This window comes from Dipodomys merriami, unplaced genomic scaffold (assembly GCF_024711535.1).
Source record: "Dipodomys merriami isolate MVZ:Mamm:240054 unplaced genomic scaffold, mDipMer1.0.p SCAF_10, whole genome shotgun sequence".
Lineage (NCBI taxonomy): Eukaryota > Metazoa > Chordata > Mammalia > Rodentia > Heteromyidae > Dipodomys > Dipodomys merriami.
Window position 1 is genome coordinate 22,407,279 of NW_027202271.1, and position 144,179 is coordinate 22,551,457.

At 38.2% G+C, this 144,179-nt stretch overlaps 1 long non-coding RNA gene across 1 annotated transcript; it reads left to right on the top strand.

Moving 5' to 3' along the window:
• The first annotated feature begins 31,342 nt into the window (after positions 1–31,342).
• LOC138837669 (uncharacterized) lies at positions 31,343–78,380 on the top strand. The gene is made up of 4 exons (XR_011375399.1): positions 31,343–31,574; positions 55,119–55,351; positions 77,909–78,086; positions 78,296–78,380. It is a non-coding gene; the product is annotated as an uncharacterized lncRNA (long non-coding RNA).
• The last annotated feature ends 65,799 nt before the right edge of the window (positions 78,381–144,179 follow it).

Consider the following 144,179-nt stretch of genomic DNA (forward strand, 5'->3'; position numbering starts at 1 on the left):
ATCACTTTCAGATTTTTCTTTTTAAAATTTTATTTTATTGCTAAGATGCTGTATTAGAGGGGTTATGTCTTCCAGTTTTTTTTTCTGAGTCATTTATTGGAGATAAGAGTTTCATGGACTTTCCTGCCCAGGCTGGCTTCAAACCTCAATCCTCAGATTTCAGCCTCCTGAGTAGCTAAGATTAAAGGCGTGAGCCATTGGCACCTGGTGGGACAAATGTTTTAAGAGCATCCTCCATAGCTATGTCTTTAGAATTCAGTTTACTTATACTGCTGTTGAAGATTTCTTCTTAAACACACTCATACATGATATGATATCTATGGTTCCAATTGTATTCAGAGTATTATGTATAGAGTATGTGGTCCACTGACTGGTATGACCATTACATACATATGGCTATTGAGCACCGGAAATGTATGTAGTCTGAATTTAAATATGCTGCTAAACATAAAATACATACTGGATTTCAAAGATTCTGTTTTCAATTTTAATTATTTTTTGTGTGTGCTGGTACTGGGATTGAACTTGGGGCCTTGGTTCTGTCCTATTGAGCATTGTTACCCCTTCCTTTATTTTTCCTCTACCATCTCTTTCCTCCCCACCTCCCCAACTCCTCCCTCCTCCTCCCACCAAATTGTTTGTTTTCAACATAGTGTCTTGTACATCTCATTGTTACAATGGGTCATCCTATATCCTTATTTCAGCATTTTGTTATTTTCCTTCCCCTCCCCAAATTAGAAAAATGTATATACAAGATGCAGGACACCGGAATACAGTGATAACAGGGGTTATACCGTGGGGGAAGAACATACAAAGAAACAAAATAAATCACATAGTACATTATAAGTACATTAAAAAAAGAACAGCAAATCTCCACTTTCAGCTTTTTGCTAACTAGTTGGAGATGAGAGTTTCATGGATTTTCTTTCTCAAGCAGGCTTTGAATCTTGATCTTCATATCTCATATTCCTAAGTAGCTAAGATTATAGGCATGAGCCACTAGCAACAGGCCAAAGATTATATTAAAAAATGAAAATATCAATAATTTTTACTGATAATAGTAATAACATTGGACATATGAGGCTAAAATTAATTGCACCCGTTTGTTTTTATTCTTTTCACATGAAAATCTCCAGAAGATTTAGATGTGTGGCTCATATTATTTTCTATTGGGAAGTGCTGGTTTAAGCATGTGCATTCTGACAAGTGATTCTCTGACATTTCATGGTGAACTCTAGTTGACAGGTCCTGTCTTTCAAGGACTGTCCCTGGGAGAAGGGAGTGGGTGAAGGAATAGATAAGGAATCCAGGTGTTTGTTCCTGTACTCTACTTCCTTGGAATTAGAGATGTTTTTGCTTCTATGGAATTAGAGGGACAGGAAGCAAGTGACTCCTAATCTATACTCATTGGAAATTAAATCATAATGTCACAGATGCTCAGACCAGGGCCTGAGTACTGCCTGGTGAGATGCCATCGTTCTAAACAAACAATGAGGTAATAGCCTGGAAGGAGTTTTGTATTGCCTCTTGCAGATTCACATTTTTGAAAATAAATGAGACAAAAGACTACCAATTTAATGTAGCCTGTGCCTCAGTAAAAATTGTGCATCTATGGTTTTGACTTTAAACACTTCCAAGTACTCAAATACCATCAATAATACGGTTGCAAATCTGGCATAGGAGAGTTTACACGTTGGCTTGGCTTGTTTGGTGTGGATTTACACACAGCAGCAGAACTAATCCAATTGAAGGATTTAATATTTTCATTTGACTGCCCTAAACCTACACAGACATTGAGCGACAGAACCTTTAAAGGAATGGTGTCTGGGACTTAGATAGCGCTGTTCATATGCGGAGAGAATTAGGTCCATAGAATATTTATGCCAGACTCTGGGTGTTGAGCAAGAGAAGAGACTTGCTGGGATAAATGCAAAAATCATTACTTTGCAGTTCAGTTCTTGCTGGTGAGATGTGTGATTTAAAGAATTAGAAAGAAATGTCTCTAAACATAAGACTTTCAACTTTAAAGACGATAAGCGTGGTGGTAGCAAATAAAGTGCTTAGTGGCATGCACATTGGAGTCCCTTCCTCAGTTTATTTATTTGGCAGCAACACAGCAGTCTCCACACTGCATTAGAATGAATCACTTACATGCTCTTTCGCTCACTAAAAAAATACTGAGTGACTGCCAGATGGCAGGTATCACTGGGCATGAGAGAAAAGAAATGATTTGCATTTGGGTCTATTAGCCTATAGAGAGGTTTTGGTCAAGCAGATTGAAGTCATTGTGTCAGTTTTCTCAACTATAAAATATTGGATAGGTATTGACAACTCTTCAAGTCCTAAGAGTCACATGAAGCAGTTGTTTTGGAGAACACTTGAATTTTATTCTTTTGTGCCATTTGAGTTCTCCCTTTAAGATGTTATTGCAAGTCAGAGTCTTAAGCAAAGACAAGCGAGGAGGTAAAACAATGGAGGCTGAATGGAAGTTCTCCCAGGTTGTCCAGGGTCTTCTGCTCAGTCATCCCTATTCCTTAGCTACCGCTAACATAGGTTCCCATCAACATGGGTCAGGGATGGCCTGTCCCAGAGTGAGACATGTGTTCTTTCAGATGGGCATACTGATGCCTTCAGAAAATTGGATTCTAAGAGTCAAGACAAAGCAGATAATGGATGATTGAGTAGTCAACTGTTGTCTGTAAAAGGAATGCTGCACCAGACCATTTAAACTGACAAGGAAGCTTTGTTCAAGATAATTGCTGTATGGTAAAAAGATGGAGATTGACTCCAAAGCAACAATAAGAAGGAAAATTCTCAAACACTGGAATGACCTGATAAGACAACTCCTGGTAGATCAGTCAGGACACTGACTTTGATGCTGTTGGGACATCTGTATAGGCTCCTCTCTTCCATAAAGACTGGAATATAGGGAATCTGTTCCTTCCTTCCTTCCTTCCTTCCTTCCTTCCTACCTTCCTTCCTTCCTTCCTTCCTTCCTTCCTTCCTTCCTTCCTTTCTCTCTTTCTCCCTCCTCTCTTCCTTCTCTCTCTCTCCCCCCTCTCTTCCCCCCCCCTCATTGTAGGCATGTAATGGTGTTTAAACTCATGGCTAAGGTGTTGTCCACTAGCTTTTTCACTCAAGGAGAGGATTCTACACACTTGAGCCACAGTTCCATACCCAGCTCTTTGGAGATAAAAGTCTCATAGACTGTCCTGATTGGGCTGGCTTTGAACTGTGATTCTCAGATCTTAGCCTCCTGAGCAGTTAGGATTAAAGGCATGAGCCACCCGTGTCCGTTTAACTCTTTCTTGATGATTATGTTTCAACGGACCGGCCCCTAGATTCTTGGGGAAGCCATTGCTGGGTTGTGGAAGGTTTACAAGAATAGAACAAAGATTTTGCAACTGGAACTTTTTTTTAAGTTAATAAGAGAAGTTGAGAGTCATGTTTCTGTTATGGAATTTGTTCATTTTTTTGCTGCAATTTTGTTTACACTAGTAATGTTCTAGAAATCTTTTCTTCACAGGTAAGATAAGCTTCAGCTCAAATGACTTTCTGAAGTGTTGCCAAATTCTTAGTACATGGAATCTGAGTAGAGGTGGGGAGAATTAGAGGTGACTTTGCTGTAGCTTAACAACCCCAGGCTGTGATGTGAAAAATGTATATGGTACTGTGAGACCCCCTATCCCCACCCCAGAATCAGGCAACAGAGGTTGCATAAAAATTATGTTTCTCTCATTGTGCATGGAAAACAAAACAACCAAACCAAACCAAACCAAACCTATCACTTCCTGTGCCTAAGAAGAGGCCGACAAAGGATCCTGTTTCTCCATTGAAAACTGGGCATTTTATGTTGCTACAGGACTTGAGTCTGTTTTCATCCCCTTTAAAGTGACAAGCTCTAATTTTATTTTATTCTTTGTAAACTTGAAAATGAAAGGTCCTTCGCAGGCTGTGTGGGAGAAGCAATGTGTGCCTTTGCATTCAAGGTGAGCAGCACATAAATGTTTTCTTAATGTGCTTCAGACACGTTTGGAGAGAGAAAGAAGGGAATAGACCTAGCAGGTTATTGAGTCCATCTTCCTTCCTTTGCATTGATTGAAAGCGCCTTACTGGAGCATGCCTTTTGGAATTTTGAGCAAACTAATTTTCTATGTCCCCAGGAGCTGATACTTGTCACAATTCCATTTCAGAAAAGATTTTTTTTTTCCTAACACGGGAGACCTCATTGTCAAGATATTTCTCTGCATCCGTTCTATCTCATTTTTTCTTGGCTAGCCAGGCCAGTCCGCAAGATGAGACCCCCATCACAGACTGAGGAGGGAGAACAAAACCCAAAGGATAACTGGGTTACATTAGGTTTTTAAATTATAAAGTTATATTTCAAGGGATGTGATTTGACACTCATCTGTCTCCAAATTCATGTAGTCAGAAGTGAAATTATATTTTTGATTGCATTTATTAATGCTTTTACTTTTTCATCTGCCTGGTGTTTCCCCACTAGAGCACCCTGAATGTTTTGATTGCCTTTCTTTTTATATTCTACTATTTCTAAGTTAAGAAACTCTAAACAATATTAAGTCATTCCAGTTTAATTTAATTCATGTATAGATAAAAGAAACTTAGATATCGCGGGAGTTCCTGCTTTCAGAGGGTTGCTAATGGAAAAGTATTCTAGGTTAATTTAATAGAGGATAAAAAAAGATACAATATATTATGGGATAACACTTTATCAAAAGGGCCAAATCTTAGAGTTAAACAACACTCAGATACCAATATTGAACCTTTTATAGAGTCAAATTCCTAGGTGGTGGCTAGAAAGAGGGAGGGGATACTTTATTAAGCAGTAGAAATGTAGTAAGTAGATTTTTTTTCTTTTCTGTGTAGTCCTTTGCTTGGCAGACCTCACTTGTTTATTCTAGTATAGATTTTGCTACTTAAAAGTAAGTGAATATAGAAGGCAGTACTTCTTGCAGAACTCTGGCATAATAGACAGAGACTGTAAGACACATAGGCAAAGACAGCTAATAAGCACAGTGTTCAAGCATTTTGATTAAGTATCATATCTACAGCCAATCGGAAGCAGGCCCTGATGGCTGGTTGGGTAAATAGTAGCTAGACACTATAATATTTTAAACTATCAGCTATCTTAAAACAGAAGACAAGGAAAGATTTTATTGTAAGCAACTAAATTCAGCATGCTATCCATCCTTCAACTCCAAAAAGAGATAAAGAGAAATTTGCAGCAAGAAGGAATCTGGAAAATATTTGCCTGAATGTAATTGACAGCACTGATTTAATCCACAGAAGCAGGATGTTTGCATTCCAAGAGTGAAGTGAATATACGTCAATGTGTAAAGTGTTTCAGTCACTCTAGCTAAACAATTTTATTGTGGAGTTCATAGTGTGCATTATTAGCTAGAACTCTAATAAGTAGCTGTTCAGAGTGGAAGAAAAAAAATCACATTCTTATATATGTTATAACAGAATCAATGGAGCTAATTAAAAAAAATGTATGTAGCAGACTCTCATTTCAATGGATTCTTCTACTTTCCCAACATATATTAGTTTAGTTCTTTTGTTCGCTTCTTTATACTTTTTTAATTTTTTATTTTTTATTGTGAAAATACTGTACAGAGGGGTTACAATTACATGGGCAAGATGCTTCTTTATACTTTTAAGTATTTGTATTTAAATATTTTTATAATAAAATGAAATACTATATACTCATTGACATTCGCTATTAGGTACCAACCATCCATTTCCTCTTCTTGCCAGTTCCCCTTTGCTATCTATTCCTCTCTTTGTGCTGTGTATGCATCTGGAGAAGGTGATGCCATCTTTAGCTTCTGAAGCAAGTCCTTGCTGGTTTAGGATAACCAGCACAGTGGATAACCTGGTTACTGTGCTTGGTTAAGGAATTAACAAGAGACCTAGTCAGAACCAATTGCAGTGAAGCTCAGGATTCTTCTTTGTAGACTGAGCCAGTAATACCTTCTTCTTTCATGGTGGGCGGAGAGGAGATGACATGTGTGATTTTCTGACAGCAATATTGTAACCATGTGGGAAGAAATAAACATTGTGAAGGCAGAGCTTAGAGATAGAGTTGGGTTTTCCTTGTGGACATTATTGTGTTTTTGATTCAAACCAGATGTTAAACCCACTTTACCCCTGGGGTTTCCAAGGATGAGAACCAATAGATATATCGTTATTGTTTTAATTGGTTTGTATTCAGATTCTTTTCTACTGTTTTGTTTGGTAACTAAAATCTAGATGATTGATGCACTTTATTTTTAGACTCTATGATCGTATAAGTATTTTGGAAAACCGTTGATTTTTTTTTTTTTTTTTTTTTTAGTGAAGGCCTTCTTAGTTTCTTTTTTTTTCTTTTTCAGATATTTAGTTAGTTGTTAGTGATAGCTAGTTGTTTATAATCTCATGGGATCACAAAATGCCCATAGATTGGTTTTTTCTACTCCTTTCCTTTTAGATAAAACTAGACACTAATATGGCTAAATGATGCACCCAAGATCACACAGTCACAGTTTTAATAGTTTAATATTTTATTCATGATAATGGTCAACAGTATCACCATTAATTGGTCAGCAGGTCTTGTAAAATGTAGAGGGTAGATTTCTAAGAGCAGACTCTGCCCCTCATGAATGGAAGTGTTTTTCTACTTACCTTTCCATCTGTCTTCTTCAGTTACTTGTCAGTTTCTGCTGCTGATTTCAGGAGTTCTTTGATCCTTCTTATTGCTTCTAATCATAGGTCTACTCTATGATAGAAGTGGAATGAGAGTCACTAAAGCTAATCATGCTTTATAAGCTGATGCCCTTAGCTTCATACACAGTGCTAAAACCAATATTGCTTAAAGGTGGCTTAAAAACTACCATAGTACAGATGGTAACTGAAGTTTTCATTGATGTACTTTAGTCTTTCTGTCCTGTTTCTGGCCACATGAATGGAGTTATGAACAGCAGAAAGTATGGGGAAGAACACAGAAAAGATAAAGACAAGGAAATGTCAGTTACTGAGTAACAGTTAAAGGGTTATTTTATGTGAAGTATTTCTCTCTTTCAGAAGTAAAATATGTAAAACTGAGTTAGATGTTATATTTAGGAGACTGTAATTATGGTTCATTGAATTCTGTAGCTTATTAAAGGGATATTCTGAAAATCTTTTGGTTATTAAGGTCTTTTTTATGTTAGTCCAGTTAGCTTTTAAAATAATCGAATTTATGGAAGAACATACACACATGTGTATGTATATATATGTATACGTGTGTGTGTGTGTGTGTGTGTGTGTGTGTGTGTGTCTATTTGTGGTACTGAGGATTGAACTTGGGGCCTCAAGTTTGCTAGGCAAGCACTCAATCATGGAGTCAAGTCCCTTGTCCTTTGCTTTCAGTTTGTCTCTTTCACATGGAGTCTCTATGCTTTTGTTCTTGGCTCATCTTGGACCATGATCCTTCTATTTTTGCTGAGATTACAGGTGGGTATCATAATACCAGCTTTATTTTTTTTTTTAGATAGGTGCTTAACTGTCACTTCAGTTGCCCTCAAATTTTACATTGCTGTTTCTTCCTACCAAATAGCTACCATGCTTAGCACAAAAAATATAGATAGATAGATAGATATGAAAGATGATGGTTTTGAACTATGTACTTTTTATGGTTGAAGAAATGGAAAGAAGGGAAAGATATCACTCTGGGTGGATGTTGCTCATTGCTAGGCTCGAATGTCTACTTTACTCTTCTTCCTTGATACCAATAGAAGCATTTGTCAACAAGGAACTTCTGAAGCATGAGTTGGTAAAATAGGAACTTTGGCTATTTTAATCCACTAAAATCTTGATTCTACAATATTCCCCAGTCTTCCCTGATGACTCACATATAGAAAGAAGCTTTGAATCTCATTTCTTTCCTCTACTGTTTTCCTTAACTGGAACAATTATCTATTTATTATTTACATTTACTTATTCTTGTTTTTCTAAAAGAACCCTCTTTGCATTGATTTTTTTCTTGGTTAAATATGAAATGTCCCTCCTAGGAGCCTCCTGGAGGTAGTTTCTATTTAGGGAGGGGTAGAAACTTTTTAGAGATAGGGTTTAAGCAAGAGGATGTGGGTCACAGTAGATGTAGCCACTGAAGGTTATACGTAAACTCTAGTCCCCTTTTCTTCCTCTGCTTCCTGTCCATCATGAAGTGAAGGAGCTCTTCCAATATGGGCTCCTATTACCAGGGTGTTCAGCCCAAGCCTCGGGGCTGAGCAACTATGGATAGAACCATATGCAACTATCTGAAACTGAGCCACCACAAATCCTCCCTCCCATCAGTTCTTCTCTCAGGTATTTTGGTCATAGCTATGCAAAAACAACTAATGCATTTGCCTTAGAAGTTAAAAAAAAGATTAAAGACCACCCATGTAGTAGTTTGGCCTTAATGTGTCTTGAACCCTAGGGTTTAATGGATTTAAAAATGTTTGCTCCTTGCATTTTCTTGTGATTAACTTCTCTCATAAAAGTAGAATGCAGAAAAAGTTTAATTAATTGAGAGTTTCAATATATTCTGCTTTTCCCTAATGGTATATGCAAGCTGTGCATATAAATCCCCATGTCGGGTGATGGTATGTGGGTTATAAAATAAAGCTCCATTGGTTGACAATAGGTATTCTAAAGCACTGCATATTGAATGTGTTGTGGACAATGCCAATAAGTGGCAGCTATTTTGATAACCATAGCTTGTCATTTGTGTTATTTTTATGAGTTAAGACCTCCATCGGTACCCACTCTGCCTCTCACTTAAGGCCAGTATTCAGTATGCCAATAAAATTTAGACTGAACAATGGTATCAGAGGGCTTGTCAGGATTCTTCAAAGAAAAGCAGAGCAAGACACATTTTTTACAAATAAAACAGACACTAGAATGAAACTGTACCAACCTCAATACTCACTTATAATTGTAAAAAAAAAAAGTTTGGAGAGGAAGTGTACTCATTACCTTTCTCATGTAACTGTAACCCCTCTGTACAGTATCTTTACAATAAAAAAATAAAAAATTAAATAAAATAAATAGTTTGGAGAACCTTTTCCCTCTGACTTGAGTATAAAGTTCTGAAAACAGAACCTCTTCAGGTGTTGACTCCTTATTTGAAGATACACAAACTCATTTGCAGATGCAAATGTTTCTGATTCCTCCAATAAATGGGAAGAGACTCATGGCTTGTGCTAAAAAATGATACAGTTCTCAAACCATATGCAGAATAATATAGTGATCGATAAAAATGCTGAAGGCAGAAACCCCTGATTAAAATTGTTTTTTGCTTAACAAAAGATTAAAAATAGCAGCCCTAACTTTGAAAGTTAAAAAATGCTTCTTTGCTAGTACCATTTGTTTAAGATGCTGTCTTTTCCCCAGTATATGTTTTTGGCTTCTTTATGAAAAATTAGCTAGCTCTAGCTGTTTGGTTTTGTTCCTGGATCTTCTATATCATTCCATTGGTCTTTGGGCTTATTTTTTGTGCCAGTATCATGCCATTGTCATTACTATGGTTCTCTAGTATAATATAAAGTCCACTACTGTGATATTGTGATACCTCCAGTGTTCCTTCCTTCCTTCCTTCCTTCCTTCCTTCCTTCCTTCCTTCCTTCCTTCCTTCCTTCCTTCCTTCCTTCCTTCCTTCCTTTCTTCTTTTTCTTTTCTACTCAGGACTACTTTTGCTATTCAGGATTGTTTCATGCTTCTGTATAAATCTTGGTGTTGATTTTTGTATTTCTATGAGGAAGGATATTGGGACTTTGATGGATATTGCATTGAATATGTAGATTGCTTTAGGAAGTATGGCTGTTTTTTAATGAAATAAATCCTGCCAATTCAGGAGCATGGGAACTCTTTCCATCTTTTGATATTGTCTTCAGCTTTTTTCTTTAAGGTTTTTAATACTTGTGATGTTTCCTTTAATCTCTTTCTTTGAGATTTTGTAGTTCACACTGTAGAGGTATTTACTTCCTTGGTTAAATTAGTTTTGAGTTTATTGTGAATAGAATTGTTTCCCTGATTTTATAATCAATCTATTCATTATTAGTGTATTGAGAAACTACTAAATTTTGAGTTACAATGTTATATCCTGCTACATTTCCAAAGGTGTTAATCAGAGGTAGAAGTTTTTGGTGGAATCTGAAGATTCTGTTAATTGTACATAGGGTCATCCACAAATGCAAATAATTAGAGTTATTCTTCTCCTATTTGAATTCCTTTATTTTTTTCTTCTTGTACATATTGAATAAGAGCAGAAAGAGCAGGTACCCTTGTATCATTACTGACTTTAGGGGAAATATTTTGGCTTTTCCCCGTTTATTATGAAATTGGCTATAAGTTTGTCCTATAAACTGTTTATTAAGTTCTGGTATATTCCTTCTATTCCTACTTTCTTATATTTTTTAAATCATAAAAGCATGATAAATTGCATCAAAGCCTTTTTTGTATCAGTTGAGATGACATGTGATTTTATTTTTGGTTCTGTTTATATGTATTGATTTACATATGTTGAACCATTCTTGTGTCCCTGGTATGAAATTGTTGGTCATAGTGTATGACCTTGTAGATGTGTTGTTGAATTCAGTTTGGCTGAATTTCATTAAGATTTCTTTTTTGCCTCTATATTCAGCAAAAACAGTGGTCTATAATTCAGTTTTGGAATGAGAATAATGCTTGCTTCATAGAATGAGTTTTGTAGTTTTCCTTCTCTTTCTACTTCATGGAAGAATCTGAGGAGTATTGGTGTTCTTTTTGGAAGGTCTGATAGATTTGTCAGTGACCCGTTCTAGTCCTGGGCTTTTCTTTGTTGGGAGACTATTTATTGCTGCTTAGATCTTATTTCTTGCTCTTGACCAATATAGGTGGTTTATATTGTTTTGGCTCAATTTTTGTAGGTCAGCAGCAGTATCTACTTATTTATCTATTTCTTTTGGATTTTCCAGCTTATTTGAAAATACAATTTTAAAGTATCTCCTCAGATTAAAAATACCCAGAGGGATGACACTGACAAGAGAGGGTCTCCTGGTTAAGTTTTTATTCTCTGCCTCTGGGATGCAGATGTAACTGTCTCCCCTCAACTTTTCTCAGTCTTCATCTATAGCCATGTTCAAGTTGCTTTTTATGTCTGGAGCATGGATTGGGCTGTGGAGTGGAGTTAACAGAACAGTAGACTGTGGTCTAGTCTGTATTGAAATCCTATGAACCAGGTCCTCTGACTCCAGCATCAGTGCCAGGAGTTAGGAAGTGGCAGCTCCCATTGCTCATTTTCAGGGAAATGGTGTTTCTAGAGCTCATGCTTCAGCTTCTCAGAGGAATGATACTATAAACCATCTATTTTTTTCCTGTTATGTTTAAGGGAATGCTCCTTGGCTCGAACTGTAATTCCCACTCACTCGAATCATTGTTATGGCTCTGGGGACATTTTTTCCCCATACAATATTTTACAACTATAATGAAAAGACACAATAAATATATTTACATTTGTTTAATATTTTATTATTTAAGAATTAAAGATTCATGCCCTCCTCTCTCTTTGTTGTTGTTGGTTTTTTTTTTCAGTGCTGGTAAAGATCAAACACAGAGAAGCATTGGGTTTTGAACACCTAGTGAAGAATTATCCTGGAGTGTTGTTGCCTAATTTAACTCAATGCAGACTGAGTCTATACACTCAGCCTTTTGGTCCTGTCTCATTGTTAATATTGTCCTAGCTTTCTGATCTAACATATTATTGCACATTTCTTAAGTGAATCCATTGATCCTGTCAGGATCCATATTTTCGATCTATATATGTCCACATGGTATTAAATCTAACAGTGGGTAATGTTATCATCACATTACATTTATCCTATTGACAAGTAAATTTCCCTGAGTAGTCAATCATGGAAATAGAGAGATTATTCATTTTCTGAAATGTATGCTGTTATGAAGAGGGCAGTATAGGCTAATGGAAAGAGCTGTAGATGGATGGTCTTGAATCTTATGATGACAGAAAGTCATTAGTTAAGTGCTTTTTACATATGTTACTTTGCTAATCTCCACACAGAGGGAAATACTTAGAATAGTGCTTTGTCCCTTGTAAAAATTTCAACTATGATATACTGATGCAGACAAATATTTATAGATACCAGGTCCAAAAACTACTGTAATTGCATAGACTTCAAGGATTTATATTGGGAATTGTGAGAAATGACAAGGAAAGAAATGGCAAAAGGCCACGTCAGAATCTATTTCTGAAGGATTCTAGAAAAGTAGCTGTTGAGGTTTGACACGTCTCCAGACAGCAACCAAGTCTAGGCTGGTTACTGCAAAAGCTTAGATATGTTTAACTAATTAATACAACAGAGTAAGGGATGTGTCAGAAAACTCAATACACATTTATGACTTCTGTTCTGTTCAGCATTAAGATTAGGTTGTTTTTCTACTAGCACCAGGACTTTAGTTCTTTAGAACAAATAAATAAATGTATTGCAATAACTCAGTCTTCATAGTTTGATAGAAAATGAAAGGACCTGGAGTTAGAGGAAGGAGCCAGAAGTTTCCATTAAGAAAAAATTGCTGTGTTTGGCTTGCAGCAGGTAGAAAGGGCAGAAGAAATCAAGGATAAGTGCATTTAAATAGTATAAGTATAGCAGATGTCATTTGCAGGGAAATGGATGGACCTAGAACAAATCATGCTAAATGAGGTAAGCCAAGTTCACAGAGACAAATGGCTCATGTTTTCTCTCATATGTGGAAACTTGATCTAAAATATGCTGGGACATAATAAATCATACAATAGGCATTCACACACAGTGAGGCCAAAGGAGGATGCTCTTAGGAAAGGAATAAAAAGGCACAATACCTATGGGCATCTAATCATACAAAAATAATACTGAAATGAACTCCAGGAAATGGAAACAAGAGACTTGTTACTTTTGTGTTGTTTTTGTTTTCTTTGTGTCTAATTTGCTTATCTATATGTCTTTGGGAGTGTAAAGGGAGGCATAGAAATGGAGGGGCAAAAGGTAAACAAATATAGCAAGGACATTAAATTGAAAATAAACTATAGCTTGTGGGGGGGATGGGAGGGAAAAACTGGGAGACAGCAAGGGAAAGGGTGACATTGTCCAAAGGAAAATGAACTCTTTGTCTGACTTGTGTAACTGTAACTTCTCTGTTTTTAGCATTTTCAAATAAAAATGAAACAATAACATAACAGCAAAGTATCAGTGCAGGGTTGGGATGTACTTCTAAACAAGGGCTAACAACACATTGTTAGAAAAACCAAAGAACATCCCTTTGGTGGCCTAGGAGAGTATTTTAGGAAGAGTTTCAGTGATAAAAAAATGCCCCACACGGATGCAAGCTTGGGGGCTAAAGTGTTTGTCCTTCAAAAAAGACAAAGCAAGATTAGATTAAGTTCCATAGTGATTCAAATCAATTTATATTAATATGCTAAGCATGAAACTATAGCTTGGTTATTTTGTTTCTTTCAACTTTTCTGTCAATGTTATGCTCTCATGTCAGTAGAGATAATTAGTTTTCTATCAACATGGATTTATCATTAGATAATGAATTACACTTAAATTAGTAATAACAGAAGTGTCTTCTAGCTGATCCTGGTGTCTGCACATGTCTGTTGGGGTTTTGAGTTTAGTAAAGGTTTTCAGCTAGGGGAAATGAGGGAAAAGAGACTCTTAGGGAGCACAGAACTGTTTGAGGCTCTAGCTTTGAGCATGGATGGATGGAGTAGAATGAGAGGTCCAGAGCCTCTTAGCTCAAATGAAAGAATGGGATAAATTTTGATACCTTCCAGGGATGGAGATTCCCTTTTAGCTTTTAAAGCATCTAGGGTTTATTTTTTGTTTTGTTTTCATTTCTAAGCTGGGTGCCAGTGGCTCACTCCTGAAATCCTAGCTACTCCAGAGGCTGAAATCTTAGGATCACAGTTGGAAGCCATCAGAGGCAATGAAATTTGTGAGACTCTTTTTTTTTTTTTTTTAGTCCAGTCGTGGAGCCTGAACTCTGGGCCTGGGCGATGTCCCTCAGCTCTTCAGCTCAAGGCTAGCACTTACCACTTGAGCCACAGTGCCACTTCCAGCTTTTTTCTTTTTTTGCTTATGTGGTGCTGAGGAATCGAACCTAGGGCCACATGCATGCAAGGCAAGCACTCTACCACTGAGCCATCTTCCCAGCCCATGTGAGACTCTTATCTCTAGCTAAGTACCATAAAGCTGGAAGTGGAGCTGTGGCTCAAGTGAAAGAGCACCAGCCTTGAGTGAAGAAAGCTCAGGGACAGTGCCCAGGCCTTGAGTTCAAGCCCTGGGACTGGCAAACACACTTGTGTATGCGTGCACGCGCGGACCACACACACACACACACACACACACACACACACACACACACACACACACACACACTTTTATTTCCTGATGATAGGATTATTTCTAAAAATGTGGCTAGGTCCCTAGAAAATAGAGTTGAGAAATACTGATAAAAGAAGATTCTATTGTTTAAAATCTTAAAAAAAAGCATTAATGGCTGTAGAAGGGAGTTGTATTTTGACATTTGTAATATGCATAAAATGTACCTTGATCAGACATAACCATCTATCATTCTCCCTCATTCTCCCTCCCCCTCCACAAACCAATCTTAATAAGCTTCATTGTTCTACTTTTACACATGTACATAAAACATCTGGTAATATTCATCCTCCATTTACCTCTCCCATCTATCCTTTCTGGAACTGCCTTTTCTCTCCTCCTTGAGATCACGAGTATCAGAGTTTCACTCTACCATCAGAGAAATATTCTGCAGGTTGGAAATCCTCTCAGACTAGGATTTGTTAATTCAAGGAAGACCAATTTCTGTTAAACAAATGAGGGGGCTGTAACTTCTTCCTCCCAGCCTTCCTTCCTGGCAGATGCTGGCCTTTATTCTCCTAGGCTAAATTCACCTAAACGCTGTTGAGAATTCAGAAAGGCTTCAAATGAGTCTTGTAGAGCAGCAGTATAGTAACAGAAATTAGGTTGCTGAGATCACAGATTCATGCCACCACACTTGACTTGTTGGTTGAGATGGGGGGGCAGGTGTGTCACTGCCTTTTTGCCTGAGCTGGCTTTGAATCAGGATTCTCTAATGTTCTACCTCCTGAGTAGAGAAGATTATAGAAATGCATCACCATGCCTAATTCTCCTAGCTGTTTTTTGTTTTGCTAGTTCTGGGACTTGAACTCAGGGCCTGGGATCTGTCCCTGAGCTTCTTGGCTGAAGGTTAGCATTCTACCACTTGAGTCACAGTGCCACTTCCTTCTTTTTCTGTTTATGTGGTACTGAGGAATCAAATACAGGGCTTCATGCATGCTAGTCAAGCACTCTACCAGTAAGCCACATTCCCAGCCCTCTCCTAGGTTTTTGGTGTGTCTTTTGTTGGTACTGGGGACCGACCCTAAAAGATGATGTACTTGCTAGGCAAGCACTTTTCCACTGAGCTACATCCCAGCCTTCCTAGTTCCTTTTTATGTCTTGCATTACCTTAGGCTTTGTCTTGTTGTAAATTAATTTATTTGATTATTCAGTATTATTATTGTGATTTTAGTTTTTGTTTTTCCAGAGAGGGTAGAGAAGAGAGTCTGAGTTTGTGGTGGAGATGGATAAGAATCAGCTAATACTTTAGCTGAAGTTAACTCTTCACTATAGTATTTAACCTGTATATTCAGTAACTATTTAACCTAAAGTTAAATATATAGTATACTGAATTAATTTTCTTATGTATAATACCTAGCCTGATCTATATAAGAAATGCATAGTCCTCCTGTGACTTTGATCCTTCTTACAGAGTAATAAACCTGGTCTTATCAAATTTAAGCATATTTTCCTCTTCCTGACTTAATTTTCATTAGAAAGACTCCCCATTGGGTTTTATAGAAAATGCCTCAGTAAGAATCATCCAGGATGATTCTGCCCTGCACTCCAAATAAGCTTCTCCCTGACACTGAGTTTTTCGTCTCTTCTTACTATTTTTTTAAAATTCCATCCCACTACATGTGAAAAGCCAACAGTCATCAGACCCCATGCAGATAAACCCTTCCACCTGCTTGTATGCATCCGGTCAAGTACTGAGGAGACATTTCCAGGATGGTACTTCCTTTGTTACAGAGAGAAATTGAGACCCAAATGATACCATGACGATTGAGACCAAAGGAAGAAATTGGTATGAACTTCCTTTTCTTTGTGGCTGGATGTGATCTGGGAGGAAATGGACATTTTGGGGGTCCTAGGTCAAAGTTAAAAAAAAACTATGTAATTTGTTTAATAGAATGAGATTAATGTTATGAATAACCACTGATCCAAAAAATGCTAGAAAGTAAAACAGTATAGATACAACTTTGCCTGGATTTTTAATAACTCAGCCCAGTGTTATTCCATCTTTGCCTCTCTCTTGTGCAAGTGTCATTTAGAAGCTGACATCTTATTCAGGTCACCTCCACAGGGTACAAAGAGTGCAAGTATGCATATGTATACACACACAAATACACACACACATCATGCCACCGTCAGCACCATAGGATTGTATATCAGTGAAATAAATTTCTCCCTACTTGAACTGCTTTCTTTTCTGTATTTTAATTTTTAAATATTTCTTCCTACTTAGATAATTGAAGAGAAATAAGCTGTATATGAATAACTGGAAAAATGACTGCAATCTGGTTTCACAAGTATGTGCTGTTATTTCTGATGACAACGACAATAGAGACCCTGCTGATAGGAATAAACAAACTTTTAACTTTTGTGTGATGAATGGGTTCTAAACTGGGCCATGCAATCAATTTAGTTAAATCCTATTGTTTCAGTTAAAATTTCCAAGGGCAAAATATAAGCATGTAGGTGGCTCAGGAGGCTTTGGATTTGTGTACATGTTAGATGGTAGGAATTTCTTTCTTTCTGCTTCTATAGTAGGGAGAATCCTCAGTTTCTCTTGGTATATATTTATGAAATCGGTGTGTTGATTACTAGCTGTGGTCTCTTTTCAAAAACTTACAGAGAAGACTGGTAATGAAAGTTGCAACCTTTAGATAAGAGGTATTGGATATTTTTCTTCCTATGAATAAAAATAAAAGATTTTTCTCTGAAGCTTGTGTGACCAAAGATAACACATCTCAAAATCCAATAATATGATTTCTTTTTCTTTCTTTTTTTTTATCCTAGCTACTATATGAACAAGAAGAAATACTTTGGAAGAGTTCAACATAGATGTGTATAACAAACACTTCAAGCAAGTTGATTTTATGCATCCCATTAATTCAGTTAAGTATGGGCTTTCATTAAAATGACCATCAGAATATTTTCATTCCATGGCTGTCTATTGCCCTTAGACTATAGATTATTTATACCTGATTGGTGATTGAACTACACAGGTATTCAAGGGATGGCACAAAAATAATTACAAGAAATTCATGGTGGAGATATAGTTAAGGCATTCTATGGTTCCAGAAGGAAGACCATGAAACAGTTAGTAGGTATGAGGCCATAGCTACCTGAGGGCATATGTTTGAATACTATCTATGTTCCCTATTCATCTTGAGAACTCTGGGTCCAGTTCTTACTTTGTACATTTGGGAATTGGCATGATTACTGGAAGTGTGCCTAAAGTAGTCCCTGGCACATGATAGGTAGTTTAATCATCATTGTCATAATCATCATCATGATCATTATCATAAATGTGAGTTGTGAGTGTGCAAAATGTGAGTTGGTTTTGTGTGCAAAACCATTTTTTATTTTGATGGAAAGATCAGGTTAATAAAAGTAGTTTGGAGAAAAATATGGTAAGTACATGGACAATGAATGGCTCAAATAGAAGTTGGAGGCCTATGATAAATCTTATTTACTATTAGTTTGTTACAGTATATTTTTGGAATATATTTGACTATATAATGTTAAACCAGGATATCATTATTTAGCCTTCTAGTTCCGTCTGACACTTGTTTTCCACTACAAAGCCAATATAACATTTTCCTTCTGTTTAAAATACCTCCTCTTGTAGCTACTAGGTCCATCAACAATCACCAAGCCTTCCATGGTCCCCTTATAATTCCTCCAGCTCCTTCCCATAGTTCTGACCTTTCTCTCTGATCTCACCTCTACTCAGTGCCCTTAATGTTACTGGTCCACTGCTAGGCTCTAAGGAATCTCAGTAGGACAGTTCCTAAAGCAATGGTCTTAGAGTTTGATGAGGGTAAAAAACAAGGGAACAGAGAAGTATAACATATTGGTGTGGGCCAGTGCCACGTGATTTTTTGGGAGGAGTAGTGAGCTTAGTCAAGGGTGGCTCCTTAGAGGAAGTTTTGACTAGTCTCAGGCATGAAGGATAGATAGGAGTTGAGGAGGGCAAAACAGGTGAAGCACAGTCACAGAAGGAAGCTATTTCTTTTAAAGGATGAGGATGCCACAAGGCATGAGGCTTTCTCACAGGGTCTTCCATAAGTTAGGTTATGTAATAAGTAGACATTACATATTATGTAATAAGTATAATTACATGATAAGTAGACACAATATAAACATATTGAATAGTAAGCAGGCATTTGTCAAATGAATGAGTGCTTAGGAAAAGTAGAATCAAGTCCAAGCTTAATTTCTTTTATATAAAGAGGTAGTTCTTTAGACATTGGAAGGAAAGTAGACTGGGGATAAAAGAAACTTACGATTAACTTCACTTTGTAGAGTTTAGTAAGAACATAACCATAAATTCATAGCTTTGCATAAAGCTTTCCTAAAAGGAATAATGAATAAATGAATACCATATTCATTTTTAAACATTACCTAAATATTTAAAAACATTATTTTGTGACCCATTATCAACTAAATGTAATTCCTATGAATACGAATAAAATCTACTTTTGGATCTAGATTTGGATAATTGAGAACTATTTCTGTTAAACTGTGAGAGAAAGATAGAGGAGAGAAAGAGAGAGGAGAAAGCAAGAGGTGAACTTGTATACAACACACATATGAACTACCCAGCCATAAAAAGAATGAAATCCTGCTATTTGTGACAACAGAGAGATAAGAGATCATGGAAGGAGCCAGCCACAGACAGACAAGCAACACATGTTCTCCCTCATTGTGGAATATAAAATCTTTACATGGTAGAAGTCAGAATGTTTCTCAGAGCCTGAGGAGCATGGAGGGGAGGAAGAGATGGAGAAAGGTTGATCAGTGTGTACTGGGTTATGATTAGATAGGAGAAAGCAGCTTTGTTGTTCTACTGCCCAGTAGGGTAAGAATAAATAACAATGCACATCTCAAAAAGCTAAGAGAAAGTACACTGAATTTCTGTAGCATTAAAAAATGATTATGATAGAAGAGGAGATGTTTAACTTGATTAAAACATTATATAGTATTTATGTATATTGGAACACCACAAGGTACTACGTTATATTAAACAATGTTTATCTATCAGTTAAAAATTTGTAAAATGAAATTAGTGCTGTTGGAGTACAGTCATTATAATTAAATATTGTTGGAACTTAAAGTTTTTAATTTTTTTATTGTAAAGATACTATACAGAGGAGTCACAGTTACATGAGTAAGGCAATGAGTACATTTCCTATCAAGCATTGTTAGCCCCTCCTTTGTTTTTCCCCTATTATCCTTTCCCTCCCCCACCCCAACTTCTCCCTCCCCCCAAGTTGTAAAGTTTGTTTTTAGCATACTGTCTTGTACATCTCATTGTTACAATGAGTCAGCCTGTATCGTTGTTTCAGCATTTTGTTATTTCCCTTCCCCTCCCCAAATTAGAAAAATGTATATACAAGATGCAGGGCACTGGAATCAAATACAGTGAAAACAGGGGTTATACCATGGAGGAAGAACATACAAAAGAAACAAAAAAAATCACATAGTACATTAAAAACAACAGTGACAAAGAAAAAACCTCGTGTCCCTATCTTGGGGTTCATTTCACTTAGCAATATCTTATATGATCATATATACATAGCTTTTGACCTTTTCTGCTTGTCTGATAAAATTATCCTAGCCATATGCAAATAAGAGAACCCATGGGACCTGTTTCTTTGGGCCTGGCTTACTTCACTTAATATAATTTTTTCCAAGTCTGGATTTCCTAACAAATGGGGTGGTGTCATTCTTTCTGATGGAGGCAGAGAATTCCATTATATATATACACATATATATGATGTATATATACATATGTATGTATATATATCATATTTTCTTGATACATATTTGGGTTGGTTCCATATCTTAGCTATGGTGAATAATGCTGCATTAAACATAGTTGTGCTGGTAGCTTTGGTATGGCCTTGTTTGTATTGTTTGGGTAAATGCCTAAGTGGGTTTGCTGGGTCATAGGGGAGCTCTATGTGTAGTCTTTTGAGGAACCTCCATACTTTCCAAAGTGGTTGAACAAGTTTACACTCTCACCAACAATACAGTTGGTAGAACCTAATTTCTTAAATTCTTAATCTGATCTATTGTTTTAGATGGGCTCTGTGGTTAAAAAAATGTATGTGTGAAGTTTCTTCTCTCTTAGTGAGAACATTAGGAAATTTGATTTAAAATAGAACATAAAATGTTGATTTCTATAATCTTTCTTTAACTGCATAATAAAATATATGTATTGTAATATGACAGACTTTTAGAATCTTATTCTATAAACTGTGAATTTTATGGTTGGAAAGAGTGATGCAGATTCTCAAAAACACACAAGAAACTTCCAAATGCAGGTCTGTCTATTGCATTCTTTTATTCTTGAGGACCGAAACACTCTTGAATCTATTTATAAGCAATTTACCCAAAGGAATGATTGTCTACAGAAAAAGTGGGAGACCCTATTGTTAGCCATCTTTTCTGTTTTTGCACAGAATTAAACCACATATTGATCTGTGTCTGAACCTGAAACATCAAGCTTTAATTCATGTTAATATGTTTATTAAATATTTAGGTAAAGCCTCGAAGGACTTATTCTTTTGCTGGTTCCCTTGGTTGTACTTCCAGTCATGATTTTTCCTACTTCCGGGCACAATCCTTGTTCCTCTAAAAAGGGAGGAGATACAGAATTGTGGCTAAAAGTAAAAATTCTTGCGAGACCAAATAGTTGACTGGCTTATGGGTTCAGGTCCTGACATCATCTCTTACTAGCTGGTTGATGTTGAACAAGCTACTTAAACTCTCTGGGCACCAGGTTCCTAACATGTGAGCATAACGGAAAGGATACACACTGATAAAGAAAAGCTCAGCGGTAGCTATTATAACCAAATTTAGGGTTGATCATTCTCTATCTTTTGACCATTAATGTAAATTTTCTGATTATGTAATGAAAACATTTATCTCTTAGAACTTGTGAACCTCCTGCCTCAAATTTCTATTGTTAAGATTACACATTATATACCACACCTGGGCTGGGTCCATAGCAGTCATAGCAACTGTTTTACTGCTGACATCACTGTTATCATCATCATCATCATCATCATCATCATCATCATCATCATCATCATCACCATTATCACTTTTACATGTTAGGATGCTTCTGTCATGCATAAAGGTCCAGTTTAGATTTGCAAGTTAAAGTTGACTTTTATTTCTTTCGAGAGTTTAAGCGGAAGTGGCAATAGATGCATGTTCTTTGGCCATGCAAAAATGTTACTAAAAATATTATTAACAAATGTATCAACTACCTAAATTCCTACTATATCCAAAATACTTGTAATCTTTGATGGAAACTTTCAGTTGTTTATTACCATTCAATGTGTCTGAAGTATCTTTGTTTTAACCATAAACCAACCCAAGTATCTATATTTCCAATTAGTCCCCATAGGCCTTTGATCCACTCAAGAATTGTACTTTAAAACAGATTTCTCCTCAGTCACGGTAGTTACATCAAAGCTGTCATTATGACACAGTCTGCAAAATTTCTTGTAAAACTTAACCTTTTCTTGTTGAGATAAATAGGAGTCTTTAGTCAGGGTAGTTTCTAACCAGCTGTCAGGGTAGTTTGGAACTTTGTCCAGAGGCAGCCTGGTGATCTGAGATACACACAAGGTACCAGCTATTTATAAATCTGGGGACTCCTTAGCTGTGTTTAAAGCGCAGAATTGGAAAGAGTTTTTAGCTCAGAGGCAGAGAAAGTTCTAGTAGATTCAAGAGGCCACTGGGGTGGGGTGAGTTGTGCTAGTTCCCTATTGTTGCTCTGGTGAATTACACAGATTTGCAAGATCAGGACAACACAAAATGTGTTCTCTTAATGTTCTGGAGGTCAGAAATGTAACCCAAGTGTTGGTAGAATGTGTTCTTGTGAAGGCGTCTGGGTAGAATCTGCTTCTCTGATGTGTGCAGTTACTGGAGGCTGGCTGCGTTCCTGAGTTCCTGGCTTTTTTCTTACATCACCACAACCTCTTTCTCTCTTGGTACCTGTGACTGATGCATCTTCTTACCTTAATCTGATAGAAACTCGTGGCATACCAGGACAATCTCTCCATCCTTACTTCAGCCACATATAAACTCCCCTTGATCATATACAACAGTGTATTCACTGATCAGGATGGACTTGTTTTTGTGGACATTATCCCTCTATATACTGCAACAAGTACTTTTTAGGGGATCTTAATGTGAAGGGAAAAGAATCATTGAACTGTAGGGTTCCCTTGGGTTACATGGTGTAGGGAAGTATTAAGTAGCTCCCATTGTATCCATTTATTTATTTTTCAAGTAAGTTTTAGAATTACTATTATAGTAAAACATCATCGTCATTATTAATTCATTAAATTCATAAAAACATCAAGATAATATAAAAATAGCAAACAAAATTATTTTAAAAAACTGCAGAAGAACCCTTATTGTCATTTCTATAAGTAATCACCAGTAATATTTTGAGATATATCACTATAATCTTTTTATAAAGGAAATTATATTTTGGTATATAAGCAAAGTCATGGGCTGGAATGTAGCACAGAGGCAAAGTGCTTGCCTAGCAAGTGCAATGCCTGGGGTTTGATCCCCACTACCAAGAAAGAAAAAACACCAGCAATACCACCAATAACCACCTCCCCACCAAAAAAATAACAATGAAAAGCAAAACAGTTAAGAGAGAGGCACTGAGATCTCCAAATATCACTGTAAAAAATTAGAGTAATATTTCCATGGAAATCTATCTTAATATTGTAATTTTAAAAATTTTATTTTATTGTAAAGATGCTGTATAGAAGGGGGTTACAGTTATATGAGTAATGTACTTTTTTTTTTTTGGGTCCAGTTGTAGAGCCTGAACTCTGGGTCTAGGTGCTGTCCCTCAGCTCTTCAGCTCAAGGCTAGCGCTCTACCACTTGAGCCACAGCACCACTTCCGGCTTTTTTCTTTTTGCTTATGTGGTGCTGAGGAATAGAACCCAGGGCCTCAGGCATGCAAGGCAAGCGCTCTACCACTGAGCCACCTTCCCAGCCCCAGTGTACATTTCTTGTTGAGCATTGTTACCCCCTCCTTTGTTGTCTTCCCACCCCTCTCCACCTCCCTCACTCCTCCCCCCACCCTCCAGAGTTGTAAAGTTTATTTCCAGAATAGTGTCTTGTGGGTATCATCATTGCAACAGGTGATCCTCTGTCCTTATTTCAGCGTTTTGTTATTCCCTTCCCTTCTCCCAATTAGACAAATGTATATACAAGATGCAAGGTACTAAAATCAAGTAAGAGTGACAACAGGGGATATACCTTAGGAGTATACCTTAGAACATACAAAAGAAACAAAAAAATCACATACTATATTGAAAACAACAACAACGAAAGACCTCTTGTATCTGTTTCCTGAGGTTCATTTCTCTTAGCATCATCTTATATCAGCACTTCTGATTCGAAACTGTTTCTAGATTTTACATATTACCTCACTGGGTATCATCGTCCAAAACGAATAGGTTGTTAGAGTGCTCCATGCTTCCATTCCACTTATTATCTTAAGCTCTAGTTATATGAGAAATAAGCTGGGAATTTATCTCAAATAATGAGAATTACAGTCTGGACTATGATGATCAGAAAAATAATTGGCTTTTACTGCTTTTCCTCAGGATCCCTAAGGCTCTATTTAGATTTAGTGGAAGTCTGAGGAACCTGGAAATCTGTCTCTTAAATATTTTGATAATGACTCATTTGATTCAGGACTTGATTTCTCTGTTCTCCCTCCTGGATCCTCTTTTTTCCTCATTAGGATGCTACAGAAACCTGTGGCCAAAATTCAGGGGGAAGTTGTACTGTTCTCAAGTAACTGATTTAATTTCAAGTGTCCTGAAACAACTCAAGTTTTTGTTCTTTTATTACCTGTTGGCTAGAGTAACTCAGAAGAGAGGTCTTGGGGTTAGAACAGAAACCCTAATCCCATGTAAGGCTCACAGGCCCAGGGTCCACTGCTGCCCACGAATTCTGCTTGTCACTTCTCCCATTGCCTCGAATCCATTTCCTTTCAATATTATTATTATTTTTAGGACTGCAAAGACTCCTATTAAAGGGAACTTATTAAATGATGATCAGCTAATTTGATAAGTGAAACTAGGCCCTTAGGGTCTACAGAATTGAAATTCAAAGAAGGAGATTCTGGAGGAAGATAACTAAGAAAGATGCTATACTTATTTTGTAATGGGAGCCTTTCCTAGAACTTCCGCAAACATTTGTGTGTGTGTATGTGTGTGTGAAAATACCATACAGAAGGGTTACAAATACATGGGCAATGTAATGAGTACATTTCTTAGCAAGCATTGTTGCCTCCTCTTTTGTTTGCCCTTCCCATCCCTTCCCATCTCGCAATCCCCTCCTGCCCCCCTTTCCCCCCAAAGTTGTAAAGTTCGTTTTTCGACATAACGACTTGTACATCTCATTGTTGCAATGGGTCCACCTGTATCCCTATTTAAATGATTTGTTTTTTCCCTTCCCCTCCACAAATTATACCAATATCAAATACAGTGAGAGCAGGGGTTATACCATGGGGGAGGGACATGCAAAGCAACAAAGAAATCATCTTATAAATATATTACAATGCATGAAAGAAAAAACATTTGAATACTTATCTTGGTGTTCATTTCACCTAACATCAACTTATCTGACCTTTTCTGCTTGTCTCAGACATATACTAGTTGTTGCAAATAAGGGAAACCATGGGACCTATGTTTCTTTGCTCAACCTCTCTAGCCACAAAAGAAATGCAAATCAAAACAACATTGAGATACCACCTTACCCCAGTTAGAATGGCTAGAATCAAGAACTCTAATAACAACAGATGCTGGAGGGGATGTGGACAGAAGGGAACCTTACTGCACTGTTGGTGGGAGTGTAAACTTGTTCAACTACTTTGGAAAGTAGCATGGAGGTTCCTCAAAAGACTTCACATAGAACTCCCCTATGACCCAGCAATCCCACTTTTGGGCATTTACCCAAATGTTTACAAACAAGACCACACTAAAGCTACCAGCACAACTATGTTTATTGCAGCATTATTTACCATAGCTAAGATATGGAACCAACCCAGATGCCCCTCAGTAGATGAATGGATCAAGAAAATGTGGTATATATACACAATGGAATTCTATCAGAATTCCATCAGAAAGAATGACATTGCCCCATTTGTTAGGAAATGGAAAAACTTGGAAAAAATTATATTAAGTGACATTTTTTTAAATAAAATTTTCCAACGATGCTATAAGGTAGGGACAGTTGGAAGACTGAAGCTTAAGGAGGTCTAGTGATTTGCCTGAAGTTCCACAGCTATTGAATAACAGGCTTTGGGGATCCAAGGCAAACATAAGTAAGATATCATAGATCCTGACTGAGGCACAGTATGAAGCCTATTTGACATAATGAAAGTTTCCTAAATTATTACCGTAAATAGTCATAGCAGCAGTCATCCCTATAGACCGACCTAACACACCAGAGACATTTAAGAGTTTGTTGAATGAGATAGTTACGATCTGGCTTAGATTTCAGCCAAAACACAAAGAAAAAGTGAAAAGAGAATATAGCATTCTGGATTCAATATCTTTGGGAGGTAATGAAGCAATATTCTTCAAATAGACGAAATGAAAGTATCATTTACAAACTTAACACCACAAATAACTGCATCAGAAGCCCATGAGCTTTGCCACAAAGGATGTGGCAAGAAAATGACACTTAGGAGAAAGAAATCAATTTCCATTAGTCAAGTTTTGTGGATTAGAAGAATAAACATGCTAGATAAAAAAGTACAAGTTAATGTAATTTCAAAGCAATTCGATAACTATTTAAAACTATCCAGGTTCCACAGTGACTTAAGAGTCCTCAGAGTTTGGAGGGACATCATCAAATTGTTGTTAGGAATTTAATGCCCTGGATGATGTGGAATTAAATATCAATTAAGCAATCAGAAGTATTTGGAGGGATCTTATTGCATGCTCAACATTTCCAATTCTCTCCCTACACTCTTTGTAAAAAGAAAAGGAAAGAAAAAAAAAAAAGACCAGCACAGCTCACCTGGGTGCTATTGGACACACAGAAGGAAATGGTCCCATTTGCCCTTTTGGATGCTTATGATGAGGTGATAAATACTTGCACACCAAGAAGAGTCTAATGCTTTAAGAAAGTTTTAGACTTAGTACCAATGCTTCTGGGAAGGTAGGCACATTCACTGATGCTGTTGCCTGTGTTATTTGAAGGGTAGAGAAGTGTCCTTGCCACCTACAGCCTGGCAGGAATGACAATGCTAACACTGTACAACACGAGTTTTGATTCAGCCAGGCTTGTTCTGCCTGTGGGGAGACAGCCTGGAATCTAAGGAAAATAACTCCTTTAGTTCTTCTCCCTCCTTCTTCCTGTGGCTTACTGAGGTCCTCTCAGCACTGTCTCACCTACTTCAATTTTAATGACAAAAGGCTGTGATGATTTGTCTGGGGAATGACATTCATTTTGCTATGCTCATTCCTGTTTGAAAATTATAGTAGTGGCTGAATTTACACAAGATGTTTAAAAATTGCTGTAGACAAAAGTCAGCTGTACTTGATGAGAAGAAAATAAAATAGGAATACTTTCCAGCAAAACAAAACCATCTCTCACTGAAACCTATAAACTTGTACTCACACATCAATCAGTCTCATACAATACCGTACTTCTAATCTTTCACCAGCTGAGGTATTCATAGGTTATCTACTTGGCTGTAGTGCTATACCAAAAATAATTTGCATCCTATTTCTTTCATCTACACCTTCAGGCAGGTACTCTGCTACTTGTGCCACCCATTACCATGCCTTGCTTTGGCTTTTTTTTTTTTTTGTCGGTCGTGGGGCTTGAACTCTGGGCCTGGGCGCTGTCCCTCAGCTCTTCAGCTCAAGGCTAGTGCTCTACCACTTGAGCTACAGCGCCACTTCCGGTTTTTTGGTGGTTTATTGGAGATAGGAGTCTCATGGTCTCTCCTGCCCGGGCTGGCTTTGAACCGCGATCCTCAGATCTCAGCCTCCTGAGTAGCTAGGATTACAGGCGTGAGCCACCAGTGCCTGGCTGTTGTTTTGGCTTTTTAAATTATTGTTTCAGTAGGGTCTTGTGTTTTGACCTGGGGCTATCCTTGGACAATGATATTTCTATCTATGCCTCCTGGGTAGCAGGGACCACAGGTACATACCACCACATCTTGTTCAGATTGGGGGCATCATTAACATTTTTGTCCTGGCTGGTCTCAAATCACGATCCTCCAGTGAATCTCACCTCAGAAATAGCTATGATTAGCAGGTGTAAGCCACCAAGGTGCCCAGCTTCTTTCTGTATGTTCATATCAGCAAAGCAACTCCAGATATCCCATCTGGAGAAACTTCTGGCAAACAGATTCTGAGAGGGATCGTAAATACACCTGTCTATCCTTGCTTTTGGACACATCATTCATTCATTCATTTAGTCAGTCAGCCATTCCTGTGTCTACTCCGTGCCAGCCAGTTTTAGGCATAATAAGTGCCCATGGAGATGGGCAGATGCAGCTGGGGCCCTCACAGAATTTTCTGTGGGGATAGGAGAAAGGATGGTACCAATAGGTCTGGATTGTATTCTGGTAATGTATCTGGCAAAGGGGCAACACACCTAACCCAGAAGTGACAGCTAATTAGTGCATTAAGGAATAAGTAGGAGTAAGCCAGGCAGAGGGCAGGAGTGAACTGGGGGAGTGGTCCAGGCCAGGGAGCAGCATGCATGAAGTAAGGAGGTTGGAGAGAGGGTGGCTCAATGTGGACATTGAAAGAAAGTACAGGTCAAGGTGGGAGCAAGCAGGAGGCAGGGCCAGAAAAGGAAGTAGAGCCAGATCCTGCCTGAAGGACTCAGTTTTAGTCACTGAAGTCTTTTCCTCACCAGTTCCAGAGACAGTTGGGAACAAGGCTCAAGCACTCTAAGCCGGGATGCCTGCAGTGAAGGTTAAGCATTCCAGCTTTCGGAATCAGCTTGAAATTTGGAATGAAGGTCTGTGTGATCTGAGAATGATCTTTTGTGCCTGGTTCAAAACAATAAGGGGGGTGGGGATGAAAACAATAAGGGGGCCTTGGGGATTAAGAACTCCTTGGCAATGGGTTTGGAAGTTTTCATCGAAGGTGGAATGGTGGCCTAATTTAGGAGAACTGGAGAAGACTGGTGGAGGTTCTGTTTTGGCTTCCCACTGCAAGAGATTTGCTGTTGGCTTTGTCTGCGATTAGAGCCTCTGCTTTAGGTTTGTTTCAGAACTGGCCTGGGGACATTGGTGCTCTGTGAGTTACTTTTCCTTCATAGCCAGGAGGGTGTGTGTGTGTGTGTGTGTGTGTGTGTGTGTGTGTGTGTGTGTGTGTGTGTGTGTGTGTGTGTGTGTGTGTGTGTGTGTGTGTGTGTGTGTGTGTGTGTGTGTGTGTGTGTGTGTGTGTGTGTGTGTGTGTGTGTGTGTGTGTGTGTGTGTGTGTGTGTAGTAGAAGTTTAGGGTTCAGCATGAGGGAAGCTTTAAGTATCTGGAGAGCACCCTGTGTGTGGTGTATGGACTGCACTATACAGAGGGGCAGAGGTTCAATTACCTGTTTGCTATGTAAGGTAATGAAAAAGATATTGATCCAGTTTATTCTACCGGGCTGGAGATGCCTTCATTGGAGGGAAAGAGGAACAACTTTCCTTGGCTGCTCCTGCTGCTATATTAAAAGCATCTTTCTCCAAGGTGAACACCCGTCACTGGCCAGGGTAGCCATCCCATACAAGAGGCCAAAGGACAATTGAGCTTTCGGCAGTCCTTGAAAGACTTCACATTGTAACAGCTGGGTAGTGAGAAGGCTTAAAGATGAAGATTTCAGCAAGAAGCTCTTTCATTCTCAGCAAGTGTGCGGCGTTAGGTGGTGTCCTGCTTGCTTACCTCGTTCATTTTTCTTCCCACTCTCCTAGTGATTTTTTTTTCTTATTGAGGAAGATAATATATCTAGCTGGGAAAGAAAAATCCATACATTTTCAAATCTCTTTCATATACCAAGGGAAGATCTGATAAAAATTTTTTGGCGCAATAATGCATAAACAGTAGTTATAAGATTTCTGGAACCCCTTTTGTCTTCTTGCTGGAGGGACTGCACTTTCTGGCTTTTCTCTTCTCAATTCTTCCCTTATACCTGTGACATGGACATGATATATGGACCCTAGGGGATGGGGTGCGGGGGTGGGGTTGGAATGCCAAGATGATAGAACCCAGAGCCCTGAGGTCGTTGAGCTGTTGAATCAGTGAAACAGCTGGTTCTCTCAGACTTCTTGTGAATTGATGATACCCAACCCTTCCATGTTTAAATCACTGCGAACAATGCTGTTACTTGCAGACTAACCTAATTCTTAAAGGACACAGATGATGAAGAAGACAATGAGGGAGGATGCATTTTAGGTCTGGGCATCTTGGAACATCCCTAGGACATGACTGCAGGGTTCTGTCTGCTCACCTTGGGAGTCAGTGCTCAGTAAGTACTGGGAGAGTAAGAGTGGGTTACATAGCCCATCTGCCACAACCTCTCCACATGGCCAAAATGTGACTCAGACATTGCTCCTTTTCTTTTTTTTTTTATTGTGAAAATATTGTACAGAGGGGTTACAATTACATGGGCAAGATACATTTCTTATCAAGCATTGTAGCCTCCTCCTTTGTTTCTCCTTCCCATCCCTTCCCGTTCCCGCCCCCCCCACCCCCCCACCCAATCCTCTTCCCCCCACAAAGTTGTAAAGTTCATTTTCGACATAACGACTTGTACATCTCATTGTTGCAATGGGATTGCTCCTTTTCCTGTTCTAACACGATTGTATGTCTCTGAGAACTAGCTTTATTTAAATTATGGCTGAACGTTGCAGGTCTATTATTAGATAACAATGTGTCCAGCAGAACGTGCTTCTTTTTTCTTCTTCCTGTTCTAAGGAGCCAGGTGTGAAAAGAGGGAAGCTGGATATGTACATGACTTTCATTAAGTTTATTAATCAAATAATTATTCAGTGCTTCCTGAATAATTTTGTGAGTTTGGGGAATATCATGATCAACTTGATCTAAATCAACTTACGATTTAGATAGGGGACGATGATTTTACCTGATCAAATCCTTAGTGTAAGTTGGGTACTGTATGAGATGTATTGTAAACATCCATCTTATATAAACTTTCTAGAAAACCTATGAAATAAGTGTTACCAGCCTGATACAGATTTAAAAATAAAAACAAATAGCAGAGAGATTTGATAAACATGTTACAATGACCAGGAGAGGTAGGACTGAGACTTTATCCTAACTTCAAGATTATAGTCCTCTCTCTCTGCTCTTTTCTAGCTCTTTCTCAGCTCTTTCCTTCTCTTCTCTTCCCCAGCTCTCTTCTCTTTCCTAGCTCTCTTTCCCACCTTTCCCAGATGCTCTCTTTTCTAGCTCTTTTCTCTCTTTTCTAGCTATTTTCTCTATTTCCCAGCTCTCTCTTTCCCAGCTCTTTCTCTTTCCCAGATCTCCCAGATCTCTTTCCCAGGCCTTTCCCCACCTCGTAGAGGACCAAGATGGCCTGGTGCCAGCCGAAACGATGAATAAACCTACCCCTTACCTGAAAAAAAAAGATTATAGTCCTAACCAACTTGGAAATCCCCTGTACTCTTGTTTCTCTGAGGAAATGTCTGAACCTCACAGGCTCCATTCTGGTTTAATGAAGAATAAAATAGAGGTGGAGATGGGCACTGAGCAGGAAGGGGATGGAAAGAACCTTCCTTTGGATAGATGACATCATCAAGGAAGCTTCAAATACATACTATGTTCAAACAATAGGAGGTGTGTGGAGGGTGATGGGATGGGTGTCTTACCACAAACAGCCCAGCCATTTTCCTGCCATCTAGTTGTACCAGATAGAGCACTAGGCCATTTTGTTTCTGTGGTTTCTGCCAGTTCCTGAAAGAGATATGAACCAACAGGATAGGGTCACTGGGGAAATAGGTCAGGATCAGGGTTAGTAAGTACAAAGCAGGAATGGATCAGGAGCTGAATGCTTGGAGCTGCTGAATGGCAAGAAAAGACATGTGTCCCAGATGGCCAGAAGTCAGATGAGGAAGAAGCTGGGTGAGCATCCAAGAGGAAATTGAGACATTCAGTGTGTCTAAAATAGGACTGGCACAAATCCTTCCTAGCCAGCCCCACTTCTGAGGGATCTATCCTAGACCTTTAGGGGTTTGGTTTCTTAGGGCTGATGTCGTTTCCCCAAAATAGGCCCTGAATCCTTTATATTTTCTTAATGACTGCCATTTTACATGTCCTACAATATTTTTAAACTTTTGGGACATTGAGACTGATGGAAACTGGTGGAAACTGATGGAGACTGGTAAAAACTCTCCCAGAGTTCCTTAGAAATAATTTGAAGAAGAAGAGAGGAGAGAGGGAGGAGGAGGAGGAGGAGGAGGAGGAGGAGGAGGAGGAGGAGGAAGGAGGAGGAGGAGGAAGACAACTACACACTATCTGCAAGGTTACTGATTTAGTTGAGTAGATCTATTTAGCATGGACATCATAGCAGAATCAAAGGTACAGGATAAAGGAAGGGATGCTATGCTAGCCATTGACATACAAATGTACTCTATCATATTTCTGATTAGCTCATCAAGAGAGATGATGTTTTTCCCCCTTGAATATTTTAGGGGAAAACTCATCGAACATGGGTATTTTGCTGGCTTTTTAGAAAAGCTGTTGCTCTATTCCAAAAGGGACATTTGAAAGAGCAATTGTATACTTCTGAACAAGAGAGGAGGTGTACATTTTTTAATAGAGCTAAAATTGTAGAAGCTCAGATTGAAAAATCAGCTGCAAAAATTCTTTCTCCCACAGAGACCCTAAAGAATATTCTTGTAGGAGACAGCCTGCTTTCTTTTTATGTGTTTGTCATCTGTCTTCTCTTCTACAGAGAATCTCTGTAGGTGACTGAGAAAAATCTTGCACTATTTCTCCTTTTCTGTGGATTATCATTGAGATAATATTCTAGGTTTGTGTCCATCTTGAAAGTGATTATTATTCATCTCCAGATGTTTTGAGATAACATCTTTTCCCATTTTTATTCTTTTTCTTGTATAATTGAACAAGTGAAGTTACCTCCTACCATATACTTTTTTTGTAGTTTAAGTCTTTGTCATCATTTCTAAAAAAATCTTCTTTTAAATGTCATCTTAATGACATTGAAATTTTAGAGGTAACCCATACTACATTCTTGTAACATTAAAGCATATACAATTATTTCAAAGACACACGAAGTACTTATAAGCTATTTAAAAATGTGCTCCAGGGGCTGGAAAGGTGGCTCAGTGGTAGAACGCTTGCCTTGCAAGCATGAGGCCCTGGGTTCGATTCCTCAGCACCACATAAGCAAAAAGAAAAAAAAGCAGGAAGTGGCACTGTGGCTTAAGTGGTAGAGCGTTAGCCTTGAGCTGAATAGCTGAGGGACAGCGCCCAGGCCCAGAGTTCAGGCCCCACGACCGGACCCCCCCAAAAAAAATGTGCTCCAACTTTCCTGATGTTAACTTAGAAAATGTTTAAAGCGTAAGTTTTCACATTTCTAAAGTCTTAGAAAATTCGGATTCAATGAGACCTGAGTAAAATGTTTACTGGCATTAGGAGAAAATATTGAGTAATTTCTTTTTAATTTTAAGTTATGTATTCATTTATATTTTCCATTCAAGTCTATTTGGTTACCACCTAAGTTAGTCTCCAAGATTTGAGGTGCTATATATGAATGCTTATTGGAAAAATATTACATTTTGAATCTCTGGGTATATTGTTTTTTCTTATAAAATGCTAATAATGCTAATGTCTTTGGAAAATTTCCAAAGACATGATTCTCAGAGGAAGGTTTTATTAAATCCATCAAACATTTACTAGGCACATACTATCTTTCTGAGTTTGAGTGGGAGAATCAAAGATGAATAAGATTACATCCTTCTCAAGCTGCCTGTTTGAGGTACATAAGCAGATTAAGATATGATTGTGGGAGCATATGAGATAGAAAGGGTAATTTTTAACTGAGAAAATCATGGAAGGTGGAAAGCTATGAGAGAGGGCAGGAGGGAAGAGGGAGATATTGAGTATGCCAGGCAGGGAGAGTTATTTCAGAATGTAAGACTCATGAATGTTGCATTCAATCCAGGGGAGAGAATGGCCGCCTGTGCAGCAATGGTAGGGTGTAGCAGGCAGGGGTGGTGGTGGTAAATTTCATTAATTTGGGAGGGCAGGTGGGCCAGACTCTGGTGGGAGAGCTTGGATATCATATTGAAGAGATTGCATTTCAATTTATTTTCATTTGAGGAACTGCAGAAAGATTTGAATATGAATCTGATCTGTCATTTGTGGGCATACAAAATAGATTGAGTGATGCTGTGGTCATAATGTGGGACACGAGATAGAACACTATTTTAAGGAAAATGAGGTAGAAAAGTAGCATTACTGTCAGCATCTACTGTGTTCTCAAGACCAGTTATATTGAGCATGTTCCCTGACACAGTCTTAATTACAGGAGCAAGGAGGCAGTTTCAACATTGACTTTGTCATGTTAAATATGACAGATTTACTAATTTCCGTCTGTTTCTGTATACAAAGAACACTAGGTTTCTTGGGCATTAGGTATAAGCACGGCTTTCATTTCCAAGTGGAAATAAGAATTGGTATATAACTCTTTATATTTTGTTCTCCTGGTACAGTAGACATGGGAATATATGTAGCTACAGAAATATCATGAAAATAAAATAGGCCTACAAGTTTGAGCTAGCTAGAAGACTACATCTTAAGGTCATCCTAACTTGTAATGGACTTGGATGACACAGAGACAACTTCACCTGTGTTAAACCACCGAAATTTTTGGAGATGTTCATTACTGAAGTATATCATACACTGGATCTAATTAACTGAATAGTCTGCAATGATAGAAATGTTCTGTAGCTCCACTGTCCAATGTGCTAGCCTACAGATACATATGATTTACCGAGCACCTCAAGTGTGGCTAGTGTTCCGGAGGAACTGAATTTTAACTTTTATGTAGTTTTATTTAATTTTTTAATTTTTATTAGTCATGGGTCTTGAATTCAGGGCCTGGGAACTATCCCTGAGCCTTTTTGCTCAAAACTAGCTCTCTACAACTTTGAGTCACAGCTTCCTTTCCAGTTTTTTGGTGGTTAATTGGAGAGAAGAGTCTCATAGACTTTTTGCCTGGGTTGGCTTTGAGCTGTGATCCTCAGATGTCAGCCTCCTGAGTAGTTAGGAGTACAGGCATAAGCCACCAGCACCAGGCATCTAGTTTTAATTAATGTAAATTTAAGTAGGCATCCTGGTATTCTTTTTTAAAAAAAAAGTTTTATTAATTTCTAGAGAAAATCTGCCCAAAGCTTTCTAACTGGGAAGAAAATACTGGAGGTGGGGAAAACTTGAACCAAAGTGAGTCAATAGAAGGGGATCCTTGGTTATGAAGATCTGATGTCCAGTCTTTCAGCTACATTCAGATAATACTTCCTCAGAAAAGGAATTGTTTAGTTTTAGAATCAGATAAGCAAAGAACAAAATCTCCTTAAATGAAAGAAAACAGGGTATTGCTACTGTGTAATAGGTAGTATACTTAGTGGAGGATGATCCTTTAAGCAGACAATGTTGCTCTCATATGGCAAAACTCTATGCTGTAAATAAGTTGAACATGCTTTTAAGGCAGCATTACAATTCAAGGCCTACTGAGTAAATGCTGGAGTTTTTCTAGTGAATCTTTGCCAGCAAATGTTGAGAAGAAGGAAGATGTGTTGATCTATGGAGCGCTAGACCAGGACGCAAACCTTTAAAACACACAGGATTCTACTTCTCACATCTTATAAATGAGACATTTTGCAAGCCTTATTGTATAAAAGAGAAGCTCAAAATGAAAAGGAGATAAGCAGGAGGAATAGACAAACAACTGGGCGTTGGTCTGTGGATAACTCTAATAGAAAGTAGAAGAGGTATTTCAAAAGCATCCATTCACCGGTGAAGGCATGCATTGCCTTGGAAACCACATGAAAGAAACTAGTGAGCAAAAATGAGCAAACAATAAAAAAAAGAGGAAAAAGGAAAAGCAGGGGGTAAATCAATGTTTTGAAAGGCTCACTTTTAAGTGAATGGAGTCAAAGATAGAAGAAGAGCTAAATGCTCATGGTCCTAGCTACTCAGGAGACTGAGATTTGAGGATCACAGTTCAAAACCATCCTGGATGGAAAAACAAACAAACAAACAAAAAACACCTGTGAATCCAGAAGTGTGGCTATGGCTTAAATGGTAAAACACTAGTCTTTAGTGAAAAGGGACAGTGCCCAGGCCCCGAGTTCAAACCCCAGTATCAACACACACACACACACACACACACACACACACACACACACACGAAAAAAGGAGGTTTAAAAAGGATTATTTCTCCTTCCCAAGAAAATCTTTACATGTGGAAATATATGTAAAATAAGATGTGAATTTATCTCTCACCACAAGCTAAATTCTCTCCATATAAATCTTCCTCAAGGCAGAAGATGGTCCAGATCTTTCCTTTCCTATAGAAAATACCCTATTGCTTATTTGTGCAGCTTTCATTGAAATGTTAACAATTACCACCCAGGATAAACAGTCCAGTGAAAAATCAGCGCAATATGCATACAATTATAGCAAAGAGATTATGACTCCTCTAACTGAGAATCTGGGCTCAGTATTTGCCCCATTATTCATATTATGTATTAAAAGGGCATGATTTCTATTATCCAATTATCTTCTTTCCTCTTGTCTGGGATATTATTCAGAAGGGGTTATTGAAGATCCAATAAACCCAGGGAAGAGCTGTCCCCTCTCAGCCCCAGATCTAAAGCCCTTAATCCAAGCATTGTCTATATAATATGAGCTTGTCATTTAGTGGCTCCTCTCCTGTAGAGGCATTTCACTAACATAGACATTTTATTTTATTATTGTGAAAATACTGTGCAGAGGGGTTACAATTACATGGGTAAGTTAATGAGCACATTTCTCATCAAGCATTGTTGCCTCCTCCTTTGTTTCCCCTTCCCATCCCTTCCCATCCTTCCCCCCCCCGCCCCCCCCACCAAAATTGTAAAGTTCGTTTTTCGACATAACGACTTGTACATCTCATTATTGCAATGGGTCCTCCTGTATCCCTGTTTTAACGATTTGTTTTTTCCCTTCCCCTCCACATATACCAATATCATATATAGTGAAAGCAGGGGTTATACCCTGGGGGAGGGACATACAAAACAACAAAGACATAATCTTATAAATAAAACACGGACATTTTAGCAGTGTACTCGGCTGTCTTACTAAGTAGACATTCTGTTTATGTATTTGTATACAGATTTTTAGATCATCCCCAACACAAGTGATGCTAAATGATAGGCAGGTGTTTAGGGCATCCTAAAAATGAACAGAATGACCCCTAGTGGCTGGGTGGTGACAATCTGACTATAAGAGAGATAAAATGTTCAAAATATTTTCACTAAGAGAGGTATGGTGTGTCTCTTATGATGTAGGAGATAGATTAGAGGTCAGGACTCACAGGCAGGACAATTAGCAGTCATTACCAAAGACTAGAATAGTCATTTATACTCCACGTAAAAGGAAATGTTCATTATCATACTTTATCAGTGTGAGCTGGCATATAACACATGCCTGGCTTTACTATGTTAATGGTGGCATGACCTAAAGTGACTTAAAAAGAATGAAGGCAAACAGCAAATAGTCCCATATCTATAGGTTCTGTTTCTGCTGCTCATCTATTTTTCCTACCACACTAGAGAAACTATGAACTTCTTAAATACATGGTGACAAGTTAATTAATGAAGCTCAACAAGACACAGGTCCAAATTAACACTCGTAGGGCTTAATGGGGTTCAAAGCTCTAATGACTAAGAATGCATAGACCTTTAAATGGGGTTATTAATCATATTACATGATGATTTTAGACACCTATACAGTCCTTCTATCATAACTAGAGAAAAATATGCAAAGGAATTTCGTAAGTGAAAAATTGAAATCTTGATTCATTTAGAAAAATTTACATCCCTCCCCCACAGTGTAACCCCCGCTTTCACTATATTTGATGTCAGTATAACATGTGGAGGAGATGGGGACAAACAAGTCGTTTAAGGATTCAGGTGGACCTGTTGCAACAATGAGAAGTACAAAATGTCATGTCAAAACCAGCTTTACAATGTCGGTGTGGGGGGGGGACGGGGGTATAATTGGGTGGGGGGAGGGGGGTAAAATTGGGTGGGGGGAGGGGGGAGGCGGGGAAGGGAAGTGAAGGGTAAACAAAGGAGGAGGCTGCAATGCTTGGTAAGAAATGTATGCATTATCCTGCCCATGTAATTGTAGCCCCTCTGTACAGTATGTTCTCAAATAAAATAAAATACAATTAAAAAAAAATAAAATTAAATTAAAAAAAAAAGAAAAATTTACACATTGTGGAGTATAATTTAAAATCTTAAGTTTGGTTTGGTTAACAGGCTTTATCACACTTTTTTTTAATAGCTATTTCTCCACATTTTTTTTTTTATTGTGAAAATACTGTACAGAGGAGTTACAATTACATGGGCAAGATAATGAGTACATTTCTTATCAAGCATTGTAGCCTCCTCCTTTGTTTACCCTTCCCATCCCTTCCCATCCTCCCCCCTTCCCCCTCCCTCCCTTGCCCTCCCATCACACCTTTTCTTGTGGAAGTGAAACTTCATCAGTGATCAGTGATTTCCAATCATCAGAATGATCTGAGGACCATTGAAAACTCATAAAGTTTCAGGGTCACTTCCTATGGATACTCTGATATTGTGAGTCTGGTGTGAGGCTTCAAAACTTCTATTTTTTTAAAGTGCTCCAAGCCAGGAACTGGTGGCTCAGGCCTGTAATACTAGCCACTCAGGAGGCTGAGATCTGTGGATAGCAGTTTGAAGGGAGCCTAGGCAGGAAGTAGGAAGTAGGAAGTGGAGTCGTGGCTCAAGTGATGCAGTGCTAGTTTTGAGGGGGAAAGAATGGTTAAGTGACAGCACCCAGGCCCTGAGCTCAAGGCCTAGGGGCTGGGGGTGGGGGGTGGGGTGAGTGGGGGGAGTGTTCTGGCTCTAGAGATCTCTAGCTCAGAGAATTTATTCAGAAGCTCAAGATTACATAAAAATAGTCTGATAGATTTGAAATATTAGATGTGAAAGGTATACTTAGAAAGAAAAACATGGGGATGGAAGAGGAAAATTGGGAGAGAGCAGGGGAAGGGGTGACATGGTTCAAAGAGAAATGTAGTTATTACCTGACTTATGTAACTGTAATCCCTCTTTATAGCGCCTTTATAATAACAATAATTTTTTTAAAACAACAGCAGCAGTATCACCACCACCAAAAACAAAACAAACAAAAACAACAACAAACAAACTCACTTTCCAGGAGTGGTGATAAATGCCTGTAGTTCCTAGCACTTGAGAGAATTGAGGAAAGAAGATTGTGACTTGGAGACCTGCAAAACCTGGTCTTAAAAACAAAACAAAGAAAAGAAAAATCTTGATTTTGTTCACCTTTGAGCTTTTCAATAAACCTTTTATATGTGGGATAAGGTGAATCTCTTGGAAACATGCACCTGCACAGAAGACATGACACTTCCCTACGCATGTCTTAATTTCTAATAAGTCTACAGAGAAGCCTTCCAAATTTTTGATGTTTGTAAGCTTTGCCTGAGCAGCCAGGAGTACAGTGTTGTGACTTTTTTTTTTAAACTAGGAGGTGTTCCAGGGCAGACAGGTTCATCTGGAGCTGAGAAGTCCTGCAGGACCTTGTTTCTGCCAGTCAAGGCAAAACACAATCTGGGCAGGATTCCAAACTCAGCTGACATTCCTAAACCAAAGAGAAGATCCCCACAAGCTTTCCAGCTTTCTCTCCAGGGGTGGGTTGGACTTGTTGCCATGGAGACAGACCCTTTACCAGCAGAAATACATTTGCCATTTGATCCCTAAGAGTAAACTGGTGAACTGACCATGGCTGTGGAGCTGGAGGCCAAGTCTTCTGAAACAATCATCACTAGTTTACTCAACAACTCTGCTAACTTGGAACATAGCTTTCTTTTCTTTTCTTTCTTTCTTTCTTTCTTTCTGAATGAGTGCCATCGCATTCCTGCAAACATGACTCAACTATACAAGCCTCTCTCACTGGGCTGAGTGGCTTCAATGGGTGGATTTACAGCCCTTGCAAACACAGGGCACATTTCTTTGTTTCCTTTCAGAAATGGAGGAGTGATTCATTTTCGGTAAACAAAGCAGGGATTAGGGACATGTTTACTAGTCTGGAATTCAGCTTCCCCTGAATGCAAGGCTTTCAACTCCTAGTAAAGGCATTGTGCATTTCAAACAGTTATCTATCTCTATTAATCCACTTTCTTTCTTCCCAGCATGGAAAAGATATATAATTTAGCTCTCACTCAAATCCAAATGAGATGACTTTCAAAAGGCCATTCAGGCCTTCATGTTTGTCCTTTGCAAGAACAAGCAACAGCGATTCTCAAGAATTTAAATGCAGACACTGTTGGCAGCCAGCAATGGTTTCCGCTGGAGGAATGCAAAAGAAAATTTTACTTTACATTTGCGCCGTGCCACTCTTGACATTGATGGGTCCTGTGTTCACCAGGGTGGGGAGAGAATTAAAATATCTTACCTGTCTGCACAATATCCTTGGTGGTAATACAACAATAAAATATTCAGCAGTAGGATAAATTTACTGTTGGAACTGACAGGCCAAGTTGAAACTGGTCTGTGCCTACTTTCTTTAGCTTAGCTTTCTATCATAACAGCTGTGTTCCAGAGAGCCCATATTGTCTCAATTATAAAGTCAACTCAAAGACATTAGCACTAGATTGCTTCAGCACGTCTGAAATATTTCTAACTGTTGACAAAAGGTTCACTTTCATTATGCTGAGTTCCAGAGTAAGACTATGGTAATAGGATCATTGCCTCAGAGTTTCATCATTCATATGGTCCCAGAAAATGACTATAACTTTCTAGAATTATCCCACAATGATTCAAAGGAAGTGGTTTTCAAGTCAGTAGGATCACAGAGGCAGGGCATATTTTCCTATCCATTTATTTATTAGCAATGGGTCACAGATAGCCAGGTTTTTGTTTTTTGTTTTTTTGACACAAATCTCCTCATTTCCAAAAGGATGTTAGAAATAGCTCAGCTAATGTACCATAAAAGTTCAATTCTAGTTTTGATAATGAACCTAAAGTGCATATTAATAAATGGCCCTATTGCTGCATGTACCGAAATGTCAGAGTTTTGTTTTTCCATGCCCTCCCTTTCCTTGTAGTCTAAACAAATGCTCTGCACAGAAACTCAACATCGACTCTGAATAAACCCTCTTTAGCTCAGTATTTTTAGTGTTATGTTAGGATATAGAGGAGGAATGGAATTTTATCTTTACCCTGTAGTTTTTAGTTGAGCTGAAACTTTGTAAAAAAGAAAAGAGAGAAATAAACCCAACAAGTTTACTTAACATGCATACCCAGAGAAATCAGTCTCCAGGAGGTAGCTTAGACCAATGCTTAAAGACTATGTGGGGATAAAATAAAAATGCTCTCAGCTAGTCCTGGTAGGCATATTTCCAACTGTTGTGTGGCCTTGCTACTAATAATTGCAGAACTTGTCCTAAAACCTGGTCTTGTTTTGGCTAGCAGCCATAATTACTTGATCAGCTCTTTTTTTCTTTTTCTTTTCTTTTTTAGTTGCCAATCTATGATTACTCTTCCTTCCTCTGCCTCTAGAGTACTGGGATTTTAAGTGTGTAGTACCACTAGTAGATGCTAAGAACATTGTTACATGTAAAAAGAGGAATAATCCTGTCATTGAGGATTCATCGGTGCAGAAAGCGTCTAGCCCTGTGGCAAACCTTCTCTTGTGTTTTTAGGTAGAAGGAGAGTCCATAGAGATGTACATGTTGTTTCCAATTGGTTGGGGCTAATAATCTGGAAAGTTCATCAGTAAACTGGATTTGGTGATATCTGGTGGCTGATCATTTGGGGTTATAAATCAAAATTTCAATGTACATTCAGGAAGGTGGGCAGTCTTTTGTTTGTAAGGCTGTTAGTGTCAACTGAACCTTAGCTCTTCTCTTCCCCATTATCTGTCCCTTGTCACTAAATTTAGGACATAATTTTTTTTAAAAAATCAACTTCTTTTGAGTAATAGGGTGGATATGGAAAGTGAAATTTTTTACTTTCTTTTTTTTAATTTAATTTAATTTTATTTGTGAACATACTGTACAGAGGAGTTACAATTACATGGGCAGGATAATGTGTACATTTCTTACCAAGCATTGCAGCCTCCTCCTTTGTTTACCCTTCACATCCCTTCCCAGCCTCCCCCCTCCCCCCAATCCCAATCCTTCTCCTTCCCCCCCTTCCCCCCCCCCACACCGACGTTGTAAAGCTCGTTTTGGACATGACAACTTGTACTTCTCATTGTTGCAACAGGTCCACCTGTATCCTCAAACAACTGATTTTTCCCCATCTCCTCCACAAGTTATACTGACATCAAATATAGTGAAAGCAGGGGTTATACTGTGTGGGAGGGACATACAAAGCAACAAAGAGATAATCTTATAATTTATTACAGAAGTTCAAATTCCATTAGACTGAACAGTGGAATAACTCCTTATTTTTTTTTTTCTCCTAGAAAGATCTCTGCTCTGAAAGTAGTCACAAAGTGAGATGCATTTGATTTCTGTATTTAGTGATGACTAGGTGTCTTGCTTTTCTTTCATCATATTTCAAATTTCATTTTTTGATGAATTTTCTCATCTATTGACTTAACCAGGGATATAAATTGTTAGCATTTATTACATTATATATTATATATGTTAGCATATATTATATATAAAACACAAACATGTATAACAATTTAGATATGTATATATATGTTGACAATTTAATAATATGTACTATATATAATGTATATGTAATAATATATATACACATATATATAGCTATATGTACATGTCTTTATTAATGCTTTAATCATTTGCCTTTCTTGAGTTTTTGGTCATGGAGAGGCAAGGAAAAATGTTCTACTGTTCTCTGAAGATTCACTGAAATTAACTGACAATAGATCACCTGGAAAAAAGGCATACACATTTATCAACATGCATGGGTCATGAGAGCATCATAAGAAGGTGATTACCCAATGATGGTTGGGAGAGAAAAATGAGGGATGTAAGCAGTTTTGAAGGGTAATAACTGAAATTCAGGTGAACAGACAATAGCTTATAAATGATGCTCTGAGAAGGTGAATGGACCAAAGAGCAGACAATAGCTTGTGACAAAGTGTCAGTGCAGAGTAACTTTTTTCAGTTTTCTTCCTGCCATATGACTTTTCTCTTCCATGATTAATTGGATACATAGAGAAGAGTGAAGACAATTGTGTTCCCTCTGGCTGGAGGCTGCATTTAGGTGGACATATTTCAGAAAAAAAGCTCCTCCCTGAACATAGAGTGGAGGAACAAGGGAAGATTAGAGACTTTTGTTTTCAATTCTTCTAACTTCTTTAAATTCAAAGTGCTCAACATGTTAAAACATCATACTTTGGTGTATTGTCTTCTGATTTTCCAAAGTCATGAATTTAAATGTATTTGGAAGTTTTAGTTGTTTTATGGATAATGCTCCAGTGACCCATGGAGTTTGAGGCTAGAATTGTTCTAAATTTGTACCATTCAAATTGAATCCAATTTTGCAGACATTTTTTCCTATCATAATTATGATACTTCTCCTGAACTGAAGGTTGCTACTCTGATCCATTTAATAAATGTTGAAATTGGAAAGCCTACTTAGACCTTACACTTTAATATTAAAGTGAGGGCTCTATTTCCCAGTTTGTATAAAAGACTAGTTCAACTCAAAGTTCCATTGTCATTGGGAAGGGTGAGAATCTAAATATTCTACCCATGGCCATCATCGTCAGAGCATTCATTTAGAATGCTCTGAAGGGAAACTATTTGAAAATATTCTTGGAGCTGTTTTGTCCCCAGTTCCTGCCTGCTTGTTAGCTCAGAGAAGGTATGGCCTAACTCTGAGGAGCATATGGCTGTTCACAGAGAAGCAGTTAGGGTCCCTTAGGACCCCACGTAAGTGGTAACAGTGGGTGGAAGAAGTGACCTATATTTTTTAAAGTTAAAGACCATATTCTGTAGAGCAAAGTAGGATAATTAATATGTATATCAAAATAAATCAGCATTGTCCTTTGATCTGCTAGTGTTGCAGATCTAAGGTCACATGGGTCCTCCAGTATCTCCTAGACATAAAACTGACATTCCTTGATTTTAAAATCAAGATCTTAAAGGTTCAGAGAAGCTAAAATGACTCAAAAACGTACACCGCTAATAAGGGATAGCTGAGACTCAAACCTACATCTCTGAGGTTCTAAAATGTATAATAAGCACAGTTTTAAGAGCATCCAGAGCAGTGTCTCGAATATCTATTTACCTTTTATTAAAGGAGTTTCTATTTTTTTTCATTCCTTTCATGAAACTTAAAGCGATCAGGTCAATTGTGCAGGAAATATTTGGTTGCCTTTTCTCTAAAGTAAAAGAGACTGCATTTTGCACAAGTAAAGATGTAAAAATCAGTATATATTATTCCAATTAAGGGGCAAACTAAAAATGAGCACAAGTACATCAAACAGGAAGCATGTAGCGAAGATGTAAAGGAGAGAAAATATCTTCACCTTCTGTTCTTTGGAGGTCAAGGCTAAGACTCCTATAAAAGACAGAATAATGTAGAGAAGTTTATACATTGACTTAATATGTTTTTATACAATGTGGGGGTCATCACAGGAAATGAAACTCACCAAAGGCAGTTAAACCTGAGTCTATTCTACAGCAGTTTGATGGACGAGAGAATTGTAGGGAAATGTGACCATATAAACCTGTAATCCCAGCACTCTAGAGGCAGATGCAGGCTGAGCTGTAGGGAAATAGGGTTGATCTGAGTATGAGAAGTCCTGTAAACTGAGGGAAACATAGGAAGGTCTGTTTGCTTGATTTTCTCATTATGTCTCTTCATCTTTGTTTCCTCTGAGAAAAGGGAGAACACCTGTCCTAGAAAGGTCTTATGACCTTTAGGAGGTGAGAAAGTCCTTGGGATTCAGGAGCTGCTTCTGATGAGAAGCATATGGGAAGATTAGAGAGATCTTCCTGCTTCTGCTGTTTTCTGCTCAAAATATCCAATAGGCCAAGAATGCTCTATTTTTCATAGGTTGAAACTAAACCCCAACAAGCAACTTCTGTGTGGGTTTGCAGGAAGGCAAAGGGCACCAAGACATGAGCTCCATTCTAAAGTATGTGGCTTTTAGACTCAGACAGATCTGTACAATCCTGGCTCTGTAATATCATAGCTCTGAGACACAAAGATGTCTACGAGGCTCTTGGTTTTTCAGAAATCCTGAGTTGTGGATTCAGAATGGGATCTGCCAGATAAAAGTTAAGATTATTGAGTCTTTGATGGTGTGTCTGCTTTTCTTTATTTTTACTTTTATTTTAATTTTTATTATAAAGGTGATATTCAGAGGGGCTACAGTTACCTAAGTCAGGTATTGAGTACATTTCTTTTTGAATAGTATCACCCCCTCTCTCTTTTTCTCCCAGGTTTTCCCTTTCTTCTCCACTCTGTCTCCCAACTTGTATAGTTCATTTCCAACATAGTGTCTAGTGAGTATCAGTGCTGAATTAGTTTACCATTGTTCCACTGATTCTGGGTGTCTCCTTCTCCTCCCCAAATCAGATAAATGTACATACAAGACAAAAGGTACAGGAGTCAAAAACAGGGACAAAATGGAAGAAAACATTTTTTAAAAAAGCACTGCAAAAAGTAAAATGAAAAACCTCGATTCCACTTCTTGGAGTTCATTTCAATAAGCATCATTTTATATGATCATATGCACATAGCTATTGAGCCCTTGTGATTCTCTCCTAAGAATATCCTTGTTTGGTCTCACTGTGTGAATGTTTAGAGTCCTGTTTAATTAATCATGTCCAAGTGGATTTTTTTGTCTTTTACTATCCATTGGGTTTACTTACAGATTTATAGGTACATTCTAATTATTACAAATAAGGGAAACCATACAACCTATGTTTCTTTGGGAATGGCTTAATTTGCTTAATATAATTTTCCCCAAGTCTTTCCATTTCCTTATAAATGGGGCAATGTCATTCTTTCTGATGGAAACATAGAATTCCATTGTATACACATACCACATTTTCTTTCTTTTTTTTTGGTGTTTTTTTAATTGTAAAAATAGTGATAGGGATTACAGTAACATGAGTAAGGTAATGAGTACATTTCCTCCTCCTTTGTTTATCCCCTACTATTCCTTCTCTCCCTACCTGCCCAACTCCTCTCCCCGCCCTAAATTGTAAAGTTTGTTTTCAACATAGTGTCTTGTAAATCTCATTGTTACAATGAGTCAACCTGTATCCTTATTTTAGCATTTTGTTATTTTCCTTTCCCTCCTCAAATTACAAAAGTGTATATACAAGATGCAGGGCATCAACATCAAATACAATGAAAACAGGGGTTATACTGTGAGGAAAGAACATAGAAAAGAAACAAAACAATGACATAGTACATTTTAAATATGTTAAAAAAAAGCAAGAAAGAAACAAAAACCAGTTGGGTTCCTTTCCTATCTTGGTGTTCATTTCACTTAATATCATCTTACATAGTCATATGTACATACCTTTTGACCTTTTCTGCTTGTCCTAGACATATAGTAGTTATTGCAAATAAAGGAAACCATGGGACCTATGTTTCTTTGGGCCTGGCTTACTTCACTTAATATAATTTTTTCCAAGTCTTTCCATTTCCTAACAAATGGGACAGTGTCATTCTTTCTAATGGAGGCATAGAATTCCATTGTGTATCTATACCACATTTTCTTGATCCATTCATATACTGAGGGGTATCTGGGTTGGTTCCATATCTTAGCTATGGTAAATAATGCTGCAATAAACATAGTTGTGCTGGTAGCTTTAGTGTGGTCTTGTTTGTAAACATTTGGGTAAATGCCCAAAAGTGGGATTGCTGGGTCATAGGGGAGTTCTATGTGAAATCTTTTGAGGAACCTCCATACTGCTTTCCAAAGTGGTTGAACAAGTTTACATTCCCACCAACAATGAAGTAAGGTTCCTTTCTGTCCACTTCCCCTCCAGCATCTGTTGTTGTTAGAGTTCTTGATTCTAGCCATTCTAACTGGGGTGAGGTGGAATCTCAATGTTGTTTTGATTTCTTTTATGGCTAGAGAAGTTGAGCATTTCTTCAATATACCACATTTTTTTTATCTATTCATTCACAGAGAGGCATCTGGGTTGATTCCATATCATAGCTCTGGTAAACAATGCTGCAATGAACCTGTTGTACTGGTGAATTTATTGCAGCCTGGTTTGTGGTCATTTGGGTAAATGTCTAGGAGTGGGATTGCTGGGTCATAAGGAAGGTCTTTATTTAGTCTTTAAGGAACCTGTGACTGCTTTTCAATCCAGTCCTGGTTTTACAGCTAGCTGGGCTGAAACTTTTTTTTTTAAATCCAATTGGCCAAACAGTCTAGTATGCCAGGTTCTTTTGATTTATGTAGATTCCTCTTTCTCACAGGATATTTTTGTTTCTTTTTAAAATAGAGGTGAAATACACACATCATAAAATTAAATATTTTAAATGTCATTTAGTATATTCACAATGTTATGCAACCATTATGTACTGTGAATTCCAAAACATTTCCTTGATCTTGAATAAAAATTGCATACCAGTTAAACAATCAATTCCTTGTACTCCTTCCCCTCATTTCGGGTACCAGTCTGCCCTCTGTCCCTGCAGATTTGTCTATTTCTATAAGGGAATCAAGTAATACGTGACCCTTTGTGTTCAGAAGTAAGTTAACACTATCTAGTTTGTAGTTATAAAAATACATCTTGGTTTTTGTGTAAATTGGGAGAGTGGTTATGACACTCATTAAAATAACCCAAGAAAACAAATGTAATGTATTGGATGATGATAGAGATGAGGGGAGAAATGAACAGATTTGAGAAATATTTAGAAGACAGATGAACTAAGTCTGGATGAGTAGATAAGGGAAGAAAGGTAGAGGGAAGAGTCAGGAATAACTCCTAGTTTTCTGAATTGATTGGCCGTGAAGCTACTTCTCAGACTAGGGAACCTAGGATGAGGAACACATTTGAGGAATGTGGCCAAGGAGAAAGACAGTGATCCCAATGACATAGAGTTGAGTTGAAAGAGAGCACCCAGGAAGTATGACTCAAGTAGAGTGCCAGACATTTGCAAGAAAGCTGAGCAAGTGTTTGAGGCCCCGAGTTCAAATCCTAAGTTCAGTACTGGCAAGAAGAAGGAAGAAGAAAAAGAAGGAGAAAGAAGAGGAGGAGAAGGATGGGGAGAAGAGGGAAGACTAGAAGGAGAAGGGAAGTATAGGGAGAGAGAAGAGGAGAGTGTGTTGGAGGAACTGTGCAGGCTTGCTTCCACCTTGGGACTTGTCCTGTTTCTTCTCCCTGGAGCCTGGAATAGTCTTTCCTCAGGGATCAACAAGGTTCACTTTCTCATCTGGGTGAAATGTCAGCTCACATGTCACTTTCCTACTAAAGTTCCCTGTTCATTTTACTTAAGTAAAATGAACTGCTTTCTTTCTTTCTTTCTTTCTTTCTTTCTTTCTTTCTTTCTTTCTTTCTTTCTTTCTTTCTTTCTTTCTTTCTTTCTTTCTTTCTTTCTTTCTTTCTTTTCTTTCTTTCTTTCTTTTCTTTCTTTCTTTCATACCTTACGGGGGAGTTACAATTACATGGGCAAGATAACGAATACATTTCTTATCAAGCATTGTTGCCTACCCTTTGAGCCACAGCGCCACTTCCCTCTTTTTTTTTTTTATTGTGAAAATACTGTACAGAGGAGTTACAATTACATGGGCAAGATAATGAGTACATTTCTTATCTAGCATTGTAGCCTCCTCCTTTGTTTCCCCTTCCCATCCCTCCAATCCTCTCCCTGCCCCCCCCCAAAGTTGTAAAGTTCGTTTTCGACATAACAACTTGTACATCTCATGGTTGCAGTGGGTCCACCTGTATCCCTATTTAAACGATTTGTTTTTCCCCTTCCTCTCCACAAATTATACCGACATCAAATACAGTGAAAGCAGGGGTTACACTGTCGGGGAGGGACATACAAAGCAACAAAGAAATAATCTTATAAATGTGTTAGAAACAATCGCATGAAAGAAAAAAAACCATTTGAATACATATCTTAGGGTTCATTTCCCTAACATCACCTTATCTGACCTTTTCTGCTTGACTCAGACATATACTAGATATTGCAAATAAGGAAAACCATGGGACCTATATTTCTTTGGGACTGGCTTACTTCACTTAATATAATTTTTTCCAAGCCTTTCCATTTCCTACAAATGGGGCAATGTCATTCTTTCTGATGGAGGCATAGAATTCCATTGTGTATAAATACATTTTCTTGATCCATTCATCTACTGAGGGGCATCTGGGTTGGTTCCATATCTTAGCTATAGTAAATAATGCTGCAATAAACATAGTCGTGCTGGTAGCTTTAGTGTAGTCTTATTTGTGATCATTTGAGTAAATGCCCAAAAGTGGGATTGCTGGGTCATAGGGGAGCTCTATGTGGAGTCTTTTGAGGAACCTCCATACTGCTTTCTAAAGTGGTTGAACAAGTTTACACTCCCACCAGCAATTGTTGCCTCCTCTTTGTTTTCCCTTCCCATCCCTTCCCATACTCCCCCGCATCCCCGCCTGATCCTCCCCACACCCAAGTTGTAAAGTTCATTTTTCGACATAACGACTTGTACATCTCATTGTTCCCTCTGCCTTATTTTGCATTCTCTATCTTCTCTCCATCTTCATTTCATAGGATTTATTATTTTGATTTTCCCTATGTTCCTTTATCTGGAATGCTTCCTCACCTCTTCAAGAGAACTGTACTGCTTAGTTAAAATCTTATCTCCTCTAGGAAGCCTTCTTGGAGATCCGTGAAGCTCATTTCTCTCTTGAATGTCTCTATCACTTTACATAGTAATGTTGGCTGACCCCGGACTCACTTCTACTAGCTTGTGAGCTCCAGAAGAACAGGGATTTTGTCTTTATTTTTAAGACCACCTAGCACAACACCTGGCACATAGATGTCTAGAAAATATTTCTTGTATGAAAGATTTTTTTTAAAGGAAAGCTGTGAATGAAAGTAGCATTTTGTCTTTATTTTTAAGACCACCTAGCACAACACCTGGCACATAGATGTCTAGAAAATATTTCTTGTATGAAAGAAGATTTTTTTTTAAAGGAAAGCTGTGAATGAAAGTAGCAAGACTCTCCATCCAGAGGGAGGCTCCAAATTGAAGTCCAATGAAGTCCTCTTGGAGTATGAATTTTATATTATTTGGCTTCTCCCATCTTTGCATTGGTTGCTTGATAGCTTGTGCATACACTACCCTGGCTCTTTTTATTAGTTGAGCTGGCACCCCGGGCATTATGAGAAGGATAAACATTTTGAGTGGATACTCACACAATTAAGGAGAAGCCCAAGGAGCTATGGGAACAAGAAACAACATGATGGGACACACATTATCTGGTGTGTGTGTGTGTGTGTGTGTGTGTGTGTGTGTGTGTGCACGCACGCACATGTGCACATGTGGTTGATGCCCCTGGGTATTGTCTCTGAAATTTTTGGCTCAATGCTAACACTACCACTTGAACCACAGCTCTACTGCTACTTTTTTTGGTGATTAATTGGAACTAAGAGTCTCATGGATTTTTTTCCTAGTGACTAGTTTTGAGCTGTAAGCCTCAGATCTCAGCCTTCTGTATAGCTAGAATTACAGAAGTGAGCCACTGTCATTGGGCCAAGTCTGCTACTTTTTATCCTTAGTTACCTAACAGTTCCCTGAAAGAAAATTCTTTAAGGACTAGGGTACACACTAAAGGATGTCTTTTTTCTCTACTGCCATTGAATGGCATTTGAGTGTTTGTTTTTTTTTTTGTACTTTTGTTCCCAAGATGTATTTCTTCTTTTTCTATGAATATCTCCATTACCTTTGAATAATTAGTTTTTTCTATCACGTGCATTGTTAGTTGTACTTTCAGTCAATATATCTTTACTCTCCTTTTCTAAAGAATAGAAGAGCACATAGCAACTTGTAAGACAAGCATTGTCTTTGCCTTAGACTATTGACATTTCAGAGTATGAAAAATGGTGAGGACTGAATTATCAGAATGACTCCATAGCTATACCATTCTGTAATTTCTACTCTTCTGATCTCTGTCATGATTACTGTCATTTATAAGCAGCCCAGTTGTTTAGATTCTCCTTTGATTTAAAGGTAATTTAGGTGATTTAACAAGTACTTTTAATTGATTCCTTTCTGGGGATTACATGTCCAGAGCTGGACTTTGCTGAAGCATCCAAAAAATCTTGATATGAATTGAGAATATTACTGCCAGTTGTTTAGATGGTCCAAAAGTTTGCTGAATACAGAGGTTATTAGATGATTATACACACATACCTTAAATATTTACTTGATCACCATTCACATAAATAGAAGCTATTTGATAGAAGCTATTTATTTAACCATACTTATGTTTCTTTTAGGAATACTCATACTGAAACTGGATTTCCTATGATTTCAAATCCTAATTTCATTAATTTGAAAAACTTAGTAGTTTATCAAACAAAAATAAGACAGGATTCCAGAGTTTTAAAAAATATTTTTTTTGCATTGTTGGTAGGAATATAAACTTGTTCAACCACTTTGGAAAGCAGTATGGAGGTTCTTCAAAAGACTCCCCGTAGAGCTCCCCTATGATCCAGCAATCCCACTTTTGGGCATTTACCCAAATGATCACAAACAAGACCATACTAAAGCTACCAACACAACTGTGCTTATTGCAGCATTATTTACCATAGCTAAGATATGGAACCAACCCAGATGCCCCTCAGTAGATGAATGGATCAAGAAAATGTGGTATATATATATATATATATATATATATATATATATATATATATATATATATATACACCCACACCCACACACAATGGAATTCTATGCCTCCATCAGAAAGAATGATATTGCCCCATTTGTTAGGAAATGGAAAGACTTGGAAAAAATTATATTAAGTGAAGTAAGCCAGGCCCAAAGAAACATAGGCCCCATGGTTTCCCTTATTTGCAATAACCAATATATGTCTGGGACAAGTAGAAAAGGTCAAAAGCTATGTACATATGACCAGATAAGATAAAGCTAAGTGAAATAATCCTAAGATAGGGACATAGTGGTTTTTTCTTTCGTGCTATTGCTTCTAACATAGTTATAAGGTGATTTTTTTGTTGTGTTGTATATATATATATATATATATATATATATTGGTATAATCTGGGGAAGGGAAGGGAAAAAATGAAATGTTTAAACAGGGATACAGGTTGACCCATTGTAACAATGAGATGTACAAGACACTATGTTGAAAAATGAACTTTACAATTTTGGGGGAGGGAGTGTAGTTGTGGAGGTGGGAGGAAAGGGTTGGTAGGAGAAAAACAAAAGAGGAGGCAACAATGCTTGATAAGATACTGTACAGAGGGGTTACAGTTACATGAGCAAGGTAATGAGTACATTTCTTATGGAGCATTGTTACCTACTCCTTTGCTTTTCCCCTACCATCCCTTCCCTCCCCACCTCCCGACTCCTCCCTCCCCACACCAAGTTGTAAAGTTCGTTTTCAACATAGTGTCTTGTACATCTAATTGTTACAATGGGTCAACCTGTATCCTTATTTTAGGCATTTTGTTATTTTACAAAATGTCCCTGATAATGACAACTCACTTGATTCAATTGAACAGGATCTTTTTTATATTAATTACTTAATTTTCCTATAAGTCTTTCCTTTTTTCCCCCATTCATATTTTTTAAACTTACCCAACTGTTCGATTAAATTGTGAGATTATAATAACAAACAACTGGCAAAACAGATTTGGGAATAAATGTGCTGGACTGAATGGTTAAGTACTCAACTGAATTAGACAAGGATAATGCATGGGACATATAAGATACAACCAACTGTCTGGGAAAACATGGCTTACTTTTGGAAAGTAAAGAACTTTTTCCTTGGATAAAGGGTGCCATTGAACTGCACTTTAATTTAACTTATATTTTACCTTAGAGCATCTAATTTGTTGTAACTAGAATGTGTCTATACATCTACAAGTAAACACGCTGGATTATAAGACAAAAAATACAACTGGACTTGAAAATATATTTTTAATGTTTTATTCTGTAATACCTCTTCTTGACTTTTCCAACTAGATGACAATCGATTCATTTTTTTTGACTCTGATAAGTATCCATCATACTGAACTAATGTGTTTTTTGTATTGATTTATTTAAGCTATTTATTTTCAAGCAAACATATAATAGCATTTCCAATGTGATTGGCCCTGTTTCTGAATGCAAGGCTAATCTGTTTGAGTACTAGAGCCTACAGAAAGCCCAATATAGAATGTGAGTGCTGGGTCATAGGGGAGCTCTATTTCGAGTCTTTTGAGAAAGCTCCATACTGCTTTCTAAAGTGGTTGAACAAGTTTACACCTCCACCAACAATGCAGTAGGGTTCCCTTCTGTCCACATCCCCTCCAGCATCTGTTATTAGATTTCTTGATTATAGCCCTTCTAACTGGGGTGAGGTGGTATCTCAATGTTGTCTTGATTTGCATTTCTTTTATCCCTAGAGAAGTTGAGCATTTCTTCATGTGTCTATTGGCCGTTCTTATTTCCTCTTCAAGTTTCTCTTTAAGTCTTTAGCCCACTTATTAATGGGGCAATTGTTTCTTTGAGGATTTATTGTTGGGGATTTAATTTTTTGAGTTCTAAGTATATTTTATTTTTAATTTTTGTTCTTAATATATATTTTTTATTGTAAAGAGACTGTATAGAGTGTGTACAGTTACATGAGAAAGGTAATGAGTCCATTTTCTATAGAGCATTGTTATACCCGCCTTTGTTTTTCCCCTACCATCCCTTCCCTCCCTACCTCCTCAACTCCTCCCTCCCCTCCCACAAAGCTGTTTGTTTTCAATATACTGTCTTGTACATTTCATTGTTACAATAGTCATCCTGTATCCTTATTTCAGCATTTTGTTATTTCCTTTCCCCTCCTCAAATTAGAAAAATGTATTTCCAAGTGCAGGACACAACAGGAATCAAATACAGTGACAACAGGGGTTGTACCATGGGGGAAGAACATACCAAGAAACAAAAAAAAATTCACATAGTATATTATAAGTACATTAAAAAGAACAGCAACAAAGATAAAACCTCTTGTGTCCCTATCTTGGGGTTCATTTCTTTTAGCATCAGGTTATATAGTCATATGTACATAGCTTTTGACCTTTTTTGCTTGTCCTAGACATAAATTAGTTATTGCAGATAAGGGAAACCATGGGCCCTGTGTTTCTTTTCTTTTAAATACATTTTTATTGTAAAAATATTGTACAGAGGAGTTTCAGTTACATGAGCAAGGTAATGAGTACATTTCCTATGAAGCATTGTTGCCTCGTTGCCTCCTCCTTTGTTTTTTCCCAATCCTTCCTTCCCTCCCACCTTCACAACTACACTTCCCCACCTAAGTTGCAAAGTTCATTTTTCAACATAGTGTCTTGTATATCTCATTGTTACAATGGGTCAACCTGTATCCCTATTTAAGCATTTTTTTCCTTTCCCCTCCCCAAATTAGAGAAGTGTATATACAAGATGCAGGGCACAGTGAAAATGGGGGTTATACCATGGGGGAGGAACATTCAAAGAAACAAAAAAATCACATGGTGCATTAGAAATACGTTAGAAACAATAACAAGAAAGAATAAAACTACTTGTGCCCCTATCTTAGGGTTCATTTTGCTTAACATCCATCTTATATGGTCATATGTACATAGCTTTTGACCTTTTCTGCTTGTCCTAGACTTATACTAGTTATTGAAGATAAGGTAAGTCATGGGACCTATGTTTCTTTGAGTCTGGCTTACTTCACTTAATATAATTTTTTCCAACTCTTTCCATTTCCTAACAAATGGGGCAATGTCAACTGCTGCTTTGTGTAACTAGAGGACAGCTTTGGCTTTTTCCAAGCAACTTTGGAAAGCCTGGATTCTGGGTCAGGAGCCTCACTCAGTGATGCTGAAATTGCAAACAGTGGGATTGAGTTAGCAATCCTCAGAGAAATGGCAGCAGGGAGTCACCTGTTTGTTTGTTTTTTTCTCTCCCATTCCTCAGGCTGGTGCTTTGATCCATGCCAACTTTCAGAATAAGGCAGAGGACACTGTAAACTGAAATAGGAAACTTCAACTCTTATCATTTTATTTTTCCATGTTATTGCACTCTTCTCTGTCCAGGCTGTGTTCTGACAAGCCAAAGCTTTTTGGCAATTCAGTTGAAAAATAAACTTAAGCAAATGAATATGATTATAGGGATCTAGCCTACTAGGATTACTCTATTAGGGGACTTGTTTAGACAAAACCTATTTTCTCATTCCTGCAGCTGACAAAATTGTTGGAAAATCACTCATGTTTGAAAGCAGAGTGCAGTAAAGTGCTATATTGTATCACTGGCTTCATCAAAAGGAAAGTAAACAAACAAACCACAAGCAACAACGTTCAGCCTGAAAATGACTGGTCAGAGGTTTATTTAAAAAGAATATCTAGCAATATCAGTCTGGCAGCTTGATTCCAGAGGCCGAAGAGAAACCTGAAATAAAAAATTCACAAAGAACAGTAAGTAGGCCATAATTACTGAATCTTGACTCTGTGATTGAATCAACACATTTCCAAACAATAGTTTTGAGAAATATAAATTGGCCATTCATTTCTTAATGATCATGTTAAATCTGATAGTCTCCAGTTGGAATTCGGTACAGTAATGTTTTCCTTGATTGGTTAAAAACAAAAAGAGGAGGGAGGGAGTAACAAGTTCAACAAGAAATGTACTTACTACCTTACTTATGTAACTCTAACCCCTCTGTACACAGTAAAATTTTAAAAATTAGCTATCAGAAGTCCTCTTGGTAAAAAAGAACTACTTAACAGTAGGTAATAATGCCTTTTTGGAAACATTTTATACAAAATGAGTCACACTGCTCAGCATTGACCAGGAGATCAGGAGGTGACAAGATCCATAAGACTTAAGGAAAGGTCAGATTGCTGGATGTCTTTGTCTCTCTCTGCCTATTAATCTGATTATTAGAAGCCCATCACTGGTTTCCCATTTGGGGTGGAATGATCTGAGCTCTTTACCATTATCTAAAAGCTTTCAATCTTCCCTCTCACATTCCCATTTCATGCTACTTTTCTCCTGGCTCACTAAACTCCAAACATATTCTTTTCTTTGTGTCCTTGACACGATCCCAGCTTGTCTCTGTGTCATGTCTATGCATCTGCTATTTCTTCTATTATATAAAAAGTCCTCCTCTAGTTATCTTATGAAAACTATACTCTCCATCCAACGTTTCCTTCCTCCGGTGTATTTTACCTAAGCTGATTTTCTTCATAGCTTGTTCTCATCTTTGAGTATAATGGTATTGCTTTTTTTTCCCTGGGCTATCTTTTTATGCTAAAATGTAAGCAAGCGCTTTACCGTGGTTACCCCAAGTATCTACATAGCACAGTTGTTGACATCTGCTGGATATCCAATACATATTTTTGAATAAGTGAATAAGCAAACTTTATGACTCTTTCCTGGGTTTTTGCTTCTTTCTCATGCAACAACAGCATTTAAAAAAGGTCTTCGTGTAGACTTTCCCCTTTTTCCTTGCATAATTTTTTTTTTTTGCATTCCTGGATCCTCGAGTCTGTTATTTTCAGTCTTGACAGAAGCGTTATTTTATGTCACCTGCTCCAATATGCCAGTGTTGACTTCTGAAACTCACACAGGTACAGAACTGTGTTGGCTGTTTGCCTTCTGTGCCTCCCTGCTCTAATAAAACACAACCTGAGGAGCTTTCCCAGTTATTTATTTTGCCTCCTTTCATATCTAGGGTAACTCCTACAATCCATTTCAGTCTGGAGGGACCATTGGAAACCTGTTTCCTGCACCTGGTAGTGCTTAGGCTGTACATCAGATTAGAGTATGACACCCTTAGTGCAGTGTAAACAGGATATGCATTTTGGGTATCGATTTCTATAATGGTGACAGTTTATCTGTTCCCTTTGGAGGTAGGGCTGCTGACTTTGGCAAAAGAGGCCTTGTTTGTCTTTAGTTCAAAATAAATTGATCAGTAAGGGCAATCACCTTACAATGCTAGGCTAGTGCTCAGATACACACCTAGGCTTTATTATCCTTTTATGTAGAATAAATTGTAAAGAACAAAATCACAAACTGTTCCATGAATTTTTTTTTTTTGCAGACCTGACTAGGGATCAAAAGAGGTGCAGTGATTCAATGAAGTATCTCCCTGAGTGAGGGTGATCCACTTTCTCATACCTTTTCTCAATAATTCTGTGAGAAGGCAATGTAATTAATATTATACTTTTCCACTCTACTCTTCCTTCCTTCCTTCCTTCCCTTCTTCGTCTCCTTCCTCTTCTTCTTCTTCTCTCTCTCTCTCCCTCTCTCTCTCTTTTTTTTTTGGTTGGTCATAGGGCTTGAACTCTGGGCTTGGGCACTGTCCCTGAGCTCTTCAGCTCAAAGCAAGTGCTCTACTGCTTAAGCCACAGCACCACTTCCGGTTTTCTTGTGGTTTATTGGAGATAAGAGTCTTCCTGCTGGCTTTGAACCGTGAATCTCAGATCTCAGCCTCCTGAGTAGCTAGGATTACAGCAGTGAGCCACCGGTGCTCTGCTCTCTCTCTCTCTCTCTCTCTCTCTCTCTCTCTCTCTCTCTCTCTCTCTCTCTCTCTCTCTCTCTCTCTCATCTTTTCATTTTGTTCATCATTGACACAGAATCCCGTGGCAGCCAATCACATTTGAAATAAAGGCAAGGAGTGCCCTGTGGTGCCTTCAGAGCAGCAGACACCAAGTTGGGATGGGATGCATAAGCAATTTTATTGAGTGAAATGTTTAGAAAGAAGTGGCAAAGAGAGAAGTGGTAGACTGATCTGGAACATGTGGGAGGGAGAGGAGAGAAAGAGAGCAAGGAGGAGGAGTAGGAATAGGGGGGAGGAGGAGGAAGGAGCAGAAGGAGGAGGAGGAAGAGAAGGGTAGGAAGTGCCTTAGACATCGTAAAATTCGGACAAACTTTTAGGCCAGTGAAAGGAGACTGAATAAACTTGTTGAACCCTTTAGAATAGGACTTTAGAATGTAAAGTGTGGCCCACGGGACAAATCCAGCCTGCATAAGTTATTGTAAATGGTGTTTTATTGTGTTACGATCACATTCATCCATTTGTATGTCCTATAGCTGCTCTCATGCTGAAGTGTTGGAAGTGAGGACTTATAAGGTAGAAGATATGGCCAGAAAACACTACAATATTTATTATCTGGCTCTTTAAAGAAAATGTTTACTGATCCCTCCTTTATAATAATTCTGTGTTAATCAGTCATGGCTGTTCTTCTGCCTCAACCATATTCTGTACCTCCACATTGTCCTGTGATGAGAACGGCCATCAGAAAATCTTTTCTTGATGTAACTGCCCCTGATTCAAAAGCGTGGCACTGAGAGCCTTGTAATGAGCAATGTTCCTTATAACAAGTTCTTTTAGAGGGAGATTTGTGGTGGGGGTGAGCCACCTCAACGCTGCCACATAGTAAATCTTAAATAGACATTAACTAAATATTTTGTTTGGAATTGAACTTTCCAAACTACTGGGCTGATAATACGAATATAGAGACTAAAGTCTGAATAAAATTGAGTATTGTCTGGTCTTTCCTATCCAGCCTACCAGGTGATAGTCTCTTCTTAGAAAAGGGTAAATTAATAGACTGTTTTATAAAGTAATTTCTTGTAAGACTACATAGCAAAGACTGCTAAGATTTCACATGATCACCTCGGTCTTAGATAAAGCTGAGTTACACAGGAGGGTACATGATGGGGAAAGCACTGGGTCATTGGATTACCTGGTTTGAGTCTGGTATTGGCTATTAACTACATGTGCTACCTCAGTGAATCAAATCAATCCTCTGGGCTTCTGGAGATCCTTTTGTGGGGCTGTTAATTCCTTCTGCAATAAGGCTATCTACTATGTAGAAAAACTAATAAAAGGGTTGAGTTGAGTCAGTGGCTTGGCTTTTTCACACTACTGGAGGAGTAAAGATGACTCAGAATGATTTAGAGATGTTCTCCAACTGGTGTGGATGTGGGTGTATATATAAATATATATACATATATATACACACACATATATATATATATATATATAAATACACACATATACACATGCTTCTTTACTTTTCTTTTCCTTTATCTCTCTCTCCCTTCCTCCCTCCCTCTCTCCCTTTCTTCCTTCCTTCCTTCCTTCTTCCCTCCCTTCCTTTCTTCCTTCCATACCTCCTTCCTTCCTTCCTTCCTTCCTTCCTTCCTTCCTTCCTTCCTTCCTTCCTTCCTTCCTTCCTTTCTTCTTCTTCTTCTTTTTTTTTAGATTTTGAATCTTCCAGTGACACAACTTGTTCTTTTAAATTTCAGATTAGGCAAAATCCTATTTATGGGAATGTTCAAAGAACTGATGCTGTGGTCCACCAAATGGGAGCAACCAATGAAACATATGATGGTGGTAGAGTCCCAAGGAGCCTGGATGACTTTCATATTCAAGCTGAGAGACTTTCTTTCTTGCTAATCTAATGAGATTGGCTTCCCCTTGTTACAGGGAAAATGAGAACACTTGCTGATTCTCTCTGTCTGTCTGTCTGTCTGTCTATATAAAAAACTCAACACCTAGGCAGCTCAGGGCACCCCTCTACCTATATACAATGCAGGCACCCAGGTTTTAGCTATGTTTGCTACAGATAACAAACTTGCTGCAACTTCTACGATAGCTCTGTGCTAGCAGTAGCAAATCCCAGATATTCCTAGAAGGCTGGGAGAGATTCATAGGCCAGGAGGACCATTCTTCCAGTAATAATATATATAATAATGAGACACAGAAAATGAAAATTTAGCATGCACAACTGTATTTGAATTTCAGGTAAACAATGATAAAATTTTCATATACCTCATGTGATGTTTGTCTTGTATTGAAGCCCTGCTGATTACATGAGTCCAATTTCCTAACAAGTTAACAAATAGAGGAGATTTTTAGTACCATAATGGTTAAAGAGTACCAATGGACCTTAGATCAGAGTGTCCATTGTCAGTGAATTCTTTCCTCATCCTCTGGCAGCCAAGGATCACTTTTGAAAGTGGTAAAGTAGGACCTACAGAGCTTACTCTACCTTCAGAATTACCCAAGTATACTTGCTGAAACTCTTGAGATCAGTTGCAATGACTGAGCTGACTCAGACTCATATCACACATTGGGGTAATTGAGTTTTTCAGGTCTGAAGCTGAGGTGGAAATCTATATTATGGTTGAGCCAAAAACACATTGTTTTATTTTATGGGAATATAAAATTTCCTGGAAATGTACATCTTCTTTAGCAGATTTTTTCCCCCTATCCCACTCAACTTAGAAAATTTGAAACTTTTTGTAGTTGCTTCATAGCAATGATGAAGAACTTTATCCCAGGACTACTCTTTAGCCAGTGAATGGACATGGATGATAATGTGCAAAATCACTACCGTGACCCTTTCCTTCTGTTCTGAGAGAGGACATTCTAGCAAAACACAATAAAACAAAACCAGAACTTTCCACCTGGAACACAATATCATCAAGCTTCTTTTTAAATACCTTTTTCTATTCTTGTTCATTGTAAGCCTATGCTTATGCTAGCATAATTTTGACAAGCTTCAAAATATCTGCAGCTATAATTGTAGGATTCCTCCCTTAATAAAACTTGATTTTGATTTACATTGGGAGGTGGAAAATTGCTAGACTTAAAGAATCATTATGAACACACTACCAAAAATAGACCGACTGAACAGAATTCCATCACTTAAGATGTACAAAGATATTAGCTAGAAAGTTCACCTTCACAAGGTTAGAAGCGACTAGAGAAAGTCTATGAAGTAGTTTGACATCTTTAGCCCCCTTTCCCACATGATTTCTATTCTTTTTATCCAATAAATCTTGGTCTGTGGCCCAGTCTTTTCCAACTCCCTGTCCCTTTATTGGCATGCAATTAGCCTCAACATTGATCCACACTGTGCTTAATGTGGAGACTAATTTCCCATTTCTCATCATCCATTGCTTAAAAAGTCCATATTCTCAGCTCATCCTACCCTTCTTCCCCACTAAAAAATCTCTGTAGCTTTCTCAGCAAGGGCCCAGGGTATTACTTCTACCTTGTTATATCATGCCATCTTCTAGCTTCTGTCTTGCATGTGTTTGAGCTATCCTTTGCTGCATAAAGAACCACTCAGACTTAGCACTGTCAAACAACAGCTTCTCTATCACATTCAGGCTCAGATAAGTATTCAACATCAGCTTGGCACTAGGTTGCTGTGTTGGCTGATGATTTCAAATATCGGATGGTTGCTGCCCACACCATGCAAATTGGTAAAAATTTTATTTCTGTGTACATATATTAGGTTATCAAACTTTTGTCACACCATGCATCTTGATGACTTGATGAAACCCTTCTGTCCCTTTTAAAAATCAGTTCAGTTATCAGCCAGACACTTTGTGGCTTCTGTCTGTAATCCTAGCTACTCAAGAGGCAGAGATCTGAAGATCATGGTTCAAAGCCAGCCCAGGCAGGAAAGGTTGTAAGACACCAAAATGCCAGAAGTGGAGGTGTAGCTCAAGTGGTAGAGCACTGGCCTTGAGCCAAAAACCTCAAGGACAGTGCCCAGGTCCTGAGTTCAAGTCCCAGGATCAACATAGACACAGACAGACAGACGGACAGATGGACACACACACACACACACACACACACACACACACACACACACACACACACACAGCCCAGTTCAATTTTCTACCTTGGGGCTCCCAACATTCTTCTCTCTGTTATATTCCAAGATGCATTACAGTATAGCTATTTGGTGTTTAATTTTCCTCTTTGATTTTGGGCTCCACTCCAGGATCCTTAAGTGGAGCTTGTTTTTATTTGGTCAACTCTGCATTGTGTGCCTGTCACAGAGTAGTCACCACAGGAGAAAGAGATCTTGAACCTCAAATAATGTTCTCAGTTTTGTCTTTCCATAATTAAATATGCTTCTTTATAAGTAAAATTTGAATCCAGTATTTTTTAAAATTGTTTTATTGTAAAGATACTGCACAGAGGGGTTACAATTATATGAGTAAGGTAATGAGTATATTTCCTATTGAGCATTGTTACCTCCTCCTTTGTTTTCCCCTACTATCCCTTTCCTCCCCCCAACCCTGACCTCCCCCACCTCCGTTGTAAAGTTCATTTTCAACATAGTGTCTTGTATGTCTCATTGTTACAATGGGTCACTCTATATCCTTGAATCCAGTATTTTTAAACTCTGTGAACTCTTATAACATCTTTCTATTCCAGAGAATTGATCACAAATTTATTATTTTCCTTTTCTATTGCAGGTAATATTAAACTGTCCCTTTTCTTTGCTACAGTATAGATACAGTTTGAAATGCTCTCCTTAAAGTTCAGGTACTGGAAGTTTGGTCCCCAGTGTGGTAGCACTGAGATCATGGGAACTTTAAGAGGTGAAACCTGATGGTGGGCGATTGGGTTGCTGGGGCACTGCACTCAGAAAAGATAAATGTATTTCTTGTGCTAGTTCATGTGAGAGTGCCTAACAGAAAAAGCCAGCATGATCTTTGAATCCTCCTTGCTTCCAGTCATTCCACATGACTGCCCTCTTCCTGTCACATGACTGCCCTCTTCCTGTCAGTCACATGTGCCCCCACAATGATGCCATCCTTCATGCTGTGACCAGCCACAAGAGGCCCACCTGAAGAAAGCTGAGGAGATGGGGGCTTCCTAATCTTCACTTTCAAGCACAAAAACTGTGAAATAAGAACTACTTTTCTTCTACCCAGCCCTGAGTGTTTGTGATAATGACAGAAAATAGACTAAACACCCTTTAAAATGATAGACCACAAGCTCCAGGAGGATAGCATGCTTTTCCAAGAGTTTAGCAATAGCCTAGAACTCTGCTCAAGAAGTAGTTATCAAATGTATAATAGACAATCCTTTTAGAAAATCATTTAAGCAAACTGCTTTACTCACCTTTTATTTTCACTAAATAGTCTTGTATTATTTTCTCTACAGAGGTTCTATTCTATTTCTTTTTATAGATGAGGAAATCAGGGATTAGAAAGGTTAAGTAGTTTACTAGATAATTGCTAAGTAATAAGGAAACGATTTGAATCTAGACTAGCCAAGGTCACAAAGTTACTATTTATGCACCCAGCTTCAGTACCTCCTTGGGTAAATGAGTGGCAATAACAAACAAACACACAAATAAATACACTGTAAGTCTCTCTGGATTGTAGCTTCTCAGTTCATCCACACAATCCATTGCTGCTTGTACATCCTGCCTTCTAACTTACTTACCTGAAGGAATGAGCTCATTAAGTTCAAGGAATGACAAGAAATAAGTGTGGTTAGAATTCTGAGAACCACAGAAAGGCCTGTTAAAGATGAGGTTGAAGAGTGGAATGGAGGTCTGAACACTTGGGGCTTTAGAGAGAAACTTGGGTTTTCTGTTAGGTGAAACTTAAAAGTGATGGGAGAAATTGTGACTGGATCAGTTTGGATTTAAACATTTTGGCAGCTGCCCCAGATAATGTGAGCAGAGGCAAGGGAGACTCTTAAAGTAATTAGGACAAGAAAGAGGGGCTGTAGCATTTTGAGACAACAGTAGAGCTCCTGAGAAGTGGGTGGACTGGAGATACGCTGGAAGGTTGCGGTCCTTGGTAACTAGTTGTGGAATGAATGCACACATAGCAAGTGTGAATCTGTACGTTAATTGGTATGTAGCGAATGTCTAGTAGATGGTGGATCCTGTTGCTGTCGTCATCTCTTCCAACTTCTAAAGATATGAAAACACCATAGCAATAGTCCTGAATGATCAGATCCCTCCCCTCCCCTTTCTCTTAGGCCCCTGCCTCTCACTGTATAGTGCTACTTGCTGATGGTGATATCCAAGCTGTCTCATTCAGTATTGCTTTCTTATTTTTCATCTATGGATGCATCTCTGCAGCCTTTGACTTCTTACTTTTTGAAATGTCTTGACAATGAGGATGTTATACTCTCGAAGCCTCCCGGCACATCTCTTGAGGCTGTCTTTGTGTAACATCTTTCTCTGCTCCTGCCCCCTCGGTGTAGAGGTTGCCAAAGAATCTGATCTCAAGACCTTCCATCTCTTAGGTCAGATTCAGAAGGTCAAATTCTCATCTTTGGCTGCATTGCAAGGTTAGCTCTTCATTTCCAGTGGGTACTTTTTTCTTCTCAAGTTATGACTTAAAACTAGAAAAAGCGAAGGGAATTTCACCCACACCTAAATCCTTTAATTTCCTGCCTGAGACCATAAAACATATGTCCTTGGAAATCTAGGGATACATACAAAACGCAATTTGTAAAGGAGAAGATTCTTATAGAAAACGCATTTTTTTAATTGAGGAAATTAAGAACAGTTTTGAATCTGGCCTACAATATTCATTCCTAAAATTAATCTTCCATATAATATTTTGCTAGCATATTATTTGAAGTTCATTTTTATCTCTTAAATAATTCATGTATCACTGACTAGCAAAACAAAATATTTTTCTTGAAGCCTACATCTACATTTCTTAACTCAGCTCTCAATTCTAATTACTACATCCAATTTCTATTTCTTGATGGGAAGAGGAATTCTACATAGAACTGAACAACAGGTAATAGACTTCATTAAATAGGGATGACTGAGCAGAGCTTACCAAATCCAATTTCCTTCCTGAGTTAGACTTGAATAAACTATTGGGTAGGCAAAAGTCTATTCACAGACTTGTCAGCCTGCCTTTCCTCTTCCATAGTTCCCATGCTCTGAAGCGCTCTAGGAAACAGAAAGAGTAAGGAAGAGAAATACTTCTTGTTTGATCCTGACACAGGTCTGTTTTTCTTCAAACTGTTTTTTTTTTTCTTAAGCTAAGTGAAGAAGGGAAAGAAATGGGCTGTTTGAGTGGCCTCCCTATTTTCCAAGTACGTGTTTGCATTATTATTTTCTGTAAATTAAAATTTTAAATTAAATTTTACGTTGTATTATTTCAGATCTCCCCATTCTCATTCTTACTCTTTTATTCTTATTACCAGCTTTCCCCGCCCCCTGCTCTGAGTACTGTGATCCACTGCATAGTAGATTGAATATTCAACCTGGTATTCTTCCTGGCTGTCATGGACTATAAAATAGTTCCCTTTTATATGTGGGATTATTTTCAATCTGGTAACTTGCAGGCAACATTAAACTGAAAACATCAAATAAAAATGTTCAGAAATAAGCAATTCACGAATTTTAACTTATGCACTGTTCTGAGTAGCATGTGAAGTCACATACTCTCTCATGTGGTCCCATCTGGGAGATGGCTCACCCCTTCACCAGTGTATATATTTGGTGCACATTACCTGTCTGTGAGTCACTTAGTAGCTATTTCAATTTTAAGACTTTCCTGGCATTGTAGGGCTTGTATTTAAGTGACTCTTATTTTACTTTCCGATGACCCAAAACACAGAAACAGTGAGACTGGCAAGTTGGATATGCCAAAGAGAGGTTGTAAAATGTTTCCTTGAAGTGAAAACACTTTCTTTGTCTGTACGAACCTGCCTTAGTTCACTTAACATTACCTTTCCCCTAGGTCCTTCCTTTTCATTGCAAATGATGCAATATCCTTCTTTTTAATGGATGAGTAAAATTCTATTGTGTATATATATGCTAATTTTTCTTCTTCTAGGTTGCCTTTTCACATCACATCTTCTGTTTATTAACTGTTTGTCTGTTCCCTCTTGGGGTTAGTGGGTTTTTTTTCCTGTTGATTGCTTGGGTTTCTTGACGGTTTGAGGCCTTGCAGATATCTCCCAAATTCATTATGCATGTCTCTGTTAACTCTCCCTGTGACATCTTCTGTTGAACAAGAATCTTTAATTTGTATGAATTCAGATTCTTATTTCTGGTCTTATATTTTATGCCTCTGGGATAAAGAACTTATTAAAATCATGTTTTTATAACAATAATAAAAGGGATGGAGAAAATGTTTTTGATAGTTTTATGTCAAGCAACAAACAATGTATCTAGGGCTGACTAGGAATCTCTTCTAATGGCCCTAAGGCCACTCCATTATTATGAATAACTGCAAATTTCTGTAGACCAAAGTGGAGAATGGAAATTGCTTGTGGCATGCATTCTAAAGCATGTTCTCTCCTAAGTAGAGATGGCCTTTTCAAGAAATAATCTTATTCCCACAAAGCTGTAGCTATTTGGTACAGGATTACCTGGAAAAGAAGATTGAATCTGAAGAATAGAAATTGTATATATTTTACTAAAAGTACTGTTTGGTAGCTTTATTTTTAAGTACAAAATTAAAAATGTACAATTTATCTTATCCCTTGTAATGTTCCTGATCCAAAAGACCTGGTATGTGTTTTGGAAGATAAAGGCAATCCCCATCTTTATCAAGATAATACTTCTCCCATTTCTTCTTTTCTCAATAATACTAATATCAGCTAGAAACTAATGCCTTGTTGGTGGAGCAAGTCCCTCCATTTTACACTAACTTTTATAGAGAAAGATATATTATGAATGTCTCTGCTAATAAAAGAGCAGAGATATAAATTAGATATTGAAAACAGCCTTTTTCCCAGAGTGCTTCAGAACAAATCAGCAAGTCACAAATCTATAATAAACTTGGCTTGGAAAAAACAAACAAACAAGTCTCCATACTTAAATTCCCCTTGTGATAAATACTCAGATATGTGAAATGGGTATCTTTCTTTTCTTAAAATTTTTAATGTATATTTTTCATTGTAAAAAAATACTGCACAGAGGGGTTACAGTTACATGAGCAAGCTAATGAGTCCATTTCCTATGGAGCATGGTTACACCCTCCTTTATTTTTCCCCTACCATCCCTTTCCTCCCCACCTCCCCAACTCCTCCTTCTCCCCTCCTACCCCCAGCCCCCAACCCCGCTCACAAAGTTGTAAAATTCATTTTCAACATAGTGTTTTGTACATCTCATTGTTACAATAGTCATCCTGTATCCTTATTTCAGCATTTTGTTATTTCCCTTCCCCTCCCCAAATTAGAAAAATGTATATACAAGATGCAGGACACAACAGGAATCAAATACAGTGACAACAGGGGTTGTACCATGGGGGAAGAACATACCAAGAAACAAAAACTCACATAGTACATTATAAGTACATTAAAAAGAACACAGCAACAAAGATAAAACCTCTTGGATCCCTATTTTGGTGTTCATTTCACTTACCATCAGCTTATATGGTCATATGAACATAGCTTTTGACCTTTTCTGCTTGTCCTAGACATATACTAGTTATTGCAGATAAGGGAAACAAACCATGGGACCTATATTTCTTTGAGTCTGGCTTACTTCATTTAATAAAAGTTTTTGAAATGGATATCTTTCATAGCAGCTATTTCAAATAAGCCCCAAGGTGGGTAGATCCATTTTCTCTCACAATTTTTGAATGTGAATCAATACTGGAGACTTACTGGCCAGCCTGTTGTCCTGTCTCTGAATTATGCACCTCATCTCCAAATGAGGCCTAGAGTAATGCAAGAGGTAATCGATAGAAGAGCTTGATCAATGTTCAATGGAGGAAGGAAAGTCTAATGAACAAAATACAGGACTGGGAGCTGAGCCAGATCCGAATTCCAATCTTCTGTTTAGCCTTGTAAGCAGAAGCCTAACTAGGTGATTTCATTCCTGGAGTTCATTCATATACTGCATTTGGCACCACAGACTCCTATGAGCTCCAAGGAGGAGCAAGGGACCAACAGAGAAAGACATGGCAGCAGTAACAGAAGCAAAATGAGGACAAGTCTTGTGTTTTTCATCCTTTATCTTGGCTCGTGTGTGTGAGAGTGTGTGTGTGTGTGTGTGTGTGTGTGTGGTGTGTGTTAGTGCATGGACAATGCATGGCATTTCTCTCCTTCAGTTTCTCTGTTTACTGACTCTGTTTCTAACATTTAATACTTGCTATGTGTTTAGTCACCACCTATTTAACCTGTTCCACTCTCTGTAGCGGAATTGTGCTGGTGACCAGGAACTCAGTGATGGATAAAACAGGGGAAGACTTTAACCTTCAGTCCTTCTGGAATCCATTAGATTAATATTTCGTTTGTTTTATTTGTTTATTTATATTTGCTGGTCCTGTGTCTTGAACTCAGGGCTTGGACACTGTCTCTGAGCCTCCTTGTGCTTAAGGCTAGTTAGTGCTCTACTACTTGAGCCACAGTGCCACTTTTTCTGAGTGGTTTATTGGAGATAAGAGTCTCATGGACTTTCCAGCATGTGCTGGCTTTGAACTGTGATCCTGAGTAGCTAGGATTACAGGTGTGAGCCACCAGCACCTGGCCTGGTTTTGTTTATTTTTTACTAGACATTTTTAAGGATGCAAAAAAGATAAGGGAAATTGTACAATAAGTCCTAATGTATCTGTTATTCTACTTCAAACATTGTCACCATATAGTCGATCTTGTTTCATACCCACAGTTACTGTCTTCTGGGCTGTCCTTCATGGCATGCATATATACTCTAGATGACAGTGAAGCAAACCTCAGGCTTCACACCAAAGCTGAAGGACAGTGTTGGTTTCCTCACACAGACTATGGAATGAGGACTCCTGTCTTGCCAGTGTTCCCCTGCTGGAGTTGTAGCATGAGTGTTAGACCTCAGGCATTGCAGAGGGCTGCTAAAGACATCTCAGTCACATCAGGGTCCTAGAACAGAAGCTCACTTACCCCTAATGCTTTGCGTTTAGAAATCACTGTATCTCCAAAAACATCATGAGCAAAGAAAAAAAAAACTGTCTGAGCATAGGGCAAAATGACCTTGAGTTGGAGGGTTGCTTTGAATGACCAGTTGTTCATGGTTCCTCTTGAACTTCCAGCAATTTCTCAGGTCCCAAACTAAAGACTCAAAATCCATCTTGACCTGATGTTTCATGAACAACAACTAAGGTCTGGGAGAAAAGACTCGCACAAGTATAAGAAAGCGACAATGAAAGAAGGCAATACAAAGAAATGAATTATGTAACTATAGCAAATAAACTGAACGAATGCAAAATATCAACAATAAGAGAAATTATGTAGAGGAGAAAGATACACTCTGGAGTATATTTGACAGTTGCATTGTTTCTGTGATATCTTGTTTTGAACCCAAACCTACTCTAAAAAGTCTTTCATAAAATGGTCTCCCTCCCTCCTCCTCCTCCTCCTCCTCCCTCCTCCTCCTCCTCCCTCCCCTCCCCCTCCTCCTCCTCCTCCTCCCCCCTCCTCCCCCCTCCTCCCCCCTCCTCCCCCCTCCTCCTCCTCCCCCCTCCTCCCCCCTCCTCCCCCCTCCTCCTCCTCCCCCCCTCCCCCCCTCCTCCCCCCCTCCTCCCCCCTCCTCCTCTTCCCCCCCCTCCTCCACCCTCCTCCTCCTCCTCCCCCCCCCCTCCTCCTCCCTGAGCTTCTTTTGCTATAGGGCTAGCACTTTACTACTTGAGCCACAGTGCCACTTTTTTCCCCCCTGTTTATGTGGTACTGAGGAACTAAACTTATGGATTCATGCATACTAGGCAAGCACTCTACCACTAAGCCAGCTTCCCAGCTCTGGATGCTTCTTCAGATAATAGTGAATGGTGATTTGAGGCAACTTGACCCAGGCTGGTAGAAGGTAAAGATTGGGAAAACTTTCATGCTTAGGTATCATAGGGAAGATCTCTCAAAAACCTGCTTATTTCTCACTTGCAAAACACTGCAAAGCCTGAATAAGGTTCAAATATGTGGGAGCACTTGGTTGTGGGAAAACATTCATTTGATGATTGGCCTGGACCTTCATCTTGGGCCTGTGCTTCTCTCTCATTTTCTGTTTCCTGCATGTATTTCCTACAAAGTCAGTCTTCTGTGTTGCTAGAAACTCATTGTATTGGGTTCTGGGCTATGTCTAAATTTCCGTTTCTTGTTTTCATTTTGTCATGACCAAGATACTCCAGAGATTAGATCATTCTAAGGAGTGACTTTAAGGCACACCTGCTAGTTCCTCCTATAGTCATATTTGCATATATTATTGTGGATGATGGTAGTAGCCAAGGTGAGCAATTGGGAGAACAGTGTTGATTTCCAAGCATGCTCACCTTCTTGTATTTTCATCAGTATGACAGTTATGTGCCTCATTCGGTTTCCATTTTTCTTATTAGGTAATAATGTCAGCTTCAGAGATTTGGGGGGAGATAGAACAAGGAACTGAAATATTTAAATTAAAACACAAGAAATAACAGAAGCTATAATCTCCAAAGTAGCTAGATATTAATTTTTGTTATCTCCATGACCTAAGAAGAGATCATGAATGATACTGAGTAGTTATGGTGTGGTTTATTTTTACTTAGTTTTGAGATCCATTGATATGAACAGATTTTAAAGCCACCAGACAAAACTTTGACATATTGATGTGGTTTTACAGCTCTGTGTAGTCAGTGCTTAATAATGGAGCACTTCTGCTCAATTGATAAAGCATAAAAAGATCTCCCTCTACATAGAGCCTTTAAGAACCGTGAGGATCAAGCTACAGTTTATTGTGTGTGTGCCTTATAATTCAGTTGTACTCCAGAAGGTTTAAACTGTGGGGAATTGGTAGGACTATAAAACAGTAAGTCAGTCCCTTTTTCTTTACCAGTTTTGAGAAACATGTACAAGAATTCAAGACTAAAAAAAATCACAAGAGAAAAATTAAGCTCACATGTTTGCTAAAGTAAGAAAGACCCCAAGGTATAATTTAAGAGAAACAAAAGCATAATGTTTAAGAATATACAAATTTTAGAAAATTGTTTCCAGGTGTTCTAAGTAAGATGAAATGCTATTTCTAGACATTAACCCACAGGAGTTGCTGTTTGTTTGCAAGATGTCTGAGCATGCACACAGAGTGTGTGAATGTGCAGTTCCTTCTGCATGGAGACTATGAAGTGCTTAGGAGTCTAGCTAGACAGTGCTTTGTTTCTCACCAGGGCACAGGACTCCTCTAGTCTTCTAGGCATCACCAACATCTGAATATACGCCTAGAAACTCAGATCTTACAGCCATAGCTTTCCTCAAACTGCAGACAAGACCGCTTGAACTCTGTGTCTGCTATTCTCTTTGTGTTTTCTATCTGTGAACTTAGCTTGTTACTTGCTCAAACAGGAACATCGTGTTACTTGCTTCAAGAATCCCCTTGTAGATGCTCTGACAAATATAGTCATGGCTTCTCTTGGCCTTTTATTCACCTGCTCCTCCTCTTACCCTCTTCATTCTATGGTAGTGGATATATCTATATCTAATATATATATATATATATATATATATATATATATATATATATATTAGGTCCTTGATGTCTCTTGGTTCAGTATGTGTCCTTCAACCCATTTTTCATAAATGGCTATTACACCCTCTGGCCATTTCAAATGAATAGGTCATGTTTGCATATGTGTGAGTATAAAGGGCAGCAGAATAAATTAGAACACATTAAATCCATTGCTCTTGTACACTGAAGCTTATTCCAATAGGCTCCACTGTGTGTTAGCTTTATGAGATTGGACAAGATGTATTATATATTGACTTCTTAGCATATAAGCATGGAATATGAGCTTCTGTTTTATAAGGAGTTCCTTGGTGTCTGTTTATATTCTTTCTTTGTAATTATTAACATGGGGAGCCATTAGATGAAGAAAAATATGTTTCTCATATCAAAATATCATGGATGCCAGAAAAATTTCTTTTTCTTTCCTTTTTTTTTTTTGTTGTTGGTCGTAGGGCTTGAACTCTGGGCCTGGGCGCTGTCCCTCAGCTCTTCAGCTCAAGGCTAGCGCTCTACTACTTGAGCCACAGCGCACCTTCTGGTTTTCTGGGTGGTTTATTGGCGATAAGAGTCTCAAGGACTTTCTAGCCTGGGCTGGCTTTGAACTGCGCTCCTCAGATCTCAGCCTCCTGAATAGTTAGGATTACAGGTGTGAACCACCATGCCCAGCTCCAGGAATTTTTTCTTTTAAGGAACAAGAGTTCTTAGTTTTGCAAACATGCAAAAAAGTACTAAGCATTATATGAGCATCTGTGATGTTTGGACCCAAAATGAGATGGATTGCTAGAATCTGTCCCTTGGCTTATGGAAAATGATCTATGTTATTAAATGGAGATATCAAGAAGGGGAGACTTTGAATTTCTAATAATCTCTTTTAATTTCTGCCTCTTCCAAACTCTACCAAATACTTATGCAACTCAAGGGAAAAGAATGTACTTCCACGACATGGGTCATCAAAAGAATTTCTTGCACTCTTATACAACAGTTTACTGCCTGAGGCCCTCTTTATAGAAATTCCAGAACCCCCTCTGTTGCTTTCGAAGTTTCAAAGGTTACAGATGGTTTCTTTGCTCTAAAAATAAATATTGTGGGTCTTTGAAATTTGAAACCAGACCATCTCTTGGTGCACTTTTCTTTAACATTCCTGATTAATGGATCCATGAAAGTCACATAAAATTCAGCTTCTAAAGGGTTAGCATCTTTGATTAATATTGAATTTAGACACTTGCCCATTTTTTCACTCAGGTGACAAAATGTTAACTTCTGAGGAAAACTTTTAATAACTTTTTGTGTCAGTACTGTTGTGGAAAGTTCAAAGTAGGTAGTAGCAGCGGTCAACTACAGTACTGAAAAAAGTCACATAATTAATCATTCCTCAACAAACACATGGACATTCATCCCAGGGAAGAGGAATTTGCTTTACAAAAGAGTATGATATCATAACTTAAGCTGACCACGATTAACAGCCTCTTGGGTAAACCCAAAGCAGGCATAATGATTAGTGGGATACTCTGACTCCTTTGTGAGCTGCTCTACATGTGGACAGAGTTTTCAGAGTAAACTTTCTGGATCCTGACATTATTGGCTTTCAAGTGTCTACAGTTTTCTGTTCATGCATTATGTATGAATTATTATATTTGCCACCAATCCCTGGGAACTCCAGGCCTCCAATTTGTTGACTGATAACACATCATGTTAAATACTGCATATCCAGAGCTGGGTGCCAATGGCTCCTGCCTGTAATCCTACCTACTTGAGAAGTCTGGGAGCTGAGATTGATATTTGAAGCCAGTTTGGGCAGGAAAAATCGGTAAAATTCTTATCTCCAATTAATTATCAAAAGCTGGAAGTAGAGCTGTGACTCAAATAGTAGAGCACTAGCCTTGAGCAAAAAAGCTATGGACAGTTCCCAAGCTCTGAGTTCAAGCACAAAGACCCTCCCCTCCTGCCCAACCCACAACTTGTATTCACTATGTCTGCTTCATAATTTGCAAGAAAAAGGTTTCTTTTGAGTAATTTACAACTAGAGATATAGAATGGTGTTTTCCCTGGTGAGAACAAGAATATTTGGATCACATACAAACCACTGACTTACACAGAGTATTTTGTTTGCTTGCTTGCTTGCTTATCTGTGCTAGGGTTTGAACTCAGGACTTCGTACTTGTTTAACTTGTGTAATACCAGTGGAACCATACGTCAGCCTTAATTTTTACTGGTTAATTTCATGATATATTTTAGTATTGGATCTCACTTCTTACCCTGGCATTTGTCAAAGCCCTGATCTACCTACTTTTTAGGCTGCTGGGATCACAGGAACAAGCCACAGTTTGTGTTGCTTCCATTGATGGAAGAATTTCCACAAATTTTTGCTCCTGACACTGCAATTTTCCCATTCCCAGCCTTCCAAGTAATGAAGAGTACTGGTATGAACCATCAGTCTCTGGGGAAACTTGACATATCTTTATGGTTTGTGAACTGATAAAGTTACTCCCAACAAGAGACGGGTCTTTTTTTTTTAATCTTGTCAAATGTGATTAGAATATCAAAGTACAGTAAAATATTATTAATAATTCTTGGGGAGAAAAATAAGATACAATTAAAATTTACTACAAGTAAAATGAAAATTGTGTTCATCATTGAGTAGCATAGGGTATATTAACATTTCACAAAAAGATGATCAGTCATTAGTCAATTCAACAATGATAACACTGGAAGGAAGAATGTTGAAGGTGACTCTATTAAAGCATTGATCATATTGATCAGAGCATGAAAATTTATATAAATAACAGACTGTATCTGAAATCTTTTTCTGCATAGATTCTCATTATGCAATTCTGGCTGACCTTGAACTTGACAATCTTCTGTCTCAGCCTCTTGGATGTTGAGATTACAGGCATGTTCTACCATACCTGGCTGTTTTTATTTCTATACAAGCCAAATCAAATAAGAAAATATTTAATACTGTATTTTAAAACACAAGGAGTTGCCCTTATCTACAAAAACATGATTAGCAACAATTGTAATGCACTTGAAAAAAATTATACCTATATTGAGTATTTCTTCCTGAGAACTATAAGTACACTGAAGGATACAAGATAAAAACACCACAGGCTTTGGGTTATAGGTGAAATTTTGATAGATGACAGAAATTAGTTTGGATCATCCACTGATGATCTGGGTTCCTTTGTTTTCCAACATTCATTACTGAATCTTTTCATCTTTCCATTGCTAAGGCAGTTTTCTTTCCCTATTGTGGTGAACAAAGTATTATTTTCATTGGAAGTCTATCTGCTTTCTTATACCATGGGTGAGAGTTCTGTTCTTTTGTCTTTCATCTGTGTCCTCTCCCTAGACCCTGGCCCTTGGGAAGTTAAATTCTGCCATCTTGGGTGCTAAGAGAACTTTTGTATTTTCAGGTTTGAGATGTAAACAAATCATCCCTTGGCAAAATGATAGTCTAAAATGTCTCCGTTGTAACACCAGTAAGTCTACATCCTATCCATAACCCAGAGATTCAGAGAGCATCTTCTCAACCATTTCATTTACACCATCATGTAGGCTGTTCAAGGCTCTCCTACTGCTTCTTAAATTGATTAAGCTGACAGAAATCAGGTAAACACCACAGTTTGGTTTATCCATATGTGACATGGTATTTTGGAGGTTATGAAGAGATCACTACACTTCTTCCTTATTTGTTGCAGATTGACAATGGGTAATTCTAATCTAAAACAGCAAGTGTTTCAATTGGAGATTCTACAGGAGTAGAATTCTTGCAAGCAGAATGTACAGTGAACCACCATGACTATATCACATATCACATATCACATATCACAAATACATATCACATATATGTATTTGATTTTGCCTGTTATAGAGCCACTAAGAACCACCTCTTAACAGGCCTAGTTAATTTTTAATTTTAAGTTTAATTTAAAATTTAATGCAAAAGATTAAGAAATATATGGAAAATATTATTTGATTACATCAAATTCACTTTAAAATACAGAATGCTATTGAGAATGGCTTTTAAAAAGATTTATTTTCCTGTTTATAAAGATTATATCCAAACATTTTATCTAACTATCTTGGCAAGTTACATGATTCTGGATTTAAGTTAAAATAAATAATATTAATAGTGGACTTCTTTTTAAATCAACAAACTCATTTAAAAATGAGCATTTCCTAGTTTAGCCTCCAAAACTTCTTATGGCTTTTTGGACTCATAGAGGTCACATTTTCATCTTCCTTCACTTTGATCCATAAATCTTAAATTTTCTTAATTGCTGGTAGGTAAAGATAGCTTTGGAGAGTCATTTTCCTAATGATGGGGAATTTTTCTGATAAATTAGATGTCAAAACTTGGTAAAAGTTCTTGTATTATCATGGAAGCTAAGTAGGAATTGGAATAAATGTGAAGAGATCTTCATGCTCACTCCAGATTTTGGTGATTGATTTTCTAGCTAAAGCCATCCTTAAAAGGACAAGAGTACTTGAAAATAAGCTGTGTTTTATTTTTAAATCTCCAAACTAGAAACTGTTTGCACAAAGTCATGGCTTACTCCTTGGGAATATATACAATGTGGCAGTGGGTATCAGTATATCTATTTATTTAGCATGTCCAACACTTAAAGGTCCATATAACCTATTACTTGCTAAGTATTGTTTGCATACAAACTGATATAAATTAAAGTAATGTGCTTAGAAAAGAGCTTAGACAGAAAGGAGGAAAGTGAGTCTTTATTGTTGTTTCGATATTATTAAAGAATTGATATATAAAAGGACTCTACTAAAAATTCAGATATCACATGCTCCCCCTATATGCATAAACTAAGAAAAATGAATGACATGAATGTAAAATGGGAGCTGTTTGGGGAGGGGTACCCATGGGAGAAGGATAGAGTGACAGAAGTGGATTATGGTCAAAGTATTTTATATACATATGAAAATAGATAATGGAACTTATTAAAAACTGGTTAAAATAGGGGAGGAGGGAGGACAAGAAAGCATAGTGGAAGGAGTAAATCCAATCAAAGTACACTATATACATGTATAGGAATCTCACAATGAGAATGTACTGGACAATTACTACATGCTGAAAAGAAAGGAAAAAGACTCTAGAAGCCTAGAAACTAACTTCCAAGCAAGTAAAAGAGAAGTATGCCTGAATAAAGTCATTAATCAGTTCTGGGAGGGCTCAGAAGTACTTTTTTTTAAGTACTGGAGCTTGAGCCCAGAGCCTTTTATATGCCATGCAAGTGTCCTTCCTTCCTTCCTTCCTTCCTTCCTTCCTTCCTTCCTTCCTTCCTTCTTTCCTTCTCTCCTTCTCTCCCTCCCTTCCTTCCTTCTACTTTTTTTTGAGGCAGGAGTTTTCTGTGTAGCCCAGGTTAGCCACAAACTCACAATTCTGTCTCAATCCTCTGAATGCTGGGATTATGGACCTATGCTATTATGCTCACCAAGAGATTCTTCAAAAAATCTCAAGAATAAACTCATGTTTTTACCTAAAGTCCCTTCTTTTGTGGTTGACATCAATTCATTATATTAGGGGTTTCATTTTAACAAGCTCATTTATATGTATAATGCTTATGCTTTATGATTCTCTTTCCAGTATTCCTTACTCTCACTTCTTCTCATCCTCTTGCATTTACTCATAAAACTGAACCACTAATTTTGACTTTAGACTTTTGAGAGGCAATATAAGTATATAAAGTGTCTATAGATTTTTTAAAAAAAACTTTAGCTAATATATTAGTTAACTAATCTACCTTTTATTTTATTTATTTTTTTAAAATCTACCTTTTGCACCTGAAATTTGTATGATTTCTTTAGGTGTGGAAGTGTTATTTAATTTTCATTATGTAATTACTCTAGGGAGCTATTAGAGATTACTTATGATTGTGTGATTTCTACATCACACCTAAGAAAGTTAAATTCAAGAGCTGCGAGAAAGCAAAGTTGAAGGTAGGCTACAGAACATGATGATTCCTGACTAGGAAAATGATGCAATTATAAATCCAAAAGTTAAGAAGTAGGAGAAAATTTTCAAGGATGTCAGCAACAAATTGGTTTTGTAACTGTCAGGGACAATGAAAGAGTGATTGAGATAAATCATCAAGATACAAGGGACTAAAAATGAGCTTGGACATGGTAAGGGAATAGATGTTGGTCTACTCATCTCCTCATATACCATTTTGTGCACTTGCTTGACTAATAATGATTATGAATATGAACTTATTGGGGAAATGACCCCGTTTATCTCTCTTTAAACACATTGCAACTCTTCATCCAAGAAGACATTTTCAATAGGTGCCTCAGAATTACAACATTGTTGGACTTTGGGATATTTTACTTACTAAAGAAGTTTGCAGTGAATAAGACTAAAATATATTCTAAACCAACAATTGGTATGGCCAGTTCATTTTTAGAGAGCATCTCCCTATATATTTTCTTCTTCCTTGTTTTTTCTTTCCACAAAAGAAGGTCAGAGCCTTTTAAAGTGACAGGCTGAAAGATGTTTTGATTTGTCTTCTTCCCCCACCTTCTCAATTTCTAAGGAATATGAAAGACTTTTATGTAGTAACACTAATATCCATTCATTTCACCTTATGTCAAATGTATTCACAACTCTTCAGCACCAAATAGCATATAAATTACAAAGGAAATAGTGTGATTTCTCATTTATATTCTTATCCTCAAATCCTGACCATCAGCACAGTTTAAATGGAGAATTTAAAACCAAATGGGACTTTAGGAATGCCTTATTCTCTGCTTCTGATTTTCCAGATGGAGAAGCAAGCTTGCCAGTGACCTGCCCAAGGTTACAGGCATTAGTAATGGAGTTCTGACCTGGGGTGTTTGACCATTGGCTCAATTCTCTCTTTATACGACTCATCTTTCAAAGCTAAGCCACCAAAGAGGAAACTTCCTTTGAATATTATGCAAAGCAGAGCTATTTTCTCAGGTATTTCTCTTTGGTCTCAAACATATTTGTAATCTATATTAAAGACCTAATATAAAACAGTTCTGGTAAAAAAAGTAACATACTTCAGAATTTTAAGCATTATTCTTCCTTTCAGTGCATAAGATACCACATGTTTAGGAAGGGAATTGTACATTTAATATGTCCTGGTGATCTGCCAACAAGTTGTTCATATGCTTGTGTCCTTACAGAACATAATCACAGACTTTCGAGATGAAAAGAAGCCTCTCAGCACATCTTGTCTGAGTTTAAAATTTTTATAAAAATAAAAGGAGCTTTCAATATATGGAGTGAGTGTCAAGAGGTAGGACTGTGCAGAACCTTCCATTTTATTTAAATTTTCTCTTGTGGCAAAGTGCCCTCAGGCTGGGTGACACATGCCTACATGTAATTCCAGCACAGAGAGGATCACCATTCAAGGCAAGACTTTGAAAAAAGGAGGATCATCATCTCATTTCAACAAACAACTCAGACATGGTAGTATGCATTTGTGATCCAGGCTATGTAGGACGCATAGGAAGGAGAGTCACGATCTGAGGTGGACCCTGGGAAAAAATTCAAGACCTTATCCAAAAAAATAATCGCAGCAAAAAAGTTTGGGATAAAGTTCAAGTGGTAGAATGTCTGCCTAGCAAGCACGAAGCCCTGAGTTTAAATGTGTGTGTGTGTGTGTGTGTGTGTGTGTGAGAGAGAGAGAGAGAGAGAGAGAGAGAGAGAGAGAGAGAGAGAGAGAGAGAGGAGAGAGAGAGAGGGAAGAGAGAGAGAGTATCCACAGTATTGGATAGACATTTAGGGTCTAGAGCATATATGGTCATGAAACCAATTTCATTTGTCTATGTGATGAAATTCTAACTTTCCAAATTAGGTTCAAACATTCACTAAAACACATTACAAGTTGAAAATATAGAGATTTATCAAGGTTCAAATAATTCTTTTTTGTGTGCTTTGAACTTAGGGCTCCTGGGGCTTTGAACTCAGGGCCTCATTGTTGTCCCTGAGCTTTTGTTGTTGCTCAAGGTTAGCACTCTACCACATGAGTCACAGTTCCACTTCCATGTTTTGGCAGTTTGTTAGAGATAAAAGTTTCACAGATTTTCCTGCCCTGGCTAAATTCGAACTTTGATCCTCAGATCTCAGCCTCAGGATTGTAAGTTCTCTCTCTCTCCTCTCTCTCTCTCTTCTCCCCCTCTCCCTCTCTCCCTCCCCCCGGTCTGTCTTTTGGGACAGGGTAGGACTGAACTGTGATTCTCCTGCCTCAGCCTCTTAAGGGCTGTGATTACAAGTGTGTGCTTCTGCATACTTAGCTCATAAGAAGGCTTTTAGATTTTGCCTGATCTTGTAACACTCACTCATGGAAGAATCCTTTAGACAATTTATATACATAGGCCACAGGAGCTATAGCTGACAATTCCTAGTTAAGCTATAATCCAATGGTCAGCAGTAGCAGCCAAGTGTGTCCATAAGCATCTTGAACATCCAGTGTAGTCACACTTATAGTTGACTTCAGTCTTAGTGCCTACCATTGCAAGTTCAAAGGGGATTTCCAGTGAGAACTGTCCTGGCTGAGTCCATCAAAAATGCATCAACCAGAAATGACAGTACATTTTTATTTATTTATGATGCTGATTTTAGGGTGATTTGTTTTGTAGATTTAAATACCTGAAATAGACATTATTTTATCCTAATTTGTGGGTTGTGAAATTTGTCATGATGTGGCTAATAAAAGTCTGTGAGCATATGTTCATGTTGATTTACTTGGTAGCTGGAAAAACATTTGGAAAAGCAAGCATGTTCCACTCTTAGAAAACACATACGGTGCTGAGAAATGGTTGCATATTGACTGTCAGTCAGTGGGGATTTTGTATGCAACCTTTTTCTTGTCGTTAGATCACACAATCCATGATAAATGTTATCTCCTTCAGACAAAAGGGGATTAGTATTATGGAATATTATTATTCTGTTTTAATTAGGAATTTGTAAGCCTTGCAAGAAAGCAATAGGTTGGGTCACATTTGGTAATTGGCACAGAGCTCAACACAAAGTGGGTAGTTAATTAGTGGCTGTTATCCTGGCTATTTATGACCTATTTTCCTTTAAATATATCCTCTAGCTCTTTGCAACTTTATTCTCAGACATTATCCAACCAGTGTGAGGTCTTTTCTTCCTCATAGCTTGGCCATCAAAATTTAATTATCATACTCACAATTCAAATTTAATGTGGAACTCAGCAAATTTCCTAGTGTCCTCCTTTAAATATTTACAAGACCATAGAGGACTGGCAAATGCCCATATCTTCTTGTGTACTGCCCTTGTTTACTCTGCTTTGACCACACTGGCTTTCCTGCTATTGTCCCAGCCCTAAATTGCCCATCTCCTAAATTACTGGACATATTCCTGCTTCAAAGCCTCTGTGTGTGAGCTTCTCTGTTTCCTTCAGCTATCTACTTGACAACTCTTTTAAAATAGACCATATCCACTCAAACTAACTAGTTTCCCTACTATATTTTATTTTCATGCACAGTACATATGTACCATAATCTAGCATTGTATGATTGATTGATTTAATTTTTCATCCCAGAATTAGAATATAAGCTCATCATGGGCAGGGATTTAGGTTTGGGCCATTGAATTTTCAGCACCAAGGACAGTGCCGTCCCTCCCGCCCCCGGCCCCCACCTCCCCATGATAGGAGCTACAGCAGTGTCTGCTGTTGAATGAATGGGATGAATGCCTATGGATCTAAAGCTGCTTCAGAGAACAGAAATATCAGCAATAGGCTGGGAATGAGTGTTCAAATTATGTTTTACATAAGAAATATTAGGTCAAATTTTGGGCTTCTGCATGAAGAGAAGACAGTATTGAAAAACTTTCAGTAGTAAGTATTAGGTTGCTATAAGCACTTTCAGGGCTAGAAGTGGGCTCAGTGGTAGAGCATTTGTCTAACAAGTATGAAGCTCTGAGTACAAGCCTTAGTAAAAGAAAAACCAAGTTCTTGTAAAGATCTTTGCTGCAACACACTCTTGATGAATGATGATCCCCAAGAAAAGGACTAGGGAAGGTAAGAGGACCAGAATAAAATCTGATATGTAGAATAAAGTGAGACTTAGCTTCAATCATTTACAATCAATGCTTTGTGAAAAGGAGGTTAAATTATATCTATGTATTTGTGTGGCTTTATAAGTACCATGTTTGTACCTAAAAACACAATCCACAAACATTTCCAATGAAGTATTACTTTTTTAAAGGATAAAGTCTATTTCTTGTATTTATAGAGATACCTGATTATCTAAATCACTCTACACAGAGATGTCACCACCTCTTAAAAGAGTATTAAATGAAAGAAAACATTTTTGTACAGCAGAAAATTCCACACATGGGAAAATGCCAAAGATGTAGAGTGATAAGACTAAGTAAGAAAGTCATAGCAAACATCATAAAGCTAAAGGGAAATCAGATCCTGTACAGAATCTTTGTTCAGTGCAGAATGGACAGCAGTGGAAATAGATCAGTTCTTTGTGTCAGTATTAGTGCATCTTTCCATCATTTGGTGCAATGTTCAGCAGACAAAGAAAACTTAATATTATTGACAGTATTTAAGTATATAATGGAATGCTGAAGTTTCCAAGAACAAAGAGCTTAACTTCAAGTGTCATGTAGCAAATCTTAGCATCTACCCACAAGCATGTGGAGGGACATATATTTATAGAATTCAGCATTATTCCTCGTCCTGTTTATGGATGATGATGAAGCTAGTAGGACATGTGATTGCAGCACTGTGCAAGATGTCCTGTGTAAATTACACCATGTCATTCAGGTGAGAAAAACCCTACAAAACGCCCCCATAAACAGTAAGCTGGAAGTAAATCGAACACTGAATTATTAAAGGAACCTGACAGAATTTGATCCTAGCTCAGCTTGCAGAGTATGCAAACAACCAGATAAGACAGTATAAATGAACTAGTCAATCAAACATCAGATAGACTCACCCAATGAATGAAGCTAATCATCTCTCAGAGAACTTATCAGAGCACCAGGGAAGGTTTGTTGAAGTTTTTATGTATGCTCACACACAGTCACTTACAAATACCACACGCAACTGGACTAGTAATTTCACTCTACCTGAAAGATTACAAGGAACATCAAGGGAAAAAGGTGCCTTAAGAATAAAGACTACCAACTAGAGTAAACACCAGGTGTGAGGCAAGATTTAGATCAGAAACTTGAGATTTCAACGTGGAAGAGCCTAATCCTTTGAATCACAACAGAAAGAAAAATGGAGACCAGGTTATAGAGATACAGAAAACGAACACCTGTGTAAATACTTTTGCGTTGAGTTCTGTTATCTTGTTTTGTAGCAAATGTGCTAGGAACAGACAACTTGAAAAATTTGCAATTATCAAGTGATTGATTTATCAATTTTCACAGAACGTCCAGTGTACTGGCTGAGGTAATGGAGATGGGAGATACCCATTCAGATACAAGCTCTCTTTTAAGGAGCTCCTAGCTTATGTGAGAGCAAAGTGAACAGGTAAATTTCAGTACCGTGTTATAAGCACCAGCATGTTTGTAAGGGAAGTTTATGATGCCCTGCAAAGTTTGGGAGTGCCTGCCAATTTGAGGAAATGTAGAATTACTTCTAGAAGAGTTTTACCTCAAGCTTGTTTTGTTATTTGGAATATATAGTAATTTTTAGTTAACCAGTTAACCAGAGCAAAAGGTTTGTAGTGTTTGAATGTAACACATCTTCCTTTTAGTGTATATACACACATACACACATGGGAGAAAGACAATGACACACACACATATACTCTATATCTACTTTCTCTATATTTATATAGTGTATAGTGTGTCACACACATGTCTATAATGAGAGTATAGAGAGATGAGTAGAAATATTGTTTTTGCCCTTTGGACAGCATATTTTAAAGAATAAATAGCTTTTTCATACTACCTGTACAATGAGCAAGAAAGGATGGGTTAATGGTTTTCTTTGTTGGGCTGAAGCCAGCACACAGCCTAGAGTAGTCGCTGTCACGGCCACTGTTGAAGTCATTGACATGGTCACAAATCATGTCACAAGAGTTTTTGTTTGTTTGTTTGTTTGTTTTGTCCGGTTGTAGGGCTTGAACTCTGGGCCTGGGTGCTTTCCCTCAGCTCTTCAGCTCAAGGCTAGTGCTCTACCACTTGAGCCACAGCACCACTTCCTGCTTTTTTCTTTTTGCTTATGTGGTGCTGAGGAATCGAACCCAGGGCCTCAGGCATGCAAGGCAAGTGCTCTACCTCTGAGCCAACTTCCCAGCCTGAGTTTTTGTTATAATGTCTGACTCTGAATTTTTACATTCAAAGCTGGTGCTTGACCACTTGAACCACAGTTCCACTTCTAAGATTTTTTTTTTAAGGCAGAGAGTGTTTTCATGAATTTAGAAACCACATGTCAGATAAACATAGGTTCTCTCACAGCACAAAGAGAAAAATGTTTTCTAACCTCTCAGGTTAGAATTCTGACATTACATTTGACAAACTGGTTTAAAGAAAAAGCACAAATTGGTAGAGTAAAAAAAAAAGGAACAATATTAGTCATAATCATGATATTTTTGTGGTTAAGGAATCTTACTGCAATCTACTAAGTAAGTCTAGAGTCTCAACTCCCATGACAACCAAGAGAAGAGGCTCATTTTGATTTAAGAAGACATCTTGGTCAGGAGTGGGAAAGATGACACACAAGGACCAAGTCTGGCTCCCACTGTCCAGCAAATCAAGAACCATGCCTGTGTGATTTAAGGCAGACTCCTGCCTGAACACAAGCACATTTTAAATAAAGCGTTTCCTTTTCTAGAGGTACTAATTTTGAACTCAAACTCAGGCCTTGTACTTATTAGGCATGTGTTCCTCCCTTCGTGCTACACTTCCAGCATGTCTTGCTTTAGTTTGTTATTATGATTACTATTATATGGCTAATATTATTTTTGATAGTGTCTCACATGATTTTTCCCCTGGGACCAGCTTGGGTCACGACTGTTATACGTATGACCTTCTGCAGGGCTGGTGCATATCACCACACTTGGTTTATTGATTGGGATGTGAGGTCTTGCTAATTTTTTTTTTTGGCCCAGAATGGCCTTGAATTGCAATCCTCCCAATCGCTGCTTGCCAAGTAGCTGAGATTACAGGCATGAACCACCATCCTTACAAACCATTTTTCTAACTATATGTTCCTTTTCATGATATTTCGGGTCTTCTCAACTATGTTCTCTGCTCCTAACATTTCTTTTATTTGGAATGTTTCTAGGAGCAGAAAAGAAAAACAAACCTGGGAGGGATTTGCTACTCATGGAGATAGTCACTACTGTAGTCTTGGATATCCAGGTTATTTGTTCCAGGAACTCATCCCAGAGTTCTCTGTAGACCTGAAATATTTCTATGTGGGAAGTGATGGTAAAGTAATATTTGTTTTCTTGAAATTTTAAAATTCTTGATTCTATATTTTTAGCAGATACAAACAGATTTTTGGCACAGAGTTGTTGTTACAGTCTGTTTATTTTTTGAGACTGGGACATTATCTTTGTATAGTTTATATTGAAAAGTAACCAGTGTAATCACATCTTAATTGAATGATTGCTAATTTTGGAGCAACTCTATTTGCTGTAGATTTGGGAAGAGGTGAAGTAGGATACAAACCAAAATTAGGTTCACTAGCATAACTCATGGTTTTTGCTACTTTCATCCTTAAGAAGTAAAATGGCTCCACAAAGTTTGATATTATTCAGTGTTTTCCTCAACTAGGTTTTATTTGTGGAGATCAACAAGGCTCTATAGATTGCCTCTGAAAAGAATTCACCCAAATAGTCAGCGTTTTCTCCTTCTGTAGATGGATACATACATAATGAATGTTCTCTGATGGCTGCAGGAGTTGTGCAGCTATAATTAATGTTATAGAACCCAGCGGAGTTCATTTAATCAAGTCTGTAATGGTGGTATTGACTGTAAAATCTAATGAAGTGATACTAAACATGGTTGATTTGAGATTGAAGTGGGAGCATTCAAAGGCATGGGCAATACCATTTGTAGCCTAAAATATGGCTAAGGACAAAAGCACTAGAGGTAGGACAATGAAGAACCTTGTTTTCACTTTGAAAATGTATTTCTACTATTTTTGATTAAATTCAAGAGTTGTTTGCTCTTGATGTAAACAGAGACTTTTCATGCTTTGAAGAATTAGAAAACAAACCTGGATCTTCAAGAGCTCATGTGAGAGTTGAAATACAGGTCTTACGATATCCATGTGCCAGTCCATTTCTGCTGGGCATTTGGTCATGGAATGAAAATAAATGGCTAGGTGTGGTTATAAGAGTGTAGATGAATTCAGGAATCATGTGAAGAGAAGAAACAGAAATGACTCAGGAATTTACCAGAGGACTTAAGAGAAATACTGGAATCTGTCCAGCAATAAGATCAAGGACAAAAAGACAAAACAAAAAAAAACTTGTTTTTAAGGGTAGCATGTGCTTATTGTAGATGCAACTGGGAAAAAATATAGTATACAATTCATGAATCAAAATAAAAGTCTTTAGTCTGTAGTTGTGCCTTTTTGAGCTTATAGGAGTTAATGATGCTGGCACAAATTGTGACCAATAAACTAGATCTCTACAGAAAGAAAATGCTGAGACTAAAATCAAGATGACACAATGAACAACATTAAACATTGAAATTCAAAAAAATATAACTACAAAAATTAGTATATGAAATGGATAGCTTGGGAAGTTCCATTGGAAGACGGAAGAAATTTGGGAGATTATTAGCACAGTCATCATTTGTTTCCATGTTACCCAAAGATGTCCTTAATATTCAAGCCCATTAACATAGATAAATTACCCGAGTATTTACAGGAGTCAGAAATAAGTATAGAGAAATAGACTATCCTGAATTAGAATAAAGATACATTCTTTACTCCTCTTTGAAATAGCCAAATATTCCAAACCACTCATCCAGACCACTGGTATTGGTAAAGAAGGGTTTTCAAAGTAAAGGTTCAGGTCTTGTACCTTGCTTATGTGGTATTCACCTTAATGAACTAGATACAGCCGAATCATTTTGGGGCAGGAAAAGTAACAAATCCGTCTTTGGAAACTTCCAAGGTTTGCCTTATTTCTTTTCTTGTTGTGTTTAGTTTTATTTATTTACTTTAAAAAATTGCTATGACATCAAAGTCCCACTGAAAAGAAAATATAGCCTCTTCCTGTGATGGGAAGAAGAGTGAATAAACTACTCACAAACTACTGAGCCAAGTGCTGGTAGCTCATGCTGATAATTCTTAGATACTCAGGAGACTGAGGCAGGGATGGTAGGGGAAAAACAAAGGAGGAGGCAACAATGCTTGATAAGAAATGTACTCATTACTTTGCTCATGTAACTGTAACCCCTCTGTACAGTATTTTCACAATAAAAAAAACATTAAAAAAAAAAGAATGGAGATTCAAAGCCAATGTGATCTGAAAAGTCTCCCGTTAACCAGCAAAATAAATCCCCAGTTATCCAGCAAGTGGAGTTGTGGCTCAAGTGGTAGGGTGCAAGCCTTGAGTGAAAAACCCAAATGAGAGAACAAGGCATTGAGCTCAGGTGCAAATGATACTACTACTATTAATACTGGAAACAAGTTGATGTACAAGACGTTATGTCGAAAAACAACTTTACAACTTTGGCAGGGGTGGGGGATGGGAGGGCAGGGATAGTAAGGGGAAACAAAGGAGGAGGCCACAATGCTTGATAAGAAATGTACTCATTCATTATCTTGCTCATGCAATTGTAACCCCTCTTACGGTATTTTCGCAATAAAAAACTTATTAATAAAAAAAAGTTGCTGTTTCACTCTAACCATTTGATAGTTTGAGCAATAAATCAGTGACTAAAACATTTTGGGGAGAAATTATCCTTTAGTCTTATTGAACTTTTACCTTTTATTTGAAGTCTTAACTAATTTATTTATTTCTTATCTAATTTGATCTTATTTTAGAACTTGCAATCTTCTGTCTTTTGAATTCTGGATTTTAGTGTTTTTTGTTTGTTTTGTTTTGCTTAATTGTTATCATTCACAGGGCTTGAACTCAGTGCCTGCATGCTATTCCTGAGCTCTTTTGCTCAAGGCTAGCACTTTAGCACTTTGCACTACAGCACCACTTCAATTTTAACTGGAGATACGAGTTTCATGGACTTTCTTACCTCAATTGGCTTCAAACTGCAGTCCTCAGATCTGTGCCTCCTGCGTAGCTGGGTTTACAGGTATGAACCATTAGCTCCTGGCTGGATTTTAGTCTTAAACTTTTCAATGTCTTTTGTCTTCCTTCACATCTTTTAGTATTGAATCTCTTGGTTGTTTTCAACAGATTAAAAATACTACTTTTTCTTGCATTAGAGATGTTGTATGTATTTTATGGATTTTTGATTTGCATTTATAACAGGAAGAGGCATAGCTCTGGGGAGGCAGAGCAGAGAGAATTCATATAAATTAGACTTGCTCTCTTGGATGCCTCCTAATGTCTCTGTCAGGTCCTTCAAGGTCAGATGTTCAAAAAATGTTGTCTCATAAGATCATTGAGGGCCACAGGAGACCCATGGGAGACCCTTCTACTGAGGCTAAAATTCTTGTGTGAACCACACAACCAGTATTCCATACTGTTCTTGCCTTATACAAACATTTACTGCTTTAAAATCTCTTTCTCTGAATATGAACAGAGACAGGCAGACAGACACACAGACACAGACACACACACACAGACACACACACACACACACAGACACAAATACACACATCTCTCTCCCTTGAAGACTCTTTCCTCTACACTTACCTCAAACACTGGTTGAATTTTTTTTCTTCTTAAATTCTTAAACACATAACCTGAATCTGAACCTAAGAAAGATGGTCCATTGTACTTTTCCGCTCCTCTTTTCTTCCCCCAACGTCCCCCATCCTTGCTGGCTTCCACCACTACTGCTCTCCCCCGTCTTTGACATTCCTGCCATCAGATTACATTAACCACCGTTCTTTGCTTCCTGTCATCTGCTGACCTTGGTGTCAGTCTGCCTCATATTCAGGTCATTGTCATGTTCTTTGATCTTATGTTATCTTAATTCTTGGTTACAGGGATCACTGTATCATCACCACAAAATGAAAATGTAGCCTTTTGTTAAGAAAGAAAAGTTATTAAGACGTTGAGAACAGCAATGCAGATCATGAAACCAAATATAAGATCTCTCTGAGCACGAGCCCCTGCGTGACAGCACAAGCTATATACCAGTAAAGTTGGAATCCATGGTTCCCCTTCCTTCTGACTGTAGTCAAGGAGAAAGCTTCTTATTCTTGTCTGTGAGTTGGAGAGTGTCGGGGGAATCTCTGCCTTTCCGACTCTTGTCCTGTTCCTTTCTCATCCCTGGGAATTGCAGGGAAGCTCTGTTGACTTGAATCTATATCAATGGGACCACATCTCATCTCATGATCTTGCCTCTCCCTTGCTATTTCTTATGGATAGGCTCAAAAAATCACTTTTCACTTCTAGTTGTCAGGCAGTCGATCAAATATCTGCTCATTGCCCCTATCCCTCTAGGCCAATAATTTGAACCCAACATCATCCATTCAATGAAAGGGTTTATAATACCTACCTCGGTCTTTAGTTCCAGCTGTGCCTCTTCTCCCTAACAATCTGCTTTTGAATACTACTGTCCCCTGGCACAAATAATCTAACATTTTGATCTTAGGTGACTCCTACTTCTTACTGGCCATTTCTATTATTCTTTGAACATGTCAGCCTACAATATAATACTTTCAGTCTAGGTTTCTCAGTGATGAAGCGTTGTCCTGAATTTCTGTTTGTCATTCCCCCCCCCCCTTGACAAATAGTATTTTCCTTGAAGAGAATTGAATTTGAAAACAAGAAAACAACAAACCATGTCTGCCTACGTTTACAGTTTTAGACTTTCATATCTCTGACGGACAGAAAAAAACAATTCTGGTAGAGGTGACCATGAATTGACCCTCTTTGTTTCTGAAGACTTCTGGGAAGGAAAAACATGACTGATAATAAGAGGTGGCGGCTTCAGGGCCACCAGGCTGACAGTCTTAGTCAAGCAATTGCTTCCATCACAGAATCCTTTGTGACAAGTCACATTCTCTGAGTAAGCAAGAGAGGACAACATATATAGTTTGTGTTTCTGGAAAGTAGTAATGTTTTCCATGTTGTTATTCTTTATAACACCAATAAGTTCTCTCTGTCTGTAGAAGACTCTAATGAAATCATTCTGTGAAATGTGTGATATTTACTCTCAGGGTATTGTTGAAGTGGTAGCTCATTGTATCTCAGATTACCTTTTTCATGTGGGTACTGGTATTGATTTCTCAGGAGTATTTATTGTCCCTCTTGTGAGGACCATGCTTGTTTTTACATTGGGTACATTGGTAATCTCTTTTCTTTCATTTTCTTCCCCTCCCTCCCTTCCTCCCTCCCTTCCTCCCTTCCTCCCTCTCTTCCTCCCTCTCTTCCTCCCTCCCTTCCTCCTTCCCTCCCTCCCTCCCTCCCTCCCTCCCTTCTTTCTTTCTTTCTTTCTTTCTTTCTTTTTCTTTCTTTCTTTCTTTCTTTCTTTCTTTCTTTCTTTCTTTCTTTCTTTCTTTCTTTCTTTCTTTCTTTCTTTCTTTCTTTCTTTCTTTCTTTTCTCATCATGGGATTTGAACTCAGGGCCTGGGCTCTGTCCCTGAGCTCTTTTGCTCAAGGTTAGTGCTCTATCACATGGGCTATAGTGCCACTTCTTGAATTTACTGAGTTGTTTATTGGAGATAAGAGTCTCATGGATTTCCTACCCAGGATGACTTTGAACTGTGATCTTTAGATCTCAGCCTCCTGAGTAGCTAGGCGTGACCCACCAGAACCAGCTGCGGTAATCTCCTTATGTTGGGCACAGAAACCAATGCTTCAAAATTTCTCCTACTTCTCACAAATGTAACTGTCCTTGATCATATAAGTGAAATGAATTCTTTTTTTAAGTGAAATGAATTCTGACTTCATCTTATTCTTCCTTCTTTCTTGTATCTTTTTACCATCTAGGACTTCATATTTTAGTTTTTGTACTGTTTCTTATTGTATTTCAAGATAAAAATCAGCTGTAATCTCTTCTACAATAAGAAAATTGTATAAATAAAATGACAAATAATTATAAAAGCATAGTAAATTTGATCAGTCAGGCACTGGGGGATAATGCCTGTAATCCTAGCTACTCAGGAAGTAAAAATCAGGAGGATTGAGGTTTGAGGTTAACCTGGGAAAATCACTGAGACCTCCATCTCAACAGAAAAAGCTAGGTAGAGTGATGTGTACTTTTCAACTCAGCTATGGCAGGTAGTGAAAAATAGGAGGATTGTAGTCCAGGCTGTCTGGGTTCTTAAAACAAATAAGTAAATAAATACAAATGAGTAAGTACATTTTTTCTTAAAAAGGGCTGAAGTTTGGCTCAAGTAGTTAAGTGCCTGTTTGATAAGCATAAAGCATTGTGTTCAAACCCCAGGATGCTGTGTGTGTGTGTGTGTGTGTGTGTGTGTGTGTGTGTGTGTGTGTGTGTGTGTGTGTGTGTGTGTGTGTGTGTATAGATCATTTTATTGTTCCACATGGAACAGGTTAACAATTTAAGTTATAATGATTTGAAATCATATGGAGACAAGAGAAGGCCCAGGAAGTTTCCATTTTTAAACCTTAGCTCAATCACTGTCATTTCTATATGGCCTTCTAATTGTCTTATAATGTAGATTTGCTCTGAATAAAAAATGTCTGAACTTGACCCGATGTTCAGAGGCAATGTGAAAACTCATTTGCTCATGTGAAGTATAAATATTAAAGTTTAGATTTATAAAAAGAAAATTTGTAATGTTAACTATGTCTTTCAGAGACTGGCTGGCTGGCGTTCTATGCAAAATCACCAGCTGAATAAGTCTGCTGTGGTAAGATTCTTTCCTGGCTGCGACACACATATTGCTTACTGCTAGTTAAAGCCATGTAGGATTAGCACCAACACCAGGGCTGGGCCTTTTCTGACCCAGTTAAAAATGTACAAAAACTTTTATTCAAGTACACATAATTTTACTTTTTAGCTATGCTTCAAAGGTTCTTATCTAACAATGTGATGGTGGCACCCTGATTCTAACCATCCTACTTAAACATACAGAGGATGTTCAGCGACATTTTGTCTGAAACCACTCCTTTTCGATTAGCTGTCAACAAGAGACCATCTCTGTTCTAAGAGAAACTAAGTCATTATCATTGATGCTCCAGCTTTTCTTTTATCTTGTGGACTCCAGGGCATTAAGATAATGATTTTGCTTTCTTCATTCCGGAAGAATAGTGATGGACATTCTGTTTCACTTAACATTTAATTTTTTTGACAGCATAAACTGATTTAACCTGTTCAGCTCCTTGTAGCTTAATCAACTGGGGTAATGCAAGTTTGGGGTGGTGTGCAAATATACACAAATGCAGAAACTGAAACATGATAGATTCAAACTATGGTGTCATTCCTTAGAAAGTCTAACTCAAAGTCCAACAAAATAAACACTGGGAGACAGGTACACAAAAGGGTGTGGGTGTGAGATCAAGGGGAGAAGAGTAGATGAATGAAGAGAGGAAGGAGTGGAGAATGTATTATAAAATGCATTTTCTACAAATTAAGAAAATTCAGGGAAGGGATGGGTTAAATATTTAGGAAACCAGAAAGACCAAATATGTATATTATTTTTAGTTTTCTCAATAGATCATCACCATTTCCTGAGGAATAGAATATCTTATGTTCAGTTTTGCAAGGACTGAAATAAGTTTCATAATTACCTACTAATTATTTATTAAATTATAATAATGACTATAATTACTTCTTTAAGGGCCTTAGAAGTTTTCTGGTATAATGCTTACTATGGATTACATATGTTTTGATTTATTTTACTCATTCTTTGTGTATGAGCTTACTGTGCATTTCAGTGAGTTTATAGTAAAGATATAGATGTTAGGAGGAAGTTTAACTGGCTCTTGAATTAACTTTATAGTGGGTTGACTTTGGACAAATGGCTTTGTTTTTAGCTCTGTTTTCCTCATCCATATTATCTTTGTATTCTAAAGTCAAAATGTGGTGTAAAGGAAATAATCAATATAAAATATATAGCATAGACTTTAACATATCATATATGACTTAATAAAAGATAGCTTTTAATTTTAACAAGAGAAAACAATGTAGTAAATGAAAACAGTGTTCCTCAAAGATAAACTAGTTAATTTCCACTTATGTTTTATAAATCATTTAAATGATAAGTTTATAGTACTTTTCTTTTTTTTGTCTGTCTCACACAGTTTATTTAACAATAGGTAATAGCAAAGTTTATAGTACTTTTCAAAAATTTGGTTTTACCTTTTACATTTAGATCTGCAATTCATATGGAAAGTTATGGTGTGAGGTAGGGGATCAAGATTCAAGTTTTTCTTTTTTCATATGGATTCATGCTTTCTCATACAATAGGGCTATCATAATTTACTTAAACATCTGTTCTCTCTCCACTGATAGGTATTACGATTTTATTTATTAATGCCCATATGGTGGTCTATTTTAGTGCTTTCTATTTGAATCTGCACATGTGTCTTTCTACAGTCCCTCACTGACCTAATTATGAATCCATGATATATGGATGTTGACCTGAGTACATTGTGCTTATATATTGAAATGTCACAATGAAACATCCTTGTACAACTAATATGTGCTAATAAAAAATTTAAAAAAGATGAGTTATTTTGCCACACATGTTTGGAAAAAAATGGTTAAAGCTGAAGCTTTATGAGTGTATTCACTTTTTTAGGTTATACATTTTTTTAGTTTTTATTTCTGAGGTTTATTAACAGTTAAAGAAAACAAAGGACCTAAAACCATAACACGTATATAATGTTTAATGTAAAAGGAGTGGGAACATTTCTGGAACTTGGGATAAGTATGTGTAGATGTTTATTCATACATCTAACTTATTATATCAAAATTTGAGGACCCACTATATTTGCAGGATCTGAAGAATCTTTGATGCTTTTTGATCAAGGACATGAAGTGTTAAGGTGATTTCTAAAGTAAGTTAATTTTTGTGGCTATAGATTTGGAATGTGCAGAAATCAGAAGCAGGAGAACCAGTGGGTGTGGAGGGAAATGGTACATATCTAGAATACCAATAACTCCAGAAGTGGAGACACAAAGATTTTGAGTTTAAGGCCAGTGTGGAAAATGTAAGCATGACCCTATTTCAAAAAAAACTCACAAAAACAAAAAAAATGAAAATAAGGTGTAGCTCCAGTGGAACAATGCTTGCCTAGCTTTAGGTTACTACCACTACCATCATCACCATCACCACAACAATCAAGAGTACAAAACAAAAAAATAGACACTGGAGTCTTTGGCTTCAATCCAGACATCATGACATTAGATAAAAAATTATAATTAGGCAGAGAGAACATTGTGAAGGAAGATGCAATGAAACTTGTGGCTGATGGGAAGTCAAGTGTAAGGAAGAAAGAAACTTTCCAAACTGACAGAGAAGATTTGAGTCTGGATGATTGGAAACTAAGAAGACAAAGGAGTCTTTAAGACATGATAGTATGAAAAGTCTCTCATGGGACACATATTTCTTAATTCTTACAATGCTCATGTAGATTAAACTCCATTTTATTCCAGAGGCTCCATATTAGACCTGGAAATTCAGTCTTAGAACCTTGGTCACTAAAAGGCCTGACCAAGAACACTGCAGTTTAATGAAAAGCAGGTAGGCCAGACCGAGTTAGAGGCAATTATCCTTTCTACTGTCCTCTACTCTCCTCTGCTGATTTTAATTCTGCACCTCCCAGGCAGAAATCTTTCATAGCTTATCTCCCTCATACATCTGTGCAAAGGAGAAAAACTGATAAAAAAAATTTAAAATTGTGATGGGCTAATTATAGCAGCTAAGTTTGGAATGGGTGATTAAAATTCACACAACAGAACAAACATTAGAATGTAATTGCAAATGGGAGTGAATACGTTGAAGAGAAATCTCTTCATCGGGAACAATATTATCATAAGGAAGTAACTAATTTGAGTTATAGTCAATATCTAAATTTGGTTATTTGAAACATAAATATTGACCAATGACAAGCATGTCAATACTTTGTGTTTCTTTGCATCTGAGTAATTTAAAATTGCATTATTATGTGGTTTTGAGGGTAGGATGCCAATATGCAAAGAGAAAAACTGCAAAGATTTGGTTTACAATTATTTTTTTTGGCAATGGTGAACATTTTCTAGCTGATAAGACACCATGGCATCTGCCCTAGTCTTGGAATTTTTCATGGGCTAGCTTAAGTGAAAGGAATACGAGCTCTATTTATTCAGGATTTACCTATACCTACTAGTCTATGTGGTCATTCCATCTAGTCCTCATATACACCAAGAAAGGTGAAACCTAGCCAGCTTCTACAAGTGGTCCGTGGTCCTTCCATCAAAATGTAGCAGAGGAAAGATGGAAACTGAAATTTTCTTGACTTCAAATCCGGAATTCTCACCATTGTTACTCATTGTGCCCCAGCCATCCTTCTCTATGTTCAGTATTGTAAATGAAATGCTTATCTTTCTCAGCTTTATAATGAGGTAATAGGTTTCCTGAAGTTGAGCCTACATCTCATTTATCTAAGTAGAGGTACTGATGTTGGTAATTAGAAGATTATGAGCCAATCTGTTTACTTGCTGAGATTTCAAAAATATCTGACATGCTTAGATAGATCATAGAGGCCCCAGAGGAGAACAAAAAGGGACGAGGACTAGGAGATGGTACAGAGCAGTCATTGTAGCTGAGTCACACAGGGCTGTGCAAGCCATTGCGAGGACTTTAGTGTTAGTTGCTCTGAATGAGATATGAAGTGCTCGCAGAATTTTCATGAACATGATCACGTTTATCTTTAAAGGATCATTCTGGTGCTTAGCTGGACATAGACTGGCTCTCTCACACACTTGCCACTCTCTCTCTCTCTCTCTCTCTCTCTTCTCTCTCTCTTTCTCTCTCTCTCTCTCTCACACACACACACACAATCATCATTGGATAATTTGTTCAACAAACATGAATTAAGAAACTATTAGGTGCCAGCCATTCCAGCCAAGGGGCTGTGTGCTAGAAGACAGTGATCTGGATCCCCTCACTGAGGTTCATGATGGAATTATGGACTCCTTGAAGATGTGGGGGCCCAGACTTCGGAGTCAAGAAAGAAAGACTTTCAAGATATGGGGATAGAGAGTGGAGAAAGGAAGTGATGGAGATCATGGGGGGGGACATAAAGCTCTGTTGCAGGAAGTCAAATATAGCACAAAGCTATTAAAATTTCTAGAAAATATCATATATGCCTACATCTTAATATGGTCATGAATACTTAAACTGCTAAGCCACACATTCCAAATAGTGTCAAACTTGAATAATAGCTCCACTTAACAAATCACTGGTGTTCAGTGGAGTGAGCTGGGAAATGCATGGACTTCTCAATGATTCTCACTAGGCAATTACAGTGTGGGATTAGCTGAAGAATAGGAATGAAATATTATATTTGCTATCCCATCGGGGGGTGCAGGAGCTCTCCTACAGCATTACCCAACTGCTATTATCATCATTCAGGTTTACTCGGCAATTATCTAATTGTGTGATTCCTACTCTTGCAGTAATCTTATCTTAATAAGATTTTATCGCACACATTTACTCTGCCCAAACCATTGAGATAATTATTATGTCTCAATATACAACTTGTGTAACAGCCCTGCTCATCATCAGCCCTCCCCCACTCCTTTTGTAGAGTTGCTACACAGACATGCCCTTTTATTCTCCTTTCTACAAAAAAGTCTATATTCTCGCTCACTAGCTTAAAAGGCTTCATTAACTATTTTGTCTGCCAGATTACCTCTTCCCTTAATTCAGTACACGTAGATATAAATACCTTTTTAAATACCAAGAAAATAGTGAATGATGATGAGAAACTGTTATCAAATGACTGGGGTCATAAATGTTTAGAAATCCAATATTCTTGTGCCTCACTTCCCTGATACTGGTTCCTCTGATTGAATTACATGAGGCCAGACACAAGCTTCACTATAGAGTGTGAATCATTGGAGAATGAATCACCTCTAATTTTATTTTTTTTTTTTCTGCAGTCCTGGGGCTTGAATTCTGGGCCTGGGTACCATCCCAGAGCTTTTGTGCTCAAGGGTAGCACTTTACCACATGAGGCACAGCTCCACTTCCAGGGTTTTTGGTGGTTAATTGGAGATGAGAGCCTCATGGACTTTACTGCCTGGGCTAGTTTTGAACCACAATCCTCATATCGCAGCTTCTTGAGTAGCTAGGATTACAGATGTGAGCCACTGGTGCCTGGTCTCATCTCTAGTTTTAAATCAAACAGTAGGGGTGTGTGTGTGTGTGTGTGTGATTACTGTTCCGTGAATGTATAGGCTCTGGACACAGAGTCTGAATGGACACCCTTCTACCCATCAGGGCCAGAACGAGTTTGAGATACTGAGGGGGCAAAGGACAAAGAGGCAGTCACTCCCAGCTGGGCCGGGTAGGTATCATTGCTTTGGGCTCTGGTCCCCCTACCCTCTCTGTGCTGCCTCAGATACCATGCCCTTCCTGCCTACCTCGATTATCCCTAGGCGGGGCTTTGATTGTCACCTAATCATGCTCTGTCAAGGGCACAAATCCTCCTTGGTCTAAAGAAGTGCTCTTCTAGCTGCTGGTATATGCTCAGGAAATATCTGCATGGTCTTGGAAGACAATGCCCATCTTGTTCTTGTGAGTCATCCCCAGGTATGTCCCCACAGTCCTCTGCACAGACACCTGGTTGATGTTTATCTCCCTTCAAACTTCAAAGTCCCCAGTCCTGGGACCCTGTTTGTGTTAGGCCCTTCATAAACGTTCAGTAATGAAGACATGAAGAGCCCTTGCCATTCAGAAGCATGCTGGGTAAAAGCAGACATTCTGACTCCAACCACATTCACAAAAGTTAATCTTCTGGATGCAAATGAATCCTAATTGTGTTCCACCCAGGGACGATCTTGCCATTACTGTTCTGTTGACTGTGTAAGTGGAATAAAGTGTTTTATTTTTTAAAAAAACGATTTCTCGAAAAGAGATACCTAAAATGTCAGGCACATTATTATCCAAGGCTTAGGCAGCTGCCAGCTAATTACCTTAGCCACAGGTTCTAAAGTAAACACAGATGTGGCAGGAGTAATTACCACCAGAAAGCAAAACACTGCTGCTGCAGCCTGGAAGGAAGGCAGCTTTGGCAACTGGATGAGGAGACCAGGGCAGGCTGGAGACAGCTGAGAGGTGCGAGGTCAGTAAGGGACCAGGAACTTCTATGGCAGACGACAATTTAAGGAGAGGAATTATTAACTGGGAATGTAATGGGAGGGTCATAATAGCTTCTGCCCTACCCTGTATATGTGTGTGTGTGTGTGTGTGTGTGTGTGTATGTGTGTGTGTGTGTGTGTGTGTGTGTGTGTGTGTGTACCATTGTTGGAGATTAACTGAGGGCCTTGTGCTCTTGGTTGGCTTTTTCGCTCAAGGCTGCCACTCTACCACTTGAACCATATCTCCACTTCTGGACTAGCAGTCTCTGGGACTTGTCTGTCCAGGCTGACTTTGAACTGTTCTCCTCAGACCTCCATCTCCTGAGTAGCAAGGATTATAAGTATGAGCCACTGGTGCCCAGCTCCTTCCCGTTTTTGAAGAGTTCCTATGTGAAAGAGAGTTTGGAGTTGTTCTGGTTTACTTTAGCCAGCAGTTATGAAAATTAAAACAAAAATCACAAAAATTACAGAACTTTTACTGATGTTCAGGGGAATGATGTATTTCTTATAATAAACCCTGCCAAGGTAAAGTGCTATAACTCTGATTGCACAAATGAAAGGACAGGACGTGTTGTCTGACTCATTCAAAGGCTCGTAGGGAGTGAACGGGATCTAGAGTATTCATGGCTAAGATATTTGTGGCCCTGTCCTCTGGTTTACTCTGGACATCTTTGGCCTATGGAATAAGACACTCCCAGCCCCTACTTGGTTGGTAAGATTGCTGACTGCTCTCCAGATGTTTGTACCAGTTGCCTTTGGGATGGGAATAAAGGGGCACTGTATCCTAATGCAATAGTAATGTGTTCAGTCACATGGCCAGGCATCTGCTGAGCTAGGACTCTGGATTTAGCTGATTTCCGCCCCCTCCTTATGCCCCTTGATCCTACACAGAACTGTCCAGAGGAAGAGTCTATGGAGGAGGTTGCTTCTATACATAGAAGAGACTGGATTTGCCAAGAAGCAAATACCACCAAGATTTGTAATCCTCAGTGCTTATCCTGAACTGTAGTTTTCCTAACACCCAACACACACAAAAATGAGAGAAGAAAGTAGTTTTATTAGTGAGAGATATTATGGTCTAACAATGCTGAGTACAGGAGCTCTTAATGAAGGAGCTACAGTGCATTACCAGCAAAGACAGAACACACAGTTACTACAAACTGATGTCATCATTTTTTTCTTTTATAAATTTAGGTAACAAAACCCAAACAAGTAATTATGCAAAACACAAATCTCTGTAAAAAATGAGATATAGTATAACCCCAGATGGTAGAGTGTACTCTTCAATTACTTTACTCTTCAATTACTTTTTAAGACAGGAGAAATTTATTGTGAAACAAAATATTATCTATCATTAATACATTTTTATTTAATGGGCATTTGTCATTAAATACACAAGTGTAGACACATGCATTTTTGTTTTGGAGCTATTTTCTACTGCCCTTCAATTTTTTTTTTCAGATAGAATTTAGTAGAAACATTTTTGAGACGTCCTAATAAGAAGTCATGTTTACTAGAAAAACAGATTTTAATATAGTTAGAAGATGGCAACAAGAAGATTAGCTAATTAAAGCAAAATACCTCTGGATAGCACTGATTTACCAAGGTAAGTCCAACAGGTTTTCTTCCTAAAAATGTACTGACTGGTTAACTTAAAGTTGGCTGGACTTTTGAAGTTGGATGCATAACCACAAAACACTTAAGACTAATTGGTATTGAAAAGTTCATTTACTAATGAGCAGAGGTAACCAGAATGCAATACTTACATTAATGTTAATGCATACCTACCTCATTAACGAAGTCAACCTAGGAAACAAAACGGTACTATTGGATATGATATTTAAGCAGAAGGATTTGATCATCCCAGTCATTGTAATTTGCAACTACAAATTGATTGTGTGGTTATTAAACTTCTCTCTCTCTATCCAGATTGTTGTACTTGTTCTTGTCCACGCAGTGGTTAGCATGTGGTCTGGAATGTAGTCACATTCCATATGTATTTGTCAAATGAGTGAATGGATGGTTTTATGGGACAACGGCTTCAGGATGCAATCATACGCACTGGGGCCTGGAATTCTTTCCACCCTGAGCCACACAGCAACCAGCACATAATAACACATGTATATGTTTTCTGGTCCCTTTTTCATTTTTTACTACAGTCATCATTATGTCATATCTGTAGAAAATTATTATTAGGCCACCATTATTATAGAATTGAGTAAATTACAGCTGTAATTGCATCATTTACCTTTTGGGTCTCTGAGCTCTCTGAGGGTAGGAACTGTATGTTCATTACGTGCATGAACGTGACTTTTTGTGCTTAGCAACAATGCCAGATGCATGATGAAATTTGCTGAGTGTGAAAATGATTACCTTCCTGAGAACACAACCCAGTTCAGGCCTAGGTGATAAATGTGCTGCCACTGCCCTCTCTAATGGGCCAGATAACCTCAAATTGATCATGGACTCTTTCCCACTGAGGTAAGAGGGGAGCATGGCCACCTCCTTTACAAAGCTCCTGGCGGGAGGAATAGATTAAGTGAAGTCTGTCTCCTCTTCCTATTTTGTTTTCTTAGTTGGGACTAGCAAACCATCCACATCGGTTCATTTATCTAATATTTATCTAATATTCCTTGTGCAATTAGCCTTGTCTTGAAAATGTATAAGAAAAGACTACGGCTCCATCCCCTAAAAATTCCTTTTCTAGTGGAGAAGAAAGATCCAAAAAATCCTAAGTAAACAAAGAACAAAACCAAGGTATTATAATTCAATGCAAAAGCATTTATTTGAGATAAGGGAATATATATATATATATATATATATATATATATATATATATTTCTTAAAAGAGAGGACTATCTTATCTTAGGGAAAATGTGTGTGTGTGTGTGTGTTGTGTTTGGGGGAGCACAAGAGAAATCAAGGAAGCATTTGGAGACAACGGGACATTTGAGTTGTTTTGGAAACTGGGATAATCCAAATTGAAATAATCCTAAAGGTAGGAGAAAGCAGAAATAAAGACCCTACACATGGAGTCATGTTCCCTCCCCAATATGCACTTTAAGATTGTGATTATTTATTTATTTAGTGCCAGTAACTGGGGCTTGAACTCAGACCCTTGCACTGTTGCTTAGCTTTTGTGCTGATGGCTGGTACACTACCACTTGAGCCATATTGCCATTGGCTGTGGTTTGTTTATAGGGTGATGCTGTTTGGGCAAAATGATGAATCAATTTATGTTAGAATTTGGAGAAACCAGCAGAGAAAGTGTTTGGGGTAGAGCACCTTCCTGATCCATCTGACAACAGGTCTACCTACGCCATCGGCCAGCACTTCCTAGGACTGGTGCTGAAAGGAGCTTCAAAGTTCTTGCAGATTATGAGTAAAAAAGGTAACCAGCCGTGAGGACTCACTCGTACCTGGAGTACCAGCTACATGGGAGGCTGAGGCAGGAGGATGGTAGTCGGAGATAGCCTGGGTAAAAGAATAAGACCTTATCTAAAAAATAAAAAAAAAACAACTAAAAGCAAAACAGAGGGGTATGGCTCAAGTGGTAGAGTAAACTCAGAGACGCTGAGTTCAAAACCCCAATACTGAATAAAAAAAACAAAGTTGAAGATAATGTTATGCAAACAATGGCAAAGGCATCATTCTTCTTAGATACAATTAAAAGAACATTGCTGGCAAAACTCTGGTGGCTCACACTTGTAATCCTAGCTACTCAGGAGGCTGGGATCTGAGGATGGCAGTTCGAAGCCAGGTGGGGCAGAAAAGTCCAGGAAACTCTTATCTCCAATAAATACTCAGAAAAAGCCAGAAGTGGAGCTATGGCTCATATGGTAGAATGCTAGCCGGTCTTGAGTTCAAGGCCCAGGACTGGTCAAACAAACAAACAAACAAACAAAAACATTGCTGGATAATATCCAGTAGGTCATCATTCTCTAGATCCTATAGATCATCCTCAAATTACCCAGGGGCTATTGAAGGCTTCTCCTGTGGTTCTAGGGTTGTGAGAATCATTTTCCTCCCATCCTTCCTGTGTACCCACCATGCTTGGAGTTTGTCCACCTGCACGGGGCAGGAGAGCGAAAGGGCAGCTTTTAGAATCAGAACAGTGTCATTAAACAGCAGAAGATTTTCTGAAGGGTTTATGCAATAAATATGATAGTTTGATAAGCACACTTCTTTACCTCACAGCATGTGGATTCCTCCTCCACTTTCTGTCTCTGCTACTCATTCTGTCCTTCACTCTTGCGGCCTTTGGGGAGTTTCCTGCCTTTTGTATCTCTTTACCTCATAAGCTACATCTATTTATCTAGATGTCTCTATTACTTCTGTCCCTTTTCTTTCCCAGAGTCTATTATCCCTTTATTAAAGGCTTTTTATTAAAAAACAATGTTCCCAAGTGCTATAGTTCTCTAATTGTTCTCTCTGTTCTCAGATAACCCTAAGCATCTCTGTAGAGTGATGATCCAATAAAAGTGATCCAGTGAAGTGTATGGTAAAGCCACAGAGTTATGATCCAGAAAAGTCTAGCTAAGAAACCCATAGATTGTTTAAATGGGATGACTTTAAACTTTGTCTTGTGATCTTGAGTTCCCTTGGCCTGAGTCTGTGATGAACTTGAACTGGAGCCTAGCATGTGGTAAGTCCCCATGCATATTTGTAATTCAGAATAGATAGACAAAATGTTTCACAATCTAGTTTGACACCAACTTCCATCCTTTGTCGTGAATTCTGGCTGTATCACCTTTCTCTTACCAGGATGCTGCTTCTTTTTGACTGGATTTCCTTCCGTTTCCTGTCCATGTATAAAACTAAGACATTCTTCTTTATGATCCAACACAAATTTTAGAGTGATCAGCCCATTGTCCTTCCACTGTCTTGGGCGCCTAATCATTTACGGATATTCTTCCTGCTTTAATAGAATGTTTACATGTTTGCTCCCTGCATCTTACTTACTTCCATTATTTGTATTTCCTACACACTGACTCTGAATGTGGAGGCTGCAGAATTGCCTTTCCCATCCCCACCTATTCTTATTTTCTCCCTTATTCTTCTATTTTTAGATAAATCATTACAGTTAATATTCTACATCTGAGTTATCAGCAATTCTCCCACTTTTTCTTTTACTTTTTTCTCTTTTCTCAAATATTTGAAACAGTGCAGCCAACTGTCAATGATGAAAAATAAATACTGAATGCCAGATTAGGAAGAGCAATGAACAAATACACACAGAGAAGGTAAAACCATCCACCACTATATGCCAACTCTATTAGAGACAATAGAAAGTGTCAGAGAAAATATATTGCAGTGGGCACTGGGGAACATTGCGATTGTAAAAGGTGCATAAATATATAGTCAAGTATAAGACAATGATGAACTCAGCTGGCTACAGGTATGAGCAAACCAAAGAGCTAACATTGCTGAGAAGGGACCCAGTACTCAGTGTTTTTGTGTCTTTGGAGCTAATGAATATTCTGGAATATGTTCAGGAGGCCTGAATGTATCAAAAACGCAGATTTACTTGCTAGTTCCAATCAGGTGAAGTCTTGAATAAAATATCAAGACTATTCCTTAGTTAAGGAGAATTGATCTAGCTTGACATGTTTGGATTAAGGAATTGTTTTTCCCCTACCTTTTGACTCAAACGGAAACACAGACCTATCCTGGGTCTCAAGCTGGCTGGCCTTGTATTAGAACTATGTCATTGGCTTTTCTGAATTTTCAGTTTACCAAAAATGCTTCACATGTACTGGGGATGAATGATCAGCTTCCCTGGTCATAGTTCTTTATAATACATCTCTCTGTGGCTGTGACTATCTCTCTCTCTTTCTCCCTCTCTATATGTGTGTGCATTTGTATATGTATATGTGTGATTATGTAAACATGCACATATTCTTTGAAGAAATCTCACTAATACACGTGATACTAAGGGGAAAATGTACTGTGGTAAAGTCCAGCTGGATCTGAAGACAGTTGTGTTCTAGCCCTTGCTCCAAAACTCAGACAAGGCACGCAGCCATACCTGTCTCTTGCTGCTGTAAACTCCATGTTTACATCCCTCTAGAACTCAGGTGTTAAACTCTAGGCACCATCTTGTTGTTATTGGAGACTTTGGGTGGTGCCTAGCTCACAAGGGCAGGATTGATCATCTCACAGAAAGAAGCAGCTTGCTTCTTCTCTTTCTGCCTGTGGACAAATGAGAATACAGCGACCACCTGTGAACCTGACTTCATCAGATCTTCCAGTGCCTTGAACTTTGATACCTCAGATCTTTGGTACGTTCTAGCATTCAGAATGGTGAGAAATAAATTTCTGCCCCTTAAACAATTCGCTCTATGGTATACTGTTATGGGAACTCACCCTAAGGTAGCCCACTTCCTTGAAAAAGATGATTTGGATTAGAAAATCTAAATCTTCCAGTTCCGAAATGTCCTATGTCACAATTCTACAAAGATGCTCTTACTGTTCACTATCACCCAGTAGTGAGGTCCTTGGCCTGACGAACTATGGTTTTACATTTTGGTGCTCATTCAAAAGGTGAATGAAATAATTATTCATGGTCCTTGAATTAGTATGTGTGTCAGCTTTATGAAGGGATAAACCTCAGAGTGCCTAGTTTCTCTCATTCATGCTCAGAGGATTTGTTTTTGTAAGTCCTCTTAAGTAGATAAATCTGTGTGTCTCACAGAGCACCAGCTACAAAAGTCAGTTTACTCATGGCTAGTTGTATGCTACATCGTTTGGTAGATACTTGTCTAATTCTAGAAAATGTATTTGCTGAAGCTCAGACTTAGACACTACCTTTCATTTGTTTGACTTAAATAAATGGTCATGCTACCTTCTTCAGAGAATAGATGGTTAGGATATGAGCAGAAGGTTGAAAATATCTCTAGCACCACCAAAAGAATAAGAATAAACTGCAGCTCTTCATTCAGTGAATGATATCAAGTTTATCACACTTTTACCAGACTTAAACGTGTGTGAAAAGAATTACAAGCAAGCAAATGGAGTGAGCATCACAGCCACATTGGGAGATGGGTGAGCATGGAGCTGGGAGTCATGAATCTCAGCTTTATTAGCTGTGGTGGATTCGGCTGGAGACTTAAGCTGTCCTCCATGTCCTCCAGCTGTTAGAAGGAAGATGAGAGAGGAAAAGAAGGGGCATAGAAATTAGTCAATAAGTGGCTGCTATTGTAATGATAAACCAACATTCTCTAAAATCAGTCCTGTGTTCTCCTGGGATTTAGGTGATACATGGTGAGCTCTGTAGTTTAATTCATCCTGGAGATACTTTTATTTCTTTGACTCTATTCAGGAGCAATTTCCCACGTAGAAATCTAGTTGTTCATGAGTGCAAGTTTGAGTTTACAATTGTTAGGGGTTCACTAGGTTTTTTTTTAAAATTTTTTCTGAGGATACCCATTGAAACTGGCAATCCTATAGGTCACCTGGAGAAGAAAAGAAGGCTGTAATTCCTTACTTTTCCATCATGGAAAGTCCAGAGTTTCCTAAGAAGAGGCAGTAGCAGAGCATGTTTTCAACTGTGCATCCATCTCTAGGGTTTAGTCACTGAGATGCTTTGCAAAGCTGAGATTTGCCAACACTCTCCAAACCCATCTCTTACAATGCCTGATGTTTCCTATATGTGCTGCTGCTCTTTGTGTTTAGTTGCATCTCTCTACATAGTGGTTTAGAAGTAATAAGCATGTCCCATTGCATGGGTGCATCATTTCATCTAAGAACCCTAGAATGAGAGCCACAACTGTCTCATAGTTTGTAGGCAGCATAGACTTCAGTTTCCTTTAAATCCTGAACTAATCTGCTTATGTTTGTTGAAATATTATGTGCACAAGTTTATCCATACTTGAAAACGTTCATCTCCCTGCCAGTGAGTCGCTGAGGGCCCATGCCACCTGGGCATGAGAGTAGGTTCAGCCCTGCATGTTTGGCACATATAATGTGGACTGTCACCAAAAAGAAGCCCTGTTGTTTCTCTCACCAAGCTGACTGTGGCTGCCACATGAACCTGCAGAGCCACGACTGTAATTCCAACTATGCAGGAGGCTGAGAGCTTGAGGATCACCATTTGAAGCCAGTCAGGGCAGGAAAGTCTGAGTCTCTTATCTCCAATAAACAAGCAGAGAGCTGGAGGTGGAGCTTTGGCTCAAGTGATAAACTACTAACCTTGAGTGACAAAGCTAAGGGGATCTGCCCAGGCCCTGAGTTCAAGCCCTAGTACTGGTGCATGCGCACATGCACACACGCACGCACACACACACACACACACACACACACACACACACACACACACATTATTATCATCATCATCAATAAAAATAAGGGCATTATAAAAATGGCACTTGATTATTTCCTCTCAGAAACAAGAAATACTCAGGGTATTTGAAACATCAAAAGCAGAAAAAGTTAAGTAGCTGCAACAGGTACAGATCAAGGCAAAGAACTACATGGAGCTGAGGAATCTCAGATCAAATATGCCTGCTTTCTTCCTTTTGCCCTTTGGGGTCGTTCCTCTGATAAATAATTCACAGACTGCAGTGCAAAGTAGTTTGCATACTGACAAGATTAAAAAGAATGCTTTGTCTGGGTTAAATTTACAATCTGAAACCTTCCTTTAAAATGTCAAGAAGGTAATTAATTTAAGAAGGTTTGCCAAGCAGAGTCTCCGACCCTGTCAGAAAAATTTCATTTCCTGAGGGTGAAGGGGATGTTGCATTTATCTTTCCCCAAAAGCCTGTTTTGGTTCCTATTTTAAGACTATTTTCTCTTTTCCTAATATGCTTTATATAGCTAGTCTCTTTGAAGCAAAAGTAAAAGATAAAAAAAATTTAACCTGGTTTTTCTCTCCTGATGGTTTATTTCTTTCTTTCCTTAAAAAAAAAAGAATATCTAACACAATCTGCAAATTAGCCCTGCCTAAGGACTGAAGTACAGGTCAGACCTTTTGACATAAACAGGAGAAGAATATTCGCAGAGAGCACTCTTTCCTGCCTGAACATTCAGACAAGCATTTTGAGTAGCAGCGGGAAATGCATAAATTCAACAGCATGAAAATTCGCTTTTGGCATAGCAAAACATCCTGTCCCATAGATGCTCAGTAGAGTGTCTTCTTATGAATGAATGCTTCTAGCAATCAGTGGGGTTTTTACAGCAGTTCTTCAAGCCAACTTTACTGGTGTAAATGGACCCGTTGCAACAATGAAAAGTACAAGTTGTCATGCCGAAAATGAACTTTACAACTTTGGTGGGGGAATGGGGGTAGGCTGGGAAGGGATGGGAAGGGTAAACAAAGGAGGAGCTACAATGCTTGATAAGAAATGTACTCATTATCTTGCCCATGTAATTGTAACCCCTCTGTACAGTATTTTCACAATTAAATAAAAATCTTATTAGTGCTTGTGTCCCCTTATCAAATCCCTGCAGGCATCATGGAGGAGACTAAACAATATATTACTGTTGGGAAACCAAACCCCAAATCTATACATCCTGTGTAGACTACCCACACAGATCCACAGAGAGGAGCTGGGTGTGAATTGGTCTACTCCAAGTATGTTTGACTTCCCTTTAAAAGTAGGGTTTGCTGCAGTTGCAAAAGTTAAGTAGGTGTCATTTCATTGATGCTAATCGGGAAGAAAGAATTTCTTCTTTCATTTACTTCAAGGAACAAAGGTCAGCTGAAATGTGTCATAATGCTAAATGAGAAGAAAAAAATAGCTCACAATATCTGAAATTCTAAGTAAGTTTCTCATGATTTTAATGCAAATCGAAATCAGATATGGGTTTGATAGAGATGCTTTTGGATGCTGAGCTGTCCTCCCTAGTTATCAGTTCTTGACATGGGACAAGAAAGTATTTGTGCTGCTGAAGTTCAGTGTCCTGAGACATTTCCTTCTAAATCTTGTGCCTTCTTTGTGGGATTGGGACATGCTATAAGGATTGACAGCTGTGTTCTCTGAGCCACAGGGGTAGGGGTGGGTGGGGGAGGGGTGGGGGTTGGGTGGAGTGAGAGAGAATGCAAATCAAAACTCCCCTGGAATTGTACCTCCTCCAAGTCAAATAGCTATCATCAAGAAAACAAGCAACAACAACAAATGGTGGTAAGTGTGTGTGTGTGTGTGTGTGTGTGTGTGTGTGTGTGTGTGTGTGTTATTCTTATTCACCTTCACTGTGGACATGGATTTAAATTAGTTTAGCCACATGGGAATCAGTAAAATAGAACTCCCATATGATTCCCTCCATATCACTCTTGGTTATATCCCCAAAGAGCCAATGTCAGCTTTCAATGAGGACACCTGTAGATTCATCCTAATAATGGGGCTAGTCCTGTAGCCAAACTATGGAATCAGCCTAGGTGCCAATGAATGAATGAATGTACAAGAACTGGGATACATACATGATGACGTTTTACTCAGCCCATAAGAAAAATGAAATTACAAAGAAGAATGAAATTATGATGGTTGCTGTAAAATGAATGGTACTGGAGATCTTTGTTAAGTGAAACAATCCCATAAAATCAAGTATCACATTTGTGGAAGCTAAGGTGAAACCAAACCAAATCCAGTCAAGAAAAATACACCATGAACATAGTGGGGCACTACTAAGGAGGCAAAGGGGGAGAAAATTATAAATTAAAAACAAGTAAGACAAGGCATTATGTGATGTTAAGATAGTACTTTGTCAAGATGCATTTTACTCACAGACTGACATGTTGAACTGAAAACCTTTTGAACAACTAAAGATAATACAAATAAAAAATAGAAAAGATTTCTTAGTATTAATTGACATTAAGGCAGACAAACCAGCAGCTAGAAATTCAACTTTAGAATATCTTTATGTTCTTAAACATAAGAGCATATTGTATTATTTTCATTTGTTCATTTTTTTAAAGTTCATGACATCCTTCTAGGTTTTTTTTTAAAGAAGGAAGTAAACAGAACGTCTCTGGCTGAAATTCTGGTTTCAGAATGATCCGTGTTCTCTTTGTGCCAATGAAACTCCCCAGAAACTGGAACGACCATTTCAAAATACGGAATAGTGGCCTCACTATATATGCAATGATTTACCTTCTCACTTCTAAGGCTTCTCAGTCTAGACAATTATCTCATAATTGTGCACTCAGCATCTCATTGAAAAGCATAATACTTGATCCCAGCCAAATATCTGTTTCAGTACACAAATATATATGTGTATATTATATAAATACAATATAAAGCCGGGTGCCGGTGGCTCACGCATGTAATCTAACTACTCAGGAGGCTGAGGTCCGAGGATTGCCATTTAAAGCCAGCTCTGGCAGGAAAGTCTGTGAGACTCTTATCTCCAATTAACCACCAGAAAACTGGAAGTGGAACTGTAGTTCAAGTGGCAGAGTGCTTGCCTTGAGCTGAAGAGTGCAGGAACAGTGCCCAGGCCCAGAGTTCAAGCCCCATGACCGACAAAAAAAAATACAATATAAATATATGTAGATGTATTTATATATGTTATGTGTATTACCTCTATAGGTTTACTTATCTCCAGAGACTAACTATCCATTGCATAATGTTGTAGGAAAAAATGATGGAAGCATGTGAAATTTAGCAGAAGCAGGTAGGAAAATTAAATCCATAGGGCATGTCTAAGTTTGGGGAAATTTATCAATAAGTTGCCAATTGCCTATAGAGTATTTGAGAGAGGAAAATATATACTAATAATAGAAAATATTCTGTCCCAGACATGCTCATTTTCTGGGAAAGCCATGGGAGCAACCCCTTGAGGCAGAGAAGGTATCATCTTTTCCCCTGTATTGCTGCACAGGTGGGGAAACTGGCTAGAGATCATCCCTCATTGGTACATTCAAGTGTGGCCATTGTGGGAATACAAGAGAGGAGACACATTGGATGAAAATTGCCAGTGTTACAAAATTGGGTATTTGATTGGGCAGAGGAAGCCAAGAAGAGGAATCTAGAAATGAAGAACACTGATCAACTCTAGAGACACATTGGCGTGAATAGACTCTGATTAGTTCTCTCTATCATGGTTGTACCTTTTCATGTTCTAATCTCTGAGTTGCTTATCTTCAAAGTTACAGTCAATTTCCTGTTTCCATTCTTGCTTTGCCCCTTCCATGGATACTCCTCAAGTTAGTCTAATCTTTTCATACCGAAGCACCCTCACTGATTCTTCTGCCTCCTGTGCCCATTTAAGGGTCCATGGTTGCTTTGAGCTCACTGGGTGAATCAAGGATGGTCTCCCCTTCTCCTGGTCAGCCAATCAGAAGCCTTAATTTCACTTACTACTTAATTCTCGTTTGCTATGCAATGTGAATCACTCTCAAGTTCTGGGGATTAGAAAGTATAACTCTTTGGGAGACCATTATTTTGCCTTCTGAGGCACTTACATGTGTTTCTTGACTGACAGAATATATCAAGAGAATAAATTTTGAGAGAGAGAGAGAGAGGTCATGAATAGGATCAAATTTTCTTGAGACCACAATGGATAAAGACTGAAAAATACTCTCCAGACTGGATAACCACTGGAGCACTCATAGTCTTTAAGGAAACATTTCAGCTTGTGGGCTTTGGAAATCAGATTTCAGGAGATTATTTAGTCAGGTGAGCTGAGGAAATAAAGTCAGAGACTTTAAACTGTATTTTGAAGTAAGCATATGGTGAGCTCTTGAGGAAAGTTAGACGATAGTAGGATTCCTAGAAGGATTTGCTTTTTTATTAAGATAGAAGATAGAATTTATCTGTTAGAGTAAAGGAGCCAGAATCTCTCTCTCTCTCTCTCTCTCTCTCTCTCTCTCTCTCTCTCTCTCTCTCTCTCTCTCTCTCTCCCCCCTCTCTCTCTCTATCTATCTACCTACCTATCTACCTATCTATCTATCTATCTATCTATCTATCTATCTATCTATCTATCTATCTATCTATCTATCTATCTAATTAATGTAAGTAAAATACACAGATGTATGCATGTCTTATCTACATATAAGTATATGTATGTAATAAGGATATAAAAATATCCAAAGGATAGATGAAATAATTGCTAGATAATTATCTTACAAAAAGCAAGGGGAGAATTAGAACTAACATCACAGGAGGATAACTGAGCATAAAGACAAAATCAAGCAAGACAGTTCTTTCCCTGAGTTATAAAGCAGAAAGGTTTGGTGAGGGGCCAGGGATAGGGAAAAAAGTGTAGAGAGAATCTTAAATTTCTTCTGTAATAGACCTCATCATCTGAAGAAAATGTGAAAATCTGAGCCATAGAGAAGACAAAACAAGTATGGGTTAGGACTAGAAGGATGGCAGCCACCATCCATTGATATTTGGCATATATGTGCAGCCCAGGCACCCAGAATGGAAGTGTGCCTTGAAAATGATCTTGCCATATTTGTAATGCTCCCAACAGTACCTAGCCACCTATGAAGTGATCAGAGAAAGCAGAAAGTCCAATTTCACAGGGTGGGAAAGACAAAATTGTGTGGCAGAAGGAGAGAGCTCACAGCATGCTCTTGAGATCAGTACTGATCATGCTGCCCAGCTTGGGTACAGATAAATTCGATGAAGCACAGGGCTAAGGGACTGAGAACAGATCAGGGATGGAGGGAGGGCTTGGATGTGATGATGACACAGGCTGAGGAGAAGTGACTGAATATGATGGGAAAATAACAATGGGGCATGGAGGCAGATGGTATGGGGCAAGCCTTATGAGGGGGTTGGCATAGAATGGAAATACCAGTGAAAGGAATATCAATGAGAAGGAACCCTAGCATAGGAAAGCTAGAAGAACACCAGCATGACATTGAAGTAAGAAATGATGGTTATGGTCTCATAAAAATGGAACATTGGATATGGATTATACTGGATCCTTTCTCATCATGAATCATTTTAGAGAAACATTTATTTGTCACACATTTAAGCTGCTGAAAGCGAGCAGATATTGGGTTAAGGGGTTAGCCTATAGAAGACAAATACAATATGTCCTTGCACCCCATACTCTACTGGGAATGAGATCATTCACTTGAAAATATCTATGTGAAAGCATAATGTCACAAATATTTGTGCTTGGCTATATTTATGTTCTAATACTAGGAGTGGTAAGGATCGAAGACTCACAGCCAGAACATCCTTTAGAAACATTCACCTAATGAGATTCTCTCTTTCTCTAAACTGTTTTACCTGGAGTAATAAGGTCCAAAGACCCCTTCATGAAGGGGTGACATTGATCAAGATGCATTGTCCTCATAAGTTAGTTGTCAAATTGAAACATCTTTTGTAGAACTACTCAAAGATAATAAAGTAAAAGACTTCATAATCTGCTTCTTTACACCTCTCCAAACATTTCTCTCCCATTACTCTCCCTTATGTTCTCAATCCAGCCATCCTGGCTTCCTTTTTATCCCTCAGGGACCCCAGTTTCTTTCTTATTTCCAGTCCTCCATATCAGCTCTCCCACCACCCTCTAGCACTGTCATGGCTGCCCTTCTGTCTCCTCTGTTCTTCTCAGGGAAGACCTTATTAATCTCCCTTTCTGGTATCTTTAGCTTACTTTTTCCTTTTCAGTACTGGGGATTGAACCCAGGACCTTGCACATGTTAAGCCAGTGCTCTACCACTGAGTTATACCCCCAAGCCCTGCTGTTATCATTAATCATCTGTTCTATTCCCAAATCTCCTTCATCACTGGGAACTCTCATTTCAGCCTCTTCAACATCTGCTCCGCTCCATGTCTTTCTCCTTTGCTACTTTACCACCTTCAGAAAACACTTCAAGCTACTACCATCTCTTGTTTCTAATAATAATTTTCAGTCTTATCCTAGATGGTTAGTGGAAGACCAGCTGTCTATTTTCCAGGGACTCTAAATAGGAGAACTTTAAAACTGAGATGTCTGGTTCTAGATGGCCCTTCCTATAACCATGGCTACCAACTTGTATTCATTGAGGGGTGGCCCTTTCCTGAGCTCACACCTCCCAGCAAAGAGGAAACAGGAACCATTGAATGAAGGAACCTGTTAAAGTTTATTAGGTTTTAGCATATTTAAAGTGTAAGGTGTTCCAGTAGAGAGATTGTTCTAGAACTTTTGTGCCAAATATAAGTATTCAAAGTCTATTAGGACTCACAAGGTTTGTGGACTCTAATGAGCAGTTCAGTTTTGAGCAACAAAACGGGAGATAGCAAAGGATAGTGTAAGTGCCAACCTGTGTGGGTAGGCCATTCTGGACATTCAATTATGTGACTTCCTCCATTTTGTGTTTCCCAGATTTTGCTCAGAAGGCAGGGATGTAAGTCTCTGAAAGTGATCTGGGGTGTTATGAGCCATGACCATGGTTGGCACAAGGATGGACCCATGGTGTAACTCCAAATTCAATCCATATGCCCTGTAAAATAGAGTTTGGTAGTTCTCAAATATTGAAGAATATTGTGCATGTTGTTCTTGTTTGTGTTTTAATATTGTGTTTCTTTTCTGCATCGTAAAAAATTCTACCATTTCACAAGGGGAATAGCTAGCTCTTAGAGATCATTTTGTGATTCAGTAATGTTGCTTTTTTTTTTTTTTTTTACAGATTTATCACATATGATCTGGACCAGGTATGGTCTAAAAATGATACATTAAGAACACAAAAGAAATTTCAAAAAGTATGTTACACAGTTCAGTTGATGTAGAATATCTCTCAGTCAGCCTGTCATTGTCATCAATTATGTTTAAAAAATAGTATCAGCTGCGTTTTTCTTGGCTCTTTGTTTTTGTGAAAATATGGCTTCCAAAAAGCAAGTTGTCCTTTGCACATAACTATTGAGCCCTTCGGATCCTCTCCTAAGAATATCCTCCTTAGTTCTCACTGTGTGAATGTTTAGAGTGCTGCTTAATTAATCAAGTATAACTATTCGTCGTTTACTATACATTGGGTTTACTTGTAGATTTGAAAATGAAGGAGGGGGTGACACTGTTCAAAAACAAATGTACTTATTGCCTGACTTATGTAACTGTGATAATTTTTTTTAAAAAGCAAAAAGAGCAATTGGCAACCAAAGAGCAAGGTTGAAGTTAACGTTCCTAATTTATGTGTGAAACTAAAAAGTTAACATTGTTGAAAGGTGGTAGGTGGGTGGTTATGGGAAAAATGGATCAAGAACCCACAGTACTATACTGAACTCCATGTATCCCGAGCATTCACAGTTGATCTGCATTGGTGGTCAGTCTCCTTGGAACCACATACTAATAGATGCCAAGGGTGGGCTGTATGAAGAAATAACTGTGCTAGAACTGGGGTGAAGGATTTGAATCCCATGTGAACTACTCATTTGTATCCTAGCATCTGCTTTGCCTTTCTCACTGAGTGGCTGAACTTCTGCTAGGATGGATCAAGCTGCCCTGTGAACATGCTTGAGTGTCCATAGGTGATGTTTTAACCAATCATTGGCATTGTGTTGTTTCATCTTTCTTTTTCTTTTTTTAAAATTTTCCTTTTAAATAATGAGAGACAGTTGTCAGTGTAAAAGTTAATGGAATATCTCAAGAAGCCAAAGGGTTTGACAGAGAAAGAGAGGGAGCTCTGGGGTTTGTGTGGACTCAAGAAACTTCCATGAAACTACATAAGGTTGAAGTAATTTTGAAAATGGTATTATGTACTTTCAGACATCACTGAATGTGTAGTTAACTTGCAGGATAGTTTCTAGTGAACTCAAGGCTCCCAAGAAATTCAGTAATACATTACAGAGGGCAGTAGAATAGAAAAAAAATATGAAGCTGGGCATCAGTGGCTCATACCTGTACCCCTAGCTATGCAGGTGGCTGAGATCTGAGGATTGAGGTTTGAAGCCGGCTTGGGCAGAAAAAGTCTGTGAAACCTTATCTCCAATTCACCAGCAAAAAAGCTGGAAGTGTAGCTGTGTCTCAAATGTTAGAGCACCAGACTTGAGCAAAATAGCTAAGGGAGTGGGGGAGGCTACTTCAGGGAGAGTTTATGAAGCCTAAGTGAGGTGTGAAACATTTATGTTAAATTCTAGCACTTCAGGATGGAAAATGATGTCAACCATCCATGTCACCAACCATTATTATTGTCATTATCCTGTGTCTGCTTTTGTTGCTGTGGGGGACTGAAGATCTATGTAAAGATCTACCTAATTAACTCCCAGTCCTTTGCTTTTTTATTTTTTACTTGGCTACATCTACCTTTTTAACAGCCATATTAATTTTATTTCCAAAGCTTGCTGTATCTCTGAAAAGGTATATGCTCTCTTGATTATGGAGGCTGAGGAGTCCCATGGGCTGTCTTCTTCCCATGGGCTAGAGATGTAGAAAGGCCAGTGGTATAATTCAAAGCCTGTGAGTTGGAGAACCAGTGGTATATATTCCAGTCTTATGTCTAAAGATCTGATAACTAGGAATACCATAAGAGATATCAGGGCATTCTAGAGTCTGGGAGAGTTGACCCATAAAATTAACCATCAGATTATAGGTAATTTAGAAATGATTTAATGTATACAAGAAGATGTGTTTAAGTTATATTAAAATGCCATACTATTGTAGGTTAAAAAAATTAACCATCAGAACTGGATGAGGTGAAAACACCCACATGTAATTTGTCTTCATGCCAGCTCTATAAAATAACAGTGATTTTTTTCAGAGTATAATTGTTCATGATCTTCCAGAGGTTAAGAGAGTTCACATACACACATATTTTTTTTCTGGGCATGTACCTAGAAATTGGTGTAAGAGTGGAATTGTTTGATCATAGAGAAATCACAATTTTTTTTTTTTGCCATTCGTGGGGCCTGAACTCTGGGCCTGCTGCTGTTCCTCAGCTCTTCAGCTCAAGGCTAGTACTCTACCACTTGAGCCACAGTGCCACTTTTGGCCTTTTCTGCTTATGTGGTGCTGAGGAATTGAACCCAGGGCCTCATGTACTCTACCACTGAGCCACCTTCCCAGCCCCCACATTTTGTTTTTGTAAACATCTGTGAATAGTTTTCCAGAGAAGTGGAATTAGTTTCAGTATAACTCCTATCAGCAGTGTACAGGAGTTTCACCAGTTTTCTATCTGTGCAAGTAGCCATTCTAGTGGGCACTTTGGGATAGACTCCCACTTGAGGTAAAGTATAGCTGGACACTACATTGTTTTTCCAACTCATTTTTGCCACAGGGAATTTTACTGTTTCAGGCTTGGTTCAAGATTTGTGTGTAAGTACTATCAAGAAAACCATACCAGCAGGTTAAAATGATAAGAGATATTGGAACTGCTTCAGTGAGAATGGTTGGAGAGATTCTCTCTGAGAAGGTACTAAGGAGATGATTAGATAGAAATTAACCATAAAGAGAAGCAACTGAAAGTATTCTAAATAGAACAAGTCTAGATAGGATAGAACAACAAGTACAAAGGACCTGGGGTTGGGAATTAATTTGTTAGAAGCTTGAAGGCCTAAGTAGTTTTTGCTGTGTTACTATACATTAAACTATATAAGCATATATTGCTTTTGGGGGGGGGAGAGGGCAAGGGATATATTGCTACATAGTCAAGGGTGGCTCCCCCAACCTTCTCAGTGCTGGGATTACAGGTATGTACATGAACAACAGGCTAGATGTATAACTCGCTTCACCTCATCTTTCACCTCCTTTGTTTACTTTATTTTCCCCTTGCAATTAGTAGTAACCATTTTCCACTATATAGGTAAGAAAAGTAAAACCAAAAGTTAAAAACTTAGCTAGTGACTTTTTAACAGAGATTGTTCTGGAATCTTAGCTTGAAGACTGTAATCAAATACGTTCCCCGTTCTTCAGAGAATGCGATCATATTTTTTTTTTTGCTGTTGTTTTGGGACACAGGAAAAGAGAACATAGAAGGATAAGTGGCAACAAGGAATTTTTATAGAATTAGAGATTTGGGCTTGGGTAGAGATCTCAGCTTTCTTTTCCCAAGTTTGCTTCGATCGTGAGATAATCTCCAGTACACAGTGTTGTTAAAAGACAAGAAGCTTCCAACAGTCTGGGATAGATTGTCCTGGTCTCCAGTACTCATCATGACATTTTATAAGCATCTGTCCTGAAAAGAAAAGAAAAATCTCTTGATTGGTGTACAGACAAATCCTGGATGTCCAGAGTGATGGTCAGAGAACTTTAGACCAGGATAAGCTCTTAGAAATCACCCACCTCCTTTTCTCTGTAAATAAATAAAGTAAAAAAAATCCGAGTGACAACATGTGTAGGAAAGGCAGACTTGGAATATTTGAGTCCATTCTTTTTGAAGGCATTTATTGGGCACCTACCACCAAACACTGATTAGTTCTGAGGAAGACTAAGAGCCAGAGCGTCTGTGGATAATGTCTGAGAGCTGGAGAAAAACCAAACGTATAAACATTTACACAACTCATCAAACAGTACAACTCACAGTGGAGACACTTACAGAGCAATATAGAAGAAAAGCAAGGAAGAAATCGCACCCATTCTGTACTGTCTTACTGAGAACATCTTGCAGCCTTATTTCTGTGGAAGAAAGTACTCATATGGTAGAAAAACTAAGGTGACTTATTAAGAGTTGGTGAGGTCTTTGGTTATAGATCATCAAACTGGCATTCTATCACTAGCGAACATACCTTTAAAGGAAAGGAACATAATATAACTTAAAAATGACCTGCCAATGGGGAGTTAAATGTTTCCCTTCTGGTAATATTTAGATATACATACATCAGTGAATGGTGATTGGTAAGATGAGGGATGGACAGGCAATTTGGGGATGGTTATTTTAGCTGTATGATTGTTTTAAAAACTTTATGGTGAATTGTTACCTTGAACAAGGTACATACAAGTTGTCATGTTGAAAATGAACTCTACAACTTTGGTGGGGAGGGGGAGGATTGGGTGGGGGAGGGCGGGGGAGGGAGAGGCTGGGAAAGGATGTGAAGGGTAAACAAAGGAGGAGGCTGCAATGCTTGATAAGAAATGCACTCATTATCTTGCCCATGTAATTGTAACCCCTCTGTACAGTATGTTCACAAAAAAATAAAATAAAACAAAATAAATAAAATAAATCAATGGCTAAATAATGAAAAACAACAACAACAAGGTATATATTGTATGTCCCAAAGTCACACAGGTGAGGATCTATCAAGCATGAGCAGAACTTGATGCCTATTAAATAAAATTTCTCTCCAGCTTTGCATAATCCTTCAAGTTTTCTTACTATGATATTCTCTCGCCAGCACTGCAGAGACTGGGAATGCTGGCACTCTTAGCACCTGTGATCTAAATGCAGATAATTGACCCTGAAGCTCCTTGAAGGTGTTTCTGGCTATTTATCCTCACACCTGCCACTCCTGCCTTGTCCTCTCATTTGACTTTCCACATGGTCATCTGAATGGCTCTCTGGACCCTCCTGTGCTAAGATGTAGGTTTGAATCAGCCCATCTTGGAACATGGTCCAGGCCTTAAGCCCAAAGTGGTCCTCAATGTAAATGGCAGACAGTCAAAGCCAGATTCTGTTTATCTCTGTGAAATAAGTTGGAAACTTGCCATACACCAGGAAGAAAGAAAGAAAGAAAGAAAGAAAGAAAGAAAGAAAGAAAGAAAGAAAGAAAGAAAGAAAGAAAGAAAGGAAGGAAGGAAGGAAGGAAGGAAGGAAGGAAGGAAGGAAGGAAGGAAGGAAGGAAGGAAGGAAAAGAAAGAAAAAATAATAAAAAGGAAAAGATTAACTAAATTTTTATAACAAGATCACCTGGAGAATGTGGAAACAGAATGGAGGTGGCATTGTGATTGGTCACAAGTAATAAGCAGGTGGGCTACCTCACCGGACCTAACAAGTGGTCACTGTCATGAAGTGAAGAATTGTCTCCATGTTGAGAGATGTCTCATGTAGGTACACACACAGCCGATCCTCATTAGCTGAAGAATCTGCTTGTGAATTTGCCTGCTTGACGGAGTTTATTTGTAACCTCAAAATCAATACTTGCTGGGCATTTGCGGGCACACGAGGACACGCGCTGAGCAGGAAACAACTTGAGTTGCTTGATGTTCATGGTCAAAGAAGGTGGTGCTCTGTTTTCTTACTTTACCATACAGAGTGATGTCTGTCTTCCTCTTTTAGCCTTCATACTATAATGAAATATCTTTGGCAGGTCTATTTAGGGGACCCTTTCCCCCCATGTATGTGTTTATTTGTTAGTGATTTTGGTATTTAAGGCGCCTCTCCTCCCCATGCAATGAAGTGTTGTCTATTATTCTTCAGTGATGTGTCTTACAGAGGAAATACATGTGTTAAAGAAACTTCATTCAGCCATGATCTCCATTTAATGAATTTATAACATGCATTAAATAATGTGTCTTTAAACAGAGATATACATACAATGAGGCGGATAACAATGTGAGCAGACATTTGCATGAATCTAACTCTGTGCTTTCACCTAGGAGCAATGGTTCAGTACTTGTTAATTCAGTGTTGGTGGTGATTTTCTAGGACCTAACGAGAATGAGCAATGAGAATTGACTGTCTTTTATTAGTACCTAAAGGTAGTGATGGATAAGTCTATTCACAGTCACATTAAACACATTCTGGTAAGAAAATACAAACTCACTATACAATTTTTCCTAAGGAATGAAACAGTCACTACCACCACTGTTACTAGACGATGTAATCTTATTGGGTCAGTGTCATGTATGTAGTCTGTCATTTGGTGACACATGGCTGCATCGCTTTTCATGAGACAAAATAATCAATTATAACTAATTATTAGTGCCCACTTACCCTCCTCAAATCTATTTTCTGTGTTCGCAAACAATGTGAAATCTCAAGGCAAGGAAACAAAAGGAATTCTACTGCCTAAGCAGCCTTCTGCATTTGTGGAGCACAGGGCTGTTACCCCTTGTGCTAGAGCTTTGTGAAACATTCATAATTCATAGAAGGAGCCATCTGAAGGCATTTCCTAGAATTGTCACAAAATTCTGTCAGCTCCTGCCGTGATGAAAAAGTACAGTCTTGTGAATATGATTAAGGTGCCTTGGAATCTAAGGAAACCAGCAATAGCTGTGCTGGCTCCTCTCTGCACTCTTGGAATGCACTCTCTGGAAGAAAGTCAGCCTGACAGATGATTTCATGGCATTTTACTCAGTGTGGGATGTATTTTAGAAGCAGTGTATCAAAACCTTGACCTTTGCTTTATTTTTTTCTTTACTGTTGATTTAGAAGATTAGAGGCATTCTAAAACCTTTTCCTAGATGTCTCCGCATATATACAGCACATAAGATTCAGAAAGAATTTGACACGCATTATTGGAGCATAAATCAGCCAAGGGGAGGATGTTTGCAAATTGCTCTTCCTGTTATAATTTCATCTCATTAGGGAAAGAAGGGACAGGTGGGTGTACTAGCAGGCACAGATCAAGTGTTGCGTTTTCTTTCTAGAGCAGAGAGGATCTTTCAGTCTGATCTCTCCCTTTTGGGAAAACGATGCAGGTTTTCATTATACACAAAACAATCTTTTGGTGATTGTTTTTTGCAGTTTCCAGGAAATGCGTAGGCCAAAGTTAGAACTTGCTTAGCTTGACGTGTAAGGTGTAGCATCAAAAGGAGTAGAGAGAGTTACAGTATAATTTTTATTTCCTTCAGGCATTAAGATAAAAACAGTAGGTCTGGGACATATGCTTGCTTTGCTACTTGGTGTCCAGTTTGTTGGAAAGGCCAGGGATGAAGATACATGTTGTGTAATCTGCAAGGATGCTAAGTAGTTACAAAACTCTGCAGTTAGCAATGCCTTCTTTGCACACCCGCCCACCCATTTTTGTGTGCTAACTGTGAGGTTTTCTGCTTCTGTGGAGAGTAAGCATAATGATTTTGGAATACGCCACAATCATGATGGCAATGCATATTTGCAGTCATTTCATACACCATGTGAAGTCATGTTGTTTCATTCTTGGAGCAGATCCAGGCATACATGAACAGTATTGAGTCAGTATTTTCTTCAAACAACTATTTTAAAATGTGGTAAAGTATACAGACTCTAAAATGACTACTCTTAATTATTTTAAGTGTGCAATGACAGTTCTCACACTTGCCGTGTTATACAGCCACCACCACCATCCAGTTCTGGAAGATCTTTGTCTGTCCATGGAAACTCAGAATGCTTTGAACGGCGACTCTCCATTCCTTGTTCCTCATCTGTCTTCTGCTTTCTGCATATGAGTTTACTAACTCTAGGTGCCTCCTTCAGTGAAATCATACAATATATACACTTTCTTGACTGGATTATTTCACCTAGCATGCTGTTTCTAAGGTTCATCATGTTGTAGTATGCACCAGAATCTTATTCCTTTTTTAGAGTATATTTTTTATTGTAAAGATACTGTACAGAGGGGTAACAGTTACATGAGTAGAGTAATGAGTACACTTCCTATCAAGCATTGTTACCTCATCCTTTGTTTTTCCCCTACTCAATCCTTTTTTATTCAAAAGGCTGAATGAGCAACTGTCTTTTCAGGCCCTTCCAGTATTTGATAATATTCCAGACCTGAGATTCTTACTGAGAAATGTGAGTATTTGCTGCTCCAAATGTGAACAGTGATTTTTCCCACTCTGGGAGTGCTATCATTTTATCTTGACTCTTGGGTTCCAGAAAGGACAATGTCTTTCCCTTTTTCAGTTCCAAACTCTAAACTCCAAATCCACACTTTTGGTAGTGCTTAAATATGTAGTTACTGAGAATATACGTGAATTTTTCCATTCACCCACATCCAACAGTATTGTGAAGTACATAGCAGTGAGCTCTTCAAGCCTTCATGGAAGGATGCTTGTGACATTTCTTAGGAAGAACCATGGCACTCCATACAGGGGACAGCCACTCTTTATTTATATCCATCAGGTAGTGACTCTTTCCACCCAAGAGAATAAGCTGAACTTCTCTTTCTTTCCAGAAGAAGACGGAACATTACAACAAAAAGACTATTCCCATGATTAATAAAGCAGCCAACCAATATGTCTCAGAGTATGTTGGGGGGATGAGTCTTCAGGGAACGTAAATAATAAAGCTTGTATATTGAACAAATTTATAAACAGACATTAAAATTGAGCTTGGATTCAGGTGTAGTGGTGTACAACCGCAATCCCAGCACTAGGGAGATGCACACAGAGGCTAGTCTGGGCAACACAGAGAGATCCCGGCTCAAAAACAAACACAAAGACAAAAACCGAGAGTACACAGAAGGCTGCAATGACTCCATACAAAACATCACAAGATATAGAAGTGGAATCAGGAAAATGGAAGGGAAACAAAAGTCCTGGGAGAGCCAAAAGAGGAGTCTCTAGACCTTAATGGCTAAGTTTTCACCAATTAGAATTCAATTTATGGGCACCACTATAGAATTCTCAATCTGTTATGCTAACTTAGTCTTTTAAAAAATAACTATATAGTAGGCATATTTTAATCTTGTAGGATTGATTTTGAATTCTCCACACACAGTGTGTTGTGTGTGGTTCTGCATTATTTAATTCCTCAAAGCCAATGGTGCACAAACGTCAGCATACACCATCATCACTTGGAGGGCTTGCTCAGATTTAGATTTCTGGGCCTCAGTCCCAAAATCTCTAACTTAATAGGCTTAAGAGTGAAGCCTGAAATTTTAATTCCTTTTTTTAAAAAATGTATTTTATATTGTCCTTGTAAAGATGATGTACAGTGGGATTACAGGTAAAGAGTACATTTTCTTTTTGAACAATTTTCATTTCTGAGACGTTCCTGGGTGAGGCTAACAGTTGCTTGTCTAGGGACAACATTTTAAAAACTGATCAGTGTATCTAGGGATATGCGATGGATGGATCACATGAGTTCAAGTGCATTCAAGATTCTGAGAGATACACTACTTTTTAAGCCTGTTCATCTTTCCTTTCTTCCTTATGCCACAGTCACTTTCACCTGAAATATAACAGCCTCCAAATGGATGCCCAAGTTTTTAAAAATCTTGTCTCCTTCCACTTTATCTTTCACAAAACAGCCAGCGTGATCTTTTAAGTCTAAACCAGATCATCCCATTGTCTTGCTTAAAGCTCATTTTCTTTTATAGCAGATGAATCTTGGTACTGGTCTTGTTACCCTGGTTCTCCAGCCTCATCATCTTGCCCTGTTCAGTTTCCCACCATCATCCCATCTCTCAATTTCTCCCTCTGATGCACTTCAGTCACACTGACACCCTTTGAGCTCCTTCAAGCAAGCCGACATTTCTTCCCTTGCAACTTTTGAACTCTGAAACTCTTCCTCACTGTGCCTTTGTGATCAGAACCTTTCCTACCTACTCCTTGGCTAGAGTTTTCTTTTGATTCTCTTTCAAGATGTCAGCTTAAATAATGGAGACGTCTTTTCTGACCCTTCAAATTTAAACTAGGTCTCTCCTGGTATCCTGCTTCTTATTGTGTTCTCATCTTTTCCTTCACAGCCTTCTTTTTGTTTAGCTGTTGGTGAGGCTCTAGATTTCTTGAGAATGAGACTGTATGAGCAAGTGCCTGAGTGGTAGCAGGTGCTCTATCTGCTGAGTCTTTGGAGGACCAGAAGTGGGCAAGCTGTTTTAGACTATGATGTTTATATGTTTGATTCAATGCAGTGTGGGATCTACTACTTGTTGTCTTACTATTTCAATGAATGCTATTTGATGCCTTTGACTTTAGGCCCTCCATTCCATCTTTGATTGTTAAAAGTTTTAGTGGCCTGTTTGAGCATGGTTAGTGCCTAAATCACAATCCTTGGCATCATTGTTCTTCTACCCCTGTGATATTTAAAAAAATCTTCCCAAGAAGGGCTTTCTAAGAACCAGAAGAAATAGATGTATTGAGGAACTAGTTACATGGCTCCTCTTTTTATCAGTGATTTCAGTTACCTGCAGTGAACTATAATCCAAAAATATTAAATGGAAAGTTCCACAAGTAAATAATGTATAGGTTTTGACATGTCCTTTTAAATGGCATGATACATTTTCATGCCATGCCTGGGATGTGATTCATTCCTTTGCCTAGCATAGCAATGCTGCATACCCTATGCACCCCTGAGTTCCTTAGAAGCTATGTATCCCAACGCCGTGCTCACATAACTCTTACTTGATTTAACAATGACCCTGAAGCACGAAAATAGTGATGTTCATAATTCAGATGCACAAAGAGAAGTAATAAACAAGTTATAAAGTGCTTCTTTCAAGTTAAAAAAACCTTTCAACTTTGTCAGGTTAGAAAAACAAATCAGATGTTGAGGTGGATAAGGTCTATGATACAAATGAATCTTCTATGTGTGAAACTAAAATTGTGAGGAAGGAAAAAGGAATTCATGCTCATTTTAGCACCTCAAGCTGCAAAATTTACAACCATATTGAGTGGTAAGTCTAAGAGAAAAACATTGTATACACAGGCATTAGTACTATTCAGGATTCTAGGCATCCACTGAGGGTCTTGGAACATATCCTCAAGTGAAGGAGAAAAGACTGCAATCTTAATGTTCCCAGAATAGCAAATTGTCAGCATCAGCAACATAAAAGACCACCTTGGAGAGATTGTACTTGGTTGGTATAAAGGGAAGTTGGAGACTATTAGGTTGAGGGTAGACAATGTAGACCAGAATTTGACAAAGCTGTTGAATCTGAAGAGCAAGGAATGAACTGAGAAACAACCCAGATAAGAAGAAGCTGCCATCTTGGGAAAGAATGAAACTTGCTTTAATTTGCCCCAGAAGACTTCAGGCTAGGATTACACTCAAGCAGATTTTGCAATGACATAAGGAAGAATTTTCCAATAAATAGAGCTGTTGAAAAATAGAATGGGTTTACATTGTCAAGGAGAGAACTTCTCTCATCTGTGGAAGTGTTCAGACAGAAACAATGAGGAGGGTGGGAGGAAGGAAGGAATTAGCATCATAGTGAACCAGTCACTTCTCTATAATTATGTGGCATTTTCTTGGCATCAGACTTTCCCCAACCCTTTACCAACTCTTTGGAGGAGGGATTATTTTAAGAGGGCTCAAATTGGGGGTGGTGAGAAACTCAGTAGATGGTGACAACTCAGCTGATTAACTAAACTTTGTTTTACTGCACTTTTATTTTCAAACTGAGGAGAGAGCACAGTATTTCAAGATAATAGAGAAGAGGTGAGAGCAATTTTGAGGGAGATTGATTTAGGGAAGAAAACAATGTGAGGTGAGGTAGCAGGCAGAGAAATGAAATGGCGAGGAAAACAGATCCTTAATGAGGAACTTGATGCCATTTCTGCTATGGATTGGCAGCAGTAAATCTTTGTACTTTTTCCTCGTCTCCCTACATAGTTTCTTCAAATGCATTTCTTTATTAATTAACTGTGGCTTTGGATGGATGGCTTGGAAACCAGAAACTGCTAAACCTGGCCCTAAAATTTGTTTAGAGCAGCCATGGTAGATCTAGGAAAAAGAATAATTGAGATGTTACCCATCTCAATTCTCAGAGCAACACTCTCTCCATTTACTGATGGGAAGAATAAGGTAGGAGGAAATCTATATTTTCTCAATTATTAGGTGATTTATTTGATCTCTATTATTCCCAAGATGACTTAGAAAAAAATCTTTCTTTGGAAAGTCGCTTCCATCTCTTGTCTCTTAAAATTTTATAGTTGAAAGAGAACTCTGGGTTGAGAATGTAGCTCAGTAGTAAAACATTTGTCTAGTATCTATGAGGCCCTGAGTCAGATTCCTCTAGTACTTCAAGAAAACAAACAATAGCAAAAAAAGACAATACAAAAGAAACAGAAGAAAGAACGAAGGAAAGAAAGAAAAAAATGAACATTTCAAGAGTCATCTCTTGCAGTATAAGATTAAGAGCTATATCACTAATGCAAATAGAGATTAAAAGGTAAGGAATTTTATAGGCCTGGGTACTATAGACAGAACTATCATACATGAATGTACTTATAAGGACCTCATACATGATTTAATGCCCTGTTCTTGCTATCTTAAAAATCTTAAAACTGTCTGATCATTCTTGAATAAGGAACCCTGTATTTTCATATTTACAGAACCATGCAAATTATGTAGCAGTCAAAGGAGTTTTAGACATTTGGTACTAACACATCATCCAAAGAGTTTGATAACATTTGAGCGACAATGTTAGTCTTGGAAAAGAAATTGTCATATCATTCAGATTACTTTTCATTGCTTTCTGCATATTAGAATCACCTGAAGAACTTTTGAGACAAAAACAAAAAAGGTCTCTCTGTGTCCCAACGCTACAATTCCAGATCTAACTGGTTGGAGTTGGAGCATTACTTTTTATAAATGCTCTCCAGGTAATTCTAAAAGCCATTGTTCTACATTTTTGGTACCTAATATTGTATAATTAAGCCTAATCTTTACACGTCATTTATTAATTTAACAAATATCGATGAGTATCACAAAAGAGGGAGATGGCTGTTTCCTAGAGTGTAGCTGAGGAGGTGGAGAGGGCAGGGATGGTAGGGGAAAAACAAAGGAGGAGGCAGCAATGCTTGATAAGAAATGTGCTCATTACCTTGCTCATGTAACTGTAACCCCTCTGTACAGTATTTTCACAATAAAAACCTTATTTAAAAAATCCTGAATGGAAGAAGGAAAAAACCAAATATCTACTAAAGTTCTTTTATGTGTCAAATATTGTAGATTAGTAGGGGAAAGAAAAATGAGTAAATCAATGCCATTGCCATCAGTAACCTCAGAGTAGAATGGATTTTTCATTTGCTTTGGCCACCTAGCCATCTACTGGTTCACTGAGGTGGTCTCTGGCCTTTTTCTCTCATTGATAATTAGCATTGCTTATTATTGTAATTATTATTTTTATTTATTTACTTATTTACTGCCAGTCCTGAGGCTTGAACTCTGGGTCTGGGCACTGTCCCTAAGCTCCTTTTTATTTTATTTTATTTTATTGTCAGTTGTGGGGCTTCTCTGGGCCTGGGTACTGTCTCTGAGCTCTTCAGTTCAAGGCTAATGCCCTACCACTTAAGCCACAGTGCCACTTCCAATTTTCTGGTGATTAATTGGAGATAAGCGTCTCATGGGCTTTCCTGCATGGGCTGGCTTTGAACCATGATCTTCAGATCTCAGCCTCCTGAGTAGCTAAGGATGATAGACATGAACCACTGGTTATGGGCTAAGGAAATTAATTATTAATGTTTCTCTTGTTTGAAGATTTTATTTGGTACAAGATCCATGACAAGCTCTTGTAATTGATAGACAAAACCCAATCTGTTTAGGACTTTATCATACATGTATTCTTGGCCCCAAGTTCACTGAAACTCCATGGTAGTTCAAAAGCACTTCTCATTCCTTGCTGAAGACCCCTTGCCTCTTCCTCATTCTCAAATACTATAGTGGAGACTCATAGATTTTTCTGTGAAGTATGGTTGGAGGTGAAAAGAATTTTACTTTACTCTGGGTCTATGAGAGGAGTAGACCTTTGAAAGGAGAGTGTTGGATAATGCCTTGTCTCCTCAGTTACCACCTTCCTTATATGTGGTCCTTATATGAGTGGTCGGACAATAAAAACCTGTCCAGGAGAAATGTCCTGTACCTGACGTTAAAGGTAAGTCCATTGTCCTAGCCTGACCTCTATCCAAGTCACTTGCCTCTTGTAACTAAATCTCTGCCTCTGCACTGATTCCTCAAATGAGGGTATGATGAAGGCACATGCCAACTTTTTGGCACATACACCTTTTGTGGGTTCTGCAACATATATAATTTTCAGGCTCCTTTTTAGAGAAAAATAAAATAAAATTATAAGTTACAAATGAGATAAATATAATTGAATAAGAAGAAATTCATTATTAGTTGAATATTGATGAGCCTACACACACACACACACACACACACACACACACACACACACACACACACACACATCATATCCTTATTATACCCTTGCCTATATATACTATCCTTATTAGAATCTGGTCAGAAATGCTTATGTGGAAATGCTTCTTCATGGCTACCTGATTTCTTATTACCAACACTTATTACCTTCTAGCTACTTCCAGTGCTCATGGAACCTGGGCCGGCTCAGGGACCTGAAGCAAATGCTTCAGAAATTTCAGAAGTGTTCCTCTGAATATGTCCAGTCTTTTCATCAACAAAAGTCTTGAGGTTGAGTCTCTGATTTATTTATCAGGCAGTGCTTCTCACCTGAAGGGGAATGAATTATTACATGCTAGAAGCAACATAGTCATCTTCCACGTGGAAAAGCCTATTTATCCTTGTAGTGGACCTCTGACCTTTCCACTCTTGCCTGCCAAGTTCCAGTAACATGCTGTTTCTTTCTGGTGCTGGGTTAGAAGACAAGATCTTGTGCTAGCTTTATATAACTTTTCTACTGCTGCACAGATGAGGAAATATATAAATGAGAATGCTCCAACGTTTCCTGTGACATATGTACCCCTATATTCAGAGAATACAGAGAGAGAGAGAGAGAGAGAGAGAGAGAGAGAGAGAGAGAGAGAGAGAGAGAGAGAGAGAGAGAGAGAGAGAGAGCATGCTCCACAGGTACTCTCTGCTCTCTGAATGACCTGTGACACTGACAGATGCTCTAGGAGCATGCGCAGGCACATGCACATTGCTCAGCAATGGCTTCCAGGATACAAGAGTGGACAGACATTGCTCTGCTGAATGCAAGGGAAATTTATCCTAACCAAGTGAATGCTGTGAGTAGATACTAGTGAAAAAGACATGCCATAAAAAATACCTTCACATTTTAATATAACCACATGTTCATTAACCTAGAGCTTGTTCTCTTCAAATGAGGTAAGAAAATAGTATCCAGATTCATTCTATGAAGTTTTCTGGAACATGGGTGAAGGTCCAATGAGCTATTAGATTCACAAGAGCAACAAATGGGCAGATAAGTCTCTGACTTCTCTCTCAGTGGATGTTATGCTTTGAGTCTGTCAGGATCTGATAATTTTTTGGTATTATTTTGAATTGTATTTGACCTGGCTTTTCATGCTAGTTTTGCCACATCTCCTTCTTTTAGCTTTTACAAGCTTCTGTGGGCGTTTGGATGGGAGGGAGACTAAGAGGGAGCTATTCACTACATCCTGAAACAAAAGGAGAAGTAAAGGAGAGAAAAGTGGGAGGACAGAACTTTGATGAGAGCCCAGGACATCCATGCAGACTTAAAGAGTGGTTGGATCCTAAAACAGATAGGATCTGTTAACCTTACCCCTCTCCACCACACCCTGATCACTAAGCTCCACCACAAGTATCAAATTTGAAGTTCCATATCTACCATAGAGAAGTATTGATCACCTTGATCATTTTCCTTCCTTCCTTCCTTCCTTCCTTCCATACTTCCTTCCTTCCTTCCTTCCTTCCTTCCTTCCTTCCTTCCTTCCTTCCTCCTTCCTTCTCTCTTTTGGAAAATAATGAACAATATCCAAAATATTCAAAAATTTCTTTAAAAAGAAATATATGAAAATAAAACCATAGAAATAAAAGACAATTTTAGTTCAGTGTTGGGTGGAACTATCAGTCATCACTTTGGTTACATTTATGGAAATGAAAGCATGATTTGCTTTTACTAAGAGTGACCATTAGCTTCATGCTCAGAAGGTGTCTCTATAAGTCCTGTGTATTCATTATGACAATCCTCCAAGGTAATTACGGTTATTTCACTTAAATAATATTCTCCCCAAACTCATGCCTAGGGTTGGGGAGTATGGCTCAAATAGTAGAGCACCTGTCTAATAAGACAAGGCCCCAAGTTCAAATCTGAGTGCCATTTAAAAAATTAATTGATATTATAAAGGTTATGTACAGAGGCCATTTTATTTAGTTTAAAACAATACCTAGCTGAGTGCCAAATGGCTCATACCTGCAATCCCATGATCTGAGGATCATGGTTTTATAGCCAGTTTGGGAATAAAAGTCCCTGAGCCTTTTATCTCCAATAAACTGCTCAGAAAAAGCTGGAAGTAGAGTTATGGTTCAAGTGGTAGAGTGCTATCCTTGAGCAAAAGAAGCTCAGGGACAACGCTGGGTCTTGGGTTTAAGCCCTAGGACCAGTGGCCCCCCCCAAAAAAGAAAAGACTACCTGGTCCCTCAGAATGCAATATTTGTGGATCATCTAGCGTCTTTGCAGATGTAATCAAGTTAACATGAAGTCACACAGGCATACTTATGACTGATATCCTTCTTGGAAGATAGAAATTAGAGAGAAAACAGCAGGAGGATGTCTCGTGAAGACAAGGGTGATAATGTGGAGGTGAAGGTGGAGACTGGAATGCTGGGAAAGAATGCCAGGGATTGTAGGCAGAAGCTAGAAGAGACAAAGCAGGATCAATTTTCTACAGCCCCCAGAGAGATTATGGCTTTGTGAAAACCTTCCTTTCAATCTCGCCTCCAGAATGACAGAATATGTTTCAGTTGACATCAGCCACTCTGTCTGTATTGATTGGTGATGGCAGCCCCCAGAAGGGAAGACAAAAATGAAGGTGGTCGGAAAGGCTTGCTGTAAAGCTTCTAATAGCAGTCATAGAGATCTAGGGACACAGGTTGACTTTCTACTGGGCAAAGAAGACCCACATTGAAGAACACAGGGCCCATCATGGAGAGTGACTGGATTCGAAACGGAGAGATGAAGAAGAAAAATTATGAAAATGATCATACACTACAGGGATAAAGTTTATATACCTATTTATTTTTATTCTCACTCTATCCTTAAAAAGATTTAGCATTCCTTTCAGAGATGCAAACGAGAACAAGATGAAGTAAATTAAAAAATAAGAAGGAAGAAACAAAGAGCAGCAGAAGCAGCAGCAATAAATGTATATGCCTCAGGCTTTTACCCCTCTTCTTCAAGCCCAGCTGAAAGGAAAGCCCCTCTGGGTATAAGCAAGAAATTTCAGGGCAAGATAACACCAACTGTGACTGTTTCTCCAACTGGTGTAATTTCAATGAAAAATTCAGGCTGTTGCTTCAAATAGAAAGGGGCTCTGATTATGCCTCTGATTTTCATATCATTTTCAAGGAGTCAGCATGCTACTGCAGTGGATCAACTGGAAAGCCAAGAAAGAAAACCCACATTTTCTGTGCTCTGGGCATCCTGTGAAGGGTGCTTTGGAAATGCTTTCCAATCATTGTCTTTGGAGGTATTTGTTTGTATAGGGAAAAAGGACAAGGATCTGGAATCATTTTGCATATTGTTGTCTGATTTGTCCAACCACATGTGCAAACTTGCCTTCAGAACAGGAGCAAGGCTATGTGAACAGGCATGGGAGTTATTGTCTGATTTGATACTGAGCTTTTGGGTGTTCACTGGACATCTTTGGCCGCTTATGAAAAAAATGTATCCTACCATGTCTAAGCGTGAAACAATGAGAATAAACACGGATCCCATCTTTGTGGGAAGCTAGTCTCTAAAATAATTCAGTGTTTCTCTCTGCATGGGGGGATTGCCTGCTGAATAAAACTATCTTTTGGAGACCGACTCTGTGTAAGCTACCTTCTGCTAAACTGTACTGGGGAAATAGGAATCTGTAATCATATTTTGAATGCTATACCTACAATGTGCTTCTTTTGTTTTTTTTTTAAAAGGGAATTCTATTCACACAGCTCTGTGAATTCTTGGAGGAAAATTAACTCCTTATATTTTCGTAACTCAGCGCCAGGACAGTATTCTGCTCTAGATAAAAGCTTTTACTTGTATAATTATGTACTGGAAGCAAAGAGCAACAGAGTAGATGAACTACTGATTGATTCATTAATTTATTTCTTTCCAAAGGAAGTCTTTAGGGTTTAAACATGAGTTTTCTTGCAACAAGAAAATGTACCCCTTAAGGTTTTTTTCTTTAGTTCATTTATTGTTGAAGTTGATTAAACAGTGAGCTAAGTGTTTCACGAAGTAATTACTTTTAATGAAAAATTAACTGTAGTCTTCTAGTAGCCAGAGCACACACATAACATGTCCTAGTGTAGAGTGACTTGACCCAGGATGTCTGCCTGGGTGTGACATTGCCTGTAGGTGGCAGTGGAGCACTTCCACAAGGGATGGTGTTGTATGTTGTGGGCTCTGATGAGGATGCAAAGCATAAATGCTGCTTTGAGAGCAGGCTTGCCCTCCAGCCAGCAATTTAACTAAGTTGCTGGTTCGCTACTCGATTTCATAGTCGCCCTCTAAATGAATCTTTTCTGAACTCAGCAAAAGTACAAACTGTTCTTTTATACACTCCGCATTGTCCTTTTGGTGAAGTGGGTTTTTATTTTATTTTACTTTATTTTTAATGCCTTCTATTTTTTGAATTTCAGAGTTGTTTGGAGAGGGAGATCTGATTTAAGCGCATTCTTTTTCTTGAATTGCAAAAGCAATTAACTTTGCTGCCTCGCATTCTCTAAGAGAGAAGAAAAATCTCCTAAATCGAGATGTTCATAAACTAGATTTATCATACAAGTCAGCACCGCATAATCTAAAATAAAAGATGTCTGCATAAAGGGCAGAGCCAGATTTCCATGATTCTTAATCTTCTTTTTCTTCCTCTTTTGTCTAAATGTTTTCCTTCCTTCCTTCCCTCCTTCCTTTCTCTCTTTCTCTTTTTCTCCCTCCCTTTCTTCTTTCCCTCCCTCCCTCCCTCCCTCCCTCCCAGTTTTCCCTTTCTTCTTCCTTTCCTTCTTCCTCTTTCTTTCTTTCTTTCTTTCTTTCTTTCTTTCTTTCTTTCTTTCTTTCTTTCTCTTTCTTTCTTTCTTTCTTTCTTTCTTTCTTTCTTTCTTTCTTTCTTTCTTTCTTTCTTTCTTTCTTTCTTTCTTTCTTTCTTTTTCTTTCTTTCTCCCATTATGCTCAGAGGATCTGGATGGTTAGAATTCCCAATCTTGCAGTGACAGCTTTCAGTAATTTAAATGCAGATATGATGCAAATTATTTTCCTAATTATTTTGACCTTTGACATTAGATCAAGGCTATATTCTGGTACACAGAAGGATAGTGTTTCTAAAAGGATTTGTGGGTTGTGATGTTATTTCAAGCTGGATTTTCCTCTTCTATCTCCCTTAAATCCCCCATTCTTAAAGCAGTGAGTAGAAATATTGCAGGCACAGTGTGAACTTTTCATTCATCTTCATGACAAACTTACCAGCCACATTCATAGAGCTATATTCCAGCGACATGAAACAAGTGTAAGAAGGGTTTACTCCTCTAACATTTGCCATAAATCTATGAAATGTATGTAAATCAAGAATGGCAAGCTTATGTGTGAATGATGCAGGGGAATCTGTTGATAAAATTTGCTTCCAAGCTGTATAGGCAAGATCTTGCATACAATAGACATTCAGAACATTTTGTTCAATAAATGACAGTAAAATGTAAAAATGACATTAAAAAGCTGAATAAACTAGGAGAATAAGAAACAATGACTTCACTGTCTAGAGGTACAGGGAAATATAGGAAGATTTATAAGGGTTTAGACATTAAGAGGCAAAGTGGTCAGAAAATGAGGTAACCAGTGATGCTGGGCTTATAGTCTTAGGTAGAGGAATAGAGTTGAAGAGGAGATCAAAGAATCTGGAAAGATGAAGGGAGAGGCATGTCAATATGCATCAGAGAAGATTAACCACAGGCTGATGGCTGGTTCCACATTGAGTGGTAAAAGAAAGATTAGGGAATCTGGAAATTATGGCAGACAGGATGCAATTATACAGCTGACAAATGTGGCTAAGAAGAGAGAAAGGTTGAGAGACAGAAGGATGAAGAACAGTGTGGAACTCATCACTTAAATGTCTTAGCAGTACTTTCATGGCAAAACCAATACTTTTTTTAAAAAGAACTTCTTAAGGTTTTTTTTTTTTAGGACATCTCACAGTTAGAGTAAGAGCCTACACAAGGAAATAGCTCATTCTTTATTCCATGATGAAAAAAATAAAGAAAACCAAAGCCAAATTCTCAATTATTCTGATAAACTCAAGCAGATGATACCTTCTATAAATCAATAGCCTGTTGAAATTGTTACAATAGAGGACCACTAGTCAGGAGCAAGGTAATTAAAATTTGTAGGGCCTTCCCTAGACCACTGTGCAAGACAGAGTTGTCTTTAACGTTGGTGATGAAATCATGAACACAGGAAAAGCAAGAGCCCCTTGTATAGTATATATATATGCTGGTTGAATAGAACAAATTTAATGCTGCCATTTTGAATAGAGGTCATTCTGATGGATGTATAGTTTCATATAGTTTTTTTCCACTTTTGATGTTCTTTAACATTAGGCATTTTGAAATATTTGACAACAGATTAAATGGATGTTCTAACTAATTCCAATTGATTACCTCATTCAATAGTTACCTGAGACTCAGAGATAAGGTGAGATTTAAGAAAGAAAGAAGCTTCAGGCCTTTGATGAGACCCAATATAGGGGAGAGAGAGGAAAAATATAGGGTAAAGAGACTGGGATTCAGGGATGGAGCAAGTGTAAGAAATGTTCATTACATTTATAGCTGGAGGTCAAATGAGTGATTCAAAAAGACCAAATTGAAATGTCCAGCTTTATTTCTAGGAGATGTTAGGTAGCCCATAGTGGGAGAACTTATGTTCCAGGCCACTGTTTTTTTTAAAAGAACTATCATGATTGGTAATATCTATTGCATTTCTTTATTACTGTATGAAATATAAGTTTATTTCCACCATCTACCTCCTTTCTTCATTATTTCCTTTCTTCTATCCTATTTCCCTTCTCTCTTATTCCTTTACTTCCTCTTTCATAACTTCCCTTCTTTCTTTTTCCTCATTTCTTACTCTTTCTTTCCTTCCTTATTTTTCCCTTTTCCTTTCCTTCTCTTTACTTCTTTCTTTTTTTTCTAACTCATCCTGAATTCCCACTCTTTCTTCCTCCTTCTATTCAACATTAATTAATCACACTATATGCTAGGTACTATATTAAGCACCTAAGAAAAATTCAAACTCTTGGAGAAATACCAAAAGAGAGAGGAATGGATGCATTAAATTCTTTTAGATGAGCTTAAGAAATCCTTTGTAGTCTTCTACACCCTGTTTATCTCATATATTTAAAAGTAAATTAACATTTAACATCCCCATGAAAGTTCTTCCATTTAGAGTAGTAAAACAAATGTTATTTATACTTAGAATTATAATTACAAACAGGGGCTATAGTTATTGTCTTGTGATCTCTCATCTATTTGTTCCAGATGAGGTAGGAAAGATTAAAATGATTTTTATATGTTTTTTATTGTAAAAATACTGTACAGAAGGGTTAGTTATATGAGCAAGGTAATGAGTACATTTCCTATCAAACATTGTTACCTCTTCCTTTGTTTTTCCCCTACTATCCCTTCACTCCCACCTCCACAGCTACACCCCTCCCCCTGCCTAAATTGTAAAGTTCATTTTTCAACATAGTGTCTTGTGCATCTCATTGTTACAGTGGGTCAACCTGTATCCATATTTAAGCATTTTGTTTTTTCCCTTCCCCTTCCCAAATTAGAAAAGTGTATATACAAGATGCAGGGCACTGACATCAAATACAGTGAAAATGGGTTATACCATAGGGGAGGAACATACAAAGAAACAAAAAAAATCACATGGTACATTATAAATATGTTAGAAACAATAGCAAGAAAGAAAACACCACTTGTGTCCCTATCTTGGGGTTCATTTAGCTTAACATCATCTTATCTGGTCATATGTACATAGTTTTTGACCTTTCCTGCTTGTCCAAGACATATATTCTATTATTGCAAATAAGGGAAACCATGGGACCTATGTTTCTTTGGATCTGGCTTACTTCATTTAATATGTTTTTTTTTTTTCCAAGTCTTTCCATTTCCTAACAAATGAAGTGGTGTCATTCTTTCTGATGGAGGCATAGAATTCCAGACTAAAATGATTTTTTAAAAAACATTTTTGAAGATCCTTTGTTTTTAATGTTGTGGCTTAATGTAGGGTGAAATGCTTGTTTGATAGGAAATGTACTCATTACCTGGCTCATGTAACTGTAACCTCTCTGTACAGTAGTTTTACAATTAAAAAAGTATTAAAAACAAAGAATATAGATTGGGTCAGGTGTTAGTGGCTCATGCCTGTAATCCTAGCTACTCAGGAAGCTGAGATCTGAGGATCGTGGTTCAAAGCCAGCCCAGGCAGCAAAGTCCCTGAGAGACTCTATCTTCAATTAACCATTCAATAACTGGAAGTGGAGCTCTGGCTCAAGGTGTTAGAGAGCCATCCTTGAGCAAAAGAGCTCAGGGATAGAAACAAGAGTTTGTTTTTTTTTTTAAATTGTTTGTGGCTTTTGTTTTCCTTCTTTCTTTGGTTTATTCCTTCTTGCTGCTGTTTTCATTTCTGTACCCTTTATCTTGTATATAAGTTTAACTTACTTGGGGAGGGGAAGGGGAAGCACAGAAACCAAGGGACAAAGATTGAACCAATTCAGCAGTGATACTTACTAGACACTATGTTTTGAAAGTGAAGTATACAACTTGGGGGGAGGGGCGGGGAGTTGGGAGGGAAAAATCTGGGAGAGAATGGGGGAGGGATGACACTGTTCAAAATGAAATGTACTCATTACCTGACTTATGTAACTGTAACTCCTCTGTACACTGCCTTTACAATAAAATTTCAAAAGTTAAAAAAATCATCTCAGGGACAGCACCCAGGCCTTGAATTCAAACCCCACAACAACAAAAGAATAGAGAGATTTGTCCCTAAATTAATTATGAAATAAGTGAATGGGAGGCCTATTCACTATGGAATCTGAAAGCCACATATCTCAAGCATGACAAGCTAGTTCTCCCATGTTTCATAGCTACTCCGATATTTACAGAGGATATCTGATCAATTCTTACCTTTTACATTTAAGTCTTCCCATGTTTACTTAAATCCTGATGGTCTGGTTCAGTTTTCTGTAGAAGGTTGTTGTGGGGCACACTATTTCTGTTCTGTCATGTCACCAGCCCAACCAGACGGCCTACACAGGGATGCTAGCTGCTCTGTCTGTGCAGTCATCTGTGAGGCTCTTTCCTATGTGTGAATTCACTTAATCCCTAAGGCAGATCCGGAAAGCTGTGAGGTGGGTGTTATTACTGACAATTTTATAGACTATAGACAATTTATAGATTAAGAAGCCAAAGCTTACTTCGGCGAGCACAGGTGCTGGACCTTGCCCATGAATATAGTCTAAGTGTATGCTACTTTCAGAGGGAATCATTGCCCCTGCTAGCTTGATTCTTGAAAATTCCAGGAAGAAAGCTGCATTAGCATGGCTTTATATCATGTTAGCCCAGCAAACAATTACAAGGCCACTCCTGGATTTGTACTGTTGCTGGGCCGACCTTGGAAGTCATAATTATCAATAGTCTTAGTCTTTCTGCTTTTTCCCTGGGGCAGGGCCTTGGGGGTCACTTTCAGTTTCTGTCTCTAAATCTGAGCACTACTTTATTTTTCTTAGAAGCTGAAGACTGTCTTAAGATGTTATGCCATTATTTTGCCATTGTATATTTATATTATTGTATAGTCACTACCTATTCATAATCCTTTATCTGTCCTTAAGATGATCTACATGAATGGAAACTAAACAAAGCTATCAGCATCATATCTTAGAACAAGGGTCAACATTTGAGAATTGGATGTGGAAATGTTCATATTTCTTCTTTTAGAGGCATTTTAGTATTTCTAAGAAATTACTTTCACAAAATCATATAAAATTTACCCCATTTAACTGTGGACCATTAAGAAGATTCCACAAATACTGAACGGAGATTGAGCTACTTTCACAGAAAACTACTTAACAATTTTTGCCTGGCAAATACTCTCTATTCTAAGACAAAACCATAAAGTAGCTTTTAAGCAAAACTTAGCAAAAACTTTTTTTTTTTGGGGGGTCTGGTCGTGGCGCCTGAACTCTGGGCCTGGGCGCTGTCCCTCAGCTCTTCAGCTCAAGGCTAGCGCTCTACCACTTGAGCCACAGCGCCACTTCTGGCTTTTTTCTTTTTGCTTATGTGGTGCTGAGGAATCGAACCCAGGGATTCATGCATGCAAGGCAAGTGCTCTACCACTGAGCCACCTTCCCAGCCCTTAGCAAAAACTTTTATCTAGAGTCTTCATTATTCATAGTCTTACCTAATAAGAGTCAGTTTATTCCTGAATGAGCTGATACATGAATATTAAAATTAATTTATCCATCATGTGACTTTCTTTATATCTATAGACAGATTGTAAAGTAAATTTTGTCAGGTGGCTCCAATCATTTGCTCATTTATTAAATAACTACTATACACTTACTAGGTGTAAGGTGCTAAGTTATATCTTGGAGATAGGAAGACAAACCAAGCTATGTCTTTCTTCAACAAGTTCATAGTCTAATTTGGGGGAGGGGGATTATTAGAGAATAAACAAACATGTGCTCTCAGTCACTGATGTGTGAATAGATTTCGGTGGAATGCTTTAGTACAATCTTCACATGGGGGAAAATTGCCCCTGGATTGCTTTATGTGTATTGGTAGCAGAGGTTCTGACAACATTTTTTTATTACATTGTTATTGTAAAGGTGATGTATGGAATAGCCTCTTCAGTAAATGGTAGTGGCAAAATTGGTTAAATACCTGCAGAAAACTAAAGCTAGATCCTTATATATCACTGTGCACCAGAATCAACTCCAAATGGATCAAAGACTTCAAAGTCAAAGCAGACACCCTGAAAACATTACAGGAAGGAATAGGAGAAACTCTAAGACTCCTTGGCACAGGCCGAAATTTTCTTAATAAAGGCCTAGAAACACAACAAATGAAAGAAAGGTTGGTCAAATGGGACTGAATGAAACTGCATAGCTTCTGCATGACAAAGGACATAGCTAGCAAGATCACTAGAAAGCCCACGGACTGGGAGAAGGTCTTCACTAGCCTAAAATATACTTAGAACTCAAAAAATTAAATCTCCCAACAACAAATCCTCAAAGAAACAACTGCCTGATTCATAAGTGGGTTAAGGACTTAAAGGGAAACTTTAAGAGGAAATAAGATGAGGAAAGAAGGATGGCCAATAGACACATGAAGAAATGCTCAAGTTCTCTAGCCACAAAAGGAATGCAAATCAAGACAACATTGAGATTCCACCTCACCACAGTTAGAATAGCTATAATCAAGAAATCTAGTAACAACAGATACTGGAAGGGATATGGCCAAAAGGGAACCCCACTGCACTGTTGGTGGGGATGTAAACTTGTTCAACCACTTTGGAAAGCACTATGGAGGTTCCTCAAAAGACTCCACATAGAGCTCCCCTATGACCCAGCAATCCCCCTTTTGAGCATTTACCCAAATGTTCACAAATAAGACCACGCTAAAGCTACCAGCAAGACTATGTTTACTGCAGCATTATTTACCATAGCTAAGAAATGGAACCAACCCAGATGCCCCTCAGTAGATAAATAGATCAAGAAAATGTGGCACACACACACACACACACACACACACACACACACACACACACACACACACACACACTGGAATTCTATGCTTCCATCAGAAAGAATATGATACTACCCCATTTATAAGGAAATGGAAAAACTTGAAAAATCATATTAAGTGAAGTAAGCCAGGCCCAAAGAAACATAGGTCTCATGGTTTCCCTTATTTGCAATAATTAGTATATGTCTGGGACAAGCAGAAAAGCTCAGGTAATGTGATGTTAAGCAAAATGAACCCCAAGATAGGGACACAAGTGGTTTTTTTCTTCCTTGATATTGTTTTTAACGTATTTATAATGTACAATGTGATTTTTTTTGTTGCTTTGTATGTCCCTCCCCCATGGTAAACCCCTGTTTTCACTGTATTTGATGTTGGTATAATTTAGGGAGGGGAAGGGAAAAAACAAAATGTTTAAATAGGAATACAGATTTACCCATTGCAACAATGAGATGTACAAGACACTATGTTGAAAAACGAACTATACAATTTAGGTGGGGAGCTGGGGGCTATAGTTGAGGAGGTGGGAAGGAAGGGATGGTAGGGGAAAAACAAAGGAGGAGGCAACAATGCTGGATAAGAAATGTACTCATTACCTTGCTCATGTAACTGTAACCCCTCTATACAGTATTTTCACAATAAAAAACTTATTTAATAAAAAAGATGATGTTAAGTGAAATGAACCCCAAGATAGGGACACACATCTTTGTTGCTGTTGTTTTTAATGTACAAATAAGGTACTGGGTGATTTTTTTATTTCTTTTGTATGTTCTTCCCCCATGGTATAACCCCTGTTTTCATTGTATTTGATTCTGGTGCCCTGCATCTTTTTTTTCATTTATATTTTTTATTGTAAAAATACTTTCCAGAGGGGTTACAGTCACATGAGTAAGGTAATGAGTACATTTCCTATTGAGCATTGTTACCTCCTCTTTTGTTTTTCCGCTACCATCTCTTCCCTCCCCACCTCCCCAACTCTTCCCTCCCTCCCCCAATTTGTAAAGTTTGTTTTCAACTTAGTGTCTTGTACATCTCATTGTTACAATAGGTAAACCTGTAGCCTTATTTCAGCATTGGTTATTTCCATTCCCCTCCTCAAATTAGAAAAAAATGTATATACAAGATGCAGGACACCGGAATCAAATATAGTGACAATTGAGGTTATACTGTGGGGGAAGAACATACAAAAGAAACTTAAAAAAGCACATGGTACATTATAAGTACCTTAAAAACAATAGCAAGAAAAAAGAACAACACATGTGTCCCTATTTTGAGTTTCATTTCCCTTATCGTCATCTTATATGGTCATATGTACATAGCTTTTGACCTTTTCTGCTTGTCCCAGACATATACTAGTCATGGCAAATAAGGGAAATCATGGGACCTATGTTTCTTTGGGCCTGATTTACTTCACTTAATATAATTTTTTATAAGTCTTTCCATTTCCTAACAGATGGGGCAATGCCATTCTTTCTGATGGAGGCATAGAATTCCATTGTGTGTGTGTGTGTGTGTGTGTGTGTGTGTGTGTGTGTGTGTGTGTGTGTGTGTGTGTGTGTGTGTGTGTGTGTGTATGTATGTATATATATATGTATGTATTCTACATTTTCTTAATCCATTCATCTACTGAGGGACATCTGGGTTGGTTTCATATCTTAGCTATGGTAAATAATGCTGTGTTAACATACTTGTGCTGGTAGCTTTGGTATGGCCTTGTTTGTGATCATTTGGGTAAATGCCCAAAAGTCGGATTGCTGGGTCATAGGAGAGCTCTATGTGGAGTCTTTTGAGGAACCTCCATAGTGCTTTCCAAAGTGGTTGAAGAAGTTTACACTCCCACCAACAATGCAGTAGGGTTCCCTTTTGGCCACATCCCCTCCAGCATCTGTTGTTATTAGAGTTCTTGATTATAGCCATTCTAACTGGGGTGAGGTGGAATCTCAATGTTGTCTTGCCCTGCATCTTGTATATACATATTTATAAGTTGGGGAGAGGAAGGGACATAACAAAATGCTGAAATAAGGGTACAGGTTGACCCATTGTAACAATGAGATGTACAAGCCACTAAGTTGAAAATAAACTTTACAGCTTGGGGCCGGGGAGGAGTTGGGGAGGTGGGGAGGGAAAGGATGGTAGGGGAAAAGGAGAGGAGGGGGTAACAATCCTTGATAAGAAATGTACTCATTACCTTACTCATGTAACTGTAACCCCTCTGTACAGTATCTTTACAATAAAAATATATATTAAAAAAGGTGATGTACGGAGTGGTTACCGTTACCTAAGTCAGGTAATGAATAGATTTCTTTTTGAAGTGTCACCCTCTACCTCATATTCTCCCAGTTTAGCCTTTTGATTTGAACTATTCTCTCAGAATGTTTCTTTTTAAATAATGAAACAAATTATCTTTAAGTAGTTATATAAATGGTTTTCAACTACCATGTCAGTTTCTGAGTACGATGCATCTTGATCAATGTCACTCCTTTTATTGTTTTCCCCCATCTCTCCCAATCCCACCCATCCCCTCAATTTTGCTAGCTCCATTTTCACACACACATGCACACACACAACTACTATGATGGCATTCTTATTCTTCCCTTCATTCATCTACCCTCCTACTTTTGATCTAACTCCCCCAAGTTCCAGTTTTCTTTTTTTTAAACAGACAATGGGCAGATAAGTACAGTATGTCTCTGTGGAACAGAGGGCAGATTTGTTTACTATCCAGTATTATAAAGATCATGCATAGTTCTTGGTGAAAGCTCAGAGTTATTTTGCTAGCCTGCATTATAAGTGAGTTAAAAATCCTTAAGTTTAGGATTCCTCCACTGTGTGTGATGCAAACCCATTATCTATTCAGCCCCATTCTCCAGTGCACTGCGGAAGGGGAGGGTGAATAGGGCAAGCCTGAATACCAGTGTGCTCTGCTTCGCCTCTCACTGAGAAGTCCTGTGTTTTCTGCTGGAGCCTAGGAAACTATGTTGAGCTAAGTTGTTTTGTTACAAGTAAGCAAGAATCTCAGCTCTTCTACACCCCTTGACACTTCAGTTCTAGAATCTGGAATACATGTGACTATTGTAATATCTCAAAACAACAACAACAACAACCCTTCAAAGTGACTTCCATTGGGCAGTCATTTTTTTGTCTTGATTAGTTGTATCTTCATTTTGCCCATATTAAATGAAGGTTCTGGCTGCAGAACTTATCATGGCCTCTGTGCCCTTTTCTTGAAGATCCCAGCAAACATTTCAAGAGGAGAATTGAATCATATTACAGAGAAAGCAACTGCAATGTTCACATTTGTTAATGTTCTCATTCATTTGCAATGTGGTTTACAATAGCAAGAGAAACATTTGCCTTTATTCTACTTGGAGGTGGATGATGACAAATTAAATAAATTAAATGTGAGTTTGCCAAAGCAAAGGCACAAGCAAACTAAACTATTGCTTTCACTGTATTAATCACTCATAATTAAGGAAAATAAAATTGATGTTTTGATGTTTGGAAAACAGGTATAGAAGTAGCTTCTAGAAATTGATGGTGACTCTCTCTAAGTGTTCACCTTTAATTTACAACTTACCAAGAATTTAGTATTTGTTTCTTTTTTTGAACCAATATAGGAATATGGCAGAATTCTAGATGCATAGGGGAAGATAGAGAGAATCTTACATTTTGATGAAAATTGCAGTCTCCAAGTATTTTTTGTTTTTCAGCTTACATAAAAGTCTCTCAAACCAATATTTAGAAAACATAGGTTGACCAGGACAGGTGGATAATACTAGTTATACTAGCTATAACATTTACTTAATTTAGCAATCAAGATAATATAATTTGTAGGCTTCGTAAATGGCTTAGATGGGCAAGGAGGAGAGATATGGAAGAAATAGTGAAAGAAGAGGGTACTAACATTGATTTTGTTATTCAAAAATCTCCATTGAAGAGAAATAGAGCAGGCCAGAATTCCAGTCTCTGCTTTTGTACCTACCATTGCAGATACTGTGGTTTCTGAAGACACTCTACATGTGCTTTAGCTTGAGAATTTGCTCTAACTTTCTAGTTTCCTAGTGATGATCCCCCTACCTCCCACCACTAAATACAATGTGGAGTAGATGAAATAGAAACCTCAAAGATTCTCTTTGGGCATCTGCAACCAGGAATGGCTAAAGGATATTGGCTCCTTTCCCCATGCCTACATTTTCATCTTGATTGATATATTTTTTTCCAGTCAGTCGTAGGGCTTGAACTATGGGCCTGGGCACTGTCCCTGAGCTCTTCAGCTCCAGGTGAATGCTCTACCACTTGAGCCACAGTGCCACTTCCAGTTTTCTGGTGGTTTATTGGAGATAAGAGTCTCACAGACTTTCCTGCCTGGGCTGGCCTTGAACTGTGATCCTCAGATCTCAGCGTTCTTAGAAGCTAGGATTACAGGCATGAGCCATCGGCACCTGGCTTGATTGATATTTTTGAATGACTCAGAAGGTAAATCCATGAGAAAGAAAATTCTTTATATAGCCTACTGTTGACATCACTTATTTTAAGTTGACTTTCTTCTGTTCTTCTTTTAACTCTAGGGACTTGGGGAATGAAATGAAGGATGCCTATCCTCCCTGGAGAATCTGTGCAATTGCCTCTGATTCCACCAGTGCTAAGGGAAGAGGCAAAATACAGAAAACTGCAGGAAGCGAACCAAAAGGAAGGAGCAGAAGCCAGGATAAGGGAGGGAGAGAATGAGATAAATAAAGCTATTGAGCTGCCCTCTTTACTAAAGTCTCTACTCCTCTATATTAGCTGGTAGTCAAGGATTCTTGATTTCTACTAGACATTCAGCCTTTAGTATAGTATATCTGAATCTTGAATTGCTTCTATAGGAAATTACTAATTAAAGATGCATGCTGTTCCTTTTAAAGGAGAAGAAACTAATAGCCCATAAAAGAAGATAGTTATAGTGATATGTCATATATATATATATATACATACATACATATACATACATACATATACACACATACACACACATGCTTTTGAGAAACTCTTTCTCCAGTCTTATTAGTTCTTTGTATCCATTTAAGCCAAGGAAATGAGGTCACATTCCCAAGACAATTCACAAATGTCTTCTGTATGTTTTTTCCAGAAGTTTCTGAAATATATCAAGATTTCATTTTAATTTGATTTACCCTGGAGCAAAATACCACCTGTGTTTTATAACAGACACACTCCTCAGCTTCCCATGCTACCCTGTAGGTAATTAATCTTTG